Source organism: Erpetoichthys calabaricus, chromosome 6 (genome assembly GCF_900747795.2).
Source record: "Erpetoichthys calabaricus chromosome 6, fErpCal1.3, whole genome shotgun sequence".
Taxonomy (NCBI): domain Eukaryota; kingdom Metazoa; phylum Chordata; class Cladistia; order Polypteriformes; family Polypteridae; genus Erpetoichthys; species Erpetoichthys calabaricus.
In genome coordinates, this window is record NC_041399.2 from 102489910 (window position 1) to 102634088 (window position 144179).

The window sequence follows — 144179 nt, forward strand, 5'->3', positions numbered from 1 at the left end:
GCTAAGTTGATGAAAATGTTAGAGAAGTCTGAAAATTATGGTATGTCAAAAATGTCATTGTTCCAGATAAATAAAGTTGTTGAGATTGCCAAAGGGCTGTGTCCACTGTGATATGGTTGATGTTAATGCATGTTTATGAAAATTCCATGTTCTCTCTTTTTTATTTTTTGTTACTGAACTTGTTTTACTAGTTACTAGTCTTGATTAAGATTAAATTTGATTTATCTTCTGGCTTATCACTGACAGTAGCCCCTAAAAACTGGATTAATGGATTTTAAATGAATTTTAAATTTACACATTTAACACAAACCCAGGCGCTGACTCGTCTTGACTGACCTTCATACAGGCTGTAAACAGCAAAGAGAACCAGGAGACTACCTTATGTCTGTAATACCTGTTAACACAGGAGACACTAAGAAATAAAAGCAGGGTTTATTGAATACTCCTGTGATCAGCTACTTGTGCTGCAGTCGCAAGCACCTAAGTAGTCAATTTCACTATATCACAACAGTTGTTTGTCTAAGGATAGGGAATTGCAAAGAGCTGGTGCGGAAATAAAAGCAAGGCGAAAAGGATTGAAATGCTCAATGTTTGATTGGTCTCAAATAAGATGGACGAATTATCTGCTTTCATAGCGAGTTAAATAGCATACAGATATGGTGTCATTTAGTGCTTTATTTAGAGCTGGCTTAAACTTAATGTACGTGACACGGTTTTAATTTTCCAAGTGTCTCACATGGGTGTTGAAGTCACCCAATGGAACAATGAAGTCCCTGGCTGGGATCGTTTCCAGGAAACCCATCTAAACCCTGATCTAAAACTGAGCCGTTTTTTGTTAATGGACTTCTGCGCTAGGCATGGTTTATCCATAACAAACACCCTGTTCGAACATAAGGTGGTTCATAAGTGTACTAGGTACCAAAAGCACCCTTGGACAAAGATCTATGATTGATTTTATAATCATATCATTTGATTTGCAGCGGTATGTTCTAGACACTCGAGTGAAGAGAGGGGCAGAGCTGTTAACCGATATTGATGTGAGCAAAACTGGACCACCACGAGGAACAGTCCTGTCTTCTTTTCTCTTTACTCTGTATACCTCAGACTATAAATGCAACACCAGATCATGTCACTTGCAGAAATTCTGTGATGAGTCTGCACTTATAGGGCATATCGATAAGGGTGATGAGACAGAGTGTAGGAGTCAGGTGGAGAACTTTGTTTCTTTGTGAAGAAAAAATTATCTGCAACGTAACACCACCAAAACCAAGGAACTGGTTATTGACTTTCAATGCTCCAAACATCCTCTATGTCCAGTCAGTATTCAGGGAGTGGATAAAGAGGTGGTGCACTTCTACAAGTGCTTAGGTGTCCATATCAAAGACAGCCTAGATTGGTCTCATAACACAAAGGAACTTTATAGGAAGAGTAGGCTCTTTTTTCATAGGAGACTGCATTCTTTTAATGTGGGTAATGACATCCTTCACATCTTCTAAAATTCTACGATGGCCAGTTCAGTTTTCTACACTGTGGAGAGCAGGGCCAGTAGCATTATGTTAAGAGTGAAGTTTCAGTTGTAGGACACATTCTGGACCCTCTGGAGGTAATAGCAAAGAAGACAACTAAAACAAAACTGACTGCCTTTATGAACAATGATGCACATCCTCTCTCTGACACACTAACACTGAGGACTTTCAGCCAACAAATTATTCAGCAGAAGTGTGTCAAGAAAGACCAATGGGGCTCCTTTATACTAACAGCAGTGGATGACAAGTCAGACATTTTTCTTTCTTTTTAATTTTCTTCCTCTTTTGTCTTTCTGGGGTGTGTTCAAACCATAGATAGATAGATAGATAGAATGTGTCTATCTATCTATCTATCTATCTATCTATCTATCTATCTATCTATCTATCTATCTATCTATCTATCTATCTATCTATCTATCTATCTATCTATCTATCTATCTATCTATCTATCTATCTATCTATCTATCTATCTATCTATCTATTGTGTGATGTGTGTGTACTCGGCAGACAACTTAAAGTCTCTGATGATGGTACTTACCACTGTTGGCGCTGTTTGCTAATGCCTTTCTTCTTTCTCTCTCTGTAAAAAGGAAGGCTGACAGCCTCTGATGTCACTTTCCTTTTCCACCCTCCTGGACCTGCCCCTTCCTGCCATAAAACCAGCAGTTCAATCATCTTTAAGTTAATGCTGCTTTGAACGCAGGTCTGAAAAGATATCTCTATAACTTGTTGAATGCTTATTTGTTTCTTCAAACCTTAAATTATACAGGGTCATCAGGGAAGTGCCACAACCTTTTTACTTAGTTGTGTCTTCTTTTTGCAATATACACAATATATTCTTAAGTTATTCACTCACTGAAACAGATAGAAAGGGAAACTCAGTGTTTCAGCTCTATTGTATATTTGTTGGATTAAAGCATGCAGATAATATAATGATATTTTGAAGGTGGTCTTTCTGTTGCTGACATTTTCCTAAACTAGCAGGCCAGTACTGCTTCACTCTTCCCATACCAAATATTAGTTTTTTTATTGAGTCACTGCTTGTTTAAGTAGATGAAATGGCAGAACAATGTGTTCACAAGTATAGTTTCACATTTCATGAACAAATCTAAAAGAAACTCATTAATCTATGCTATTCTGTCACTATTTTCAGGTAAATTATAAATTTCTAAACACATAGCTGCACATTTTTTAATTGTCAAAAGACATGCTGCGTGGATTGTATTAGTCAAGGGTATCTTTGCAGAATTTAGCTAAAATAGGCATAAATCACAACAATGGAAAAGACTTCCTTAGCTTGTGCCTCTATCTATCTATCTATCTATCTATCTATCTATCTATCTATCTATCTATCTATCTATCTATCTATCTATCTATCTATCTATCTATCTATCTATCTATCTATCTATCTATCTATCTATCTATCTATCTATCTATCTATCTATCTATCTATCTATCTATCTATCTATCTATCTATCTATCTACACACTTGTACTTGCATTCATTGTTTGTAGGAGCTCTTGGTTGGGAACTAAACAGGAATTTGACATCAGAGTTTGTCAGATCCAGGTTTTCTTTTGTTTGATATTGTGTATAGTCCACAATATGCATTGTTAACCTTCTCTTTGCACTCAAATCAAATAAATAATACAATAAGATAAACATTCAAAGTGTGTGAGCCCACTTCTCCTCAGAAGTAATTAGGATTGCAAATCATGATAAAGAGAGGAATGGCAGTATTAGAGACAGTTCAGAGCAAAGTTTGTTTCAAAACTGGAATCAATGCTGGACTGGTTGGTAGTCCACTATAGAGCACAATGACATGTTTACCCTCAATTACAAATGCACAACTAATTTAGAGTTCCGTAACCTAATCTAGGAAAGTCAGAGTATCCAAAGAAAAACCTGCAGTCAGAGAGGGAAGAGTGTGAAACCTCCATATTGACGGGGACTGTGCAAAGATTCAAACACAGGTCTCTGTTAGAAACACTTGTAATTACTGTAACATCATGCCTTATAATAATTTAAACTGTGCAAATAAATTATGTACTGATGTAAACAAGTACAAGATATGTAATTAACTTTGTTAAAAAAAACACACATATACTCTTTTATTCTAGCGAACTACCTTGTACATCTTCCATTATCATCACTGTCATCATATTCTTTAAGCTTTTCCTGGTCAGGCTCAGAGATGTAACCCAAACAAACAGACTGATCAACAACTTGGAATATTCATTAGGACATCCTATCTACAGGCATAACCAGGCTACCATAACCAAATCCTTTCAGTCCAGAAGGACATTGATTCAACTCTGAGGCCTATGTATATTGCTGAGCTCCTCACTCTGTCCTTCTTTGATTGTTACTTGTTGTGGTGGAGTGATGCATATAGCTATGATGTTTGGAGATATCTGTGTTATCCTCTTAGGGTTGCCCATGGAAATCCTGCAATTTATGAATGTTCAAACCTTGACCATAACAGAGACACTGGGATACAATCCTGAGCCCTATCAGGGAGTGAACTTCACAAACAAGGTTACCCATATAGCTCACCACAAAAGAGCTGCAAGTCAAGTCAGCTCACGTACACAAAATAAAATTAGTGAGATTTTATCAATTATTTTGTTAAAATTACTTAAAAAAGGGTTGTTCATAAGAGAACTAAGCTATAGTATACAGTAAAGAAAGTGCAACTGAATCAAGAGTAAATTGTTTACAGCTTTTTCTCAAAATGAAATCCCCCTGAGATGTTTTTGGTATTGTGTTATTAGCCATGTGTAGGCAGGTCTGAAATTGAATTTGAAAATTAAAAAAAAAAATGACAACTTTTTATTTTAAAATTTAAAATAGCTTTGCATTGTTTAGAAAAAACAAAGTGCAGGTAGGGATTGGATTTTATCCATTTAAGTATTTAAAAGACAGATATTATCCTTTATAATGCTATATTTATGTGTCTGGAGTCCATAAAGACAGTAATATGGCACTCAGTGGGATTGCAGTTGTCAAATTAAATATGACAGTTTGATGAATGTGTTTTTTTTCTGATCCGTGCTACTGACACATTCTATTTGGCACCACCGTTAAACTGCTAAGCAAAGATTTGCAATCACTTTCCACCGCTGCACTTGATTTCTGGTTCTCACAGCTGATCACACCTCACATCCTAAGACAATGTACCCATCAGTTAAACACTTTGTACTTGGACTGTATGAAGGAGCCAGAGCACTTGGGACCAACCGAAAAAAATGTTTATGTACAAAATATAAAAATATTCACTCAAGCTTGAAAACTAAACTATGAGCATTAAGGCAGGGATGATACCTGTTATATAAAATGATAATACATTCTCCTCTATTTCTCTTGTATTCCCATATGCTTTTTAAACATAACTTTGCAAATATATTCTAACCATTTTTAAAATACTAGCCAACCCGCGGCATACCATACGGCGCATAATCAGGCCGCTTTTTTAATGATTTTTAAGCACAGGGAGAAAATTAACATTTGAAAAATCGGTAATGTAATAAATCGCCAAGAAAAGTAACATTTCATGTGCCCACCCCCAACTCGTCACCTGAGTCGTTTTGCTCTTTGCACAGTCCACATGCACTTGTGAGTCACATAGACTTTTCATTGTTGTTTGCGGTTTTGGCTGCTTTCTATATATAATCCACCAAGTCACCCGACCATGGTAGTACCGGGGGTGGGTGTACAAAGGGCAGGGACGTAATCAGTGCGAGCGTCTGACCCGCTAGCCATGTTTTTGAAAGTTTGGCCCTGTGCCTTATTAATTGTCATCGCAAAGGCAAATCTAACAGGAAATTGTCTTCGTCTTAAAGTAAAAGGCAAATTATTCGCGACAAACAAGCTGTAGTATATCACGCTGCATAATCACGGTGCTTTTTTAATGTTTTTTAAGCAGAGAGAAAAAAATGAACATTTGCAAAATCCATAACGCTGCTTTCAGTAAGTACAATGCACATGCGTTTAATTTGTCGGCCACTTTTTGGCAGCCGTCTTTTCTGGTTTGGGCCGCTTTCAGAGTGTTACCGCTTGTGTATATTAAATCTTGAAATCCTTCGAGTAACTAATTAACTAACACCCACCCACCCAGCTTGTGTGAAAAAAATGCGCCCGTTCTTTCATCATTTTGTTGCAGCCTATCAAAGACTTGCTGATCATGTTTTCTAGACTCAATATATATTGGCTTTTCACTCAGCACGAGGGCACGCATTCATCTCGGATTATTACATCCTGCTAGACTAATCTGCTACACGGCTGCGTTTGAAAAACCGACTTATCCCAGATGAGTTTCACCGGCATTAATGATTAGGAATCTGGTTGGAACAAAACCCTGCAGCCACAGGGGTTCACCAGGACCGAGTTTAGGAAACACTGCTGAACAGAGACGAAACTGACTCAGGTGAGGAGTGGGGGCGGGCAAAGTAGTTGCAGCTATTGATTATTCAGTGTTGTTTGCCTGGGTGTCTGATCTGCATTGACTGACATGGCTATTTTCTGCGTATCCCATGGTTGTCTTCCGGCAGTGTGAATGCCTCGAGAGACAGGGCGTCCTTGTGTGGTGAGTTGTTGCAGTTTGTGACCACCTCGCCGACGTTATCCCAATGTTGGCAAACAAAGCCAACAGCCATGTTGCGAAGTTTGAGAGCAACAGTTTCGTCAATGACATTTTTCCAAAAAAACCCGACTGATAGAAACAAACAGTTACCTGATGCAGGAATTTCTATAACATTGAAAGAAGTGTTGTTTCCATGAAATACATTTGAAGCCATAGCCATGGAGGGCAAAAGAACAGTCAACGTGGCTCACAGCTGGATTTGGACAGCAGTACAGACCAAAGCGAGTATGTGTTTGATGAGCTGTTCGAGTTGGCAGAGGGGTAGATTTTCTGGGCGGGGCTTCCTTGTTCGTTTCCCATGGTTTTCGATGGTGGACGTGGTCGGGTGTCGTAACTGAAACAAATAATGAAAAGTCAACGTGGCTTAGAGGTGCATGTGGACTCCTAGCACAGACGAAAGGGACTAACTGGGTGGTCTGTGAGTTTTTGTGTCCGGGCACATGAGCAGGCAGTGTGAATGCCTAGAGAGCGAGGGTAGATGCGGGCCGGGGAAAACGAAGTGTTGGTGGGCGGGGAAACGTCTTCCGTGTTCCTGCAGCACCATCTAAGAAGACGCATGTTTGTCGTGGGTGCAAATTGCTGTATGTAGCGTATAAAACAGTTTGCTATGGTGCACGCGGTCGTGCGTCGTAACCGAAAAGTCAACGTGGCTCGGGGGTGCATGTGTACTGTAGGACAGACGAACATAAATGATGGCGTTTTTTCCAAGTCATCGTGTCTGAGTTGGTGGGCGTGGCTCTGCAAGTTGTCATCGTATCCAATGGTCTTGTCGGCGGCTTAGTGAATCCACGCCCCTTCCGGCGTGCTTTCCATGGGTGGCTACTTGTCTTCCGGCTTAGTGAATTATATATATAGATTACTTTTTTTAAAACAATTCTGCATTATGTCACTAATATTATTCTCTCAAACTAATTGCACTGTATAGTTCATCATGAAATAATAATTGCTAGCTGTGTGGTACCACAGTGGTTAGCATTAATGCCTCAAAGCTTACATAATGGGTTTAGGTCCTGGCGTGTCCATTGTCTATGTACTCTGTAATCAACTGGATCCCTCTCCAGTCTTAGTGTGGTGCGGTGGGATCAAGCAAAGCTGTCTGCTTCACATAAAGCCTGTAGTGGTATTTGAGGCAACAGCACCTAAAGGCGTAAGACTTGAGGATGCACTTGTTTGCCTGAAAGACTTGATTAAAGGGACTCTAGGAAAGGACAGATGACAAGCTGCAGATGAGGAAAGAGTGGTGTCAAGATACCATGCTGAAAAAAAGATGATGGACTTGTAGCGGTACTACATGAAGGGGGATGTCTCAATATGTTTTGTGCCGAGTCACGTCTTTCATAGCATTGTCCCATTTATGTAGTCTATGGCGCGTCTGTGTAAAGGTTGTCCCCCTAGAAACAAAGGGGAAAGGAGAACGCTTTAGGACTTTGACCCCTCAAGGTAATTTTCCTGTCCACCCATCAAGTCCAGAATTCCAAAACAAAACATAACCCCGAAACGCATCACAAGAGACAGAGAGACGCTGATATGGGTTGTCAGCTATCCACAGCTTGCTGCTCTCAATGCCGGACCTGTAACAATCTCGCCATTCTCATAAAACCCCAGGGTTCAGTAGTATCAGTACACGCCGAGAACCATATGGTGAGACCGTTTTTTTTTTATTTCGGGAAAGGAGCGAACAATCAAGTGCTTCCATATTTCAGTTACTGCTGGACAATTTCTAACTGGTTCAATGTCATTTCCATTAATCATTCTCTGAACAAGTTCCTGGACTTTAGGTGTGATATGTGTTTCTCGTGCGTCATATCTGTTTTATGTACAGTGTAGGGTCAAGGGAGGGTTTGCATTGTATTTTTAGTGCTGCACTGTTTATTATAATATTCCACAGTTCACTTGTGGGGTTGTGGGTGTTAAGGGAGGGGTGAGGTGAGATATATATACTGTTTGGCATTTTGTTTCTCTTCTTTTTCATTAATGTATATATATATATATTCACTTTATTAACTTACTTACTGTTTGCCTTTTTGTCTATTTGATCGCCGATTGGGGAAGTAATTGGAAGAAGTACAATTTGTCAAAGTCTAACACCCCTCAGGTTGACAGGCCACAGGTCTTGGTGGTGTAGTTGCCGGTCCGGGCGATTGTGCCAGATGTTACAGACTGACCAATGACACTACTGATATATACTCTGACCATGTATTTTAGCTAATAATAATCTAAACAAGTATGTGTCACACAAGTGTGAATAAGGGACATCTTCAGGGCTTATTCACCACTGTAATACCACTCCAAGCCGGGAGATGGCACTGTATCACACATCTTCTTCCATTTTTGCCCCTTAGAAGGGAAGAATGAAGGCAAGATGAACTGTGTTGATGTCACTTCCACTTCCACCAACAAACATGACTCTTTTTGCCAGAAGGATATTTATGAATGCCACCACCAGAAGGAGTCAGTCTGCCATCTGAAAAAGACGACATTTCTCAGTACTGGCTGATAAATGTTTTGTCAATCTTGTTTATTTAGCCAATTCATATATCCAGTGCCCCAACTCTTTATCTTTGTCTTGTTTTTCATTCTTACATATGATAGAGTGATTTGAGAGAATTTAAAGAGGCTGACAGAAGTCCCAGGTTTTTGAAGATACTGTACCTGCTTAAAGACACAGATAGAGAGAGCAATCACCATTTCTGTCTAGTGCTTCCATTGGCCAGATCACACAGCTGAGATTTCAGCAGAAGGAAAGAATATAAAATGACAATGACTCTTGGTATCCTGGGGCTTCTGACTTCTTTGGCTGCTGTTCATCCTTTTGGAAAGTATCCTTAAATATTTGTAAAGAAAAGCCAAGCAAAATGACACCTTTTATTGGCTAACTAAAAAGATTACAATATGCAAGCTTTCGAGGCAACTCAGGCCCCTTCTTCAGGCAAGATGTAAATATTTGATAACTTAGTAAGATACCTTTAAACTAATGCCACATCTTGTGGTTATTTTGCCCGTAAATGAATTGCCTGTGTTCTTGCAAAACCTGTAAGATTTATATTAGTATTAAGTGTTTATGTGATAATGGCTTCTGTCAGTATATACCTGTATAATTGTGTGTGTCAACAACACTGTGTATACAAGCGAGTGTACATTAGTTAGTGCTGACAACAACAGCCTTTGGCACAAAAGTGTAAATAAAGACCAGTGTATCATACTAGGAATCCAGTAGAGCAGCTTCCTACTTGGAAACAGCCAGATGTGATTATAGTTTTTGCTAAGTCATATGCAAATGTAATTATAATACAATACTTCTATTAGTAGAGTTTCTGTCATGCCTGGTTTGACTGCAGCTAGCATTACATTTTTAAAACTGGGAAGGCATCCTCCTTCTCCTCCAGCCTCTTGATCCCCTCCTGTAATGCTTGTATGGTCTGCAAGATAGCCTGCTTGAGCTGAAGGATTCTCGTCCAGCTCATGTACAGTCAGCAGCCATTCGTTAAAGGCAGCTGGCGGTGGATCCGCGCTTCGCCTGTACTCACCTGCCGGCTGTGAGCCACAGTGTCCTTGCGCTGCGTGTGCAGACTCAGTCGGGTTCCTCTTGGGAGGGGGCTGAAGATTCACTGCCCTTGCTTGCAATCGCCTGCTCGCAGGAGGCTGGTACACCTCCTCCACACCCTTACCTGCGTCACTGAGCGAATCTTGGCTCTTCCCCGCCGCTTGCTTCAATAGGCCACTCCCCGTGTGGATAGGACTCCAGGTGCTCTTTCGTGAACTGCAGTTCCCTCCGCAACAGCAGACAGTCATCCTCCTCGGACCTCGTCCCGCCGTCGGCTCTGGGATCGGCGTCCTTCGGCCAGCCAAATGCCTCCAGATGATCTCCCCCTATGAAGTAGGCACCCGGACAAATGCAACCAATGCCCCAGGACAATCCCTCTCTGGTCTGGTACCTACCTCTGGAAGCTTCCATGGCCTGGGCGCTTCTTCAGGTCTGCCGGTCCTTTCATCAACGACAGGCAGCTCCGATATTCCTGCTATCTTCAGGCCGCGCCTGGCCGTATTCCTTCCCAATGGGGAGAGCGGGTTTCTTGGGTCTTTGGCTATTAAAAGACAGAGCCTCTTGTGCCGCGTGTGTGTGTCGTGGGAGCACGCGTACTACCCACTGCTGAGATGGTGCGCACCTCACGCTGCTGTGCTGTGCTGGGCTGTTCCAGAAATTATTTTTTGAAGAGTCCCCACCTTTTAACATGCGGAGAGCCCCATCTGGGATGCCAGAAGGTAGAAAAGATAGATGAAAGATAGCCCAGCAACAGACAGACAAAGAGGCTCACAATGTCCCAAAATACACGCAATGTTTATTTTGTGACACAACAACACACGATAGCATGCACAAACCACAATATACTCAGTCCTTATTCCTTCAGCCACCTCCACTCCTCTCTCGCAAGCTCTGTCCTCTTCCCCCCGACTCCGGCCTTTCAAATGGAGTGAGGCAGCCCCTTTAATCCCGCCCTGGATGTGCACCAGGTGGTTGGTGATGGTCTTTTGGCAGCAGTTCCTAGTGTGGCTGAAGTGCTGCCCTTGCACCCGGAAGCACTCCAGGCATACACAGTTCCTGGTGTGGTGGAAGTGCTGTCCTCCAGGGCTCCAGGACCGTCCGGGCACCCCCTGGTGGTGGTCACGGGTCCCCAAAGGGATGAGCTCCCCAGCTCCGTGTCTGTGGCCCCTGATGAAATCCAGGGGGGCTGCCCTCTGGAACCCAGGAGAGATATTACCCCTCTCCCGGTCCTTCCCTGCTCCAGGTGTCCCGGTGGGGCAAGGTCGCTTGTCATCTGCCACACTGGATATATGGCTTCGGTTTTCAGGGATCCTATTAAAGTTAAAATCAATTAAGGAAAGGGATGGACAGATAGATACATTTGTGAACTAACCTCTCTCAGTAAATAAATGTTATTATGAATGCATGTCTTAAGATCTACTGAAAACAATGGAATCTTGAGTCCTTAGACATGCATCATATACTGTATTAGATTAACAGAACATGACTGGATGTGTTTTCTTGAAGAGTTTCTATTTGCCCATCAGTTACTCTAGTTTTCCTCCCACATCCCCAAAGGTATGCAGGTTAGGATTAATGACAATTCCAAATCGGACCCTGAAGGGTGTTATGTATATGTGAGCCCTATGATGGACAGGCTATATGGCTGGGATAGGCTCCGGCTCACCTTGTGACCCAGAAGTGGATTAAGCAGGATTGGGAGTGAAATAAAATGAGAATATAACCAAATAATTATAGAATGACACAGTGTTATTCACAGTTTCCAGAGACTGAATTCAAATCCCTCCCTTGACAGAGGAAATCGCACATTCGATGTCCATGTGGGTTGTTTCCTTCTTCCGTAATATGTGCAATAGGCTTGATATGAATGAGCCATACATTCCATTCAGAGTTGGCTGCTGCTATCGGGCACTAAATCACAGATCCTTTGACCATAAACCTACTTACGCATACTCACAAAGGGTCCATTTGAGATTCTCCTAGGATCTTAACCTTCATGTGTTTGGGCTATTGAAGAAGAACTTGGGTGTCTGCAGAAAACCTCTGTCATCTAAACTCACTGACTCTGACTAGGCTGGATGGTTCAACTCAAGACTCTGGAAATGTAAGGTGGCTAACCATTGTGCCTCCATGCTGCCCTTACTCTTTATTTTAATTAAATACTGTTTTTAAACTCTGATCAGTTCATTTTTAGATGATTTAAAAAGCTGTAAAAGTCATGACTGTCATGATTAAATGAAAGTCAACATTGTGAATGAAAATTGTTCTTGTTTTTGTGTTATTGTTCATAAAGATGAGCGATCAATAATAAAGTGACAAGCAACGACTACAGCTGTCTTTTAAAAGCTATATTAAACTGTACCAATCTGACAACAACAGCTATATTCCAGCATTGTAATTAATCAACCAGCAATTACATTAGTGTGCTAGAGCATGGATTAAACAATTTCAGCAATTCCTGCTTTGGTATGACTGCCAAATTGAAAACACTGTGAATTGTAGTAATTACTTCAACAATCTATAATATTACTAAGAATCATCACTTGGAAGATTAAAGTTTTCAGCAAAACATGAAGTGTCCATTAAAATTGATTGTTGGAATAAATAGTTTTCTGTGATTCAGTTCAGGATTCCTTAACGGTAAGATGAAAATTGCCCAGATGATGTGAGCATTTTCCTTTTTTTTTGTTGTTTTTTTGCAAATTTTAACACATTTGTAGGCTGCTCTCCCTTTAAATATGAAATCCAGCCTAATTTTGACTACTATTTATATATATATATATATATATATATATATATATATATATATATAGTTATTATTATTAATCACAACTCTCTCTCTCTCTCAGATTAAAATTGTAATATATTAATAATACATGGATAATTAAATTAAGGTCACATGTGTGATCTCTAATGGACTGGTGTCAATTTCGCTTATTAAACTATGGCATGTCTGCCCACTGTTCCTCCATCTGTGGCATGCTGACACATACTGGGATAGTATTTTTTTTTCAGATTCTCTTTTTTATTTAAACTTCTGAATTCTGATTAAAAACATATTAACTGCGTGTGGTGCTACTCCTTGATTTCTTGCTACTTGGGATATGACTGGATTTTTCTCTCACTCACTCAGCCTCTCTTTCCTGCGACACCAGTTTTTATTTTCTGTGTTGGCCAGGTTTAATGGTGCAGTATTTAGTCACTAAGCCTATGTTTGGGGTTTTTTTTCAGTTTGGTAAGGTATTGTACCAATTCATATTCTGCCTAGATTTCAGCATTTGACTAGAGAGATATTTCAGAGCGATTTAATCTCTCTTAATGCATTTCAGATTAGTGAATAAAAAATAATTAAGTAGACGATCATTCTGTTTGACCCAAACGCTTGTTTTCTATTTGACCTTCAACTCAGCATATAAATGATGAGGTGTTGTTAGAGTAAAATGCAATCACTGATCTGTTTTTTCTAAATTGAGATGTATTTCTTATCTATTTTGCAAATCTGTAAAATACAATTAAATGCATATCACACAGTTTATGTATTTAATACACACAGTGTTTGAAATCAGTAAATAGGCAGTAGATAATAGTAGAGAAATAAGTACTCAATTGCCTGAGAAACTCTATGGTCTTAACTGAGTGGCTTCGGAAAGGATTCTAGGATGGGGGTTCTGAATGGTCCAGTATATTCTGAAAAATACTGCATAAAATGACAGGCTTGTGCTTATCTTGTATTTCTTGAGAATATATAGTACCACTGAGAACCAGAACCATAGAAATCTATTTTTTTTGTCTACAAAGTTTTAAAAATAAAAGTGATAAGTATAGTCTGGGCGTTCAGCAAATCTGTTCTGTATAGAAAGGTCCAGAGTTTCTCAATGAGGGACCCCACCAAATTCTTCATAATCATAATACATACCATGACTGCAATTTATTCACCTGCTTTTCTTCTCACTCTCATTGCATTGTCTGAAAAAATGTGAGCTTCCTCACATTCTCTCATGAAGAATTGGCTAGGTCTTACCCCTTAAGGGTTCCTGGACAAAATTTTCTCAAGACCCCTGACAGTCCATTTCTGTTGCCAAAAGCTTTATTTTTTCCTAGACAAAATGTCCAAATACTCATTTACTCCATGGCCAATGTATCCTCAACAACGGACGCTAATTGAAACCTTAGGGCCACTGTTTTCACCTAAACTTGGGACTACAGGTCCTGTCTAGGCTCTGTCTCAGCACACTTTAGTTAAATTAGTCATATGTTAAATATGTGTATGGCAAACTGAAAATATATAGCCCCCGCAGGGAACCCCTAGAGCCCAGTGCATAATTTGGCTTTGCCCAAAGACAGACTATTATTAAACAATGGAAACTTCAAACCTATTTCACCCAGCATTGCAGAGATTTTCCTGCTCCTCTGTGCTTGCTCATATATTGATGAAAGACATTTGCAGATGGTTCCAATAACATTCCTATTTAGGCCCTTCTGCAATAATATCATGAGCATCCAATCAGCTGTTATAACAATATGGAGTGTCCATACTCTGGAGTGAATTTCTGAGCAGAGCTTTTTGATGAACCATAATGCTTTCAGATATTGTTCACAAGACTACATGTATCATAAAGATGTCTCTAGCCAGGTCACTTCTCATCTGTAAGATCACCATCACTAAGGTTAATCGTGGGTGGGAGTGATGATGTCCTAGTAATACTGGGGGGAAACAGAATCACTCAGACTTCATGTGTGACACTAGAATTCTGTTTTCGGTTGTTTATTCATCTATCATGCCATGCTCAATTTTCAAATAGAAGTGCATGTGATATCAGGACAAACAGTGGAAATTGTGATGTTTGAACTGACTAAATTATCACACTCTTGATCCTCTTGTAAACGGAGAAAAGAAACAGCAACAGCAAATAAAAATGCTCCAACAGACAAGTGTACTGGCCACCTATGTCAAGTGGGGTATTTCTTTTGGCTTCCAGGTTCGCTACTCCATTGTGATGCTGAATGGATACATTGCTGAGAGTTTCCCTGAAAACTGTCAATGCTAGTTTGAAAATGTTATCAATATTCAGGTTTACAGACATAAGTTTCTTCCTTAACATTTCCTCAATATATGGTTTACGTGTTTATGAGATGCTGGATCATACCCTTTCCTTTAGCATATTCAGTCAAATGGTTCTAAGAGTACTTTCTTTATGGGATAAAAAATAATATATTATTTTACATTTTATTTATATAGCACCTTTCTCATGCTTAAGGCGCTTAAGGCAAGATACATGGCGATTAGGTTTGGTTTCACTCCCATCAGAAATGCTGATACTTGTGCTCACATAACATCAGTGCATCTCCTAAACTCTTACTCTGTTTATCTCTGTATTTTGTGTAACATTAACTGAAATCAAATGATGATGCATCTGAAATAAAAAATTATATTTAACTTGATTGACGTACCAATTTTTTAAGTATAACCTTTTTATTTATGTAACAAAATAATACATTAAGCATTAAAGTGCAACATCGTGCTGCTCTACCAATGCCCTATGCATGTCTTCCCAAAATCCACTACATCTTAGCCACATTTTTCTATTTTCATGCAATCTGGATCAAAACAAAAAAAAATGAACTACAAAAGTTTGTAAAAGAAGATTGTCTAATTTGGACTGCTATAGCTGTCGTAACTGATTCATAATGAAACATCACAATCCCATTCACTCCACTGGACCTAAGTGTTATCCACCACTGGGGTGGTTTACCTTCTTGCCCAGCACACATCACTGTGATCAAGTACCACCTCTACTCCTCATGCTTTAAATCTCAATCTTTTCTCAGTAACTCAGTACTGAGTACTCAGTAACTTCCCAATTTCAGACACAGTATGTCACTGCTACTGAATACTTCCAGGGTGAGGAGTGGAGTTATCAAGCCACCATACTGTATCTTTACATTCTTCACATCCCTACACTTATGTATGGGCTATACCTGAGTATACATCTACTAGGTATACTGCACCACACCAGTTTAAGCTGCATTCCTTTCATGTCTACCTCTGTCCAAATCCATGCTAGAATGTTGAATGTGGCTGTTGATCTTGTATTTTCTCATGATGTATTCCACCCATAATAAAAAAATCAAGGTTTTTCCATGGTGAAAGGCTTTAAATCAAAGATGCTTACAACATTCTACAGATCTATGGCATGTTCTTGATTACAAAATGCCCTGTGATACACTGATAAGATGGCCATAACTGATTTCTTCCCTGATAGGAAGCACAGAGACATCCGGTCCTCAAACAATGGTGGCTCACGTAGAGCAAGCTGAATCTCCATTATGGCAAGATAGCATTTTGTTTTCACCATGAAAAAAATACAGCTTCACAGACATCACTGCTCTTCTTTTTCCTTCTTCCTATTACAGTGTTCTTCATCACAGTCAATACTAACATTTGATTACGAAGTGTGTTCTGGGGGGATTATCAACAGATTGGCTTGTGAAGAATGAGCCTTTATTACAATAAACTTTTCTGCCCACTAGAAAGAAGCTCAGCAGATGACACTGTTTTTCTATCTGCCATGTCACTTTGGCAATCATTTTATTTTTCCGAGGATTTCTGCAAGCTCAATTTTTTTTGACATTCCAGAATATATCAGATCATAAACTATCAATTAAGTCCATGATCAAGGTACTAGACCCTGTATTTTGAGAGTACCATCAGGTTGTGTGCTTGACAATCAGCAGATGCCACAGCTGTCATTGTTCTTCTTCCTACAGATTGCTTCATGCTCAGCAGATGCCACCACTGTTCTTTTTCTTTCTATCATATCACTTTCTCACTTAGTTTTTCAGAAGGAACACATGAACCCAGGTCACTCTGCTCAGGTTTTTGCTACCTTATATCTGTGGATTCATCAGTGTGTATCAAGTCATAAGCTTTCAATTACGATCAGGATCAAGTTTCTAGCTCCAGCAGTTTGCGAGTAACCGCATGTCAGATGAGCAGACCTTAGCATTTTATATATATAAATGTCTGATGCTTCCTGGATGTGGCTCACTGTGACTGTGGATTAAGCAGGTTTGCAAAAAGAGGGACTGATGGTCTTGGTAAATGTATGCAGGGATGATCAGATGGAGTAGCTGTTTCAAAACCAGCAAATCATGATTGTACTATTTAGTAGTATGTAGACTGAATTCCTCTCACATCAGTTTCTGTTTATTGTTACTATATCTATAGGTTATTAACACATGCTTTTATTCTTCCACCTAGTGTACTTCTGCTCTTGTATGATGTTTGAATTGACTGAATTATCACTCACTTGATCCTGTTGAAAAAGGTGAGAAGGAGCAGTGGCAGTAAAATAAAAAATGCTCCTTCAGACAAGTGTACTGTAGGATATTGACCATCTTAGTCAATGGTAGCTAAATGTTTCTCTTGGCTTCCAGTGTCACTACCCCATTGTGATGTTAATGAGTTGATCGGATGCACTGCTGAGAGTTTCACTAATTATCTAAGCAATGGCTTTTTTTTTTTGCTCCTGCCCTCCACCATGACCTCCCTTCTCTGTTTCATTCATTTTCCTCACCACAGCCTGCAGTCTTTGATTAGCAGAGACCTTATTAACTGAATTGGCTGTATTAACCCTTATAATATTGAATGTAACTGAATTACTACAGTTTTCTCAGATTTTTCGTCATTAATATTTTAAGGGCCAGAGGCTTCAACTTAATTAATTATAATCATTGTTACGAATCTATTAAAGGCTCATTTTGGTGCAAGCTTGTCATTTTTGTAAAAAAGTAAAAATGCAAACACAATTAAAATAAATGCTTAGTATACTCATTACTGGTTGAATATTTTATTTTTATTTAATTTCATTGTTCACTGCCAATTATCAACCAATCACATTATACAGTAATTAAACAACCAAACACATTATACAGTAATAACAAGTGTAATATGGAAATGGAAATGCAATAAACATAAAATAACATTTTGAAACATAAATAGGGATGTGACATGTCAAATAACGGTATACACAATTGTTTTAAGTCTACCATATTTTCCATTCTCTCTCTCTCTCTCTCTCTCTCTCTCTCTCTCTCTCTCTCTCTCTCTCTCTCTCTATATATATATATATATATATATATATATATATATATATATATGTATATATATAAATATATATATATATATATATATATATATATATATATATAGTGGAAAGCCAGCCCCCAGACACAGACAGACAGACACCGTATGTCCAAAGCACACATGTTTATTACAACTAATCTACCCTACAATGTCTTAATTAGCCAAACTCAATCTCTTTCTCTCTTTTTCTTCACCTCTTCTCGAGTCCTTCTGCCGCCTCTACTCCTCTCCCAACAAGCTCCATCTTCCTCCACCTGACTCCAGCTCCTCTACTGGATTGAGGCGGCCCCTGTTATGCAGTACCCGGATGTGCTCCAGGTGCTTGGTGATGATCTTCCAGCGGCACTTCCTGGTGTGGCGGAAGTGCCGCATGAGCACCCGGAAGTACTTCGGGTGTCACTGGAATTACTTCCAGCAGCACCCCCAAGTGTGGCGGAAGTGCTGCCCTCCAGGGTTCCATAATCGTCCGGGCGCACCTTAGCAGTGGCCACAGGCCCCAACAGGGATGAGCTTCCCAGCTCTGTTCTGGTGGCCCCAAGAATATTCCCCACTGTCCATTTGATTTAGTTTTTTTTATCCGATTATCCTATTTCCCGATAGTTCAGTTTCCTTAGACACGCCAATCCCAGAATAAAAGATTTACGGTTCACACCACTTCCGATCCCTTTCACAGTAAAGTTCACTTCCCACAGTGTATCCAGAATCTTCAAGGTGGCCACCCCAAACTGCGTTGAACTTGTGGTGCTCCCTGAAAACAATCTTTCTCCTGGAGTCAGATGGCTCATGCCTTTTTCTTCAACCATAAAAACTCGGTCTGTCTTTTCTTCCTTCTCTTCCTGCCTTTTCGCACTTCTATTTAAATAGTGTGTCCATTTCTATTGCACTCCCAGAAATCGCAATGACAGCCCCGTCCCTCCCAAAAGGTTCTCTCTATTCAACCCGCCCATCTTATGCTACGGTATTCTCAAATGGCAACGGGATTTTGCATAGTGAGACAAAAAAAAAAACAAACCATACACAAATTTATGTGGCAATGCTACAGGCTAAGCGAGTTTCTCTCTCGTTTGTCTTTCCTTGGCAGATTCACTTTGGCGATGGAATTGTTTTCTTTCAGCTTCATGCTGTAGCCTTCTTTCTTCTTCCAACTCGTGAACTTGGGGCCACCTTGCCGGCTCTTTCAGCTTCATGCTGTAGCCTCACACTTCCGGGCCGCCTCGCACTTTTGGGCCAGACAGACAGACACACACACTTCCATGCGTAGATGTTTATATAAATGATATACATATATATAGCTTAAATACTATAGGGGTAAAAAGTCAAATACAACATTTCAGCCTTACACCATTTTCAAGTGCTTTGTTCACATAAATAGCTGAGAATGTAATTTAAAGACAGAAAGATGGTGGTGTGGATATTAATGCTAGTACCTCTGGACCTCATGGTTCAAATCTCCTTTTACTGACTGCCTATGTGATATTTGCATATTTTCACTTTGTTATTGTGGGCTTTCCTTTGGTGTTCTTGCTCTCCAAGTACATGTATGTTACATCAGCTAAGGACTAAACCCTGTGGGGATGTGCACAACTAGGTCTTGTAATGGACTGACATTCCCTCCATAAGTTGTTTATAAACACTGAAATGGAGAACACAGGTTTAGAAAAGGAATTTGCATGTATTGTTAATTTAAACCTATAAATAAGTTGTTTTAGTAACTCTGTAAAAACATTTTCAAATACAGGGAGACTTTCACTAATCTGCCTCCGTATAATCCAGTTCCTTCGCAAATCCGGCACTAATGTTGGATTGGTACTAAAATTTTGACTTTGGTATTGGTACCGGCTTTTGGACCTCAGTACCGATACCAAATCGATTCTGAAGCAGTCACGTACCCTGAGAAGTCATGGACGCGTCAAAGCAGTAAGCAGTATGTGGAGGTGAAGGCTCTTGTGAACTCCAAATCATGCAGCACTTCACATTGCATCTCTCTTTATAGCTGCCTTCAGGGTGTGTCGCACCATTCTCTGCATTGAGGCAACAAATCTGCGTGAAGTTGTGATTGCTTTGAAACAATATGAGGGAGGGGTCCCCTGTGAAGTCACAAGCTCATCAAAGTAATAAAGGGGGGTGTAGGGGTCCCCTGTTAACACCTAATTGCATGCATCACTCTTCATAGCCACCTTCACGGTGTGCCGCACCATGCACTGCATTGAACCAATAAGCGGGAAGGGGAACCCCCATGAAGTCACGATCACTTCGAAGCAATAAGAAGTTGGAGGGGGAGCCTGTTAACACCGGGTTGCACCACAATTCACACTACTGCATCACTCTTCATAGCCACCTCCCAAGTACACTGCACCATCATGATGTTGAGGAGGATGTTAATTCCCAAGCATGTTGAAGCTTTAAAAGGCTGGTTACGGCTGGGCGATTGAGAAAAAGCCTGACGTTTACTTCCGGTACCAAAAATACCAAAATGCTTGTATTTTTTCATTCAAGCACTAACAACGGTCTCCTTCAACTGAGTTAAAGCTCTCACAGCTACCAAATAGCCCTATTGAATATAGTCGCCATTTTGCAGGCTCCAATTAAACTGTTTGCTTACTTTGTGTTAAGTTTTATTTTATTTACTTTTTTTTATAACCCCATGAGTTATGACTGCCAGACACTAATAAATATAGGATTGTGGGTTATTCGTCAACTTTCTGACTCCATATTCATTGACTCAGTTTTGCTGAGTGAAATCCTTTAGGAAAGTGGTGACAACTGTAGACACACCCACAAGAAACACAGAGAAACACAATGTCTTATTAGCCAATGTCCAGCCACTGGAGAACAAGCTGAACGACATCAGTGCAAGGGTCAAGTTCTAGCGAGATATACAAATTTGCAACTTCTTTTGTCTCACAGAAACAAGGCCGACTTCGACAATTCCGATTCGGCCTGCTGAATGTCTCTCTCTGTTTACTATATGGACAGAAAAGAGGAGTCTGGTAAATTTAAAGGTGGAAAGATTCAGATAGGCTGAGGAGGAGCTTTCTTCCACAATCCATATGCATCTTGAATAAGAAAAGTGTGCAGATCTACATGATACCTTATTGCTAACTCTCTAACATTAAATTATTTATTTATTTCTTTAGTTATTATTTATCATATATTTAAAATTCTGTTAATGATTTGTGTGTTATTGATAGTGTCTTATTAAGCTCTTCTGAAAGGCCACAATCACTGGAGTTGAGCAACTAAGCATTTCACTGTGTATTGTACTGTATGTATAATTTGTATGTGACAAAAAAAAAATTTGATTTGATTTTATACTGCAGCTATACCAATATCACTTATCATTATGATAATATTCTATTTTTATTTTACTTTGCTCTCCTTCTGCTCTTTGTGGTTTATTGTTCCAATTATGGGTGTTTTTCTGTGCCATTTCCTTTTATTCTTGGCTTTTTTTCAGTTAGTTCATATTTTTATATCCTATTTGTTGTTGTTTAGCATGTTATGATTGCATTACTATTTTAAATTTTTTCTGAACTTTGTAGATTTTTTTGCATGTTTCTATTAGTGTAAACTTGTATTTTAAATAGTAAGACATTCATAGATAATGTTATTTTCTTATTTTAAAGTCATTTGCTTTAAGTAAGCATTTTGTATTGTTTTTGTTTTGGTGTTTTTTTTTTAATGATTTTATGGACATTGCCATTTTGAAGTCCTATTGCTATGATGCAAACAGAGGTTACAAGCAGTGTGTTCTTAGAAATTGGGTCAGATGAGATAATTGATGTGACAGTTGATAAGCTGATGCAGCAGACACTTCCCTGTCCAAATTTCTGAATATTGTGGCTACTAATTCCAAATCACTTTACTGAAGTTTTTTTCTTTGACTTGTATTTTCTTGAATTTCCTATTTGGCAACATTAACATTGGCTCGATCTTTAAGCTTTTCACCTGTGCTTTGTTTATGACTACATTTCATTTACTTCCCCATTTCCTTGTCATCCTTGCCATTTGTGTGGTGTTAGAACTACATAATACCCTATTGTTTTTTGTTGGCATCACCATTATGTTCTTGTTGGTTAGAAATTGCTAATCAGGCTGCTATTTTGGTATAAATGTTTCTGTCATGCACTCTCAGGTTGTCCAAAATGATGGATTCCAACCCTTGAATGTTGACCTTCTTGTGGACTTGGTCGATATTTTGAACTTCAAAGATGTATGATATCACCTGGTTTTGATATTAACCTGTTTTACATTTACGTTCTTTCTCCTTATACAGTATCACTGTTGTTTGTGTTCCTTTAGTCCGTCCCTGTGTCACAAATACTCACCATGCTTACATGACAAACATCACTAAAGTGACAATAAACAAATCCATCCATCCATTTTCCAACCCGCTGAATCCAAACACAGGGTCACGGGGGTGTGCTGGAGCCAATCCCAGCCAACACAGGGCACGAACCAATCCTGGGCAGGGTGCTAACCCACCGCAGGACACACACAAACACACCCACACACCAAGGCCAATTTAGAATCGCCAATCCACCTAACCTGCATGTCTTTGGACTGTGGGAGGAAACCCACGCAGACACGGGGAGAACATGCAAACTCCACGCAGGGAGGGCCCGGGAAGCAAACCCAGGTCCCCAGGTCTCCCAACTGCAAGGCAGCAGCGCTACCCACTGCGCCACCGTGCCACCATAAACAAATCTAAATATCAAATAATGTAATTAACAACACATCAAAACAAAACTAAAATATCAGAAATTAATTAATTGTACCCAGTTGAGATCTCTGCAACCTTCTAAAAGTTATTTGGGTGTTTGTTTTGTTACTGTCCAGGCAGTGTGGTGTAGCAGTTAAGGCTTTGGACATCAAACTCTGAGGTTGTGGGTTCAAATCCTGCTACTGATACTGTGTGACCATGAGTAAGTCACCTGACCTGCCTGTGCTCCAATTGGAAAATCAATAAAAATGTAACCAGTTATATCAAAAATGCTGTAGGTTGCCTTGGATAAAGGCACCAATGTGTAGCAGTCCAGTGCAGCTAAGATTCACACCGTCGAAGAGATGGTGATTTATTTATTTTTTGGTGGAGATTCCAGGGACGCACCCAGCTTTGGCCCGACCCACACACACTCACAAGCAGAGACAAAAAACAACAGGTAATAAAACAATTAAAGAATTTATTAAACACTAATAAACTAAATATAACTACATGCTAGATAATCCCACCCCAATGCCCTTATGGCGATGTACAATAAACACAAACAAACGACATCAATAAAAACACTTAAGAAAATGTCCTTATACAGTCCAATATAGCAAAAGCAGGTAAAATGATATGGTGTGAAGATGAGAATTCTGAGAACAACTTCTGTAGAAAATGAATGAAACAGACCTACCAGTAGTCCTGAGCGGCAAGGGATGAGATTTCCAGGAGCGCTCCTTTTTAAGATGCACGACAATTAATCCACCACTGTAACACAACAGGCAGGCACGAGACAGTCCATTCATCTAATGTGAAATGATCCAGGGCACAATTGATTTTTAGACGACACGTTGGGCAGGATACACAAAACACCAATCTCCTGTTGCTCCATCACGCCTCCCTTTTTAACTTTCCCGCTGGCCTCTTTCGTCCCCAGCAGCCTCTACTTTCGTTCCCGTCATTCTCTGTGAGTAACCCCCTTGGGCTGCTGGGAAGTGAAGTTCTCCCCACGGTAGCACTGATACAAATAAAATAAGAAAATGTGCAAAGTTCTTTAGTAACCAGCTATATGACAATAAAACTACCTTTTAATAATATCAACCATATGTTCATTCAATAAATGTTATCTGAAGCTACTTCACATGAAGGAGCATCACTGCATCTCATACTAGCACCTCAACAATAACACCACACATATTGTAAAACTTTCAAAAAGATGCTGTGGGCTTACAGGTTTAGTAAACAAAATTATTTTTAGTTCATCTGCCTTTAGTATTCTTTATTAGATTTGCTTTCATTAAGTTAAATTCTTTTTTTCTGTTCCTAGTTTTCTTTATTAGATTTGCGTTCATTAAGTTAAAGTCTTTTTTTCTGTTCATAGCCTAATTTATATTGCATGTGGTAGTTCTACCAAAGTGATAACATTTGAGATGTACCATCTATTTGAATGCATTTTTCCATACATGTGTTAGTAAAGTACACTGCATTTTTTATTCCTACAGAGGGTACATTGCAAACTTCAGCACTATTGCAAATATTTTGATCGATTGTTTTAAAGAAGAATGACATCAACACCTCTTGTGTGTGACCAAACCACCCCAGAAATAGTTAATTTTGTCCAGTTTTGGAAATTATGGAGTGCCTGGCTTAATTAGTAGTGGGATGGGAGACTATTTGGAATGCTGTGAGCTCTTCTGTTTTCTGGCTAACAGGAGGCATCCTTTACTCATTATCTTCCCCAAGCTGATTTCATAAATAAGCCAAAAGAAAACATGATAAGAATAAAAAAAATAAATAAATCAATAAATAAATAAATAAAACCTTAATTTCTATCATACAGTAAATGAATATCTGTTTAATTGTAATTAAAATGCAAAAAGTAAAAAATAATGAAAACGTTTTTCAATACAGATTTGCCTTCGGCATGCTAAAAAGTTGAAAATTACATTTTAGAGAATTTGAATAATGGATTTGATATTCTAAGTAAAATTCTAGACACTTAAAGTATAATTTGAAGCAATTTAAACTTAGCAAGACAAAACTGCTCGCAGTTGGTTCAAGCTTAATTAGCAGAATGGCAGACATTGATTTATTTGGAATATCAATTAGTTGCAACACTGTCTCTTAATCGAGTTTATCAACCCTTGTTTTCTTTCTGAACAGGTCATAGGTCCAATTCCATATCAACTCATTAGATTCATCTCAAAAATCTGAACCAAACTGGAAAGTTAAAAGAACATTTGAATGAGATATGGATTTACTTCTATGATGATGCATGGTGAGCAATGACCATTGTGTATTACCTGTAGACAGTTAATAGCAAATGAAAGCATGAGACTAACCAAATTAATAATATTTGGAAATAATGCATACTATTTCCAAATGTAAATCCATTAAATTATTTAAATAATAAATAATTGGAACATTTCAGCATGCTTATACACCTATAGCTCACACTACTGCACAACAAATTATCTTGCCTAATGCAACAGATTTATGCATAAAAATAGTAGGTAAACCAGGTGCTAACAAACCAAAAAACACTCCTCTCTTCAGGGACACAATTTGTTTCAGAAAATGCAACATATAATAACATAAAGCAACACTCTGCAGTGCGTTGCAACAGTGCAGTCAACTGTACCTAATGGTGCAATTCTGCTTGTTTACATGTGGTATGTATGGAATGGGGACTTCCAAGAGAAGATTTTCTTTAATGCTTACTTTCCTCCATCCACGACTAGTGTAGAAATTTTACCACTCTGTACAGTTACTGAAAGTCAGTGGGATTAATCTGAATAATTTGCATTGCCAAACTATAGATAAATATTTATAGATAAATATTTAGGAGTTGAGAAAAAATACTGCATCAAAAAAACACTTGGAAAAACTGCTTTATTACACAGAAAAGTATTAGCCACAGAATATAACGTGCAGGAGCTTCATGGAAGTCTATGTGAAGCAGTTAAAGTTGTAAATTCTATCAAGAATAGTGCCAAAATTTGAAGATGCTTTCAAGCACTTTGTCAGGGAAAGGTCACTGAGCCTGTACAATTTTTTGTTTCTTTCAGAAATTTACTAGCTTTTCAGACGTAAAGTACTTTAGCAAAATTATGAGATGAGGAGTAAATTGGCAGCCTTCCTCAAAAAAAGTATTCTAATTGTGCCATACAATTGGATGAATTGAATCCACCTCTTCTAATGGCTGATATTTATGAATATCTCAGTGCAGTTAGTGTGTCACTATAAGAGAAGGGTCATAACCACTTTGAGGGGCAAGATAAAATCAGTGCCTTCAAGGAAAACTATCGACTAAGCATGTGTCCACTGGCAGGCTAGATATGATACAATAAAGAACAAACAGACAATTTGCCATTCTTAAGAAGAACTTCTCAGAACTAAGTCTCTCCCGGTTCTGGTGTTATCTTGCAAATAAATATCCTGTAATTGCTAGCCATGAAATCATTGCCTTTTAGGTTAACATATCTGTTTGAGACTGAATTTTCCATTCTGATCCGAACCTCTGTAATGTGTTGCGGAAACGGAAATTTCTGAGACTTGACATGTAGTTTATAGTTCTTTACATGCATGGAGAATACCATTCAAGAACATCTGATAGGCACAAGCCTGCCACTTCATTCTTATAGATAGATAGATAGATAGATAGATAGATAGATAGATAGATAGATAGATAGATAGATAGATAGATAGATAGATAGATAGATAGATAGATAGATAGATAGATAGATAGATGATATCACAGCACAAGTATTGTACCTGTTTCAGTCCATAACTACATTTTTATATTTGTCCATATTTTGTCAGGCATATAACGATCATATGCAGTAGGACTTTATGTCATAGTAACACATATTTAAACATACCTGTTAAATTAGCTGCTGGTTTCACTTTTTATACATTTTTTTAGCTCCTTATAAACAGTGACTTTTACATATTCCTTATTAGATTGTACATGCCTTCCATGCATAATATACTTTTATTAAGGAAGAATACTTCACTGAACGAACTGGTGCATATAGAATGTATTGGTAGCACAGGGATAGGAAAAAAAGCACTGCATAAAGGCAAACGTTAAAATCATCCATGTACGTAATGCATACATGTGAGTGAAAGCCATATAATCTTCTCAGCCAAGTAATGACTAATCTTTATACTTTTAGAATAAAAAAAACACATTTTACTCTTTCTAAGTGCAACATTCAGTACTCCACATCCGCTGAGAAGCATCATTATTCTACATCATTTGTCTTAATGAGAGTATGCAAATGGTACAACAAAATGAACTGTGCTTCGCCTACACTAGTATTTCTGGAAATTAGCCTCTTTGTAGAAGCTGCCTTTGACAGCAAATGCTTTCACCCTATCAAATTCTTCAATTTACATTTCTATAAATGTTAAGGTGTATTTGAAGTGTTTAGACATCTTTGTTTATACATACGACTTGTATATTCTGTCTATTAATACTTCAAGTGGTGAGCCTTACTGAAACATGCAGCAATTTTGTTAATGTATATAACATAAACTCCTGGGAAACAATAAGGCCTTATACTACTGACACAGGATGTAGACTGACAAAATAGGGTCTACAGTTTAATGTTTTGACTGCTCTCATAATTCTTAACTCATTTATAACATTTCCTATAAACATTCTGCTTCACCTAAATTTCCAGATGGTAACATAATTAAAAGGGCAGATAGCAATTTTTGTCAAGAAGGCTCATTATATCACATGTCTGGGTCAGTGTCAGAAGTCTATTTAATGTTAAAATCCATTCTAGTACCTTATAAACACACACTGATCTTGATCCAGTTTCATGCAATGTTAATAACACCCTAGTAAATCAAAAAGGTTTTAGTGGTTTTATTTCACTTTAAAAAACGAGCATTTTTTTAAGAAAACACAGATGATTAAAAATATAAAAGAAGTAGATATAAAATTAGTTTGGGTTATTAACACAAATGCTGATATGTGTTAAAAAGGGCTAAAATATTGAAAAGGATGTTGGAAAGTCAAATTTTTGTTTTTGTAAGAATTATGTATGAACACTTTGTGATCTTTTTTTTTTTTTTTTTGTCCACCACCTCCTGACTCACCGGTACATGAAGCCATCCACATGTTATATAATGTTCACCTCATCTTGACGTCTAGTTATGTAAAGACTGTTTCCTATTTTTGGCTTTATAGTCCTACAAAATCCTCATTTTTAGATGATTTTTGTCCATATAGTGTGCAGGAAATTGCACCCTTATGATAAACAGGAAACCAATAGCTGTCTTTGGCAAGAATGATCAGAAGGACTTGAATTTGTGCATGCCACATCAACCAAGCTGAGGAGTTTACCCCCAAATGGGAGAGAAGGGATCAAAGTCCTCCTTACTTCTCCTTCAAAACTTTTAAAAAATGGGGATCAGTAATATAGGCATGTGGAGTATCATTTTATGTTATTTTAAGGTTGCTGATCAGTAATATAATATTTTTTATATTTGATTCCTCACGTGTAGCCCTAGCCCTCTAAGAACTAATCTCACAAGGTTAAAAATAACAATTTACACATATAATTATGTGGAGCATCATCTTAGGCCAGTGGTTCCCAAACTCAGTCCTGAGGAACCACTGGGGCAGAAAGTTTTTCCTTTTAATTGGATTACAAGGCTAAGTGAGCTGTTATTTCCGCAGTTTCTGTTTTTTTGGGTCAGTGACCAAATGACAAAACAAAGTTTGGTTAATTTTAATTAAAACATTCTAAGAAATTATATGGAGATAATGTAGTTTTTTTTTTTTTGCTTTGTTTTGCTTTGTGTCCTCCCATACCATAATGTATCATCTATGGTTGAAGAGAGAAAACTTTAGATTAGTCAAAAATTTCAGTCTCCAGTTTTTGACAAAACTCAATATTTTAGGGTTCCCTGACACCAAAAACATTGATAACTTGATAATGGGTGTGTGTCTGTCTGTCCATGTGTCTCTGTATGTCACAGTTTCTTGAGGACGGTCTAGAGCTAAAATGGCTGGATGGAAAAATACCAAACTCAAAACTTAAGACTGCTATGAGATGACGATGTGCTGATTAGTTTTTGAGCCAAATCGTGCAAGAGAAAGAGGCACTCTAGAGGAACCCTCATGTGCAATTAATTATGAATTCTTCTTGTCAATTGCTATCGTAATGACCTATTTTATGATCAAAAAGATCAGCATCAGAGCGGTACATAATTACTGAAATGTTATAGAACAGTTCAGGTAACTTTCTTTTGTTGCTGTTTAACATTATTTTCATCCTGCTTTTCCATGGAGTAGTAATCCATTATTTAGTAATCAGTGGTTCTTATGCTAAAGTAGTTCCAGTAGTTGTTTTCTGGGTTGTCTGTTCTGCTTGTTTTTGAATTGTCATTATTAGGTTACAATGAAGGGGGCAAACTACACAGAAAAAGGGGGAAAAAAAAATAAAAACAGCAAGCATTTAAAGCTATAGCAAAAATAGAAATATTTGTAAATGTCATGTAAATGTAAAATCATACTACTGTGCTTTTCTGAATGCAGACTAAAAGAAGAGAATATAAAGCTAATTAAATGACATGATAATTATCAATTATTATGACTGATTATTAGTCTGGTTGGAACAAAAACCTGCAGCCACAGTGGTCCCCAAGGTCTGAGTTTGGAAACCACTGTCTTAGAGTATTTCAAGGTCAGTAAATTCAAATATGATCTTATTTTACTCTATGAACATTGTTTGAGGGTGAAAAATGGCAAATTTATACTACAATGAAGAAAAGTTAGACTTTAATCATTGAAAATTGAAGGATTTGTTTTAATATTTCAAATATCTGATGCAGCTGTTCTTGCTGATTATGTACTACTATATCATGAAGTAAATCATTTGTAAGGGTTTTAAACTCTTTTGGGATTCCCCTCAACCAGACAACACGCTGAAGAGCATCCCGAAACGCGATCAGTGCATGTGTGGAAGACAGCTTATCCATTGCAAGGGCAACCATAGGCTCCCAGTACTGCAGCGGCTTGGCACAAAAGCAAATCTGAGCTGACTGCAGCCGCGCTATAAGTGCCTGTTGCCGATGGGTGATGCAAGGAACATTATAAATGTAGGGAACAAGATTACTTGGCCACGACCCTGCCTGACTGCTGTGTCTGTTTATAGGAGAGTGGTAGATCCTGCTACAATAAATAACCATGCTGTTCATGTTTTAAGCTGAATAAACTGGTTTTGCTAAAGTACTGAGACTTAGCATCGTGTTTTAGGGTGCAAGACAGGGACTCACATATCACAAATTACACTTCATACACACACCCAGAATTAGGGCAGGTTACACTAATTCAGACTTTTTTAACTGATATGCTTGCGAATACATCTACAAGCAGACACACACAGGGTCAGCTGCACAGTTGCCTGCCTATTTTACCTTCAACCCTAAAAACATGGTTTAACATGATAAAACTTGAATGTTGTTTCACAAAATAAATAAATGATCTGTTTGCAGAATTCATACTTCCCAAAAATGTACTTGTGAACACATTTTGTTGTAGATGGCAAACTCACTTTTGCAACCCCATTAAGGAGAAAGGCCAATGGCATTCACTGATTTAAAATTGTCAATGTGGCTGTAAGGCACTTGAATGGACTAATTAAGGTATAGTGTAACATGGTCATCTTGTGTGTGAGGGGAGTGGGGGCAGAATTGTGGTCAAAATGACAGTGTAGGGTGCAGAATCATTTCAGAAGCTGTGCGGTAGAATGCTGAATTGTGTATTGTGTTTCCATAAATCATTGGTTGTTTAACATGACGGCAGATAAAAAGGTACAGATTTTTCTGCTCCTGTGTGTAGCTTGGGCACAATTAGTTATACACTGAGTACTGTTAATTTATCTACCTCTGTTTTAGGGTTTCAAGTGATAGCTGGTTACTTTGTTGAGTATTTCTTGCCTAAGTACTTGAGAACATTATTTTACAGCTTAGTATCATTTAGTTTAGTTACGCTACCCTAACCAATTGCCTTAAGAATTAATACAGTTTCTAACTAAATCTTAGAGCAGTGGTAAGATTTTTGTTGAGTTTCATTGCCATTTATGCAGACCTCACTGATACATGCAACATGCACAAGCCCAGGTATTCAGGGAATATACTTTTTTTCTATTATCACATTTTTATTAATGAAATAAAAAGGACTACAGCAGATAAGGCTGCAACTATAAATGGTTTTGGAACATATAAAACAACAGTTAGTACTTAATTCCTTCTCACAAAGCTTCTAACACTATGGTCATGATGGTGAGATTTTTTTTTTGTAAGAACGGTAGGGGTCGCTGTCGCCCCATTAAACAGACAGACACGCAGACACAGGGTAAAAGCACTAAGAAGATATTTAATATTTTTCTTCTTTAAATAGAGTTCCTTCATCGCCACAGCCAACAATAAACACAAGTAAATCAACAATAAATCACTACAATTCTCTCCTCCACACCTCCCAGCAAGCTCTGTCCTACTCTTCCCAACTCCGGCTCGCTTGCTGGGTCCCGGACCCAGATGTGCTTCTGTCCTCCAGATGACGTGACTGGTTGGCACTAATGAAGAACTGACATTTTCTTCAGCCCAGAAGAACTTTGGGGCTTCCATCCTTGTGACTACCTCGTACTTCTGGACTATAAGGAAAGGATGAGTCCCCTGGTCCTTCAACAACTCCCCCTGGTGGCACCCACGGCACACAACAGGGTGCGACACCCAACACCCTGCGAGAATCCGGGGCACTGCTACACTCCAGGGAAGCTAACATCTAGAGTGTTGGGGGAGGAAGTGTCAGCAAGTAGCTGCCTTGCCCCATCCTTTCATTCCAGGGGCGTTCCGGCCGGGTTGGGCCGGCCGTCCATCACATTTTATACATTCATAGCTTGGAGTTATGCATTTCCTGTTCTCACTAACCTTAACATAATATCCTTTAAAGGCAATATTTTAACTACCACCAAACCAATTGGACTTCATATTTTTTGTTTGTTTTATTACTCCTCTAGATTTGTATGGATGTTCTGTGATTTTCTACCTGGGGGTCAAAATCATAATAATTCCACTTGAAACTTCTATCCACCTGTTCAGTCCTTATTAAATGTACTTTCTCCACCTTCTCCCATCCTTTGGCTTCACCTTCTTACACCTGTAATAACCACAAATCTGGACACAAATTAGACCTTGCATTTTACATCTTAATTTTTCATGCATCACCTCACAACCACTTCAATCTATACTTCTAATCAAATCCTTTATACCTTCTGTGTCATTTTCCCTTCCTCATTATCATCTCTCATAATCCCCTTCGAGCTTTTTCACCCTCTGTCCTCTCTTTGCCCAGGAGAAGTTAAGACCATGAATACAACTGTTTAAGACTAAAATAAGCAATTAAGGGTTCAAAAGCTTAACAAGTGAGAGAACTAAAATGAAGCAGAAAAATCTCACTTGAGCAATAAGTGCTTCATTAACAGTAAATGGTTTCTCATGAAACAATTGGATTGGAACAAAAACCTGAAAGTACTGTGGCCCTCCAGGATTGACATTGCTAAGCCCTGATTTAAAGGATCTGGGTCTTAAATAGCAAACAAAGTAAATTAAGTTAATTAGCAACAAAAACTGGACACTAATTAAGAAAGTGGTTAGAATAAAAACCTGCAGCTATTGTGGCTCTCCAGGATCAGAGTTGGCCACCCCTGCTATAGATGAGGTGATATGTTTCTTCCAGAGAAAAGTGGTGGATATTTACAACCAATGTGACATTTGCTGCATCTTGAAGATATGCTTATTGTTTTATGGATAAATGTAACTATGTAATTATCCACTACCAAAATGCATATTTTGGACAAAACTACAGCACATAACATACATAAAATTATGAATAAGTAATAAGTTAATTCACATATTACCTGCTGTCATTATTATTGAAAAGCCGCGTTGTTATCTTTACTTTGAATTGAGATTTATTTAATAAATATATTGTACTACAAGAACATCAGTCTAGATCTGTATGCTAATCTGCTTAGAGGTGTAATTTTACTACTGAGTTTGCTTAATTATACTCAATCAGAGTTCAAGACACTATATTATTTGAAAAATCTTACTGTCTGAAACTGTGCAGAAAAGAATGAGAATTTAAATTGCATTCATATTATTATGTTAATTAATAAAATAAAATATGCTGCAAACAGGATTCTTTTGAGAGGTGGCTGTGAAAAATTAAAATTGTATAACAATTCTCTCATAACTCAACCCTGAAGCAAAGCTGGCACCAGGATAAATTTAACAGGGGTGCACTGGATTTTCTTTGGTTCTGATGCATAATTACAATACAAATAAATCCCACAATATGCCAGGGGATTGCACAGGTAAGAAATTACAGCCAACAGAACAACATCCGGCACAATACAATACTACCATATCACACTGTAAAAGAGTGATATCCATCAAAAAAGTGTAAAGCGCCAAGTAGTTTTTGCTTTTCATCTGCATCTACAATATTTGTTGCCAGTACAGTTGTCATTTTCTTTCCTCTATTGAATGAGTTCCTAACCGGAACAAGTATCAAACATTTTCTTGTGTTGCATTTTGAGTTTTCTTCCCTGGATGTATTTTTGACATTGTTCAGCAAAGCTCGACTACTGGTATTGTGAGACCGTTTGGAATGTTGCAGCAATAAACTAGCCATGTTCACACTAGTATTGAAATAAATATTAGAAAATGCTTTCATATTCATTTCTTTTAATAGCAATGATAGCGGTAGGTTATGTATTTTACTTAAGAACATAAGTACATAAGACATTTTGACAAATGAGAGGAGACCATTCAGTCCATCAAGCTTGTTTGTTTAGATAAGAGCTAAGCTGTCCCAATATCTCATTCACAAACTTCTTAAAGGTTGTCAACATTTCTGCTTCAACTACATGGCTTAGTAGGGTGTTCCAGATTCCCACAACTATTTGTGTAAAGAAGGGTGATTTGTGCTGTGAGGTAACAGTGCTAATCACTAAATCACATTGCCTCAAACAATAAGTAAATAAAATATAGATCATTGTGCTAACAGAATTCCAATCATGGACCACATATTGGCCATACCACAAAGCAAAAGCATGGGACTGGCTCGTTCGGAGACTTTCTTTTTGTTTCCCATGTATCTGTGCTAATGCATCACACTTTTTCCATCAAGAAGAAAGAAACACCTTGTAAATGGTTATACATTTTACGTTTTTTTATTATTACACAGATTCTCATGTTTTCTGATTCTGGGAGGGGAACGGCTCCTTTAAGGCTTGTTTTAGCTCATAGCTGTGACACATGGCTAATTATGCATGCAGCAAGCACAAAGGGATCAGTGTTAAATATCAGGTGGCAATAATTTTCTCATTATGGTCCTTATATACCCTTAAATAAAAATACTGCAAATTCATTTTTTAAAGCATGCATGGTGCAAATTCAAGTGGATTGAGGATCAAGTTGTGAAATTCTGTATTCTGTGTATGGTTAGCACAGCTCTGCGATGTCACACTGGCCTCACAAAGCATCATTGAGTGCTGCAAAAAAATGTTTGTCTAATGTCCTAGAAAATATTCGACTAATAGGGTCAGTGGCAAACACAGCATATGCTGCAAAAAAATTCTTTGGTGAATTTCGTAGATCAACACCATCAATTACAAAGGAAACGAGAAAGGATTGAGATGCCATTTGGCATAGCCTTGGCGGTTTTAGTGTTGAAAAAATGTATGGAAGTTCTAGTGTTACAGAGAATCTGTTTCACAATCTTAAAATATACAGTACATATAGCAGACTTGTCTTGATCCCCTGGTCAGCCAAGCATTTTTTTCTATATACTGTACCATTCTTTATTCTCATTCAAGCCTTAAGTTCCATATTAATGCAGCTATTTAAATTCATGAATTGTTCTGGGTAATCTAATATCTTTCTTTCATTTCCTGATATTTTGGTTCTTGGTGCCCATGAAGGCCTTTTTGGACTGTATTCCAATGACTAATTTACTGATGATCAATTTACTTTTACTGTTTTAACCAACAGTACAAATGGTATACAAATGCTTATACTCCAGTATAAATTATTCAGTCTTGATGTTGTGTCTTTTTGTGTTACTGCATTTTAAAATGTTTTCATTTTATTGTACTCAACAAAGTCTAGAGAATTTCTGATCAGATCTATAAAAATGTCCCTTAATGTCTGCAATTGTTTTATATTTTTACTTTACTGGATTGCCCCTGAGTGATCCCTAGATTAAATCATTATTCTAAATAGTAAAGCACTCTGAAATCATTTGTTTCCATCTATGAAATCTTTTGTAGGGATTCCCTTACAGTCATTGATGCAGATACTGTAGTTAATTGCATGAAACAATAGAGACTCTCAAAGCTTTAATTGTCTAGCATTATGCTGTATTCCTCAAATGCTCACCATTTTCTGCAACAGTTAACACCAGAAGAAGTAATGTAAATTAATATAATATTCAGTGAATCCATTGGAGTGGAAGCACATTACATTTTTAGGCAAAAAAGCATTTGTGCATCTATGTAAACTCCTTATTCTTCACCCTATGCAATACACTATTAAAGGACTGGTCCCTGTCTCATACCATCCTTTATGATTTTTGGTCAAATTCACAATAGCAGAGTCTAATTAATTTTTGTACCGAGTGCTCTTAAGAGAACTTCCAGTCAAAACATTCCAATGTATTTATTCAAAATGCCCAAATATATGTTTTATGTGACATTATCTTATTTTATATAAGGATAGGGAAGACTGAGAAAGGTGTGTTATAATTAATTCCATAAGGACACTACACTGGAACAATTAAGTCTGATGTTCTCTTGCTCAGCCATTCTAGTAATATGCAAAAAGTTTGCAAAATGTGGACTCACATTCACACACAGTGCATGAGGAACAAAATTCTGTACATAGGCTGTTAAATATTGGTGCTTAAAGATATGTATAATGGTATGAATGTCAGTCTTACACTCCACTAATAGGAGTGGTAATGCCAACAATCTTTGACTGCTTTTTCAGGCCACCTCTTCAGAGTGTCTCTTCTCTTTTGACTTGTGGAACTGACATCTGCATTCAAAAAAGATGACTTTATTCCAGCATCTGTCACCCAAAGTGGACTCCAACTTTTGGCACTACAAGAGACATAGATCCATCCAGGAAATACAGCAATACCCACAGCCCTTTTCTCCATATTTAGCTTCTCTCATACCTGTTATTCTTCTGGAAGCAGTGGAGGGACAGGTATAATAGTCTCCAAGAAGTGAAGATTCACACCGCGGTCTCATACCCTATTATCATCACCCTTCAGGGCTGCTAAAGAACTTCCTCAATGAGCTGAACATTCCGGACTCCGCAATTCCAGATGGTGGTGGTCAGTTCTATTCCTATGGAATCTAAAATCCACCTGGACAACGCTTCTGCTACAGATTTTCCTTTACCTTCTTATCTCTTTCAACCTGATACAGCTCCACCCACCGTTTATCTTTCCTTATCAGTCTCTTAAAATCTTCTCAAGTTCAGCGACCTTACTTTCATTACGATAATGCAGAGATAGAAGGTAAGAGCACAGTACCTCAGGATGACTCAGTTCTTTTTCTTTCGTTGACGAGATCTGGAGCAGAAGCGTCCTCTGTCCTCAGATGGTAGATTCCAGATTCAAGGCCTTAAGATGGCAAGTTTTCTGACGAAAATGTAGCTGCGTTTTCCCAAAGTTTCCAAAATTCAGCAGCTCTAACTCAAAAAATGGGATTCAACAAAAGCCTGACGCGCAGAAATGATTCCACCAACAAAATATCTTCATTTTTAAAAGTTTAGTTAAGTTTCAAAGTAGAAACAGTTCACACAAAAAAGAAAATTAAAAATAACAAAAAAAAGGAAAAATTATAATAAGAAAAATTTAGTTCTAAGCTTAATTTTGTTACATCTTAAATCGTTACTAATCACTTAGAATTACTGAACCATTTCAAAACGTTTCTGAACCATTTCAAAGCGGTCAGAAAACTGTATGCTTATCCCATTTCTAAGTAGAAAATGGGTCTTTCAAGTCCCTGTTTACTGGGACCTGTTCTAAAAACAAACAAGAACTTATTATCACACTTTCTCAGTTATAGCAAGAAGGTTCTATCTCTTACTATCTTATAGGGGGAAAAGACTATACCATTGTCTATGACTATGGAAGAAATTATATTCTATTCAAATTAAGCAAACATTAGTATGAGTTTAACTCAAAACTTTAACTTTCTAAGATTGGCTCTTACAACTAGGCTTCTTCCTCTTTTGACTAAGAAGGGGCCAAAATAATCCACTCCAACATTTGTAAACGGTGGTTGGTTTGGTGCTAGACGATCTTCTGGCAAATCTGCCATTTTTTGCTCACCTACTTTGGCATTGTATCTTCTGCACGTTGTGCACTTTGAAGTTATTTTTCTTATAGCTCAATTCGCTTGAGGTATCCAGTTATTTTTGGCGTAGCTGTGCAAGCACATAGTTGCACCCACAATGTCCAATTCGTTTATGAATGTGTTGCAATATGAGAGAAGCAATATGTGAATCCTTGTGTAGAACTGCAGGATGTTTAGCTTCTTCGGGCATTGCAGCTTTGCAGAGTCTTCCTCCAACTCTTAGTATTCCATCTTGTATGATCGGGTCAAGTTTATAAATTTGACTGTTCTTTTTAACACAAGTCTTTTTCTTTAAAGCCTTTAATTCTTCTGGAAATTCTTGCTGTTGACTCAGGCGGATAAGCTCTGTTTCAGCTTTAACTAAGTCATCTAGAGAAATTGGACTTGTTTTTAGAGTCAGTTTATACCTTTTCATGTGCTTTGCGATGAGTGATTTTTTGTTCTTCTGGATTACTTTTAGTCTGACTGACTTCTAATTGGAATGTTTTTCTTTTATTTCTTTAGTTCGGCATTAAGTCTTTAAACTTGAGGAACCAAGCCACTGCTTTCTTCAAGCAATGCCAATCTGAAAAATAGGTGATTAGTTTGTTAATGGGTTCAGTTGCTTCCTCTAATTTTGTCATGTTAACTGTACAAGTTTTAACTTCTGCATCATCTTCAAGGAGAGAATCGTTCGGTTGATCTGGACTTTTTGGCCACTCCCTTTCAGGCTTCAATAAGAAACTTGGACCTTGTGACCATGTAGTGCTTTTGAGAAAGTTTTCTATGCTTAGCCCTCTGGATGCTTGATCAGCCGGGTTAAGGGCAGATGTGACATACCTCCACTGTGAAGGCTATGAATGATCTCTGATCACGGAGATTCTGTTGGCAACAAAGGTCTTGAACCGAGTGCTTTCATGTGAAATGTATTTTAGCACCGTGGTGCTGTCAGTCCAAAATGTAGATTCTTCTAAGGGCATTTGAAGCTCTCCTTTAAACATTTTGTCCATTTTAACTGCCACAACGGCTGCTGTCAACTCCAATCTTGGAATCGTGACCTGTTTCAATGGTGCAACTCTTGACTTGCCCATCAGGAATGAACAATGCTTTTTGCCCTCTTTGTTGGTTAAAACAAGGTAAGTGACAGTGCCATATCCATCTTCACTAGCATCTGCAAAATGGTGCATTTGTGCTGTCTTTATGGTTCCAAACCCTGTAGGTTTGAAGCATCTGTTCACTTTATAGCCTGTAAGTAACTGCAAATCATCCATCCATTTTTTCCATTTCTGAATGTGTTTGACCTCTACTTCTTCATCCCACCCAAATTTCTCTTTGCATAAGTCTCTTAGAATAAGTTTTGCTGGCAGTAGGGTGGGTGCTAGAAAACCAAGTGGATCATAAACTGAGCTAACAACAGACAGAATACCACGCCTTGTAGCAGGCTTGTTTTGTATCTTAAAATGAAATTTGAAACTGTCCGTTTCTGTGCACCACTGGACACCCAGGGCGCGCTCTGTGGGAAGGAGACTGTGGCTCAAGTCTAAGTCCTTTTGTTCATGAGCTCTGTCTTCTTCAGGAATAGACAATAAAACTTTTCTGTTGTTGCTCACCCACTTAGTCAACTGAAATCCTCGTTTTAGGCATAGAGCTTGGAGGTCCTTTGCCAGCTTTATAGCTTGCTCTTCTGTTGTTACTGACCTTAAACAGTCATCCACGTAGAGGTTATTGAGAACGGTGTTAACAGCTTCCTCAGGAAATGTATCTCTGGCATCTTTGGCTATTCTACACAAAGCATAAGAAGCACAACTGGGTGAAGAAGTAGCACCAAAAAGAGCTACTCTAAGCTCCCATATACTTTACAAGACAAGTGGCGAAGCTGGGCCTTTAAATTTAAAGAAAAGGAAGCAAGAAGGGCAGGTATTGATCACCTGATCACCTTTCTGCATCGTCAAGTAAGGATGATAATGGACCCCTTTTATGGAGATGTTTCACAAGGTAGCATGGAGAAAAAAGAAAAGACTGACAAAAGTAAGTCTCCTCAGAAATACGGACAGAGATCGCAAAGTATTTTTACCACAAGTATTTCCAATGTCGATGAAAAGGAGGCAAGAGAAACCTTGATTGAAAAGACTGTTAATGAAACATGTGCATTTAAAAATCCTTGTGTATTCTGCAATGGGCAGCATATCCTTGCTGAATGTAGTAAAATCAAAGAATTGCCGCACAAAGAAAGAATTGACTTTTTGAAATCTAAAGGTTTATGTTTTCGCTGTCTCAAACAGGGGCACCTTGGTAAGAACTGTAAAGAAAGAATGAAATGTCAGACATGTTCTTTTCAGCACCCAGACATCCTGCATATCAAAAAAGATTCCGGAGCAACATCTAAAACTACAGCTAGTGTGGCGACATCTACTGAAAGGGAAACCGAGACTGGAACTTGTGCCTTTACTGGGGCCGGAGAAGAGTACGCATTGCAAGTAGTTCCTGTTAAGGTAAAATCTAAGAAAAGTGAAAGGTATGTAGAAACATACGCCTTTATAGACCTCGGCAGTACAGTAACAATATGCACTGAAAGGCTCCAGAGACAATTAAACCTTCAAGGGAGAAGAACACAAGTATTCCTCAAAACTATGAATAACTATGATGATGATTCAAAAGTGCTAACACAAAGTTCTGTCTTATCAGATTTACAAGTCTGTGGTATAAATGATGATAAATATATTGATTTACCAAAGGTCTTTACACAGGTCTCCATTCCAGTGGACAGAGAAAATATTCCACTACAAGAAGATATCGATAAGTGGGAATATCTTAAAGAGGTACGTCTAACTCATATTGATTCTGAAGTTGATCTTTTAATAGGAATCAACTACCCAGAAATCTTCGAGAAGTCATGAATCATACCTAGCCAAGGAGGAGGACCTCATGCTATGAAGACTGCACTTCGATGGGTGGTTGGTGGACCATACAAAGAGATAGATGACCTCACAAAACAAAGTGGTAAGATGACCAAATATTCAATCAATCGTGTGTCAATAACAGAGATTGAGGATATGTTGCTGCAGCAGTATAACACAGATTTTCCAGAGCGCAGCTGTGAAGAAAAGGAGGAAATGTCACAGGAGGACGTCAAGTTCATGCACATAGCCTCAGAATCTGCGAGACTGGTAGGTGGCCATTTTTGTTTAAATTTGCCTTTGAAGGATGAAACACTGAAAATGCCAAACAATCGCTGTATTGCTGAACAGCGTGCTATTGGACTCAAAAGAAAGCTGAGCAAAAATTCAGGTTTCCACGGAGACTATAATGCCTTCATGAAAAACATTATAGACAAGGGTTACGCTGTCAAGGTACCCAAAGAAAACCTAAATTGCAATGAAGGCAGAGTGTGGTACATCCCACATCACGGTGTTTCTCATTCAAAGAAAAATAAAATTCGAGTGGTCTTTGACTGCACTGCCACCTACCAGGGAATCTCACTTAATGAGCAATTGAATGCGTCACGACTCCCTGCGCTTGTCATTGCGTCTACACAGCTATCAAGAAAGACTGCATATTCTCTCAGAGCTTCACTATCATTTTGTTTTATTTGAGGCCACTTCAATGCCCTTTCCATGTATGCATCAGCTATGAATACTTCATCACCAAAATAAGTTTCAAGTTGCTTTCTGGCCTTTTGATAACCTCGAATTGGTGGCAGTCGCACACAGCCTTTAACTAAGTCCTGAGCAGGACCTCTTGTGAATTGGATCAAATAATCTAATTTATCTTGAGGGTTCTGTAACACATCCCCAACATCGTTATCAAAGGCCCTAATAAAGTCTGCATAAGCCAATGGGTCACCTGAAAATAAAGGGACCTGCCTGTGTGGTACTTCACCATGCAGTGCTGGAGGTGGTGGAGTAATAGCTATGTTTTGTTGGGTTAACAATTTAGCCATTTCAATAATTGCTTTCTGATATTTGGCTTGATTTTTTTGACTTTCAGATTGATTCTTCTGATATTCGATTTGATTCTGCGCTAGCACGTCAACATGATCTTGTTTGTAAGTCTGCAAATGGGCCCCTGAGATAATTACTGGTTGTTCCTGCCTTTCCACTTTAGCTTTAAGGTTTTGTAGCATTTGTATTATACTATCAAGTTCGGTGCGTTCAAGTGTGACTGTCGAAGAGGGTGATGATGCTGTAGCGCTTTTCTGGGCTAAAGAGTCCAAAGCGCGCTTTAACTGCGGAGAAGCCTTTCGCACCTTTGACTTTGAGCGATCGCGTTCTTGCAATTGCATCTCTTCAAATTTGATAACTAGCTGTTCATCGGATGTGTGTGTTAACAGTCTATTTGCATCTTTCAGTCATAGCTTTGTAACATTAATAAATTCGTTCCAATTCTTAGAGCTTTCGGCGAATGTCGTTTTCTGTTTTTTAATTGCTCCTTCTTTACTCGGTGTTGATATTAGCCTTTGATGCAACTCCTCTATCTCACTGTGCGTCTCGCAAAAATTTTCAAGTCTTTCTGCTACTTCTGAATAATTTTCTGGAGTATCTTTAAGACTTTCTATTTCAGCTATAAGCACAGAAAGTTTATCTCTCCTGGACCTTCTTCTCTCATGAAACTGCACACCCACAAATGCAACTCTAACTCCACTATACACATATAACCACTTTTACATTCAGTTGCCTCTACTTCTTTCCCCTTCTCCCACTGCCATTTCTCCAACTGTGTACTTCTGCCATCACCTCCCCTCCCTCACTCCCAGCTGTTTCTCTTCCCTAGTCTCCTCTGCTCTCCCTCCTCCTGACCACTTCTCCTCTCATGATACTAATGCTGCCACCAACACACTGTGCTCATTTCTATCCTCTTGCCTTGATGCTGTCTACCCTTTCTGCTAATGATTGCACATAAAAAAAAAACCTTCTTGCCCATGGCCTTCAAGTGCTACACAGCCTACAGTGAGAGCTTAGTGCAGATGAAAGGAAATGCAGGAAGTCAAAGCCCCAGGCTTACCTGGATAAGAATCTATCTGTCCTACCTAACTTCTCTTCTGCCAATACCTACACTACAATAAGATTCTTTCAAAACAGGTGAATACTGTAAATTGTCTAATTATGGATAATGTTGAATCAAGTACAATTCTCAAACCTTTTCCAGTAGTTAAAAAAGAGTTTTATGAAATCATATGGAACATGTTTCTTTAGTCCATGTATAAATTTAATTTTACTTATATTAACATTGTTTGTCTCCTGTCTGGCCAAATGCAAAATATTTTTCAAGAACTGTCCGTAGAGAATTCTGCTAACTATAGGGTGTCTAGTAATAAACCCCATTTAGTAACATCTGCAAATTATTAATTCACTCATTGCTCATACCTGATGTGGCCAGTTCAGAATCACAGAGACCAAAGTCTATCCCAGGAGCATGACGTCTATCCATGCATGAAGCAGAAACCATAACCTTGAATAGTACAGAAGTCTATCACTGGGCACAGCTATGTATATACACACACACACACAATTACTAGAAACAGGCCAGTTTGGAGTTACCCATTGATCTCATTGTGGGCATCTTTAGAAAAACAGAAAATGTGCAAACTCAGACTAAATAACATATATACTGAGATTTATTAGATTCCCCAGCACAGCTATAGTGTCTCATTTCATAAAAATCAATTGGTTGTTTGTTTGGTCTTATGGCTAGAGCTTTGTACTTGAAACTACAATAATATCAGTTAAGTCCCTGTTGCAGTTGATGGTGGAATTTTTGTTAAGTCTCTTAATCTTTCAGTGTTCACATGGTCAATACACAAATGTGGATTTGAATGCTGACCTTTTAAAGGGCATTAAGTAATGATATCCACCAAATAACCAATAACAAGAAAAAGTTTCTTGCAACCTTAGTCATTGTGTTGTATTTTTAATCAATTTTCAGCCATAAATTCATAGAACCCCACAATGTTCTTCTGGTTATTTAAATTTGCATGTTAGTTGGATAATTATCATTCCATCAGTTACCTTTTCAATTTTTTGAAAGTAACAGTAGACAATATTCACTTTATTATTTGGGTGTCAAACCTGGAGGGCCACTATGGTTGCATGTGTTTATTTCAGCCAGTTTCTTAATTAGCAAACAATTAGTGTTGCTAGTGAAACACATTTCTTTGGACTTAAATAAGAAAAATCAAATAAAATTAACTAGTCATTTAGCCCGTTACAACAACGGGCGCTAGAACAGTAGTGCATAAACATTAGTAGGAACAGTCTATATTAAATGGCAAGGGACTTTGACCTCATTCTTTTGTTGGTCATATTTTTCTTTCTTTCAGCCTTTCTTTTGTTGATGTTTACTTGCTGAGCTGACCGTTCTTCGTGGGCTGCCGCTGTGTATTGTGTGTCTTTAATTTTTTGTGACAGTAATACTGTCTTGTACGTCCGCTGGTTTGTACGTCCGTAATATACCTTTAATTTTCTCTGGCGGAAATACAGGCGTGCGCGTTGGTAATATGCCATTAATCTCCTCTGACAGTAATACTGGCTTTTATGTGGCTGTAATATGCGTCACTGTATTGTGTACCTTTAATTTCCTCTCGCAGTAATACTGGTTTGTATTTCCGTAAAACGCCTCTAACTTTCTCTGACAGTAATATCGCGCATCGCACCGTGCCCCGCGCATGCGCACTTCACCAGAAGCCCCGTGCATGCGCACTTCACCAGAAGACACACACACACGGACACCTGGACGCACAAAGGGATTTTATTAAAAAGGATATGGAACCCTTAATTACTTAACTTGTGGTTAAGGTTAAAAAAAATTATAAGATACAAAGTGAGCCAAAAGATGACCAGCTAAATCATGGGTCTTAAGAGTCACCATTTTCAGTACAATTAATTTCCTAATTAGAGGTCAAGTCTTACTGTTTAACTAATGTCACATTACATGTGCTCACCCTTTTTTCTGATAGCCAATAGCGTATTGCCTGAAGGAGACTGTGCTGTACAAATGCTTACCAGGTACGGTGAGTTCAACTCCAATCTTGAACAATTTTTTCTTTATTCCATTCTGTTGTGGAACAAAAACAGTAGACATCAGACAGATGAGCTTCTATTCTGTTTATGAGGTCCAAAACATTTGTGTTTCATATTCCTTATTACACAGAACCCACCCCTATGACTAAAGACAAAATCAAACTGTTTGAGTTTGTCAGAACGAGTCATCGACTAGAATGAGAGAATAAGTTACTGGGCATGTCCAATTACATGACTGGCTTAATAGGAGTGTGCCACTGACTGCTCCCGACTCAATTAAATTATGTAACTGAAGGCTTTGAGTAAAAATCACTGGAAAAGTTTTCTAATGTGACAAGCCCTTTAATTAAACTCACTAAGATGTGAAATAGATGAAGTTAGCTGGTCATCGTTTCATTTTTGTCTGGCAGTTAGAATAGATAAGGATGCAAAATGTAAGGTAGAAATACACAGTACAAATATGTCCTTTATGAAAATTTCTGAAACTGAGTGTATACTATGGTCGCTCAAACACAATGTTTTCTTTCTCTTAAAATAGTTGTCATTAAGGAAATTTCAGAGAAAGAACTGCACATTGAAGGAGGAAAATAGCACATGTCTTTTGTGGTAACATAAAAGACTATGAAGTCAATCTGGAAAAGGCACAAGCTAAGGAAGTCTTTTCCATTGTTGTGATTTATGCCTATTTTAGCTAAATTCTGCAAAGATGACCTTGACTAATACAATTCACGCAGCATGTCTTTTGACAATTAAAAAATGTGCAGCTATGTGTTTAGAAATTTATAATTTACCTGAAAATAGTGACAGAATAGCATAGATTAATGAGTTTCTTTTAGATTTGTTCATGAAATGTGAAACTATACTTGTGAACACATTGTTCTGCCATTTCATCTACTTAAACAAGCAGTGACCCAATAAAAAAAAACTAATATTTGGTATGGGAAGAGTGAAGCAGTACTGGCCTGCTAGTTTAGGAAAATGTCAGCAACAGAAAGACTACCTTCAAAATATCATATTATCTGCATGCTTTAATCCAACAAATATACAATAGAGTTGAAACACTGAGATTCCTTTTCTATCTGTTTCAGTGAGTGAATAACTTAAGAATATACTGTGTATATTGCAAAAAGGAGACACAACTAAGTAGAAAGGTTGTGGCACTTCCCTGATGACCCTTTGTAATTTAAGGTTTGAAGAAACAAATAAGCATTCAACAAGTTATAGAGATATCTTTTCAGACCTGAGTTCAAAGCAGCATTAACTTAAAGATGATTGAACTGCTGGTTTTATGGCAGGAAGGGGCAGGTCCAGGAGGGTGGAAAAGGGAAGTGACATCAGAGGCTGTCAGCCTTCCTTTCTACAGAGAGAGAAAGAAGAAAGGCATTAGCAACCAGCGCCAACCCCTGGTTCAGTGGTAAGTACCATCATCAGAGCCCTTAAGCTGTCTGCCAAGTACACACACATCACACAATAGATAGATAGATAGATAGATAGATAGATAGATAGATAGATAGATAGATAGATAGATAGATAGATAGATAGATAGATAGATAGATAGATAGATAGATAGATAGATAGATAGATAGATAGATAGATAGATAGATAGATAGATAGATAGATAGATAGATAGATAGATAGATAGATAGATAGTGTGTGACTTGTCTGGACACCACCAGTCGGAAACCACATCTTTATATAAAGCACACGTTTATTCTTCCTTAATAAACACAGTGTCACACAGCACACAATACACACAGCAATAATCACCCTTAAATAACTCTTTATCTCAGTCCTTGGCCGCCTTTCCTCTCCTCCTGGGAGCTTCGTCATACTCCCACTCCCGACTCTGGCTCTCCGACTGTAAGGAGGCGGCCCCTTTTATTCCTGCCTGGATGTGCTCCAGGTGACTGATGACATCCATCCGGCAGCACTTATGTTAAGTTCAGCCGAGTGTGGCGGAAGTAACTATATCCGGGTCCCATGAGGTTTAAAGCACCCCCTGGCGGTGGCCACGGGCCCCTACAATAATAATAATAATAATAATAATACATTTTATTTGGAGCGCCTTTCAAAAAACTCAAGGTCACTGTACAATCAGGTTAAAAATAAACATTCAATGACTAGAAAATTTAAAATCCAAATAAAACCTCAGATAACACACCAATAACAATTACAGTGAATAAGCAATTTTGAACAGATAAGTTTTAAGATTAGCCTGAAATTGGTGGAGGGTAGTCATATTCCTAAGATAAGCAGGTAATGAGTTCCATAAGGAAGGTGCCGATCTGCTAAATGCTCGATATCCCATCGTAACAGGACGTGCTGGTGGATTATTTAAGTTGATGGAAGAAGAGGATCTGAGCATACGAGAGGGTTTAATGACTTGTAGGAGCTGTGAGAGATATGTGGGGGCAAGATTATGAATGGCCTTATATGTAAGGACTAAAATTTTGTAGTTGACCCTAAACTTTATTGGCAGCCAATGGAGCTGCTGAATAACGGGTGTAATGTGATCAGAATAGGGTGTTTTAGTAATTATAAGAGCAGCCGAATTTTGAACAAGTTGAAGTTTATGTAGTAACTTTTGGGGCAGACTAAAGAGTAGTGAGTTGCAATAGTCCAGGCGGGAGGTGACCAAACTGTTGACCAAAATGGCAGTAGAGTGATTTGACAAAAATGGACGCAAGCGATTAATGTTTCGCAGGTGAAAGTAAGCTGCTCGAGTAACAGAACTGATGTGAGACTGGAAAGACAACGTGCTGTCCAGAATTACACCAAGGTTTTTTATCTGATCTGTACAGGTAACAATGTATTGTCTATTAATACTGAGATCTTTGATGCCTTCGCTATTGCAGATTTCGTGCCCATAAGAAGCACCTCAGTTTTATTAGAGTTCAACTGCAAGAAGTTAGAAGATAACCAAGACTTGATCTCAGCAAGGCAATCAGTAAGTGAGGATGGTGGAAGCAATGCAGATGGTGAAGTTGAAATATATAACTGGGTGTCATCTGCGTAACAATGAAAGTTTATCTTCCATTTACGAAAAATGACACCCAAAGGAAGCAGATAAATGATAAACAGCAGGGGGCCAAGGACAGAACCCTGAGGAACCCCAGATACTACAGGAGTGGACGTGGAGGTACATGTATCCAGCTGAATGAATTGAGTTCTGTCTGTAAGATATGACTTAAACCAAGTTAACGGAATGTGAGCAATACCTAATGCAGATAACCTTTTTAGTAGGGTGAAATGACAGACAGTGTCAAATGCAGCACTGAGGTCAAGAAGAACAAGGATTGTGATTAGGCCTGAGTCTGCAGCCACTAAAAGATCATTAGTGATCTTAATTAGTGCTGTCTCAGTGCTGTGAAAACGTTGGAAGCCTGACTGGAATGGTTCGTATAAACTGTTAGCAGATAAATACTGATGAAGTTGGGAAGCCACAGTTTTTTCAAGAACCTTTGAAATAAAAGGAAGATTAGAAATTGGTCGAAAATGATTAAAGTCAGTAGGGTCAACCCCAGGTTTTTTCAGTAGGGGGTGAATCACTGCAGTTTTCATAGACTGGTGAACAATTCCAGTGGAAAGTGACGAGTGAATAATTGAAACAACAAGAGGAGCTAGCGAGGGAAGGCAGGCTTTAACCAGAACAGTGGGAATTGGATCCAAGTGACAGGTTGAAGGCTTAGAGCTATTAATGAGGTCCATGATTTCTGAGGTGGAGGGAAGCTCAAACATAGAAAATGAGTGAGTAGAAGGAGGAAAATCATCAATGCTGGAGTCAATAGCAACAGAGCCTAAATTATAATGTATTGCCTGGATTTTATCATTAAAAAAATGTCATTAAGGTGTTACAAAATTCGTTAGAAAAGCAGTGCAAGGAAAGAGAGTCTGGGGGACTTGTTAGCGATCTAAGCAGGGAAAAAAGTGTTCCAGAGTTCCCCTTGTTGGAAGAAATTAGGGCAGTAAAATAGGCAGCTTTAGCATGTCGTATGCTGCCCCTATAGTGATGCATATGGCTAAAATACATTTCTTTATGAACATTAAGACCTGTCTTCTTGTACAGCCGTTCCAACTGCCGACCTTTAGATTTTAAAATGCGCAAAGTTGGCGTAAACCATGGGGCAGTGTGTGTAAATGAAACTGATTGGGTTTTAAGTGGGGCTACCGAATTCAAAATGTCAAGAAGTCCTTCATTATAAAAGTTAACTAAATCTGGCGGAGAAATAGTTTGTAATGATTCCACAAGTATATCAATACCTAATTGAAAATTGACCATGTTGATATTTTTAAGATTCCGAAAAGTTATTACACAAAGAGGTTTAATGGTGTAGACAGTAAGAATCATATTAAATGTAAGGAGAAAATGATCTGAAGAGGGAAATTCTTCCGCAGTACAGTCATTCGGAGTAAGTCCAGTACAGCAAATCAAATCCAAGATATGACCTTTGAAATGTGTCGGGGTTTCCATAAACTGCTGAAAGTCAAAGTTATCAAGGCAAGAAATAAAATCTCTGGTCGCCGAGGACTTACTGTTATCCAAATGAATGTTAAAATCACCCATTATTATTATGTTCGAAGATAACGAGGACAAATAAGCTAAAAAAGCAGAAAAGTCATTCAGAAACTCTTTGTTGAATTTAGGAGGATAGTAAATAGTTGCAACAATGATGGGAATAGAGCCAGATAGTTGACAGACAAGAGACTCAAATGAACCATAGGAAGAAACTGTCAGCGGCGTAACTTGCATTGTCTCGCGGTAAAATATCGTGAGACCTCCTCCACGACCAGAGTTGCGAGGTTGCTCCATGTAAATAAACTTGGGAGGTGTTGCTTCGTTGAGAAAAGTAAAATCTGGGGTTGCTGCCACGTCTCATTTAGAGAAAGGATGTCGATGTTACGATCCGTAAGAAGATCCAGAATGAGATGGGTCTTTCCTGTAAGGGAACGGATGTTAAGATGAGCAAAGTTGATGGTATCCTCGCTGAGATGAGCAGGAGCGCTAGCCACCGTAGCTAGGCTGGCTAACACACTCAGATCCGAAGCTCTTCCAGATGGCCTCAGCGATGGACGAGAAGTGGACCAGTAAGAGGTTATTGGAGCTTGAGTATCCTGTTGAAAATTCCAGCGGGAGCTTCTATGGATATATCTCCGTCGTGGCCGAAAAAAGATATCCGGGAAGGTTAACAGGACGTCCATAGGAGATCCAGAGGTCCTTGGACGAAGTCAAAGAAGATCCGCCGCCGAATATTGATACAGGCTTAAAACCGGCTGAATCATCGTTGACAAAAGGCAAAGGGCTAGTACAAGACAGGTAAGAGCCCTGCATATCCAGTTTCCTTGCACTGATCCTGCCATCATTAGGAGTTGTTAACCACACCCAACAATCCCGATAAGGTTTCAAATCGAGTTCAATTTGGCTAAAAGTTTACTTGAAGAGTTCACAGAAAGTCCACAAAAGTTGTTAAGAGTTATTATGGGTTCAAAAAATGCTTAAGAGAAGTTAATTAAAAAATATTTAAGAATTAATCACTAAAAAGGGGGGGAGTCAGCGGCGAGCAGTCACGCCAGCGTTCACCACACCACCACATTCACAGAATAAAGGGGGGAAGCCCTACAGGGTTGGGCTTCCAAGCCCAGTACCCGTGGCCCCCAACACAACCAGGGCAGATGCCCCCTCGCGATCTGGAGGAGGAATGAACCCTCCTCCTGTTTTCCTGCGTGATTTGGGTATACAGTGGACCCTTGACTTACGAACTCAATTCATTTGCGAGGGCTGGTTGTAACTCAACCTCCCACTGCAACACTTACTTAACCTTTTCATAATAAAAAAGGGTTGTATAATGTGCATAATTTACCAAAACACCAATAATTTTTCTAATGTACTAACCAAAAACTTATAAAAAGTGCCTAGCCTACCAGAAACAACAATTTCATACTGTACTCACCATTTAATTGACATCTTTGGGCTGCAGGAAGGGAGGAGGAGGAGAATGAAATGGAAGGTGGTTATTGTTTAGAAGGAGCCTCCTTATGCAAATCTTTTCTTTGTAAAATTGTCGAGATGGTGGATTTCGACATGCTGTTCATATTAGCGCAATCGGTCACACGAACACCACTCTCATATTTCCGCACAATTTCCTTCTTCGTTTCGATTGTGATCGCTTTCTTTACCTTCGTTACCTTGTCTTCCTTCCTTAGCAATTATTGAAATAAATTATATAAATCACTGCACTGACCGAAATTATGTCCACAAACACAAGTATCTGGGCTCCAACTGACGCTTACAAACGCTCTCGGCTGTTTGTTTACAATCGCACAAGCGGATACACGTGACCGCAAGGGTCGTAACGCAAGATGTTGGTCGTAAATCAAAACAAAAATTTTGGTCGTAAATCAAGTTGTTCACATGTCAGGCCAGTCGTATATCAAGGGTCAACTATATATGCGTATTTTTTGCTGATGAACATAGCTGCATCCCATCTTTAACTCCAAAACTTTTATACTTACTGCCCTCAGCATGGTGATTCAATCTTAAGATTAGACTAAAAAATGTCTTCTAATTGGCTAACATACAAATACAGTGGAACCTCGGTTCACGAACGTCTCAGTACACGTACAAATCGGTTTACAACCAAAAAGTTTGCCAAACTTTTGCCTCGGTTCACGACCACACACTCGGTATACGAACAACCCAGTTTCCCTTTCGGTTTGTACATGTTCAGTCTCTCCCTGTGCATTTCCTGTGCAGCGAGCAAGAGAGAGCGACACACACACATACACACACACAGGCAGCGTGAGAGAGAGAGACGCGCACACACACAGGCAGCGTGAGAGATAGACAGACACACACACACAGGCAGCGCGAGAGAGAGCTGGACGCATAAGGTAGGAAGGCAGTTAAAGAATGCACTGGGCTTGATTTTGTTTTCACTTCTGTTTACAGCGATTGGTTCGTAGCGTGCATTGTTGCAATGTTACTTTTCTTGGTGGTTTATTAAATTACGGATTTTTTCAAATGTTCATTTTTTTCCCTGTGCTTAAAACTCATAAAAAAAATGTTTTTAGCCAGCGGTTGGTAGCGCTATAGTGCAAACTATTGCAGTGTTAGTTTTCTCTGTTGTTCAAGGTTTTCTCAGTGTTAGTCAATGTTTTTAGATTTAGTTTACTATTACGCTGTGCATTCTATGGTTTAATTAACCATATTTGTGCTTAAAAACTAAAAAAAAAATATATATTTACATACAGTTCATATGGTCTGGAACGGATTAATTGTATTTACATACAGTCTTATGGGGGAAATTGCTTCGGTTCATGACCAAATCAGTTTAAGACCAGAGTTTTGGAACGAATTATGGTCGTGAACCGAGGTTCCACTGTAGTTGTATTTTTTAATGATGTCATTCATTCATCAGCACAACCCTAACAGAACCTCTGTTGTGATAGGTTTTTGCAGCTTTTCAAACACTGACTGGGTTATTTCTTATAATTTTTAATTTACGAAGGTTTGCAAAATAATCTCATTTATTAATACAATTCAGCTCAATTCATTTTATTCTTGCATAGGCGCTGTGCACTGAGTACAACCTCAGATGGCTTAATTAATATATTGTAAGGTTTCTAAACTTGTTTTGGACTCCTCCAAATGGGACAACACACCAAAGTGCGTCCTGAAGCATGATCGCCGAGTCTATGGAAGGCAGTTTATCAGTTGCCGGGGCAATTGTGAGCTCCCAATGCGGAAGCGGCTTACAGCTGAGTCGATTACGGTCACAGTATAAGTGCTTGCCGTCAATGGGTGATGCAAGGAACATTATAAATGAAGGGAACAGGATTACTTGGCCTGTGTTTAGTAGAATGGTAGATCCCGCTACAATAAGTAACCGTGCTGTTTCTATTTCAAGCTGAATAAAGTTGATTTTGATAAAGTACTGAGATTCAGAATCATGTTTTGGGGTGCAAGACAGGAACTCACACATCACAATTTAATTATGGTAACAGGAAAGTATGCAACGCTATAACATTTAAATACACCAAATATAGTAGGGAGCAAGCAATGAAAAACGCCAACTGCCCATTAATTTTCTAACCTTTTTTGAAACTTTTTATTAAAATGATTTTTTATGTTGTCAAAAGTTGCTCTCCTAGGGTAGAAGTACATTCATTAAATAAAAAATTTCTTTTCAGAACCTATGTTTTTGTTTTAGGGTGAATGGAACTAATCCATGTGAATTCATTCATCTCTGAATATGGGGTAGACCCGCCCCAAATAAATATGCTCAAACATATATAACCCACAGACTGCATTAAGCACTATGCTATCATTATGTAAAGCTGTCTCCCTCAATCTCAATTCTATACATACACTATGACTTTACTACAAGTAACAGAGAGCATGACAGATACTTACTTTAAATAACAACTTTGTGTGCAATGTCTACTAATGTCATCCTCATGGGTGATTTTAACATACACGTTGCAAACTGATGCACTGACAAATGATTTTAATGAAATCCTTGACTGTTTTAATTTAATTCAATATGTCAACTTTTCGACTCATAACAAGGGTCATATTTTAGACTTAGTTTTCTGCTCTGGCATCACACCTCACAATCTTATTCCTATTGAATTACCTATCTCAGATCACAAAATGATCACATTTAAAGTTAGCTTACCTCTCAGTAAATCAAAGTTTCAGAGTGTAATTTCATTTCGTAATGTCAAGCGTATAAACCCAGAGACCCTTATAGATTTATTGCAATCCCAGCCTGTTTCTCCTTCCGCTACCACACCATCAGAATTAGTAGACCATTACAATGCTGCTCTATCCTCTGCCTTTGATACACTAGCTCCCTTAAAAACACGGACTGTTTCATTTATTTGCACTGCTCCCTGATTTACATCTGAACTCCGTCAGCTCAAAGCCATGGGCTGACAGTTGGAGCGCCTAGCTAAAAAGACGGGTCTTGTTGTACACAAGGAAATGTACTCAAATCACATGTTAAAATACAAAAATGCTCTCTCTGCTGCCAAAACTGTATACTATTCTAATATTATCAATGCAGGAGGGAAAAATACTAGAGCTCTTTTTTCTACAATGAAAAGGTTAATTACACTACCAGAAAGTTCCGCTCACCATAACCTCTCTGTTAAATACTACTGCACTTTTTTGGATTTCTTCAACTCAAAAATTGAAAAAATCCACCAGCAACTTGCTTCCTCTTTTTCTGCAGAAAATGACATACTCTTCACTATCACCCATATTCCCATACCAACCACCCTATTCTCAGATTTCAGCTTACCAGCTGAAAATAATATCTCAGAGCTTATAACAAAATCTAATTCTTCCACATGCCAATTAGATCCAATACCTACAAGCTTTAAGTGTCTTGTCTGTCACATATTTCTCCCATGATAACTACTATAATTAACTCTTCCCTTACTACAGGCATGGTTCACCTCTCACTAAAAACAGCCTCAATTACCCCAATTCTGAAAAAACCTGTTTTAGACCCAAATATCCTTAACAATTATCGGCCTATTTCAAATGTTCTATTTATATCTAAAATTCTTGAAAAGATAGTTGCCTCCCAACTCCAGTCCAATCTTTCAAAAAATAACCTTTTTGAACAGTTTCAATCTGGGTTTCGCCCTAAACACAGCACAGAAACTGCTCTGGTCAAAATCACAAATGATCTTCTCCGGGCAACTGACATAGGACTTTTATCAGTTCTTGTGCTTCTTGACCTCAGCTCTGCATTTGACACCATATCCCATCAGATACTTTTGAAACGTCTAGCTAGTTTTGGAGTCTGTGGCCTTGTCCTCCAGTGGTTTTCTTCCTACCTCACTGATAGGAAGCAATTTGTTCAGATAAAGGGCTTTAAATCTGAGAACGCAGTCATTACTCAGGGAGTTCCACAGGGTTCTGTTTTGGGGCCACTTCTTTTTCTCATTTATATCTTCCCAATAGGTAATATCTTCGGGCACCATGGTACTAATTTTCATTGTTATGCTGATGACACACAGCTATATCTATCCACTAAATCCACTTCTGTTTTCCCTCCAGATACTCTTATGGCATGTCTCCAAGACATAATGTCATGGATGACTCACAATTTTCTCCAACTAAATAGCAATAAAACGGAGGTTCTCCTCATTGGCTCTAAATCTACACTTGCTAAGGTTAACCATTCTTCTATTTTAATTAACAATATCAACACAAACATCTCTTCCCAAGTTAAGAGCCTAGGCGTTATTCTTGACAGTACTCTCTTTTTTTCTTCCCATATAAGTAACATTTCTCGGACTGCCTTCTTCCATCTCCAAAACATTTCTAGACTTCGTCCTGTTCTTACGCAACACAGTACTGAAGTGTTGGTTAATGCCCTAGTCACCTCACGTATAGATTACTGTAATGCTATTCTATCTGGCATCCCACAAAAACTTATTCATCGCTTACAACTTGTTCAAAATTCGGCTGCCAGAATAATAACCTGTTCTAAATCCACTGAACATATTACACCTATTCTCTCTCACCTTCTCTGGCTCCCTGTTAACTACAGAATACAATACAAAATACCACTCTTAACATTTAAAGCTCTCCACCACCAAGCTCCCCCCTACCTCACTGATCTCCTACAGACTTACACTCCTCTCACTCACTCAGATCCTCATCTGTAGCTCTACTTTCTGTACAACACATCAAACTCAGTTATATGGGAGCTTGAGCATTCTCTCATAGTGCTCCTCAACTCTGGAATTCTCTTCCCTCTCATATACGTCAGCTCGATTCAATAACACATTTTAAAACTGCCCTCAAAACTTATCTTTTCAAGCTGTCATACCAATTGTGAATTCTACACTGTTACTCCCTGTTATCTTTGTTTGTTTGTTAATTATTGCTTTGTGTTTTATCATTCTCTTGCTTTTATTTTACTAATGTTGTTTAATGTTATTGTAAGGTGACCTTGAGTGCTAAGAAAGGCGCCTATTAAATAAAAGGTATTATTATTATTATTATTTCAGGTGCTGGTCATAAAATTAGAATATCATGACAAAGTTGATTTATTTCAGTAATTCCATTCAAAAAGTGAAACTTGTAGATTCGTTCATTACACACAGACTGATGTTTAATCAAATGTTTATTTCTTTTAATTTTGATGATTATAACTGACAACTAATGAAAGTCCCAAATTCAGTATCTCGGAAAATTAGAATATTGTGAAAAGGTTCAATATTGAAGACACCTGGTGCCACACTCTAATCAGCTAATTAACTCAAAACACCTGCAAAAGCCTTTAAATGGTCTCTCAGTCTAGTTCTATAGGCTACACAATCATGGGGAAGACTGCTGACTTGACAGTTGTCCAAAAGACGACCATTGACACCTTGCACAAGGAGGGCAAGACACCAAAGGTCATTGCTAAAGAGGCTGGCTGTTCACAGAGCTCTGTGTCCAAGCACATTAACAGAGAGGTGAAGGAAAGGACAAGATGTGGTAGAAAAAAGTGTACAAGCAGTAGGGATAACCGCACCCTGGAGAGGATTGTGCAACAAAACCCATTCAAAAATGTGGGGGAGATTCACAAAGAGTGGACTGCAGCTGGAGTCAGTGCTTCAAGAACCACCACGCACAGACGTATGCAAGACATGGGTTTCAGCTGTCACATTCCTTGTGTCAAGCCACTCTTGAACAAAAGACAGCGTCAGAAGCGTCTCGCCTTTGGACTGCTGCTGAGTGGTCCAAAGTTATGTTCTCTGATGAAAGTAAGTTTTGCATTTCCTTTGGAAATCAAGGTCCCAGAGTCTGGAGGAAGAGAGGAGAGGCACAGAATCCATGTTGCTTGAGGTCCAGTGTAAAGATTCCACAGTCAGTGATGGTTTGGGGTACCATGTCATCTGCTGGTGTTGGTCCATTGTGTTTTCTGAGGTCCAAGGTCAACGCAGCCGTCTACCAGGAAGTTTTAGAGCACTTCATGCTTCTTGCTGCTGACGAACTTTATGGAGATGCAGATTTTATTTTCCAACAGGACCTGGCACCTGCACACAGTGCCAAAGCTACCAGCACCTGGTTTAAGGACCATGGTATCCCTGTTCTTGATTTGCCAGCAAACTCGCCTGACCTTAACCCCATAGAAAATCTATGGGGTATTGTGAAGAGGAAGATGCAATACGCCAGACCCAACAATTCAGAAGAGCTGAATGCCACTATCAGAGCAACATGGGCTCTCATAACTCCTGAGCAGTGCCACAGACTGATCGACTCCATGCCACACCACATTGCTGCAGTAATCCAGGCCAAAGGAGCCCCAACTAAATACTGAGTGCTGTACATGCTCATACTTTTCATGTTCATACCTTTCAGTTGGCCAACATTTCTAAAAATCCTTTTTTTGCATTGGTCTTAATTGATATTCTAATTTTCCGAGATGCTGAATTTGGGACTTTCATTAGTTGTCAGTTATAATCATCAACATTAAAAGAAATAAACATTTGAAATACATCAGTCTGTGTGTAATGAATGAATCTAATATACAAGTTTCACTTTTTGAATTGAATTACTGAAATAAATCAACTTTGTCATGATATTCTAATTTTATGACCAGCATCTGTATTATTATTAATTGTTTGTAATAAATTTATGATAAAACTAAGCTGTCATGATTTTAGGTATGTGAATGTTTTAGAAAGCTGCTGTATTTTTTACATCAAAGAACACCAAGCATTTATCAAGAAGAACATTTTTGTCATAAAATTGAACTGGTATTTTAAATGTATTCACTTAATTTCTTTTACTTAAAGAGAATTTAGAATTTATCATCAAAAACTGTGTTGTCCTGATTATTTGTTCAAACTTTATCATTTACATTATATTCTTGAGCCTGCTTAATTAAATTAAGGGTCAAGGGGCTCAGAGTCTATCATAGCACTTAGCAGGTGACAAAATACCATAGGGCCCACTAATGCACACACTCACAGTAAAGAACAATTTGGAATTATCAGTTAATATAACAAACATGTATTTGGAGGAAACCCAGAACAACATGGGTAAAACATGCAAGCACAGGATTTGAACTCAGGAAGATGATAGTGCTCCTCTTTGTGCTTGTGATCCTTTAATAACATTGTCAAACAGGAAAATTAAACAAAATTTGATAATGTAGTTCAAGAGAATGGCATACTAGTGTAAGTATTGCTTAATATTTTAGTAATCTTGTGTTGTAGAACAGCATTTTCCTATTTAAAGAACTTAGAAAAGTTAGATCTCATATAAAACTGCAAGACGCAGATTATTGTAATGCACTCCTAACAGGACTACGAAAGATGTCAATTAGCTGCAGCAACAAGAATCTTTATCAGAAAAAGAAAATTTGAGCATGTCGTCAGTCTTAGCATTGTTACATTGGTTACCTGTGTCCTTTAAAACTGACTTTAAAATACTACTAATGGTATTTAAAGCTTTAAAAAATCTTGCTCCTTCCCATATCTTGGAACGCCTGTCCCCCTCCCTTACAAGTCATAACTTTAGATCTTCTAATAGTAGTTTGCTTATTATTCCAAGATTTAAGAATAAAACATGTGGTGAGGTGGCCTTTTGCTGTTATGCACCAAAAAATCTGGAATACGTTACCAATAGAGATACGCCAGACTAACACCATAGATCATTTAAAAAAAATCAGAAAAATCCACTTTTTTAATTAGATTTTTTCATATTTACATTTTAGTGTACTCCTAATTGACTATATTTGCATGTAATTATCATATTCATCATCAATTCTATACATAAGAATTCTACTATTCTGTTAATTATATAGAGTGGCACGGTGGCGCAGTGGGTAGTGCTGCTGCTTCGCAGTTAGGAGACCTGGGTTCGCTTCCTGGGTCCTCCCTGCGTGGAGTTTGCATGTTCTCCCCGTTTCTACGTGGGGGTACTCCAGATTCCTTCCACAGTCCAAAGACATGCATTGGTGATCCTAAATTGTGCTTGGTGTGTGTGCGGTGGGCTGGCACCCTGCCCAGGTTTTGTTACCTGCCTTGCGCCCTGTGTTGGCTGGGATTGGCTATAGCAGATCCCTGTGACCCTGTAGTTAGGATATAGTGGGCTGGATAATGGATGGATGGATATTAATTATATATGTATTTTATAGAAGTGCTAATTTATTTTTGTATGCTATTATTTTTTTCATTATCATTCTTTTCTACATTTAATTTGTTTTTATTTCCTTGTAACTATTTCTTTGACATTTTGCAAAGCATTTTGAGCTATATCCTTTGTATGAAAATATACTATACAAAAATACTGGTTGTTGTTATTGTAGTCTGATGCCCATTTTTACCTGTGTCGAGTCCGTGTAGCTTTGTAAGCTTTTTTCTCTGGGTGCTCCACAACATCCCAAACAACAAGAACAATTTATTTTTTGCATAGCCCCAAATCACACAAGGTGTGCCGCAACTGGCCTTGATTTTGACAGCCCCCTAGCCTTGACTCCCTAAGAAGACAAGAAAAAACTCCCAAAGAAAAACCCTTGTAGGGAAAAAAATAGAAAAAAAGTAGGGAAAGGCAATTCAGAGAGAGAACCCCTTCCAGGTAGGTTGGGTATGCAATGGGCGTCAAAAATGGGGTATATAACAACAACAACGACAATATTTATTTATATAGCACATTTTCATACAAATGATGTAGCTCAAAGTGCTTTACAGGATGAAGTAAGAGAAAAAAGACAAAATATAAAAAATAAAATTAGGCAATACTAATTAACATAGAATACATGTAAGGTCCGATGGCCAGGGAGGACAGAAAAAAAAAAAAAAAAACTCCAGACGACTGGAGAAAAAAAAAAGAAATCTGCAGGGGTTCTGAGGCCACAAGACCGCTCAGCCCCCTCTAGGCATTCTATCTAACATAAATGACCTCAATCAGTCCTCATGGTTTTCAGGCTTCACATGGAAGAACTTGATGAAATGATAAATACAATAGATAGCCAATCTATCATTACCTCCTCAGGAATACAATAGAATAGTTCATAGTAATAGTTCAAGCTACAAAGCAAAATGCAAAAGTAGGTTATGTCACATAAGGGGATTCAAATTTGTTCAGTTCTGGAGACCTCAGCCAACAAGCTGCCTCACCCTTACTGTTCATTCCATAGCTGAGTCAGTGCTGGGATGGCCAGTCTGATGAAAGGACCTTTGTACCCAATGATTCCAGTACTCCTTTATCACAGGTGACTTTTCCATAGGCAGGCAAACGTCTTGGCAGAACAGCAGTGGCACCAAGTGCCACATGTGAGTACCGAGAATAGAAACAGAGAAGGTGAGTGTTAGTAACAAATTTTAATGATCATATTACTTATGTTTTAGTACTAGTGACTAACAACAGAGATGCACTATGCATAGCCAATCAGCAGCTCTACTCAGGGTATGCTAAACTGAAGTCTTCAACCTGGATTTAAAAGCTGAGACTGAAGTGGCACCTCTTCTAGTAGCAGGAAGACCATTCCACAACTTTGGGGCCCTGAAACTAAAAGCTCATCCTCCCACTGTTATTTTGTTAATCCTTGGAATCATAAGCGGGCCGGAATTTTGAGATCTTAATGTGGGCTCTGGTTTGTTAGTAATGAAAATTTCAGATAAGCCAGACCTTGGCCATTTAATGCTTTATATGTTGAAAAGAGGATTTTCAAATACTGGAATTATGTGTTCATATTGTTCTTGTAATAATTGTTGCAGCAGCATTTTTAATAAACTGAAACCTTAACTGAAAGGTGTTTAAAGAACACTTTAAACAGGCAGTGAAGAATCCTACTAGAAATAAATGCATAAATTAATTGCTTAGTATCCTTTATATTTAGAAAAAGCCTTAATTTGCCAATATGGAATGAACATGTTTTGGACAATTTTGTAATGTGTGCTTTAAATGACATGCTAGAGTCAAAGATAATGCCTAGATGGCGGGTTCATTTAAAATTAATGGTAATTCCAACTGAGATAAATGACAAAATATTGTTGCGATCAGCATCATTCCCTCCAATAATTAACGTCTCTGCTTTATCTACATTTAAAGACAAGTAGTTCTCATCCATCCACTCCTTTAATTCACTAACACGTTTAATTAAGGACAACATCAGAGAAACATCATCTGGTCTAAAAGAAAGGTATAACTGGGTGTCATCTGCATACAAATGAAAATTAATGTTATGTTTTCTAATTATAGATCCCAGTGAAAGTATGTAAAGTAAAAACAGTAAAGGTCCCAGTACTGAGCCTTGCAGGACACCATGCCTCACTTTTTTGTGTAATGATGGAGTACTGCCAGCACATTTCTGTACGTACTGGAATCGATTTGATAAAGAAGAACTAAACTAGGCAAGGACATTGCCTATAAGGACACAACCAAATCAGACATAATTAAGTCGTGATCAGAAATAACTTCATTTAATGGAGTAATAATTAAATTTTGAATTTCAACTCTTTGAGTTATAATTAAAACTAATGTGTGGTTATGATTATGAGTTGGATGTTTAACAATCTGACAAAATCCCGCTGAATTTAACAAATAAGTAAAACATTTGCTAAAAGTGTCAGTTTATACATCAATGAGTACATTAAAATCTCTCGTCAACACTACACGATCATAACTTCGATCATGAGCAATGAATATGGCCCTGGTGGTCTGTAGACTAGAACTAAAATTGTGCTGGAATCTGTTTTATTATTTAAAATTGATGACTCAAAGGATGTGAAGTTGCCTACATTTTTGGAAACGGTTTGCATTTTGTCACAATGAATTATTCCAAGGCCACCTCCCAACCAGTATGTCTAGATTTATGAAGGAATGTGCATCCATCTGGTGACGCCTCAGCTAGGAGAACAGTGTCAGATTTATGAAGCCAGGTTCCAGTGAGAAGACACAAAGAAATGAATGCTTGGTTAATCGTTGATTTCATTTTGACCCTGTTTGGTTATGTGTTTGCGTTGAAATTGACTGGTGCTCCATCTAGAGTTGGTGCCTGTTACATTAAGCTGCTTGAAGTGTGAATGTTATTTTGCATAGTATCATAAAGATTAACTTCCTTGAGTCAGGCTACTATTATCAGAACAGAATAAAAGTGTCTGTTATGCATATGTTTAAATTCCTCTATTTTTCTGAGCATTTGGACTGGAATGCAAGGTCCATAATCACGGGCTCTATTTTAAATCACACATTCCAGTTAGATAAAAGCCGTTAATGGGAAAGGTTGAAATGATGGAGATGATGTGATACATGCAACTCAGAGCTGTCTCTATTAAGTTTTTCCCTTTATCTTGCCTACAATGAAATATATTGCTTTGCATGTTCTTTAAAAACATTTATGGTATAAACTGCTTTTTATGTAACTAGGAATAGCATGGGAAACTTACACATAATCTTTTTAAGATGATTTGGTGTATGAAATAAATATGAACTGTTCTCTGTGGAAGATGACCTGGACACAGACAGGCAGACACGTTAAAGTCACCCAACACATGTTTATTTACACTACTCATATTTACAGTTGTGCACAACAACCCTTAAACTCCCCCAAAGTCCAGGCCTCTTCACTATGCCTCACTCTCTTCAGGCCGCCTCCACTCCTCTCCACCAAGACCTCGTCTTCCTTCACTCCCAACTCCAGCTATCGAATGGAGGGAGGCGGCCCCTTTCATGACCACTCGGATGTGATCCATGTGCCTCCCGACAATCTTCCACCGGCACTCCCCAGTGTGGCGGAAGTGCTGAGGTCCAGGGCTCCAAAGGCATTGGGGCGTCCCCTGGTGGTGACCACTGGCCCCTACAGGGCTGAGCTTCAAAGCTCTGTACCCGTGGTCCCCATACCCACCATGGCGGTCGCCCCCACGTGTTCTGGGGAAGGCGTAAGCCCTCTTCCAGTCCTCCAGGGCGTCCCGGCTGGGTCGCCAAAGCCACCTGTGACATCTCATAGAAGGACTTGATTCTTTACATTTGCTTCCTCTGTAGTACTGATTTTTCTAATTGAAACGCAGTATGTTTTTGTCATATTAAAATGCTATTTGTAATGTTTTTTTTTATTTTCAGAAATTTCTTTTTTCATTGTAGGGCCACGAGGAACTTTATGTTGTACCAATCCAGGACATGCAGACACAATCAATTTACCGATTCCACATACTGATAGTCCTTGCAAACGTCTAAGTCTTCTGAATCGCTTGAGATCAAAAAACTATAGTAGAGAGTTGTCCTAAGACATACATAAATATTCACTTTTTTCTGAATCAGGTTATTCTGGAATGGAGCAGCATTGAGAGCAAATCATGAACCAACCCTAGATGAGATTCCAACACAGAGGCAGGGCACATTCACACTGTGCCAGTTTAGTGCCACCATTAACTGGGGTTGCATATCTTTAGAAACTGGAGTGCTGGGAGAAAGTGCATGCAAGGACCATACTATATTTGAACCCAGATCTTTAGAGCCATGATGCAGTAGTAATTTCCATGCCATGTGCAACATTTCATGAGTAGTATATTTAAAGCACTCATTTTATATAGTAACATTGCCTTCGACTTTATTACATTTCTTTAAGCAATAATGTCTTTGTCCATTAAAAAAACAGAAGCACAGTTTTATGGAAGAGCAAATGACAGCCTAAAATGGAAAGTACAATACCTGAAAAGATAAGATGTAACTCAATCCAGTGATCTATAAAGATCAATAAAGAATTGACCTGAAATCTTTTTGGTTTTGTTCCATTTCACAAAGACAAACAAACCACCTGCTTTACCAGAAAGGCATGCCTTCATTTTCTGACGCACTTATTTATTCTCTGATCTGAAAGGCAAAAAGAGTTTTCTGTGCCACCTTTTCCAAGTAAGCAAAAATCTCTACATCTTTTCCAACATTTGTTTGCCTTTTATAACAAAACTAAAATAACAAAAAATATCTTTTCATCCTACGGGTTTTTGTTGCTTTATTTTTTTGCTTTTTTAACAGTTTGTTTTTAATTTTAAACAGAATAATTTTAAAATATACGGTAATAATTCTCATGAAAATGTATTTGGCAAAAGATTAAAATAAATATTTTGCTATTTTCTTATTTCTTTTAATCTTCAATGTTAATTGTTTGAGGCAACTAAGCTAGCATTCTTTAAAATTCAGTCAAGGTCTGAAATCGGGGGATTCTAGAGATCTGGGACCCCTAATTAACTCTGTGAACATTCTGAAAGTGTCAACATCAAACAGGATGGAGTGCCTGAACAAAATAAAAATAGAAACATATTGTTTTAAATCACTGTCCATTAGTGGGTTTGTCAGAAAATAGCTTGCACGGTGCAGAAATCTCTTCACCGGCAGGATTGGAAAACAATTCTTTGTGAACATTTCACAGAGGTTGGATAGGCCAAGGTGCTTAAGTGACAGCTGCATGTCCTGCAAGGAATCCTTAACATCAAGAGAATTAAAAGAATTTGGGGTGAGACCTTCCTAGGAAAGATAAATATTACACTCGCAAAAGGTTTAGTGGTTGTCTGCATGTGGCATCACCTCAGCGGTTACAATGATCGTGAATAGTGTAATACTGATAGTGTTCTGGTTGGAAACAGCTTCAGGCTATCCCTCCCTTGTTCCTATTTTTAGTTTTTGTTTTTTTTTTTTGTTTAGCTTGGCCTATAAAAATTGTCACCAGCCACCTGCCAGGGCAAACAACCAACTAGTAGATTGGGACCGATCAGAACCAAGGTTGCTGGCTCATGCAGGCAGAACAAGGATGATGTCTAATATTATATCAAAAAGAATTGAAGGTTTATTCAAAACAGTCACTTATAAACAAGGTACTTGATTTAATGATTCAAATATTTAAAGTGAAAAAAATTAGGCAATGAGCAGAGATGTTCAGAAAATAAAAATAATCTCTTGGCGTACAAAAATAAGAAGAAACAAGATCAAAATTTGAGGCTGTTACCCACTAATTCAATTAAAACACCCTTCCAACAAAAAAAGAAAGAACCAAAATAAAGGGCTCTGCAGCAACCCCTTAAACTAAGTAATCTCCAGATTCCTCAAATTAAAAACCAGGAGCCTCCAATTGCTAATAGGAGTACCTTGGTATTCCTATACAGTGGCCAACAGCAGTGCCATTCAGCCTCCCTTTGCTCTCTCGCTTTCTTTCCATATAACTGAGCCAACCCACACCTTCTTACCTCCTCCTAAAGCTTTGGCATTATAAAACAACTCTCAGGATGGAAAAGGCTATAAATTGATGCAACCTTAGCTTTAGCCCAAGGGGTTCTGGGGTGACGCATCATAAAACCACTATGCACACAGATCTGTGAATACAAATGAAGTGGTCAAGGCTGAGTCCATCTGACATCACATCAAAAATAATGTAACACAAATCTCTAAAGACCTTAAAGTAAACCTACAATAACTGTACCCTGAGAATAGATACCCCTACCCATAATGTTTCACTATCTCTGTGTTTAGCCTTGACGCACCTTTCAAAACACTGGCATGCCCTCCTTTCCATGAAAGGCAACCAACGGGGCAGGAGAGAGGACCTTCAAGGTGTTGTTCAAGTACTGTTTGCTACTTTCTCCCCCATAATAATTATACATGTGGTTCAGCACCACAATGCTTAGTACCATGTGCCAGTTTCTAGCAGCACCACTCCATCTGGATATCAGTTACTCTACAGTAGCGTAGTGATGAGGCTCATAGTAACATAAACATGACAAAGTGAAGTTAGCAGACTTATTAGGCTCTTAGGGTACAGTCAACTTGTTTAGTGTTGTTTAATAAACACAGCTGTTATTGTGATGAACCTGTGGCAGTGCCATAACGAGGATTTAAATTCCCAGTAGTCAGAAAGAGTGAATAGGGCCCAATGAGATGAGTTCAGTTTAATGTAAGTAGATATTAAGAGGGAATGTTGGCAGGGAATACAAGGTGATGGTGTGGCATTTGCTTACAGAGTGTGTATCCATATGTGATGTGATTTGTCTTCTTAAAATAGGCTTATTCTAGGTGACAACATTCTCCATATTTAATTTATTGAATGGTCAATAGTACCAAAGTAAGATTTCAGTGTTTAGACAATCCATGGGATCCCCTCTGATCACCATGAGGTATTTCACATATTGGATATCATTTAATCTGAAGAAAGATAAACTCTTGAAAATTGCATTTAGCAAAAACAGAAGTTCACTAGACAAAAAATTAGTCACCTACCATGTAAGAGGTAATTCATACTTCAGGAGCCAACAGAGGGCACCCCAGAATGAAAAAAAAGTCCTACAAATATCTACATCGTGTGCTGCTGTGTTCATAGATTGATGAGGAGTAGTGTTGTGCCACGTGTATTTGGTTTTTCCTAGAAAAAATCATTGCATAATAGATGTGAATGATTGGCAAAAAGACGTTGTTACATTCAGTGGTGCCCAAGGGCATAATGTATAGCAAGTTGCTGACTTTGCAGATCTGTCCAAGCATACTCTTTAACGGGTTTTCCAGCAGTGGTATATGTCATATTCAACCACTAATTATCACTGGAACTGTAGTCAGAAGACAGCACTCACAGATAGGGACTGTCTCTGTCTGTCACACATTGTGACAGCAAACTGCTTTTACACCAGCCAAGAATTGCTGCAGACAGTTAATGATGATGATGATATACTTTAGTAATCCCCAAGGGGAAATTGTCTTTTCACGTGACCTTTGGGGGTCAGAGCACAGGGTCAGCCATTGTACAGTGTCCCTGCAGGCCCAAAACTAGCCTTTTGTGAATGAACACTCAGAGGTGAATTACATGCCATGGACATCTGGAGCAGAGTAAAGAGGAAGAAGCCCTTGCTGACAGCTGTTCTCAAAGCTTCATGGTTACAGTGGGTACAGAGCCACAAACACTTGACTGTTGACATCTAAAAATGCGATATCTGGTCTGATGAGTTGCATTTCTGCTTGAATGATGCGAGGGACTAATCAATCGGGAGGCAGCTGTCTGAAGTTCTGTGGATTTCAATTATGAGGAAATGAGTCCTTTGGTTGAAGTGATAACGCATTTGGACTAGAAGGAATCCTTTTGGCTTCTGGACTACCATGAGTTGCCTTTAGTGCTTCATCAACAGAGTGAACACAGAACGGCTACCCCAGTCTTCCAAGAAAATATTTGTCACGAAGAATATTCTGAGAGATTCTTGCATTTGAAATGGACAGCAAAATCCTCAGATTAAAATCCCATAACAAATCTGTGGGACTTTGAAGCAATTCGTGAGATGCTGGCAGAGCTGACCAATGTGGCTGAACTTGGTGTGGGAAGAATGTCAGAATTGTAGATGCTCTTTAGTCTCATGGAGGAGTTACACAAAATTAGACAAGATTTAGCCAGGGGTGAGTATTCTTTTTTCCAAAAAAACAATATATTAATCACAGACAAAGGTAAAAGCGAATTTATGTCAAAATGAAAACAGCACATCCAGTTGAAAGAAACCATTCCTTTTAGTAGGCAATGTGAATTTACTTGTTCCATTTGCATTGAAACAGACACTTATGGCATCATATTCAAGAAGAATGCAAGTATGTCTTCAAATTGCAAGTTGCAGTCATGCAAAATAGACTTTACATAGAACAATCAAATCCAATTTAGGGTCAGAACTTATCCTGGTAGCACTGGGCACAATTCAGGAAATAGCACTCATTTAGCTCCATTGCAGGGCCCATTCACAGATACCCACAGTTGCATTCACATTCATACAGGGCCAATTTAAAGTCACCAAATACTATTACACATTTGACTCTGGAAATGTGGGAGGAGAACTGGAGTACCCAGGAGAAAACTCACACAGACATTGAGACAACTCCATATGCAGAGCGACTGAATGAGGGATCTGTAAAGCAGCAGCATCAACCACTTGTGCTATGTGCCACCCTATTAACATATATAATGAATATAATAAATGGCAAATGAAAGTGAATTAAATATATTCACCCTACTATCTTAAAACATTAATCATTGAAAATTTCGGCTTTCCAGTGATGTACTCCTTTTATTTCCTACTCCACATCAAAAAAGTCAGATCTCGCATCTCAGTGTCATTGTGAACAAAACAGAAACTAACCCTAAATAATTGCAAATTCTAGTCTGCTTCTTGGGTTTAGGAAATGGGGTGATGTCACTGTCACGGTCTGTGTAGCATTATTCCCCTTCTGTCCATTTAGATAAGCAGAGCAAGATGAGCATCAGTTCTACATTGGTCCTGTGTAAGTAAGAGTGGAGATGTATACTGGTGAATAAGTGGTGTCTTGTGATCATCTGGTAGCTCATCCTAGCTTCGCCTCTGCCATACAGTTGCTGCTACCAGAAAGTCCTTCCCTACCAGGGTTTCCATAATGAAAACATTGATTCAAATACTGCTGTAGAAGTACACAGAGATGTAGATGCCATCAGGACAGATTTTAAAGTATGGGAACTGCCTTCAGAATCATTCTATTCAATAAACTATTTAGGCTTTTGAAAGACAGAGATAGGGAATGTCTTGTACTAACCTTTTGTCTTATGATAATTTTTGGGTGGAGTACATTCTCCTCTATTTCTGTGTTATGATTTGGTCAAATTGGAAAAGTAGACATGTTTTGATTAGATGAATGTTAATTCTGATGTATGTGGTAGGTGGCAGGTAATTATGTGGGTATAATAAATAAGACCAACACAAACTGGACACTAATCATCAAAGAGTAAATGGGGCATTTCTACAGCATCTTTTTTCTACAGAGGGTAAAATGTCTAGAATGCACATTGATCCATTAAATGGCTAACACAGCACCAACAGGAAGGTGATAACATCCATTTGAACAGTGAACAATCGATCAGTGAAGTCTTGCCAAATAGGTACAATAGCAGGCAAAGCCTTCATTGTGGAAATTATCACTTTTCTCAAAGTGAATTTCCAGATCTGACAGTTGTAACTAAATCTGTAGCTTAAATGACTTTCGTCCTCATAATAAGTCACCAGATATTCCTTTTGCTGATTTTGCTCGGTCTGTTTTACTTCGTTTACTTTGGTAGCAATAAGGTCTTCATGCATTACATTTTTACTGTAATGTCTCTAAGTCCTTCAAAGATGATTCCTGGCATTGATGTCTTTTTGAGGGACACCTTCAGATTTCATCCAAGATATGTAATACCCCACGGGATGGGGAGCTAATGCTAACAGTGTCATCTTTTTTTTCTTCCTTAGCATCGAGAAGACACCCCTTTAGGGCAATTAACCGCACCCTTCCACCCAGTCAGCTGTAAAAGCCCAATGCTACTGAAGGAGAATGTCTCATTTGGACCACAACAAACCTAGAGGATGGAGTTCCGAGATTCTTACTTGCTCACAACTAAATGAGAGGCTGATTTATGTTCTGTTTTGTACCCACAAGCACCAGTTTTGTTTTTATTGCCACAAAAGGGTGACCTGGCTGGCACCACAACACTTTCTACGGGTTCCTGTATTCCTTTCACCCATCCACAGGCAGCAACCAAAATTTGAGGAAACAATGCCTGTTTTCCTTGACACTCTTGCTAAAATGTTTTCTTTCTTAAGGATTCAAAGGTAGAATGACTGCTGAACAGTGTGTGTGTTAGATATTGTTGGGATAAGTTGGAAAGTGATACACTTTTAAGCTTTAGGGCCAGTACTTTTAGATTTACCCTTGTATAATGTGATTGATTTACAGTTCAATGCTTTGATTATTTGTATCATTAATTCAGTACTTTACATTTACTACACTTCCTGATGGCTGTTCCCTCTGGAACTGCATGGAATGTACACAACATATAGTGCCAAACGTGTTAACAGTTATCAGTTTTGCACATTTCTTTTTAAAATTACTGTGCATTTTGCTAGTTATTTTTTCTATGTTCTTTCTGCAGGGATAATGCCTTGACACCCTTAATGGATTGACTTCATTATTAGTTAGACTATAACAAAGTGTATTTTATAAAGAACAGCATGGATAGGCATTTCTTTAAAACAGCATTAATTTTCACTATAGAAATAAACATAAAGTAAAATAAAATGAAAATGTGCTTTCAACACTTTTTCAGAATTAATTTTCTTTTACAAAAGACAGTAGAACATAATAATTATCATCAGAAGCCAATATTTATATAACATATAACTTTCATGTCTTTTCTAAACTGCAAAGGGACAATTTAGTGTAAGCAATGATTGCAGTTATTAACACTGGTGATTTTAAACTGACTTCATAATATTTAATTTTATTGAAGCTATAATTTTGCACAATATGTGTGTGTCCTTTTCTGATAAAGCAACATGTTATTAAACTCTTGTTTGTCATTGACACCATGGAAGGTGAGCCACACTTTTTTCCAGAAGAGAGCAAGCTGAACATGAAGTATTACATGCACGCTTGATTAGGAAGCTTGTTTGTTGGTGTTGTATACTTTCTGTTTTCAAGAAGGATCAAGGAGTACAATTGTTTCCATGCCTTGATTTAATTAACATTTAACAAAGAACACTTTATGTATTGTTATGAAACTGGTGTGTTAGAAATATTTCTCTAGTTCCCCTATTGATATTTATTCCCAATACTCTATATTGTACATAGAACCGTGGAACAGCATATACTGTAGTGTTACTGCCTCATAAATATCCCCGGTTTGAATCCTGCACTGGGTCATTTTCGGTCAGTAGTTTGCATATTTTTTGTTATGTCTGCATGGATTTTCTTTTGGTATTCCTAAACACCCTCCATAGCTGTACTGGTTAAGTTAATTCCAAACTGTGTGGTGGGTGTATGTATGAGTGGACCCCTTGATAAAACTAATATCCTGTCCACAGTTGTTTCCTTTTGCTAATTGTTAAATTAGGTCCTGAGAATGGTTTGTCATTGTAACTTTTTGTTGCCATCATATATTGAGGATGAAAATGTTGGCTGGGAGCATATGCTGAAAACACGTTGCTGCCTTACCACACAATGAACATCCTGGATTGGGAACCCAAGAGTAACGAGTGACACCTCAGCACCAAATTGGAACAGTGTGAGGTTTTTTATGGTAGCTGGAGTGCCAATCCTGCCACCAACCCCCACATTTTCCCTGCAAGTTGGAGGATCTGCTTGCAGAGCTTTATATAGATTAACATCATACCTGGGACTGAGCAATTGCAGGTTAAGGGCCTTGCTCTAGGGCTCAACAGAGCAGAGTCACTACTGGCATTTACGGGATTCAAACAAGCAACCTTCAGATTGCCAGCACAGATCCCCAGCCTCAGAGCCACCAAGGAAGGGGCAACAATGCAATTTAAGAAGAAAACAAATTATCCATTTATCGATAGCATTTCTAGTCTTATTAACTATTTCTAGGGCCTGGGCTTAAAAATTGTACACTTATTAAAACTTTGTTAGGAAAAATATTAGGTGCAAGTGTTTTCCAATATCTACTATATACCAAAACACTAAGTTTTGTGAGTCCGGTCCCTTAGAGCAATATGATTGGTCAGTTTGGCTTTACAGTGTTTGGTCAGTTTGGCTTTGGTGACATGATCAAAAGAGGAAGAGTGAGTGTTAGACACGCAAGGAGGAACAACAGTATAGGAGGCACTCAGAAAAAGTGTCACCTTCAAAGACAGGAAGTGTAAAACAGGACAGGAGGAAAGAAAGGTGCCTCGAAAATAATGAGAATCTGAGTAGCAGGCTTTACGTGAACATACTTGAGAGAGGGGCTGCCAGTGAAGAGAGGTTCAGACAGATGCAAATAGAGAGAATAGGTGCTCAAGGTGCAGGTACAGCAAGAGATAGAAAATGTTTTTAAATTATTCTGTTACCTGTCATTGACAGGTAGCGTGGCTAGTATATAATAATTTCTCTTGAATGTTTTTTGGTTTTCTTTTCTGGGAAAGTTTGTTTTCCTTTGATGCTTAATCTAGGTAGTGTCACAGAGAGCCACAATCCATAACAGATGATGCAAGATATTAACCAAATCTCAATGGGGGTCCAGCATATCACACCCACAGTCAATGAGTGGACCAGACAATCATAGCCTACACATCTTTGGGACCAAGAAAATCCACATGGAGAAAAGAAGACACTGCAGACTCCACTCTGGTTATTGTGAGAGTGAGGAAGCAACACTAACAATTGTACCAGTTAAATCAGCAAGGTGCAATGTAAAATTACCATTTAAAAATAAATGTTTGCTATAATGAATTCTACCATATTAAAAGGTTTGATTTAGGGACTCATTTTTATGATAGGAAAGGCAGCAGAACTTTACAATTTTCACTACAAGTAAAAAAAGAAGCAAAACAATGATAAAGGGAAAGCCAAATTTATTCATTGGTGGTGCTGGGGAGTGATAGTCTTAGTCAAAAATAAAAAATGTATGTGGAAAAGAAAATGGTGTTCCAAATCACAAGCTAGAAGCCCAGTCAAGTACAGTTAAGGGATTTTGATTAGGGTTCAAGTAAATGATGCAAAGAGAATACAAGACAATGTTAAAGGGTTGGGGCACCACACTGGTGATCCTGTATAATTAGAGAAGTTGAACACATGAAATACACACAGCAAGTTGCAGATATGTCTTTTGAGATGAGAGCTCAAATAGAACTGATTTCAAAATTGCTGAACTCTGGTCATAAGGGTTACAGGCAGGAATTATCAGGTCCAGGATGGTGGACAACAGAAGTGATGTCAGTGGTGGAATGGCTGTCAATCTTCCTATCTGCAGAGAGAGGAATAGATAAGAACATTAGAGCATAGTCCCAACCCCTTGTTTCGGCAGGTAATTACCATCACCAGAGTCCTTAAGCTGTCTCCCATGTGCATACGCGTGACAATGGATTGAAAAAGATTCTGATTAATGATTCAATTTGGCTGCTTCTTATTTTAGCTCATCTGATCTATTAGTGCTAGCCCAGTGACCACACCACAAAATAAGACAATAAATATGTAACCAAAAAGGTGGTGAAAAGAGTAACAAAATTAACTAACAAAATCAATTTTTTAAATTCCACATAAGGAAAATGAATCCAAAAAAGTCTTAAATAGCTAGAAGTACGATTGCAGTTTTTTGGTGGACTAGGTGATATACAGTATCAGATTATTACTACACCTGTGTCTCTCTAGTGAGCGCTTGGGAGCCATTCAGATTGTTTTGCTCATGCAGTAACAGCTGGAAAACTTTATACATCATTCATTGAACCAGAAATGCATTTAGAAAGTGTGGCATGTGGAATCTCATCATGATTCATGTCTAAAGAAAAACTGAAGCAAGAATCAAAACACAATCAGTATTCAGAGGAGGCAGTACACTTTGATGACAATTGCAAGAGATAATGTTAAAGAGACAATCACAGTGTGAACTGAATCAAAATGAACTGAGCAATGTTAAAGCTTTCAGGTCGAGCATAGATGTAATCTGCGTGTACTGCTGCTGTTTTTTTCTTTCATGTGCATGAGACAAATAGGCCATGAGAACATCAAAACTGTTGACTTGCATCTCTTGAGAGGGATTGCAAAGGACCGTGCAGTACATCCATTCAAGTTAAAAGATCACACTATTTCCAAACAGACTCCATATTTGCAATTTTACATATGCCCCATATTGTGACTGTTATACATACAGAGTAGTCATCAATGCCCTCTACTTCCACATCTCTGTTAAGTAAATAAAAATGTAACAAGTGTTTATCTTTGTTCTATAAAGGTAGTTTAGTGTGTATTGCTTTGAAATATCTTTTTATTACTAGTGATTGTAATCCATAATTCACTATCATGTGCATGAACAAGGGAGGAAGCTAAAAGGCTCTAGTGATGATAACCAAAGGTTCACGCTGTGTTCTAATGCCTTTTTTCTTCTTCCCTCCCTCTGCAGTATGTAAGATTGACAGCCATTTCACAACTGACGTCACTTCGTTTGTCTACACTCCTGGACCTGCTTCTTCCTGTCTGGAACCCATATGACCAGTTCACCCATTTTGAAATCAGTTCTAGTTTCAGCTCTCATTTGAAAAGACGCATCCACAACTTGTTGTGCGTATTTCATGCGTTCAACTATTCAAATTATACGGGGTCACCAGGGTGGTGCTCCAACTCTTTGACATTGTCTTGTTTCCTCTTTACGCCACATTGAGAGGTAGTTACTAATCCACACCCACTGTTGGAATACCAGACGTTATACAAGGTAAATTCTGTATTTGACGGCATCCAAACAATACAGACAAGCAGAGCTGAAAAATAAGAAGAAGATAAGAACAGGATGAAAGGGTTGAAGACTTTACTTAATGTCCTCTACATTATTTGTAAAGGTTTGATAATACTAATCGGTGAATGCATGTTTTATAAATAAGCCTCACTACGAGAATTTACAAAACATTCAAAGAACAAGTTAAACTTCTAAAAATGAGTTAGTTTTAATAGTATAAACCTTAAGATAATTCAACCAAAAAATCTGACTAGATAAGTGTACGACTGGTGGGCAGGAAGAGATTTTGTTTTTTTCTTTAAGTATTAAACATTATATCTTGAATTTTTAATACTTTGTAATTTTTATTGTAAATGAAATCTTTTGCTTTAAATTAAATTTTCCTCAAATGACACATTTATTGTCTTAGCGCCATGACCAGAAACTGTCAAGAATTTATTACCTTTTTATTTATCACAGAAAGCAAACTTATTTTTCCAAGTTGCTGGGAGTAAACCCAAAGGTCTACTTCTGAAAAAGTGCAAAAAGCAATTAAAATTACTTGATGAGAGTTCAAGCCATATTTTTTTAAACATAGTTTAAAATCTAAAAGTGCATTGTTTTTCCAGTATTTAATAATTTGTTGAATGAATATATTAATTTGTGTAAAAAGGTCATACACAAAAAAAACAACTACAAGTTGAATATAAGTAAAATAGTTCATTAACAGATGGGATAGTTGGATTTGCAAACTACAAGGCCTGGGCAGTTGGCCAGTGAGTCAGTTTCACCAAACAGAGAAAAAATCATTTTATGTATCGACACCCACTCTTGTTGTCTCCCACTCTTCTTTGAAAATCAGTTTTATGGGCCTTGAAATGACTGTAAACCTTGGAGTTCTTGAGAAAATTTAATGCAAGCCCTTGATATACAGTGCCACAAAAAAGTCTGCCACCCTTCATTGTTTGTTCTAATATTACAAATTTTTAACTTTGAATGTTTTTGGGTCTTTAACCTAAATTCAGCATCAAATCAAGAACACCTGACTGAACAAATCACACATTTTCTTTTTATTTAATTCATTACTTGTATGAATACAGCTATCCAACATCAAGTGGCAAGATAGTAGTTTGAAAAATGAATTGCCCCATTACACTTAATAGTTGATACCTTTGCCTGTAATGACTGCAACCAAACACTTTCTATAATTCAGTATGAGTCTTTTATCAGCCCATGTCTTTAATTCAGAAATATTGACAGATTTGTTTCACATCCTGCACAGTATACCTATGGGGGTTAGATCTAAATTTTCACTAGGGCAGTTCAAAATGTTATTCTTATATTATCTGTGGATCTAATACGGACTTGTTTTTGTATTTTGGATCAGTGTCTTACTGTATGACTCAACTATGCTACACGAATGAATGACTGGACATTCAACTTATGAATTTTCCGATAGAGAGTAGAGTTTATGGTTCTTTTATTATGATAAGTTGTCGAAACCCAAAGGTAGAGATGCATCTCTGCACCATCACAATTCCACCCCCTTATTTGACTATTGATACAATATTCTTATTGGGGAATGCTGTGTTTGCTTAATTAGATATAAAGAGGCATTTGTTGTCCACTTTTGTCTCATCTGTCAATAGAATATTACCCCAAAAGACTTGGGAATCATCTAGATTGTCACTATTCTTTTGCAGTGGGCCATAATGCCTTTTCATGATCACCAGCAGGGATGCAATAAATTGACATATAATGTTTCTTTGTATATTTTAATTAGAACTAACGTTTAATAACATATTAAGAAAAGAATGAAAATAAGTGCTACAGATTGAGTTTCAAAATTTCCAAACAAGGAAAATTGTGTATCTTGCAGATGACATTTCAAATTAAGCTATTAGTAACTGAACTAACGAAATTTATCTGAATATCTATTTGTTTGAATATGAAACAATGCTGGGGTTTTTATAAATAATTAAAACTATCTAATTATAGTTTTAAACAAAAAAGTGACAAATGATTATTCATCATTAATCAGTTTAATTTAAACAGTTCAATAAACAATAGTATTGCTTATTAATGCAAAAACAATTCAGCAACAATTCTTTTTTTTTGCATATGGAAGAAAAACAGAAATAGAGCAAGGGCAACATGTTTAACATTTGCACAGTGATATTTCATTTTTTCTTCTTTTCTACTTGTGTTAACACTTCTACCTTTTATAAAACTAATAGTTAGATTTTTGAAAGTATTTCTTCTGTTGCATGATTCTTGTTATGCAATACTTGTACTTGGTCGTGGCAATTCATATAAGACAGTCCAGACATAAATTAGTCAGTCTGCTCACAACAAGAACATCACTTTCTACACACACTGGTTCACAGCAGGCTATTCTGTGTCAGAGACCACCTTCCAGAAGTGTTGTACACCTGCTTTAAGCTTTGCTTTGAGAACCTCATGGGTTTGCAGTTTTATTTTTTCACATTTAACTGCAGCAGGATCAGGAGAGAGGCATGTGATGGCTGGCATCGGGTGATACTGGCACTTGGTTCTCAATGAAGTCATATAATGCCTTGTAGACATACAAATCCTTGAATTTTGATTCAGACTCTGGATTGTGGAGTCAAGAATAATGGTATTTACTGAAACAAGAGTAGTATCATCACTTCTTTTACATTTTTCTGGGATCATTTGTGTCATGAATCTATTATTTTAAAGTCCTAATTAGACCTCATGTATCATTTTGTATCAATATGTCCATTTTCCATGTGTTACTGCATTTAATTTATTATTATTTTGGTGTCAACTTCACAATGCAGTTTTGTTTTCATTTTTTGCCACTTTTTGTTTTGGGGTGTGAGGATGTGTAAAATGGCCACAGCTTCATTGTCGATCAGGTAATTACTACCATGTGTTTGGCACCGTTATGTCATTGTCATCATTTGCCAGCAATAAAAGATATTGTGGTGGTCACTCCTAGCTTTTGGATAATATCAAAACATAAGTTATTTTTCTGTGCTTGTGTTTATTTTGTTTTGGGAAAATCTGTCTTTCGACTTTGATCAGTATTTGGATTTTTGATTTTACCTCATGTTTGGGTTGATTCATTTCTCTGTTTATTTCACTAGAAAGTATAATTTTGCTTCTGATCATGATTCTGTCTTAACCTTACAAAGATATTCAAACAAATCTCTTGTTCATTTCCTGATCTGTGTCTCCAAAAATGTCCACGTTCTGTTTGCTTGTTAACTGGAACACAACACTTTGTGACTTCTTGGTTGATTTTACACTGCACCCATGGAGTAATTTTAGCAGACTAGCAGCTTGAAAGAAGATTGCCTTGTTCTTCGGATATTTTCTGTCTGGAGATTAGTTCACTTCACTCACTCACTCACTGTAGCTGTGTGTGGCATTAATGCCTCATACATGATTTTGAAGCCTTTTCTAGTCTGATATATATCAATATCTTTTTTATTCTTATCATGTCACAAAATTTCCTGCTGGCAACTTGACTTACTTGATGATAAGGATCAAAATAAGTGAAGTCTGCAATATATTGAGCACATTTGGCTGTAATCAAGACTGGTGGCTTTCAATCAACTGACTCTTATTATTTAACTAAGGAGCAGTTACTTTTTCATATAAGACAAATGGTTTAGGTTGATTTTGTTTATTAAGTAAATTAAAAAAGTAAATGTGCGTGCTATTTGTTCACTTAGGTGCCCTTTATCTAACATTAGACTTTGATCGTGTTGTAACAAGGTGTAGTTTAATCCAAACTATACACAAGACAAAAAATATCAAACCGGGAGATGACGGTACAAGTAAGGGCTTAAATAAAATGAGAGCAATGTACTGAAAAAGGCCAAAAAATCAGACGTAAAACTAAAATATGAGACAGAAGTCAAGGACAAGTAATAAGCTTTAGTTAAATTTTTTCTGCTTCAAGTAAATTTTTGTTTCAGTATTTTTGGTAAGGGTTTGTACATCAGTGTATGCTTGGTTTTTGAGATTTTGTCTGTGGACTTAGTATGTTATGCTACATTTTTGTATTTGGCAACAACATTTTACTTCACAGTGACTGCTACTGCTACCATTTTGTACTGCGGTTGCCACAACGTGATGTTTGATTGCTAGGGGCATGTTGTTACAAGTAATGCGAGATGACGTCACTGATGCAATGTTTTAAAAGCTGGGTCTGCCTGTTATGTCACATCTGTGATTATGGATTTTTCATTAGTGCTAAGGGTGTGTTTTACAGTCCTGACCCTCTTCAATTATTTCCTTCATTACAAGTTCGAATTCCATTTCTGGATTTGACCCTTTCTGCTTTTCTGACTATTTTGCTGCACTGTTTTCTGGTACTGGCAATACAACGATAGTTAACTAAAGATTCCTTTCCTTAACTAGAACAATGTACAAGTCATCACCAAAAGAATTTGTATTTTTTATTCAAAGCTTGGAAACCATGTTCTTTGTGCACCATTTTATACAGCACGACTGCCAAGATGTCACATGACCTTAGTGTATCATGCCAAAAACGTTAATAGCAGCAATAAATAACATGACAGCACCCATTAGAAAAATCCATAAAATAGTGAAGAATGTAAAAATTTCTGAAGCAAAATTAAAACACAATAATTTTATGGGTACAAGCGGCTAGGTGGCTGGCCTCTCCCTTACAGAGAGGATGAGAAGTGTAAACTTCCTGGAGTTGCTCGGAGTACAGCTGTTGACCTTCCACCTTGAGAGGTGCCAACTGAGGTGGTTCAGGCCTCTGATACAGATGCCTCCTGGACTCATCCCTATGGAGGTTCTATGGACACAACCAGCTGTAAGGAAACCCAGGGAATAACCCAGGGCTCGCTGAGAGAATTACTGTATATCTCACAGATGGCCTGGCCTGGAAATGCCTTGGGATCCCACAGTATGACTTGGTAAATGTGGCTGATGAAAGGGATGTATGGACCTCATTGCGACGACTGTTGCACCCGTGACCCGGTCTTGAATAAGCAGTGGGAAAATGAACGAATGTATAAATAATTTTAAAGCTGATTGCACAATCATTTGCAAACATTTTACAATAGGTTGAAGACCTGAAAATATTCCATGCCCAACATTTGCAATGACAGAGATAATCTGGAAGAGGGTAAAACTTTTTTTGCTATAATGAAATTCAAAATGGTAACCAAATGGATTCTATTATTGCAAATTAATGACTGATTCCAGGCTTTAATGCCCTTTTCTTGAGTAGCTATTTATGTCACCGCTGCTTCTGTATGCTGTTCTGTGATTCAAAAAGTGAAAACGCAGAAGTGGTTGGAATTGGTAGCAACACTGAACTAACTGCAAATGATTAGTAGCCAGACTTCAAATCTGGATATATTTAAAATCTGTTCCTTTTTTCACTTTTGTCAGCAGTTTGTTTACTGCTAGAAAGCTTCATATTATGAATAATAATGTTTACTCTTTTTCAGGTTGTGCATTACATTATGTATGCTGTTTAATGCATACTTGTTAACTTAGAATTTTAATTTATTATAGGCAGTCCTGTAGAGGAGAGCTTAATGAGTTTTATTTTCAAATGGAACTCTCCTTATTTATTTCAGAATAAAGGCTTCTCTTTTCTTTTCCTTATTTTTTAATCTTTTTTTTAACCAAGTTTAATTGTGAGCAGCACTATTGAGATTACACCACTGATCTCTCATTAGATATCATATGTCAAAGAAAATGTTTTAACTCATTACGCTACAGAAAGCAGATAGCTCTGTTCTTACATATCTGTACTGTCTGATCACAATTAATTAAATTCATCATCATGGGGAGATGGAGCCTAACCAAACATTCCAAATTCTTGTTAAAATTCTCTACAAATGTGGATATGAATGTCCCAGCCATTTTATTAAGGTGAATATTCCTCCTGTCTTTCATTCAGTATAAGCCTTCTAAGGAAAATGCAAACAAAGATGACCTTTTCAGTAAGTCAGTGCTTAGTTTAGAGTGTCATAATTAGAGTTTACACATTTCTCAACTAACGTGAAAAATAAGGGAGCAAGACATCTGCTCTGTGCCAAAGTAAAACAACTAATATAGAAAGAGATAACCAATACATATTGCTGGTTCGCTCTCAACTTTAAGCAGTGGAACCTTTTTAAAATAGTAACCTGACCTGCAGCGGTCAATGCAGAGCTGTTGCTAGAAGCAATTTTGTTAAGCAAATTTAGAGAAACACGGCTAAAAAATGTTATATAAATTTAAAATATTTGCTTAAATAACCACTATTTTACTCATGGATGTTACCATAGCACCCTTAGGAAATGTTTCTCTAGATTTAACAGATAAAGATGATTATATGTTCACATAGATGTTTATTATAATTGTCTGGAAATAAAGCTAATATCAATGAAAACTCAACTACATTTTCCACAGAATAAACTGTCATAGAGATGGTTTGCAAACTAAGAACTAAAATTAAGTTTCAAACAGAAAAGAACCACACATGTAGTGATTGCAGTATAAATATTTTTATTATTGTAAAGCCAAAAGTAAATCTATACTCAAATAACTACAGAGCTACCAAAAGCATCAACCGAGAAGGGTGAATTGAGCTTTTAGCCAGCTGATGAATTCTACAGCACGCTGACCAATTAAATATTACTTGTTAAATCAAATATAGAGCCTAACGAATAAACCTACTGTAATACTCTGTAAAACTAAAATGTGGTCTGGAACAGGCAGTTGGACATTACACATACAAAAGCAGTATTCTCACACTGGCCATTTGTAATCTTAAGGCATTCCGAATGCACAGTAGAATAACAATCAAAGCAGTACCTTGTAACATAACAAAATTAGTCAGGCTAAGAACAGACTGTTCATAAAAGTAAGGGCAATATGCCGAATCCAGAAAAACAGATGATAAAAATAACCAAGGGAAAACTAGCCATAATAAAAAGGAATAGTCAATCATCAAAGCTAAATTAAAATATAGAGGTCTGGAATATGAGAAATCACACAATATGGAGTGCTTCTACTTATGTCAGTCTCTTTACAATGAACGTTTATTCAAGTATCATAATTAGTGTAATATGAAGCTAGTTTACTTCATTCGCTTATAATGTATAATGCTCAGTTGCATTCCTAGTTACTGCTGAAAAGGGGAAAATGATGATGCTGTGCTCTTGGTATCAAAAAAGCTTTAAAATGCATTATATTTAAAAAAATATTAATGGAAAAAGAAGACATTAAATCAAATTAGAAACTGTAATGACAACAGTCAGCGCCAGGTGCATTGTTGTACATAAAATAAATAACTGGCCCAGTCCATGATAAATTATTGGTCTAGTGTTCAAATCAGGGAAGAAGAGTCATCTAATTTAAAATCAGTTTAAAAGTGTGGAGGTGCAAAACCTACGTCACTAGCAACATGCTCACTCAAAGTGTCATTCTCACTGTACCCATTCCAAGGCACTTGCATTTTTCATTCCAGCAGATGGTATATACTGTATATCCAATATTACAATCTAATAAATTAAAAAATGAAAACTTCTAAGAAATAAAAAAAGGAGTGCTAATCCATTTGGAGCCTATTGACTGTAAATCAGAGGGTAATAGCTGATGATTTGACTGTTGGGGGTCTCAAAATCAGGTCCTCTTTATAGCTAGTAGTGGAATTTGTTATTGGAAATTGTATTCCTGCTCTCATTTTGTTACATTAATGAGGATAGTTCAATATTATGTTTAATGGATCTTAAATTAAATTAGTAAGTACTCGCTCGTTGTTTCCATTTTTCCTATAGTGTTTCAATTTAAAATTTCCTTTATTTAGTTCTAATGTCAATTTGTCTGTTGGCTCACTTATACAGCGTTTTGTATAGGATTCTCAAAAACAGTGCTAATGTTTGAGATCCAGAATCTGTTGGAATAAAAAATGAAATGCATTTATTTGCCCCATGCATTACAAAATATGTTCCAACTGATGGCGCACTGCAAGTCTAAAATGCTGAATACACCAAACAAAGTGTAACTGCCGCACAGATCAAAATCGGCTTATGCTCTTTATTTACTAAAACACATTTCTATTTTTCAAAAGGAATTTAGAAGCCTCAGCCTAATATGATTTTGCTTTCATCTCACTGTGTTGGGCATAGTTATTTAATGTCCATGTAAAATATATGCAAATGAGTTTATAAAAATTAATAGGCTGTCAAAATTAATAAGTAAAACATACATGTGCATAGAATTATATCACAAATTTAATGATGTAATATTTGTTGAATTTTTTTTTTACACATCAGCATCAGTAGAATAACAAGTAAAATTGTTCATATGCTCTAGGTAATTCTTTGACTTATGTAACAGAGCAGGGCAGTTTCTAATAAAATTATAGTATAATTACAACAAAAAGACACCATCTACTGTGGTAAATGTAAAGTTAAAAGTAGAATGTTGGGAAAACCACAGAGCTAAATGTAAATTGCACTCTGTCACTCTAAAAACCTGAAATAATAAATAAAGTTTGTTAGCAGTTTTCCGCGTGTCTGTAAAGACACTTTCACAGAAGGAGTGTTTGCTTTGAGTATGTTTACATCTGCATTCATTGTAAGGGATGCAAATCAACAGCAGGACAATTATGCAGTATTTAGGTAGAGGATAAAAATGTGAGCACAAAGGGCGTTAGTGCACAGAGACTACAGTCACTAGTCAATGATTATGCACAACGCACGTTTTGCATAAATAGCTGGCACAATTACTGTTTAATGTGATGGCACAGTGGGCAAGACTCCTCTAACTGGTATGTGCACACCCAAAACTGTAGTGGAAATGTTAGATATGACTAACTAGACTCAGTGATATGCTGTGTTTTATTAATTATGTAAATTTTTTAACAGTTGTTTCTGACAATTTTATAAGCTATCACAATGGAGGAAACTAAATAATATCACTTCCCACCCAGGGAACATCTGTCTGTCCAGCATAGCTCCATATGGTATATTATGTCATAAGCCCTGCCATCTGCGCTTTAACCTATGAAATATTCTATTTATTTTCATACAATGTACTTCCCAATAAAGAGCTTCAAGCATCATTCTGTTTTACAATAATAACAATTGCATCAAGCACCAAGATGGGAGACTAACATCACACACACAGAGGTATCAATTTAACCCCTGAATGTTATGGTCAAATTAAACAATGATCAGACTGGTAAATCCAGTTGGACATAATTATAATATGACAGTAAAAAAGATATGAAGACATTTCTTTAAGGATTTGACAAATTTATAGTCAGAGTTATAGTACAGTTAATGTCTGTTAATTTGAGGTATGTTACATCTTTTACCAAACACAAATCACTAACCAGAAACAAAATTTAAAAGAAAATAAATTCAAAACCAGATTTATCTTATACGTTGCTCCAACATAAGTCTTGTTAGACTTCTTGCAAATGGTCTTGGTACTAAGACACTTGCTAAATGTGATCAGCCATTTTGTACTGTCCTGACAAAATGAGTCAGGATATAAATCAAAGTCACCATAAGATATTACGTAGTCATTATACAAGTCAAAAGACTAGACCAAAAATCAGTCTTAATCTTTAATCAAAACCTAAAACTGAACATTTATTTGTAATTAAGATTAAAAGTCCTAATTCATTAACTGGAGATCATAAACTGAGAAAGCACACAGCACCATATAGAGTTTTATTCATCAACTCAGATGACCTGGAAATGCTCAGGGCAACCTTGATGACCATCATGTACTGCATACTTCTGACCAATCACACTTGACAGTATTGTAGGAACACCCAATACAAACAAAGATGGTGTTGGAGAAAGAAGTGAAATAAATATAATGTCTTTTATAACAAAAATTTAATCTATATGTATCAAAGCCCAAAAATAAATAAAAAAGTTAAAAACAGATCCATCTCATGACCACCATGATGTCAAGGGTCATATTTCCTGCACTTCATTTGCCTAGCAACCATGCACCATCATAGCAACCAGATACACAACATGGTGACCCAGTGACATCAGCAGAATAACAAAAAATAAAATACCAAAAATAAAAATGTCTAACTACTATGACACTATGAGTGTTGAGGATTATTGTGAGTGAGAAAAAATATTGGTAAAAAGGGTAAAGCATGGGTCAAAAATACCAGAAAGTAAAATAAAACCAAGCAACCAGAAAAAAAGGCAAGAGAAAATTGGAAGTTGAAGATAGCTCAACAAGAATATTAAACTTGACACTAGGACCCTTTTAGAACAAAAAATGAACAAGATTTTGCATCCTCAAGCACAACAACACTTCACCAATACCAACGGTGTTGTATAAATAAGAAATGTCAAGATGGTAAAAAATATAACCTTTTAAATTTCACTAAAACACACAAAAAATTTAAAATAGGATTCTGTATGTTTAAAATGCTTATTTACCAGAAAAAAATATATGATAACTTTTGGGAAAGAAAGCAAAAAACAAATGTAAAGGCTGTTAGAACACTCGCAAAGTACAAAATATTTGAAATTCTTGGGGAACAGGGACTTCCTTATTATTTCTTTTAGTCTCCTGAAAGCCTCACAATCAAAATTTTTGATGGTTTCTTTAAACAAACTTTAAAAACATGATGGTATGATAAATCACAGAGCCTGCACAGGACAGAAGGAAAACAAAAGCCGTGAGAACAGCATCGGTAGGAAAGGCAGGACGAGCCAGCCAGTGTGTGTGAATGGCAGTGCAATAGATGTTATTGGGGCAGATTGTCCCCACAGATTTAATGTTGTGGAGTGGGTGGGATCATGGTGGAGTCCTCTCTAAGGATCTGAGGTGAGTGAGTGAGAAGGATGATGAGAGGACAACCGAACCCAAGTGGTCTTGGCAACGCTGCTCATGGCAGCCAAGACGGGGGTTGGGTTTGTGGTGATTGTGGCTGCTAGTGTGTATGCCAGCCGAGCAAGCAATGTGTGAGCTAGGGAGACGAAGTAGGTGTTGTGCTGGGTTCATCAGATAGAACAAGGACCCGATAACTGTGATGGTCTTATTCTTGCTTTAAATTCTGGATATTAATGGCACAAATGTTCACAGTTTTTAATGTAAGCACTTTTACGCACCAACCCCTTGCTTTGTGTGTGAGTGTTCTCATCGGCTTGCACATCCTTTGGGTACGTGATCAGTGGTAGCACATACAAAAGTCTCCTGAGATACAACTGGTACACCATCATTGTCCTCTGTGAAGACCCTTTCAGAAATTCATGACAAAAGCAGGGTACTTCTAGAGGGATCACTGTCAATCCTGGTTTCTAGCCCCATCTAATCTGTGATTATTTCATTAGTAATACTCACATTATGTGTTCGATTTCAACAAGAAATCCAAGAATATTCAAAGAGGCAGTATAATGCATCAGATAGTCTGGCATAAAGGCTGCAAAAAATGATTTTCTTGTTGCAGTTTGAAATCTGTCTTATTTATATGGAAAAATATCTTATGAATTTGCATGACAATGTGACAATATACAGTACTTCATATACTGTTTGACTACCTTAAAGGTTATGATTTAGCTACAATTGAATGATCTGCTTTTGAAAATGTAATTGATGCCATAAAAGATCAAAAACAAATAGAGCGATAAAAGGAATGCATAAACCATCACCTTGAGGCTATTTAACCCTCTGGCATTATGCAAGAAAAAAAACAACTCATTCTTGTTTTATGTCATGGATTTATAGAATATCATTTATAGAATATCATTGTTTGCGCTACCCATTGTCACACTGTCCACTTGGGTCAAACATCACTATCACCATAGCCCATTCTTTCCTTTATTTATTTAAAAAGGTCTCACTTTCATCATTGTTCTTTTTTTTTATAGATTTCAGCACCAAACTCGGCTTTTCACACCTTTTATCCACCTACACCACTAGCTTGTTAAGATCCAACTTCTGATAATCCCAGTAGTTTTTGTAGGTTCACACTTAGTAATTTCTTCCATGTCCAAAAATAGTCTGATGTTTAACTGATAATTAATCACGGGCATACCAGACAGCAAAAGCAAGACAATTTGGATTGAAATTGCAAAATGTTTGCCAGCCAGGAAACTGCGGTGCATATGCACCTGACTGCACTCTATCTTTTTCTAAATTACTGAGTTTGCCTTTCTCTAAAATTATAGGTTTCCAAAATGGTGGATTAGAATATATCCCTAAGTAAAAATAATACTGAATGATTTGTGACTGGGAGTATGTATAAAAAAGGAACTACAATTCGCCTTCTTGACTATCAAATGTTTGTAGACCTACTGTCAAACATGAGCATGGTGAGTGTCTTACAGAGACTGCTGATTCAAGAGTGATTATTCTTTTTTCATAATGGAAGAGAACATCCCTGAAGACAAGGGAAATCACTCTATCACTATATATAACACTATATATATATGGAAGAGAAGGTCTGTGATACAGTTTGCATACTGATGAAGACCCCTGGCAGGGGCTGAAAGCTCAGGAATAAAAAATACTTTATGATATGTGATTCATATTATTCTCACTTTGTGGATCTCCAGCTGCAAAAAAAAAAATATATATATATATATATTTATATATATAGATAAATAAATATAATTTCAGATTTAATTATAAAGGGTAAAAAAAAATATATATGTATACATATAGAGTCCCACAATCACCTTTCCGGCTCTGATCAGGTACATGATACCACCCTAGAGCAAAGGGGAGCACTGTTGCAATCTTTCTTGTCTCTTCACTCTGCATAACAGACAAGGCGACTCAGGAAGCTGACTGACCACATCCCAGTTGCTTCCTCAGCTCCTACCCCTTCTGCCCAGAAATATGCAAAAACATCCCATCCCTGGAGGGTGACATCTCACTTTAACCTGAACTCACAGTAGGATGGAGGTCCCAGTTAGACAAACCAGCAGGATATTTTATTTAATTTTATTTAGATTATTTAATTTGTACCTTTTTGTTTTGAAAGATATATTAAATGAAAGAGATATTTTTGGGACTATATATATATATAGTTAACCACTATATAAATATATTATATATATACAGTATACTGTATATATATATATATATATATATATATATATATATATATATATATATATATATATACAGTATATATATAAATATATATATATATACAATATATATATATATATATATATATATATATATGTATATATATATATATATATTTTGGAGGGCGGCACGGTGGCGCAGTGGGTAGCGCTGCTGCCTCGCAGTTGGGTGATCTGGGGACCTGGGTTCGCTTCCCGGGTCCTCCCTGCGTGGAGTTTGCATGTTCTCCCCGTGTCTGCGTGGGTTTCCTCCGGGTGCTCTGGTTTCCTCCCACAGTCCAAAGACATGCAGGTTAGGTGGATTGGCGATTCTAAATTGGCCCTAGTGTGTGCTTGGTGTGTGGGTGTGTTTGTGTGTGTCCTGCGGTGGGTTGGCACCCTGCCCGGGATTGTTTCCTGCCTTGTGCCCTGTGTTGGCTGGGATTGGCTCCAGCAGACCCCCGTGACCCTGTGTTCGGATTCAGCGGGTTGGAAAATGGATGGATGGATGGATATATTGTGGAAAGCAGCCCTGACACAGACAGGCAGACATCATTGTAAGTCACCCAACACACGTTTATTACCAACTATGTGCCGTACACAACCCCCCCAAAGTCCAGGCATCTTTATAATGCCTCTTTCTGTTCAGGCCACCTCCTTGCCTCTCCTCCCGAGCTCTGTCCTTCTCCACTCCCAACTCAAGCCATTGAATGTGCTCCAGATGTCTTCCAATAAGCTTCCAGTGTGGCAGAAGTACCGGCTCTGAACCCGGAAGCACTCCGGGTGTCCCAGGTCCTCTTTCCCCCAGCACTTCTGGGTGTGTCAGAAGTGCTGAGGTCCAGGGCTCCGTAGGCATTGGGGCGCCCCTTGGCGGTGACCACAGGCCCCTGCAGGGCTGAGCTTCAAAGCTCTGTACCCGTGGTCCCCAAAGCCACCAGGGCTGTCGCCCCCTCGTGGTCTGGAGGAGGCGTAAGCCCTCCTCCGGTCCTCTTGGGCACCCCGGCTGGGTACTACCCCAAGCCGTGTGCCACAATATGTATATATACATATCCTAGTTGTGTAAGCCTGTGCTGTAAATAGCCCGGGATCCTAAAAACTATTTAAATTGTCAGAAAAAAAATTGAACTGTAGTTGGTAGTTTCATTTTGCAGATGTGCTCGTCTCCCTTGTCTATCAGCAGCTAAGTGAATTTGTCTTTCCTCGGCGGTTTCACTTTGGTGACGGAGTTGCTTTCTTTCAGCTTCATGCTGTAACCAAGTACTTCTTTCAGCTCATTAACTTGGAGGCACCTTGCCAGCTCTTTGAGATTCATGTTGTAGCCTCGCACTTCTGGGCCGGACAGACAGACAACCACTTCCACGTGTAGATACTTTATATATATTATATATTATGGACATACCAGATAGCAAAAGCAAGACAATTTGGATTGAAATTGCAAAATATTTGGAATATATATAAATGTTTTGTATATATAGTATAAAAAGAGAGTTAGAGATATTATGTAGTGCATTATTTGTTTATTAGATAAGGATCTGTTAATATTTATCAACAACCTTATTTGTTTGTGCAATGAAAAAAAAAATCATATTTCTAAAGTATTGTGCTTAAGTCTTAGGTACATGTGAAAAAACGCTGCAAAGCAGGAATGCCTTCAACAATAATGCCATTAATGTTTTTTTGTTAGTTAACTCCCTAGAATAATACACAAATGCAATCAGTATCTGTTGTTATTTAAACAACCTAAAGTCAACCTTTAAAACAACTGCAATTCTCTTATGTCTGCTTGCGTGCAGCTCCTAAAGATGCTTGAGTGGTATGTTGCTCCAGTCTTCTTGGAGTACTTGCTACAGCTCCACTGCAGAGTTTATCGTACTTGCTTCTGTTTCTACCAATAATCCCAGATGGGCCCAATGATACTTAGATGAGGGCTTTCTGGGATCCATGCCATCTGGTGTAGTGCCTCTGTTACTTTTTAAATTGCAGATTGGTTTATACGGTAAGATTTTGGTTGTGTCTTTGGGAACATTGTCACACCTCCCTCATGGTACTACAAAATGACTAACCACTATGCATTAGGTGTCCATCCATAAGCAGCAACACATATAATGCCTATGTAATAGTTTATCTTTATGCACAAAGCTTGAGTCAGATTCTGACCAAAGTTTTGACTTTATTGAGAATTACATGTCTGATGAATGAATGGAGGCTACACTTGAATTTGTAAATACTGCTTAGTATAACTTTAAAGTATCACAGTGCACAGTTTTACAATTTAGGTCTCATGAGTTCAGTTGCCATACCTGTAGACCATCTGCTGTACGTTCTTCCTATGTTAGTTTGCTGAGCAGTGCTCCTTCAATTTCAGCTTAGAGTACAGGCAATGTTTCTTGGCATACTTATGACTAATTATTATGCTGTACGGGCGGATTATACCATAAATAAATCTCATATGCTTTTGAGTCGGCAGCAGCCTCCTGCTTCTCAAAAGTAGCTAAGTAACACTGGTTTAGGTGTATGTGTCTGTATGAGTAGATCTGTGCTCAGGGCTTCCTATTTGCTGTCCTGTGCCTAGGGCTGCCAGCAAAGACATTGTCCTTATCCCCGTAACCCAGCATTGGAAGAAGCTGGCATGAAAATGTTTGTATGTACTTAGTTTATTCCAGATGTGAAATACAAGAAAACAGCAACAAAAATAAATAAATAAATTGCAAGCACACCAAACTTCTGTAGGGCAGCTGCAACAGAAGGCGGGAAATGAAGGGTGAATTGCAGCACAAAATCCCCAATCTTTTGTACAAAATATAAGCTTCCTCTGTTTCTAGTAGTAAACGAAATTGTTTGAAATATACTGGTCAGAAAAATAATTTTGAAAGTAAATTTTTGGACGAGTACATACTTATATAGTTACAAATTGTTTACTAGTTGCTTCAGAGTGATATAAAGTGTTTATGTGTGTATTTTTTTTCTAAAAACCTGTCATTTGCAGCATCTTTATTAAATGTTGGGAGCATGCACTGATAACACGTTGCCGCACCCACCACACAACGAATCACCTGGATTGGGTCCCAAGTGCAGTGGGTGACACCTCAGCAACACATTAGAACACTGTGAGTTTTTTTTATGGTGGCTGCAGTGCCAATCCTGCAAACAACCCCCAAGTTTTCCCTGTAAGTTGGAGGACCTGCTTGCAGGGCTGGATACAGATTAATGTCTTACCCAGTATTAAGAAATTGCAAGTTAAGGACCCTGCTCAAGGGCCCAGAAGAGTGGAAATACTTCTGGGATTCAAACTGGCAACCTTCCAAGTGCCAGCGGAGATCCCTAGCCTCAGAGCCACCATTCCCAATCTATAAACAAATAGATAAATATACAGGGTGAGTCAAAATAATGGTAACATTTGAATGTCAGAAACAATTTATTCACAAAACATACTTCATATGTGCAAGATGATTTACAGGAATGTCTCAACCTGTTCGCCATCATGCTCAACACTCAAAAACCAACGAGCAACAGTACCATTTAAAGCCCAGACATACTGTACATTTCGCGGGGAATAGATGATACCACAATCTGTATTTTGTCCTTTAAGTCATTGATATCACAAACTTTCCTGCTATACACACTCTCCTTTACTATAACTCATAACTAGAAATCACAGGGTGTCAAATCAGGGGAGTGTGGAGGCCATGGCAATGGTCCACCACGACCTATCCATCAACCTGGAAAGGTGCGATCAAGATAAAAATAATCCATTAGTGTTAACATAATTTTGAATCACCCTGTATATATATATATATATATATATATATATATATATATATATATATATATATATATATATATATATATATATATATATATACACTCTTAAAAAACTTAAAAAGAAAACTTATGACTAGACAGTGAAGACTGATGCATTAAGCAGGCATATTGCTGTTGGTATAAAGGAGCCCAGTAGAATTTTATGATACACTTCTGCTGAATAGGGTGGCACTGTGGCGCAATGGTAGTGCTGCTGCCTCGCAGTAAGGAGACCTTCCTGGGTTCGCTTCCTGGGTCCTCCCTGCATGGAGTTTGCATGTTCTCCCCATGTCTGTGTGGGTTTCCTCTGGGTGCTCTGGTTTCCTCCCACAGTCCAAAGACATGCAGGTTAGGTTGCCCCTAGTGTGTGTTTGGTGTATAGGTGTGTGTGTGTGCCCTGCGGTGGGCTGGCACCCTGCCTGGGGTTTGTTCCTTCCTTGCGCCCTGTGTTGGCTGGGATTGGCTCCAGCAGACCCCCGTGACCCTGTGTTAGGATGTAGTGGGTTGCAAAGTGACTGACTGACTTCTGCTGAATAATTCTTTGGGTGAAAGTGCTTGGTGTTAGTGTGTCAGGGGACGGGTTATGTAGTATGTGTTTTGTTTTAATTCTCTCCTTTGCTACAACCTCCAGGGGTTAGATGCAATAATGCTAAAAACCTTAGTGAATAAGGGGTTAAGAATCTGCCTGTACTTCTCAACATTTTGACTCATCAGTCCAGAGCAGGGACTTCTATTTTTCTGAACTCCAGTCATTTTGTTTTCATGCATAGGTGTGCCATTAGGCTTTATTTCTGCTTCAGTAGTTGCAACTGCTTAATGAAGATCACTTCTAAAAAGAACTCTCAAGACTGTAGGTGGTCTCAATGGTTTCTGCTAGTTCTGGGCTAATAGCGGTGGCAAATATCTTAGCATTCTGAATGCAGGTAAGCTTGATTAATTTCTCATTTGCTGCACTAGCTTCCATGGCTAACCACTGCATTTTCAGTACTCAACCTTGCCCGTTTGGGTTTCTGCAAAAGAGCTTAGATAACACATTTTAGATAACACATCTGGAAGCTCCTATCAGCCATGAAAATTTCCTTGGGACAGATTTTTTTTGTAACTTTCTTCAGATTGGTGCCTCAACACAATCCTTTCTCTAAGCTCAGCAGACAATTCATTCAACCTCATGGCTTGGTATTTTGCTGTGATGCATATTGTCAGTTGTGGAACCTATAGACAGGTGTGTCCATTTTTAACCATATCCAAAAAAATAAAAATGACCACAACATGGTGTAGGAAAACATCAATGTATATAAATAGAAAGGGATTCACTAAAACCAAATCTCAAGTGTCATATCAAAGGGTCTGAATACGTGTGTTAATGTGATATTTCAATTTTTATTTTTATTAAATTTGCAAAAATGTCTAATATCCTGTTTTCACTTTGTCATTCTGTTATATTGAGTGTTACTTGAAATGTGGAAAAAATTAATTTAAATGATTTTAGCATAAGTCTGCAACATAACAAAATGCGCAAAAAGTAAAGGAGCCTAAATTTGTATAGATTCAGTATATGAACTCCTATTTATATGGATATTAATAATTTTATTGTTAATTAAGTAGATTAGCAGCGGTAAGATAAGCAAGTCAATAGGTACAATAAAAAAGGCTCTTTTCTTATAGTAGAATGCTTATGTGAATGTTTTATTTTGACCAGCAACAGCTTACATTTTTAACAGATTCTTACATTTGGTTAATGACAGCAGCAGTGATGTACAAGTGCAGACTTCTCATCACAGACTCTTTTAAACACATTAATAAACATCATATTGATATTAAATGCTAATGTACCCTCATCTAAGGTAATAATATTAACTTCATGAAACCCTGAATAGATAATAAGAAATTCATAACTCAATCTGCAAGAACTGAAAACTTGAGGCATTCACAGAGAATTTCATTTGGGAACCATTTCATGCTCTTATGAACAAGCTTCCTAATCTCTATTCTCTAACCAATGCAGTCCTTTCTTTAATATATTATGAACATGTCACTCCCATAAAAAGTCTAGCACTCTGATGGCAAAAAGCATGCTTTCTTAATGAAACTCCCAATTGCTCTTCTGAATTACGTTCATATTAGGATGCACTTGTAATCCTTTAAAAGGGAGACATCCATTACAAGCACCTTGTCTTCCATGAAGGTTAAAATCTGAGGTTTTCACTAGCTTTAAATACCTCTTTCCACTTATACACTCTTTCCAGGGCATTAACATAAAGCAATCCATTTCTTGGAAAAATGATTTTCTGAAACTTACACTAACCTAAAACTTGAGGAAAAATGATTGGGTTGGGGAAACAAAGCTTTGCATGCAGGTCTGCTTAGTTTATTTCAATGTGAATCATCCTGAGACCTCCAGTCCCAGTTCTCATCTATTTTATAGAAGATCTAACACGTTTTTATTAGAACATCAGTACTTTTAGTATCTAAGCTACAATGATCAAGAGGCCATTATTTCCAATGGACACTGCCTTAAAAACTCGTGGGAGTTGATCAGCTTTTGTGGCAAGAAACACATTTTCCATTTATACAGAATGCTCTAAATGCATGAAACAGTAACTTGACTTGAAAGACTTCAAATACACTATATTTCTAACAAATAAGAGCTGCACCCATAATAAAAATTCATAATAAAACTTCCCATTAAGATGATAAAATTTTTTAAAGAAGTTTGAAAATCGCAAGTTAAAGTTTCTTTTTTATGGCAAAATAAACATTTTAACTGTATAAGAGAAAGATTTGCAGCACAGACAATTATATTATTTCAAAAATGTTTAATTCAACCTCATCACTTCTTTTCATCAAGTGTTTTTTAAAATCAGAACCATGGCTCGAACGTATCAAGTGTGCTTACACTCCACTAGACTATCAGGTAAGTGACTTTGTACTGTGATGGGGTGCAGATGCTATGCAATTCCGTGGAAGCTCCTCTGTTGCTTATTTTGGCTCACCCATGCTATGTAGTCAAAGTTAACTATTATGTGTGTATGAATACTGAATATTTCTGCTTTATATGCAGTGGCAGGCCTACATTTTTGGGGCCCAGTAGCATGAACTGTTATGGGGCCCCCTTTGCAAACCAGCAATGAGGTCTGGGTAACCACTGTTATCTTCTTCAATGGAGTAAGTAGAAAACAGGAAGGAAGTAGGAGATAGACGCAGTATGGTTTGTCTTACTTCAGAAGACCCCACAGTAATGGTATGGCAGATTGATAGCGATTGATAGCCATTTGAAGTTTGTCGGGGATGATATGATACAGGCAGAGTGCCACAAGAGAGCTGGTTACCTGACTCAGAAAGTGTTGTCCTCCTAAGGTAGTTTAAAGTAATTGCCGCACGGGGGTCCCCTGACAAGTTCGGCTGAGGTAAGCACTACCACTCTGGGGCAAGAGGGGTTGCTGTCGCTAATGGTAACCTCTCCTTCCTCCACAGTTGTAAGATGAAGCCCAGTGATGGTGCTCTCGCCCAATTGTGATGTCTGGAGCAAACCCTGCCCTTTCTGGTCAACCTGCCATATAAAACGATGGCCCAGGAAGGTGTCATCTAATTGCTGACCAGTGCACAAGTTCATTAAGAGCTACAGAATGAAGAAACAAAACAACCGCTGAGAGCACAGTTGGCTGATAATAGTATCAGTGTCTTTTCAGTTGTACATCATGCTCCCGTTTGCTTTTCATTTTATAACAATTAAACGGGTTACCGGGGGTGGTATCTCAACATTTCTTCCTGCTCCTGATGCTTCCTTGCTGCCAGTCACATAGTCTTTAAGAAGATACAGCGAGACCTGGGAAGCTCTGAGAGTCAATCCATTTGGCTTTCTGGGGGAAGTTCCTGACACAAAACATGGCTGTAGACAAAAGCTTCTTTTTGAAGGAAGGTAGCATGGCCTGAAAAATATAAACTTACTGTATACGTGAGGTAGATAATTTGCTCCTTAAGCACTGTGTTTGGTGGGATCATGAATCTATATAGTAAAACCCAGTTTGTTTTCCAACTATTTATCCCTGCCTTGTCTAATAAATGTTATATTTTTTTTTCTTCTGGATAAGGGTGGCACACAAAGGTGAACCCATCTAAATTACATTTACCTAAACTTTCCTCATGCCATGCAATTTTTCAAGTAGTGACCGTTAGAAATAGGCTTTTAAAAGTGAAGACTGTCCTTAGCTTTATTTCTTATCTTAAACCCCATCAAACTAATAACTGTTGTCTTTGTTTAAAGATTTTTTTTTCTAATAAATCAAAATCACATACGTACAGAGTACCATTGTTCAATTTACCTTTTCACTTCTTCTCCCCACTGTTTAAATGTGGATAGTAATGTGTCTTATATAATAATAATTGTGGAACATTTAAAGAAAACAGGACAACCCAAGACATAGAAGATTGGCCTTTTCTACCTAAAATCACTAAATTATTGCTAAAGTAGCATAATCACTATCGTTCCTCAAAAACACAATTTCATACCATAAGCATAAGAATTTTTTTTTTATTTACAGGACAACTGTGTGAGTTGTAATACACACAACCAACTTTATTTCCTATTCAAGGAAAATAAATCCTACCATGCATATGAGCTTGAAACTGTATACGTACATAATTGTGCCTAAATGACCAGATTTGCTTCAGTCTCATACAGGACACCACTATGTAATTTTGCAGCAAAACCCCTTTTCTGCCATAGGGTGTTAGCCACAGCTTGCTATATCTTTTCACTATGGATAAAAAAGAAGCTCACATATTTTCTCACAGACGGTCCATGTGGCCAGGGTTAGAGGTCACCAGAAATGGCTGAAACTACCAGGCTGTGCTGCCATCTGGTGGTTTCAAAAACCACTAATCCAATGGTGCTAATGCGATTATGACCCATGCTAGGGCCTGCCATTATATATAATGGATCACCCACCCAACCACCCGCAAATTCTCCAGACGTTCTGTCAAACTGCTGGTGGTGTTTAAAAGTATCCCAAAACACTTTAGAAACACTTTTCCTGCATCTGGTAGCACAGTGGTTAATGCAGCTTTATAACTTCATGGATGTAGATTTAGTTTGTGGTCTGGTCATTGTGTATCTGAAGTTGAAAAATTCACAATGGGTTTGCATTTATTTCTTCAAGTCTTCCTCTTTTCCATCACAAAAAAATGTGTATGTTAGGTTGGTTACCAACTATCAAATTAGCCCACAGTGAATGACTAAGAGAGTGGGTATATGTCTGTGTTTTTATATTTTCTAAAAGAGGCCACTGACAAATACTCAAGACCCCTGTTGTCCTGTAATGGAGAGAATGGGCTCAGAAAACAGATTCAATTGCAATAACAAGCCACCAAGTGAATGTTGAAAAAGAGACTAAAAAATATTAGGCACCTCTAAATAATTTTTAAACATGTTTGTTTCTGAGAGGAAAAATTGTTTTAATAATGCACTGTAAATGAATGTAGTATATTACTGACACATGAAATTATCTTGCTGATATTTTATACAGTACATTTAGTGTTTATAAATAATACATTAAAAATGTTTGCCTCTGTAGGCTGGTGAGAATGCTCCTGAGCAGATCCCAGATGTAAAAACAGCCACGGAGACCAAAAATATATGAAAGAGAGGTGTTTATAATTACTAAAAAAAAGGTGTAATCAACACAGTAGCATACAGGAATAACAAAGCAGAGATTAGGCAGGGAAAAGAGTAAACCTGCTGCCTTTCCAGTCTTAATTACAAGGATATCGCTTTTGGTTGACTTTTGACTCTAAGCTCTCGGTACTGGAAGAGGGAGCGACCCCCTACAAGCAATCCTTCAAGGGGAAGCTCCTAGGCCCTTTCTTGGGTGAGGAAGGTCTTTGAGGACTCCTTTGGCGGTCTGGCTACAGTTCCATTGAGCAGCCTCAGGTTTCCTTGCCAATCTGATTCTGTGATGTCCAGTGCCCACAGCCTTGGGCACTGACAATCCTTTGGGACATCGAATAGTCATGACCGAAATGAAACAGTGGTAAGTGAAGAAACATTGTCAGTTGCTGATTGTTCAAAAGGTGATCTTTATTGAAGTGCATAAATGTAGTGGGAATATAAATAAGTAATTTTAAAATTATAAATGAAATCTCATTAGATAAAAACACAAGAACAGTATAATGGAAAATCACTAACAGGAGATTTTTATTTAAAAGTAAGTGCATCCGGCAAGATTTTTTTTTTTCTTCCATATAAGCCTCACCAGTAACAGTCTCACACATAGCGCTGTTACATCACATTTATCTTCCAGGCTTCTCTTGGAATAAGGGCCAAGGACCCCTGCAACTTTTGCACACAGCTTCCAATCACTGCATAGCTCCCAAAATTCATCTTTCATGGACTATCTGTCTCAGCCCAGCCATGCCCTTGATCCTTCGCTTCTTCTCCATAAATAAATCAACAAGTCCAGATCGTCACTCAGACCTTTGCTGCTACACTCCAGGACACCATCTCTATCCCTTTACGCTGGCACACCATCCTCATCTCCCTGCACTCCCCTCTTGATTACTGCTCCACCTTTTTCTTCTCTCTGCCAGCACTCAACTTGCCTTTTGAACCACAGAGCTAATTAGCAGTCACCCCTATGTCAATTACTTACTGTAGATGTGCAGATTGAATTAGCTCCAGGTAAATGGGTGAAGCTATGATTTTTTGTCTAGCTCAGACTCGGTCTCTTACTTACAGTTAATGACCAGGCCAATGTCTAGTTATCTGTCCTACATATGGGTTAGAAAGAGGCCATAATTAGATTAATGGACCCCTTTGCTACCCTCATCTAACAGGGGAGTTTCTTCCCAATCCCCCCAGGAACAATATTTCCCCTGGAGTGATCAGTTTCTGGACATCTGCAAAGTTGTTGCATAACACCTCCTATTACTGACCAAGATTTTTGCTCCACATCCTTTCATTATGGCTGTAGTGCCAGTCTTCACCAATCCCCCATTACACCCCCCATTAAGTTATTAATAAATATGCTTAAGCAAATAATGTCTTCATATTACATTATGGCTTTTATTGCAGTTATATTCCAAGTGACAGTAACAGCAATGGCCACAGTGTCCATTAGAGTGAAGGAGTATTAATAAAAGCAGAAAGGCTGTTTGTTTTAAAGGCCAGAAGTCTTTGTAGCAGCGCAATCCTTTAAATCCTAGCAGCTGCAATGTGATTTTGACGAATGTGCCATTGCTTTAATCTCACCTTGCACTTACTGGCCTTAGCTTTGTATCGATGAACATGATTGCAGTTCTTTAAAATGATGAGAAAGGTTAGCAAATACAAAATTGATTATTTATAGTAAAATATTGCTTCTGTTTTATAGTAAAATATGGTTTCTGCTGCAACTGCATATATAAATTAAGAAATTAAAGACGGTTCTGTCATAGAAGCTTTGAATCTTCTAAACTCTTTTCCCATATGCCCTATTTCACACTGATACAAAATGAAAAAATACAATAAAAATCTTTATGCTATTAGCTGATCTGATGCAGCCTCTCAATAATTATCAACACATCACTGTTGTGACTGATTTTACTATATTTGTTTTACTTAGTGCCTCCAACAAGGTCACCCGAGAAACAGTTTGATTTTGTTTTATCTCAAAATTGTGAGATCCTCTCCAGGCCTCAGATTATATGGTAGGAGGTAAAAGTGGTAGTTAAGAACCCAGCAGCATAGAATATAGATGTCGGGTAAGTAATTTTCATGTTATTATTTACCATTTTGTTGATGATGTCATTTTGTGTTTCTGATTGTGGATTATTAAAGTCATTTTGTGCATATGTGTGATTATTTTCAGTTGGAAGAAATATGTTTACCTAGCTTCTAAACTTTGTTTCTCAAAGAAAATATAAGAAGACAAGCTTTTTTCTTTTGACATTTGCCTACTAAGATTTCATGAATCTTGTCTTTTTCATTTGGTTCTGGTTGATGTGTGAAATTTAGTCTTTCTGACCCAACTTGACACACTTGACACTCATAAAAATTGTAAATAATCTACCCCACTCTGCAGGACTCTGCAGGACTCAAACATGACAAAAGGCAGAGGGAGAACCTTTCATTAAATTATCAAGTTAACATGCTGGAATACAACACACTATTACAGGAGATCTGAATTTGTCAGAGGTAATGCGGTGTGGCTTGGTGTATCCAATCATAGTTGCAACAAGAAGCATAACAGCAATGATGATCTGACAAAGGGAAATTAAGAATGGTTGCAATTCGGGAATGAAATTGCAGGGGGTATGTTAGAAATTAAGTTTTACTAAGAGTTGACATCAAAATTGAGGAACCAAGGAACAAAACTAAGATGTAATACCAAGATGTAGTGAAACATTACAGGCAAAGGGTTTGATTACTAAAGAAAGTGATATCAAAAGTACTGATCATCAACACCAAATAGATAGAAATGAAATTTAAACTCAGAAGAGAGGTAACAAAAAGGTGTTTTAACTATTAGCACTTTGGGATTGCTAAAATATAAAGTGCAATATAAATAAAATTTATTATTATTATTATATAGAAATGTTTTCCACTAATTAAACTACAAAATGTTTTTTTTTTTCTTTTACAGATGCAGTCAACACCAAGCTGCAATCTTAAATAGTCAGAACATGATAATGTAATATGTCACCTAAGTGGCCACAGGTATAGCAAGTGTAAAATGTATGGATACAGCCATTATTGACAAGGATAAAACGGAAGTGCTTATGATAAACAAATGTCCTAAGATGGTTCTGCCATTCAGGCTTTGATTCTTCCAAGCTCATTTCCCTCATGCCCTATTACACAGTAATATAAAAGAAAAAAAGAAAAATCATAGTGATGTAACAGTCAAAAATCAAACATTTTTTGTGATGCTCAAAAACAACCTGTACAAGTACAAGAAGTACAGAACTGAGCATGGACAAAAGGAAACCAAAATTGCAACATACTTTACAGCTTATTTACAAAAGAGAAACCAGAAAAATTAAGTAAAAAAAAAGTGACAAAAGTGGCACTTAAGGAAAATATTTCAAAAGATCGACCATTAAAGGAATACTCCACCCAGATATATTTTTTATATGTTACCTACCCCATGTAGTTTGTTGTGATGGCTGAGAAAAAAAAAAAAAAGTCATGTTTTCATGGAGATTTGAGATAACAACAAATAGGATTAAGCTTTGAAACTAAAGACAGGACTCTTGACCAATGAATGAAGGGGATAGGCAGGTCTTCTTTTCAAAAGCTCAATCCTGTCTGAAAGTGCTTTTTGCTAGTGCACTACTTTTATTTGTACAATACTATTTACTTAACAATATATTAGCAAAAGATGCATGGCTTTTTACACATTGTAAGCATATGGCTGGATAACTTGACATTTGGATTATGGGAATGCGAGATTTTTTTCATTAACATTTTTATATTGTTTGCTGTTGTTCAGCATTGGTCACCATAGAGTCACATTCTATCAGAAATATTATTTCTGTTCTCCATTAAAACATGAGATGAAAATGTTTCATTGGCTATCACTACAATCCATGCGTAACAAGTAACATATAAAAAATACACTTTTTGGGTGGATTATTCCTTTAAATAGTATTTCTTAATTTTAGCAGTGATTGAAATGTTCAGGGTAAGAAGTAAATAAAATATTGCAGATAAGTAAAGATTTGGAGGCATTTTAATTTAATTTTTTCTATAGGTTAGAATGATGTATTTTGGATTATGTTTCTAATTTGCTTACACTTTGTCCTACTTTCTGCTGCTGATGCGCAACATGCTTGTGTCAAAATATAATATTATTGTGGCCATTTTGTTTATAAACCAAAATTCTGCATGGATTCTTTTTCACAACTTTAAATTCTCTGCTTCCCTGAAGATTCCTCCTGAAGACAAAAAAATGCAAACCTTAGCATTTTGAATCTGGATTGGGTAATACTTTAGTGTAAGGGATGTCTAGGTGAATCTGTTACCCAGTTACTGCCTTATAACAAAAGAGTAGCATTTTTTTTTTGATCTTAAGAATTACAAGGAAGTGAAAACATTTTGGAACAAAAGCTGTCACTATCCATATTCAAATGGGACTAAGTTTACAGCAGGTGGTAGGGTGAATAAATTATTATGGGTGGACCTTGGTAATTTTAGACCCATTTAATTTCAGTAATTTTTTATGCACTCTGTATTGGCAGGACAGTAAAGATTATGGAGCCTTTTACCTTCTATAATAAGTCTCTATAAAATAACCCCAGGTTAAACTAGTCTAATACAAATTGAAATATCAGTAAAAGTGTGTAACTTGAACAATTCACATGGGACTAAACTTACCGAGATCTTTTGTTAATAATGTAATTACTTTACCTAGTTCCTGATGTGGAAAAAAGAAATGCCAGTACTCCTTATTGTGTGTGCTGAACACTGGATTTCTTATTACAAACACTAACTTTATCCCACTTCTTGGTGTAAAACTAATCCACCTGAATCTGGCTTATGTACAGCACTTCTGAAAGTCAAAGTTACTACTACTGTATGTAGTAATTCCTATCAAAGACTTTGCATCAAATAGTCATATCTGACAAATAGATGAAATATACACAGATCTTTAATTTTCTGGTCATACCAAATAATTTTGAATTATAAATTGCAGAGGTGGGTCTGTGTGATGCCAAACAGGCAGGAGGATGCCCAGGTGGGCTTATATGACAACCAACAGGAGATAATAAATGTCCAAGGCTTAGTTGACCGTAGGCACAAAATTCTTGTGGCCAACTGGCTAAGGCTTTGCCAAGTTACCCCAGATATCTGTATAGGTCTGCTTCCCAACTCTAACAAAAAGGCCAGCCCAGCCACAGGATAGCTGCACATTATATGCACTGACTGAATGCCATTCATAAACTAAAAACTAAAATACCTCTTTAACACCTCCAGTCTGAATTTCCAGAGCTGTTTCTTGCCTATGTAGTAATTAACCATTGGGCAGTCTCTAAGGATTATGTGTTTGTGATAATTAAACACGTGTGGCACAGTGGTGCAGTGGTAGCAATGAGCTCGTGCCCCAACCTGGGATTGTTCCTGCCTCTCGCTGTATGCTTGCTGGGACCCTGGATGGATAGACAGAATAATTAAACACCTATAACGAAGATTTTTCAATGTTCCTTAAAGGTTCTGGAGAATCTGTGTTCTAAGCTTACAGATGGTTTGACATTTATCATAGAGCTTGTGGTGATTGGCTACGTGGTGAAAGAAAATGGAAGGACAGGAATTGGGGGTTGGTACAGTTTGACAGAAACAGTACTGCTGCAATAAATTATTTCATTGAGAGTCGCACATGTCACAGGAAGCATCTTGCAGGAGGCAAGAACAATCCCTGGACAGGGCGCCAGCTCATCACTAACAATGAGCCACTGTGCCACCATGTTTAAAACATGTTTTAATGCATTTCATCATGAAAATTATATCATAGTACTTTAAAATGTTCAGAGAGCTGTAATATCATGAATGTAGTGTATTCTGTGTAGAGATCAGTGCCTGTGTGCTCCTGTTGGTGTAAGAGAAAGCCCGTTTAAGAAACACATAGTGATTCACACACACAGAACACATAGAATACGAAATGTTTAACGCGCTGCTTTACTTACAATGGGATTTGAGAAACTATTAAATTAAACATCGATTTTAAGATGAAGTTTACGACTTTCTACTTTAATGACAAAGTAAAGTACAAGATTAAAGTGGAAATTTCAAAATTAAAGTTGACATTTCGACCTGTTTTTCTTACTGTGTCTCTATTGTTTTTTCTTTTCTCTGTATCCTAATACGCTTACGTGTGACACTCAGACAGTGGGCTACAACTCACCTTTTCACAGTGACTTTGATATCTGACCAATTCTTTTTTATTTTGGGGATTGTGCGACTTTCTGAACTTGAACTTTTGAGTGTCTTCGCCACTCTGTATCACTCGATCAACTTCCTTTTGCTGTTTATACCACTGCTTAAGCCAACAAATAGTACTTTTTCCTTGCCTCCACTTCGCATTTGTTGAAATTTTTCTTTTTTCCCCATGCTTTTTCCATTGTCTTTTTACAAAATGGTAAAATTAAGGGGCTATTTATATTGATTTGCATATTCAAAGGGGCATAATTCTGGGAGGAGTTGGGGGTTGGGCAGCAGGCACATGCACGTGCGTTACTTTTCATGCTGACTGGGATTTATGGAGCAGAAGTCCGTGGAAGTTGGCTTATGCACAGTTTTGTGCATCTCAATTTTTTCGTGCACATTTTCACTTTTGTCCATATACCATGTTTTAGAGTGAATTCTATGCACATAATTATGCATGAAGCCCCAGGAGAGTAATACGTGGTTTATCCTAGGACTACAAGGTACGAGCCAACTATAAACTGATGAGCCAGGAAAAATTTCAATTAGGTTAGGTGTAATAGTTTATATCTTATTATCAGGGCAATATTCATTTTTTTCTACCATATTCTGTAAATTATACAAGTACGTATAGCAAACTGATAACATAACAGCCATCCATTATTTACTGGAAAAAACTAATCAAATTAAAAGGATCCACGTTGCCAGAACCTTTTCTAATATTGGAGTATATCTAGAAATATAGTAAGGTAAAACTGATTATTGCCAATCAAATAAGATATTTTTTAATTTGATAACCTGGGAACTTTAAAAGATGTATATCACAGATTGTTGCACAGGGGATCCGGAGAAAACACTCAGAAACTATAACTGTGCACAGGCAGATAGCATATAGCCAGGACTCTGTTTATTTTCATAAGAATCTTCAAAGAGTGTTATTAATCAATAATGTGTAAATTATGTACTAGCTGACAAATATATTTTAGTTATTGATGGAACATAAAATAAGAGATGAACAACAGATTAATAAAACAGCATTCCCTGAGGCACAAGCCATTTTAATGGCACGACCGAAAGCCTGTTTCCCTTTATTACAATGATTATCATATCCTTATTTTAATAGATAATAACAAAAAAAACTTTCACAATGTACCTGGAAGTGATAAGCTGTCCTAAAATTATGCAAATATATCTCAAAGTTGGAGTTGAAAACCACAGGCTCCTTCTGGCACAGTAGTAGTGCAATCATTTAAGCTTTAACTAATTGAATCAGCTTCCAATTAACCGATGATTTTCTGTGCATCATCTTAATGTAGAAAAGGTGGGTAGGCCCTCCTTCACAGGAACATCTGTGACTTTATTACATGAACTGTCATTGCTTATGTGAATTAAAAGTCAGCTCAGCCAGTTAAAATTTGCCAGAAGCATACGTAGCTATATCCAATATCCTTAAGGAAAGGAATCTGTAATTGTATCTCGGTTATGAGTTATTCCTAGTTTATGTCAGACACTGCCTAGAGGCAGAAACCTTCCAACCATTTTCAATTGACAAAATTGTCAGGGTCTAGATGAAATTATAAACAGCTTTTAAGAAACCATCTTTAACCCTCTGAACCTATCATTTTTTTTGCACATCCTTTCTGGCGATTGACTTATATCATTATTGGGACCAATCATTCACACTGTCTCTTTTATTGGAATGACTTCCATCAAATTGATGAAGGGGCAGGAATAGTCAAATTTCCTCATAACTTACTGCTTGTGCCCTTTTCTAGACAGGCTCATTGATTGCATTTAGGTTGAGCTAAGCTATCATTTATATTTCAACAGAGAAACAAGTAAAAATCCCACACGGACGATATCAAGACTCCTACTATCATTCAAAATCTTGTAGAGTATTGACTGCATCTCTACATACTGAATGAGAATACTTATTTCTGAATACAAAGCAGCTTCTTAACTTGAGGTTACAAAGTTACATTTTCCCTAGCTTTTCAGGTTGGGATCATATTCTAATTAGGACTCCTTTATGAATAAATCTTTGGGTTTTTTCTTGTGATCAAAAGGGGAAGCACCAAACCCACTAACTCCAAGAAAGCACAGATATGTGTTTAACAGTTTAATAATACAGAATAAAAGATACAGAGGCAGTTAATGACAGAAGGAGCCTGACATTACAAAATAAAAAATTAGAACCTCTCTGCGCCTACCTAGAAACACTAAAAAGACCTCTTTACTAATTCATGGCATGGCTGGTCAGCTTGGTCTCTTTGCATTTGCTTTCTGTCTCCCACTTTTCCTTCCAGAAGTACTCTGAGCATCCTTCCACTTGCTAAGTGTGCCTCCCAAGAATTATGGCCTTCTGGTCCAAAGCTCTTTTTAAGGTTCAAGTCACTTCAGGCCCCAGTATGGGGGTTAGCCTCTCCCTTGGTGAAGGACACCAAGTCAGAACGCTCCTCCAGCAGGACTTACCGTCCTTGCAACCCCATGAGGGGTTTTGTTAAATGCACATAATTCTAGCCCATAGCACTCCCAGTTAGGGTCACACAATCATATCTTTCTTTTTAGATTGTATCTCTTAAAATAGCTTAGTCAAGAAGCAAGGAAATATAGTTTATTCAAAACAGGAGGTATGATACAACTAATACATTGAGTGGCCACTTTGTAAGGTATAAGAAGTTGCTTTATGCACTGTGTGTGCTTTGGGGACAGTTAGAGGATAATTGTCACCTAATGATCTCATTTTCTAACCATATTTCAGACACTCTGTACAGTATGTACGTGAGGGTTATCATCAATTGTATTGTATTGACCCCCTTCTTTTGACACCCACTGCACGCCCAATCTACCTGGAAAGGGGTCTCTCTCTGAACTGCCTTTCCCAAGGTTTCTTCCATTTTTCCCTACTAGGTTTTTTTGGGAGTTTTTCCTTGTCTTCTTAGAGAGTCAAGGCTGGGGGGCTGTCAAGAGGCAGGGCCTGTTAAAGCCCATTGCGGCACTTCCTGTGTGATTTTGGGCTATACAAAAATAAACTGTATTGTATTGTATTGTATCAAGAAAAGTCAGCCCTGTCATGATTTATTGAAGGTTCATGCAGTTATTGATGGCAGAGGAATTAATCTTACTGATCTTTCACCTAAATAAATGCTTTATTGCTCTGGGAGGAATAGCCATTACATCTAGGATATGGTCCAGCTTTATTATTGTTTGTTCAATAAAATTCCTTAGCAATCCCTGTATAATTAAAGGGGAGTTTAAAAAGAAACTGATGAATAAATGTTGTTTTGGCTAAATTGAAAACTTTTGTATTAAAGTATTAATTTTCAAGATAAATATACTCTAGCAGCTAAAACACAGAATTGTGTAGCTGCTGATATAACTTACACTTGCAGTGTCAATTGTAACAGGGTTGTTCCTAAAGGGCATGCAAATATTGGGTTGCCATGTAGCTTAGTCTTTTAAGATTATAAGCACCGGAGTAGCAGAGACAACAGAAACCCATAAACAAATGTAGATGGAGACTAGACCCTAACTTTGAAGTAATCCTGGGGGTATTAGAATTGATACTAATATGAAGTCACCCAAACAAATGCTATGAGACTGGTATAATGCAAATCCATTATGATGTTGGACTTTTTGGGAGCTGCCTTTGACAAACTCTACTCCCAAGATTCATATATCTGTGGGAAATTGGCGGCTGATCCAGCGACCTCTTGATCAGGGATGCTGAACTTGAGGAGGAGATGGATAGATTGTACAGAATTGAGGGATCTTGCTCTGTACACATTATGAGACGGATCTAAGAACTATGGTGGACTCACCACTGTCTGCATCAAATCAGTGTATTGAAGTGATCAAGAATGCTAATAAATTGTTATTTTGCAAATCATGAGGTATGGATAACAAGTAAAGGGAGGCTTTACTGTACTTAAGTTAAATAACATAGCAGTGAAGCCTCACCAGAAGCACTGTGTACAGATTTGGTCTCTATACTGCAAAAAAGATGATACAGTATTAGAGTAAGTTGAGAGAGGAATGTCTTTGCCAATTTCTGGAATAAAGCATTATTAGCTATGACGAGATAATGAAGGAGTGGAACGTTTTCAGTTTAGGCAAACCAAGATTGAGGGGTGACATGATTAAAGTGTTTAAAATTATGAAAGAAATAAGTACATAGGATCCCAACTGTTACTTTAAAATAACAGCATGAGGACAAGGTTGGAAATTTATTAAGGGCTTTTTACACAAATGTTACAAAGTTTTTCTTCATGCACATAACCATAGACACATGCAATAAACTACAAAGTAGTGTGGTGGAGAACAGAACTTTAGAAACCTTCACATTTCAACTTGGACAATCTAGATAAATAAGGTGGACAAGCTTGTTGGGCTGAATGACCTTTTTTTTCACAATTGTCAGAGTGTTTTAATGTAAGCAAAGGTCCTATCTGTTAGAGAGATTCTGATCTTTGAATAGGGTGGAGGAGGATTAGTAAGAACGTTGGTAGTGGGAGGAATAAACACCATATGTCATGAAGCAGGTACAAGAGGTGTTTTGTTGACTAAATTTTGAATAAGTCCAGCAGGCATTCTAAGGTTTAGTTAGGGTGCACTAACTTGTTTAACTAACTACAGCTTTCTGTTTGGTCCTTCTAGCTTTGATCGCCACTTCCAGTATATAATTTCAGAAAATGGAAAAATATCTCTGGAGCTTGATGATTGGAGATGGCTAGAAAATCATCCCTAGTTGCAACACAAATGGATACTCACCGAGACAAAGCACCCCTGCTCTTGGACATACAGTATGTATGTTTTCTAGTGCCAATAGCAGTAAGTCCCACTTCCTAAAGCAAAAGCATTCATTCTTGGTAGGATTATTTTACATTATCCACATGTGCACTACCAGTCACTAGTTATTATGAGTCTCACTATCTTCAAGCTTTGCATTTTCCTCCTGTGTCCGCAACTCATTTTTCTCAAAAGATCACTTTGTTTCACTTCCTCAGCTGTATATTCTATCGCATCAAGACTAAGTTCAGCATCAATGATAGTGTCGTTGTTTGCTCATTTTGAAAGCCAAACATTTCAAATGGCAAAAAAATGAGTTTATTTGTGTAAATCCTTAGAAAATGTCAAATTTCCCTTAAAAATATAATCTGAGTGTATTAAATTGTCAAGTGCTACTGCCTCACTCATGAATTTAGCTTATACTTACCACAACCCTGGGGTCAAAAGGTTACCATTTAGGGAGATAGGGAATGAAATGAAGAGGACAGCTGGGCTTCTCTGAAAATCATGGAGTCACTGAAAATAGTAAGCTCCTAGGAAGTTTTTTTTTTTAATTGAAACTTTTCACTCTGTAATAACAGTTGTCATGTGTATTTTGTAGTCAGGGTCTGTTTGTAGTCCTCTGTGGTCTGATAATAAAAAAGAAATGTTCATTTAGATAAGATACATCTTTGGACTGCACTGAAAGAAGCACCTGTCTCTGCAAAAGGCAGAAAAAGTCCCTGAAGGGACAGCAGATTCCTTTTCTTTGGTGGTGAATTTGGGAGGGCCAGGTGGGCCTGAACGAAGAGAGAGTGGATGATGATTTTCATGGACTTTGAGATATGGCTCAGCAAAATGCTCACATTAAGGAAATTAATGTATAAAACATTCTTTGGATGGACATTTTCTTTAACTTACTCATTGCATTATTTTTGTTAGTGTACCTTTGGCTTATTTCTTAATTGCCTTGTATTGTAATTTGTGTGTGGTAGAGTGTGCAGCAGGATGAGATTTTGTAAATAGTTTCCATAATTACAATAACAATTTCCTTTCAATTTTTTCATTAACTTCTATGGATGTTTGTACCTGGGGGGATCTTGTGATCTTGTGATTCTGGGGACCCCCTGTGGCTGCAGGTTTTTGTTCCAACCAGCCTCTATTTTTAATTGGAATCCTTGGCTAATTAAGTGAACTGTTATTGCCCAGATTCTGTGTTTTATTGCCCAGTTTCTGTGTTTTGGGAACAATATTAAAATTAAAAAACTAAGTTTGGTAAAAAAAAAAAATGTTAAAATGTACTAATCAGTTATATGAGAATAACGTATTTTTTTTTCTTTTTAACAATATTTTCATCTTGATGTTCATTATATTTTTCTGGGTGTTCTAATTGTTTAATTAATCCATTATTTACTAATTAGTGGGTCTGACACTAAAGTAGTTGCAGCCTTTCACAATTCAGTGTTGTTTGCCTGGGGTCTGCTCTGCTCATCTTTAATTGTCATTACTAAGATACAATGAAGGGAGCAAACTGCACAGAGAAAGTCAAAATATAATGAAAACAACAAAAGTGAGTTAAGCATTTAAATCTATAGCAAAAATGGAAATATTTCTAAATGTCTTATAAATGTAAAATCATGCCTTTGTGCTTTCTTAATGTAGAATGAGATAAGAGAAAGTAATATCAACTAATTAATTGAGATCAGTGTTATCAGTTGTCACTGATTATGAATCTGGTTAAAGCAAAAACCTGACTTTGAGAACCCCTGATGTAAGGTATAATAGGACCAGCTCAGGATGGGAAAAGTGATTCAAATTGTGGTACACACTCGTCAAATCAAGTTTCCAGGTCAAATGAATGTATAAATCAATTAGAAAAAATACCATGTGATTGCAAGAACATCAAACTTATCCTTCAGTCTCTTAATGTAATTACAGTCTGAAACAAAGACCTGTGCTCATATTTATAAAGTGTCTCAGAATTTCTCATAGGAAATGAATTCAAAGTCTGCTTAGGATAAGCAAGTGTCCTAACCCAGAGTGGGACATGAGTAGTTATGAAGCATCCTACACCCACTTCAAACAAGGATTAGGAGTTCACGTTTGAGAATGAATGACATCACGATTTTATAGCAGCAAAATGGCACTCATAAAGGCACTTTGTAGTTTTCTTGGGAATCATGATGTCGTTTTGTAGTAATCTGATACTACCACTCAGGTATTATTATTATTATTATCAAGAATATTTAAGTAGTATGAATTGCAGCAGGGAAACAATAAGGTGGGTAGGTAGGTATGTAGGTAGGTAGATAGGTAGGTAGGTAGGTAGGTAGGTAGGTAGGTAGGTAGGTAAGTTAATTGTTGCAACTTCACTACAACATCAAGAATACTGCAATTTGCAATCATGACCATGACATGATACTAAGATAAGGCTTATGATTCACATACAGTATGTGTGTTTATCCAAACTTGGACAGTAATCTTTATGTGAGTGCTGTCAATCACACCAAAAACTCCAGGAAATCCAGCAACTTGCACAAATGCAGCTTGTTTTAATACTACCTCACAGAGAGTGTTGGGGATATGTATAAATCTGTGTATTACCTCATGCATTGTGAAGTCATTTAATGTTTGGTGCAAAACCTGTGAAATGATTGGTTTTGACATACGCAAATCATTTCTGTTTCAAAGCTGTATTTTCCCCATGACCAAAAAACAAAACTTTACTAACACTTTCATTTTAGCTGACAGCGAATGGCTTCTTCATGTAGATGGGGCGACCACACAACATGCAGGATTTGTTATGAATATTATTCCATTTCTTGCAAATCTACCGTATATCTTTTCACAACTTTATTGTTGTCCAGTGTTTCAGAAACATTCCGCCTTTCTCAGAATGCCTCTGCCTAAAACATTTTTAGCAGCAAATACTGAGGTAGGACAGCTTACAGGCTCCCCTAAATCCAGGTAGTTAAGATTAGGTACCAAAATAAATTAACTTAATCAAATGTTATTATTTTCGACTTCTAAGAATAGAGTCACTCTGAGATTTTTGAGCCAGTTAGGAGGACTTTCCTGCACTGAGATGCTTGATAGATATGGGCAATGTCTACTATATTGTAGACTTTTTTATTCCTTAACTCAGAAACGTTTCTAATTATGAACCTGGGTACACAAATGTCTTGTTTTGCTGTGTAGTGTGCTTGATGCAACTCTTCTTTTTCACAGTGGTGATGAAGATGGACCTCTTTGGATAGAAGATGGACCTCTATCCAAAGATTAGGTCATTCATTTCTTTCTCATTAAGCTTTGAAGTCTACAGTCCTCTATCAAGCATCCAATTTTATTTTTTTTTGAGTAAAGTAGCAATAAATTATTACCATGGATGTCTAACTGAAACGCTCTGTGTGTCTATTTGAAACTAGATGACAGGAATTATTCTGTTTTAGTGTAAAAGTGAAAATGCACTCATTATCCATCCATTTTACAACCCGCTGAATCCAAACACAGGGGTCTGCTGGAGCCAATCCCAGCCAACACAGGGCAGGAACCTGCCAACCCACCACAGGACGCACACAAACACACCAAGCACACACTAGGGCCAATTTAGAATCGCCAATCCACCTAACCAGCATATGTTTGGACCGTGGGAGGAAACCGGAGCGCCCAAGGAAACTCACGCAGACATGGGGAGAACATGCAAACCCCACGAAGGGAGGACCCGGGAGGCAAACCCAGGTCCCCAGGTCTCCTAACTGCGAGGCAGCAGTGCTACCCACTGTGCCACCGTGCCGTCCATACTTATTATTATACCTCAATATTGTTATTTAGTGAGCACACTAAAGTAATATTAACACATATATATCTGAGGACTAAAGTTTTAATGGAATTATTATGTCCACACCTCTGACTATTGATGCTTCCATGAAAAGGCATGGTTCATCTTGTCCCAAGTGTTGGATGTTAAGAGATTTCCACCAGTTTACATTCTGCTCTTTTTAAAGTGTGCTATCTTTGTACAGCTCTGAGCTCCAGTTGTCAGGGCCAGAACGGCATAAGCTTTTTTGATTAATCTTTAATCATTAAGCTAACTGAGCTTTTGGATATATAGAGTGGCCCACCAATGTTACATGTTTTTCTAGCTGGTTTCAGATTTTATACTCTTCTAACATCTTCTATGAAAAATGAAGGAAGAACCTTCTACTCAAATTTTTTGTTCAAAAGTCAAATTATACTTAATGTCTTCAAGATATTATCTATCTTATTATTGCTTGCAGTCTTGAGGTTAGAGGGGAATGGATGCCCCAAGTAAATAGTTTCACAAACCTCAATGTTTGGTTCATCATTAAGGGCAGAGAACATTTTGAGGAAGAGTAATATATTAATTAGGCTGTACTAGTTTTGGGAGCATTTAACAGGACAGTGGTGATGAAGATGGACCTCTGTCACCAGACAAAGTTATCAATATATTGTTCAAACTACCCCTATCTTCACTTATGGTCATTAGCCCTTGGTAGTGAAGAATGGAAAAAGCAGGGCATTTCAACACATCTGTAGGCCATACTGTATTTATAGCATGAATAAGCGGCTGGTCCTATATGAAAAAAAAAGAAATTTGCAAATGTTTTGCTGTTGATTTACTGAAAGCTGCAAAGGCTGGATATGGAAATAATTCTAAAAACATTTAAATGGGAGATGTAACAACAAAATTAATTAGTTGTAAAATAACATGAATCCGCCGACTTCTTTTTACAAACTACCTTAATCCTGAATGCTGTCATGGAGGAAAAAGCAACAATAGTCAATTAAAAGACAAACAGAGATTCACAAGAGGCTAGGTTAGAATTTCCATTTCACTTAAGGCTGCACTTTTTTAGGTAGTGGAGAAAACTGTAGTGCCAGGAGAAACCCCACATGCACACAAAGAGAACATACAAACTCCACACAGTGTCCACTCAATCGATACCAAACCCGCTGCCTAAATAGCAATGCTAACCACTCTGCCACTGTCTACAGGTAACTGTGGTTTGAATTTTCCAGAGACTTTTTTTTCCAAGTAAGACTTTTCCTAACTTTGCCTTTAACATTTCATTGTGTAATATGATGTTAATTAAGTATGTTAATCTGGGCTTGCACTTTTGAATAAATATCTGAGCAGTAAGAATTCACTAAGGCTTGCTCCTCACAGATTTCATAACAGGTACTCAAGTCTCTCGAACCAAAAAGTATAGTTTGTTTTTTCCCTGGGACACTTTTGCTCGTTTGCTGCTGCTGCTACCAAATAAGCACAACACTAAAGCACAGTTCCTCACTCTTTGCTGTTTGCATCAAATACACAACACTTTGGGTGATACTATTAAAGGGATAGGCTCACATATCGCATGCAGGTCACCTACAAGCCAAGTGAAAAGAATACTCTTAAGACATGACACATTTCTAGTTTCCTTTTGCATGTGTATTTTGGTGTTCAAATATATTTGTGAGTTTTCCCTAATTTTTAGATCACTACTAAGACCAGCATTATATATTTGAAGCAGAACCATCCATCATTGGGTGCTACCGCTCTGTGATGACACATTGTCCTTATGGCATACTGAGGAAAAATGGCAGTCTATGCAGACTGTGCGGCAAAGTTACAGGAAAATATTCGGCAAATAAGGTCACTAGTCAACATAGATTATTCACTGCCAAACCCACTTTGGCGAATTTTGACGATCAAAGCTAATAAGCACATACAAGTAAGAATTTCACAGTACTTTATACACAGGACAGTAATGACCTTATAAACCTATAATGTAGCACTGGCATAATATTGTAATAATGTTTAAATTATATGACTACATGTAAAAATGAATCAAGTAAAGTACCAAATCAATACCTCACTCCTCCATTTGTTTCAAGATAAATTCAGGTCTGTGTTTTTATTATACCTAATGTATGTTTTTTTTTTACTTTTTTATTTAGTTTATAGTTTATTTTACTTTTTTTTAATTAAAGAAGACATTTACTAATTATGTATATAGGGGAGAAGGGCAATCTTTACCACTGCAGGCAACAGTGTATTTTACATGCAATATGTTGTTTGATTTTATGGAGTGAACTTTGTGGGGTTTTTGGGGTGTTTTGGAGCCTAACTACGACTGAAAGCAAGGGATGGCTGTATATGCTGCGAAGGGAAAATGAGGCAAAGAAGACCTTAAGAAAAGTTTGGGTGCCCACTGGGCCACCCCGTTTACTGTAGTTATCCAAAATACTGAACAAAAATGGGTGTACACTGGCGCAACAGAAAAGGGCCATTTCAGATGACTTCTAAGGCTCTGTGGCTTCAGCTCTCTAAAGCAGATTCAAATCAGAGAGTTTCATCATACAGGATTGCTATCCTTAGACCGAGATGACATCTTCTGGGAACTCTTGGATTTATATGGTCCCGACTGGGCTTCAGTGGTAATGGGCTTGGCTTAGTGGATGGCTTCTTGGAGCCACAGAGGAGAAAAAAGATGGTACCATTAGTCATGGCACACACTCTTGCCCCAGTGGGGTACTGCATGCCTTATTTCAGCCTAGAAGGTGGTCCTCAGACACCCATACATGGCAATGAAAATGAATAATTATCATCACTATATAAGTAATATCAAAAATGAATTTCTTATTCCTCCACCACATGCAGCTTATTCTATTACAATTAAGTGTTAAGTAAAATTGTTACTTATTAAAAGTCAGGTCAATTTTATTGTCATGTGCACATACTGTAGTATAATAAAATTCTTACTTGCATTTCTCTTCAGAACAATCGATGAAATATTCAATACAAAAAAAAAGAAACAAATAAAAAAAGTACACATAGCTTTCAACTTGTGGGTAGAAGCTATTCATGAATCTACTGGTGTGAGTGACAATGATCATGTAATAAAAATAATAATAATTAATAATAATAATAATAATAATAATTTATGTACTAGAAGGGAGGAATAAGACAAATGACTGAAATGGATGAGGGTGGTCTTTAATTATATTGTTTGCCTTTCTAAGGCAGGGAGTGTTGAACATGTTCTATCTATCTATCTATCTATCTATCTATCTATCTATCTATCTATCTATCTATCTATCTATCTATCTATCTATCTATCTATCTATGTAACTGGCAGAATTGTTAATCTAGGTTCAAATATATTCAAATATTTACTTATTTTTAATTTAAATATTTGAACCTTACTTTTTGGCTAATTTGACAGCCCTAATACACACACATGCACATACACGCACGCACACACACACACACACACACACACACACACACACACATATATATATATATATATATATATATATATATATATATATAATTTTTTTTTATCATAGCTATCTTTCAAAAGCTATTTTTTCCAAATCTTAGTGTAGAGTCTGTGAATAAAAATATATTGTGTGTCTGCCCATATGTGTGAAATGACACTCCCTATAACCTTTTCAACAGCACCTCCAGAATCCTTCATGAGACTTCCCCATTGTTTTGTACTCTAGATGTAAAGACCCAAACACATTTAATCACTTATTCATCCTATGCAACTTTCCAGACGGCAGAATCAATACTTTTTCTAAAGTCTGACAGAAAATCTGTTTTATGCATTTCAAGCACAGTTTATAAATCAAATGTAACTGACATATAAAATTATGCAACACTGACATGTGATTTATCCTTTTACAACTCACACTTATAAATTAGAAGAACATAAAACAAAGCTACATCAGTGGAATCAGCAGAAGGAAACTGCAGTTCACAAGCCTAAAGAGTGTCTTGTGAGAGGAGTCTTTCTTAGATCACATGTAATCTCTGCATATCAAAATCCCCTTGATGGTCTTTGAAAGAAATGCTGTCTTAGCTAATTTCTAAAACAGGTTAATAGAATACAGGCAGTCAGCAAAACTTGTTCGGTAATAAATTTAAAAATACAAGCTTTCATTTTATTTATTCATCTGCTGGTGATGTCTCATGCAGTAGTAAGTTGCTTTCCATTCTGCCACTTCTTCCTGGCAAGAAATGTAAGGACAAGATTAATCCAGTGAGTACATCATGCTCTAATGTACAAATGACAACAAATATTTTATGCATATTAAAACATGATCACTATTGGAGAGCATAAAATTAGAGCACAGCTTTGACTTTAACTGTTTATTATTCTTTAGTCTATTTACTGAAAGAAATAGGCCAAAAGAATGGTATGTTTTTTAATCAAAGCTGGTAATTTTTGTTTAGTTTAAATAATCATAAAATCAGTCCTAAATATGTATATATATATATTTTTAAAGGTTACAAGTACAAAAGAAAAAGAATTGGGGCGACACCGCGACCTCTTATATTATAAGACAATTAAATAAGGCTTTTCATCATGAGTCTCTGACTAAACTGTCCATGATGGCGACTCTTCAGGCTAAATGCCGGCCAGGCAGGAAGAGGTGGGTCTGTGGTTCAGTCACCGGAAGTGACATCATAGGTGGTCAATCTGTTAATCATCCAGTCTGCAGAGGGAGAAAGAGAGGAGGCTTTAATATATACCACCACCTTGTAGATCGGTGTTGAATTACAACCACCAGAGCCTTTAATCTATCCCCATGGCACATATGTGAGCCCATCCATCTGTCTTTAAATCCACTTAAGACAGTTCAGCTTTGCAGAGATGGGAGGCGCAACGGAAAACCAACCCTTGATGTGGTGGCCAGATTTTTAATAATAAAGTACTTAAACTGTATAGTAACAATAACTGCATAGTTACAATCACTAAATATTAGTGATAAGCAAAAAAAGCAGAGCTGGTTCATAGTTTTATTTTTTGACCCCCACTGCACACCCAACATACGTGGAAAGGGGTCTCTCTTTGAACTGCCTTTTCCAAGGTTTCTTCCATTGTTTTTTCCCTGCTAGGGTTTTTATTTTTGGGGGAGATTTTCCTTGTCTTCTTAGAGAGTCAAGGCTGGGGGGGCTGTCAAGAGGCATGGCCTGTTAAAGCCCATTGCAGCGCTCCTTGTGTGATTTTGGGCTATACAAAAATAAATTGTATTTCATTATATTGTATTATTTTTCTCCACACTAATTACATTAACAAAGGGAGTCATATGCAAGTTTAATGTAAATAAGCTTATTTATTTAATTATAGGTTAGATGTTGTTTCTTGGTGCAAAGAGGATTGTCTGCGCCTTAATATTTGCAAAACCAAGGAACTGGTTATAGACTTTCGATACACCAAAGAGCTGCAATATCCAGTCACTATTCAAGGAGTGGATGTAGAGGTTGAGGTCCTGATGTCCTCTACTGGGACCTGTGCGCACAGTCCATCACTGTACAGCTCGATTGGCAATTGTCAGAGAATACCACAACTGGCAGCTCTTCACAGATGAGACCAGGTTCACATTGTGACATGAAAGAGTCTGGAAACACCATGGTCAACAGACCTCTATGTGCTAGGCGACTGTATCCTGATTGCTAATGAAATCCTTAGAGCCATTTTCAGACCTTATGCTGGGGCAGTGGGCCCTGGGTTCCTTCTGGGGCAGGACAATGCATGGCCTTATGTGAACAGAGTGTGTAGGCAGTTCCTGGATGATGAAGTCATTGATGCCTGGTATCTCCTCCATACTCTTGTGACTGTGCTGGAAGACACAAGATGGCACATATGGATGTGGCATTCTGGAGGAGCTGGACTACCTGTGCAACTTGAATTGCCTGCCAGTACCACCTTATGTTGCCAGTAGTGACAAGGGGCCTCATGCATAACGCCGTGTGTAGAATTCACACCAAAACATGGCGTACGGACAAAAGCAGAAATGTTCATACGCACAAAAAAATCCAGATGCATAAATCTATGCGTACGCCAACTTCCACGCTCCTCTGCTACATAAATCCCAGTCAGTGTGAAAAGTAACACATGTGCACATGCCTGCTGCCACTCCCCAACTACTCCCAGAATTGCGCCTCTTTGAATATGCAAATCAATATATATAGCCCTTAACCTCAGCTTTCTGTGAAAAGACAATGACAAAAGCACGGGGGAAAATAGAAGAATTTCAGTGAATACCAAGTGGAGGCAAGGAAAAATGTACTATTTGTTGGTTTAAACAGTGATATAAACAACAAAAGGAAGTCGATCGAGTGACATAGAGTGTCGGAGAAACTCGAAAGCTCACGTTCACAAAGTCGCACAGTAACCTAAATATAAAAGAAGTGGTCAGATATCAAAGTCGACATGAAAAGGCGAGTCGTAGCCCACCGTCTGAGTGTCATATGAAAGCTTATTAGGGTACAGAGAACAGGGTATAGTGGGAAAAAAGTTCGAAATGTCAACAGTAATCTCAAAATTTCCACATTAATCATGTAGTTTATTTTGTCATTAAAGTAGAACATCATAAACTTCATCTTAAAATAGTTCAATTTACTAGTTTCTCAAATACCATTGTAACTAAAGAAGCACGTTAAATGCTTTGTTTTATATGTGTTCTTCTATGTGCTCTATGTGTGTGAATCACTATGTGCTTCTTAAATGGGCTTTCTCTTCCTCCGACAGGACCCAGAATCCATTACATTATATACAGATATTTCAGTTCTCTGAATAATTTAAAGACTGAGATGAATACTTCATATCATTTTCATGATGATAGGAATTAAAGCATGTATTAAACATAGGAACATGGTGGCGCAGTGATAGTGACGAACTGGCGCCCCATCCAGAGATTGTTCCTGCCTCACATAAGATGCTTGCTGTGCCGTGCGCGACCTTTGATGAAATAATTTATTGTAGCAGCAGTGTCTCTTTCAAATGTACTAAACCCCAATTCCTGTCCTTCCTTTTCCTTCTCCAAGTACCCAATTGCCACACAATCAGCTCAGTAATAGACGTTAAGCCATCTGTAAGCTTAGAGCTCTTCAAAACTTTTAAGGAACATTAAAATATCTTCATAGTACATGTTTAATTATTCTGTCCATCTATCCTTCCAGTGTCACACCAGCCCCAGCAAGAATACAGCACGAGGCAGGAACAATTCCTGAACGGGGCGCCAGCTCTTTGCCAGCGCTGTGACACTGTTTCCTCACATGTTTAATTATTAAAAACATAGATTATTTAAATGATGTTAATATTTTATCTGTATAATGTAATAAACATATTTTGCTGCATTTCATCTTAAAATGTTATCATCATCATATGTAAATATGTGCTAAAGTGGCTCAGGTTGTGCAATATTATAACTATATAGCAAGTTTACAGTGAGGTAATTGTACTTATAAGTACAAACAGTTCTACAAGGAGCACTTCATGGACTGATTGATTGCATTTATAGTTCTTGAGATGAAACTGTTTCTGAACCATGAGGTCAGTACAGGAAAGTCTCTGAAGCATTTGCCATATGGGTGCAGTTCAAATAGGCAGCATGCCTTAGGCAGCATGTGCTAGATGCTGTATACCGATAATTCTCTTTCTGATCAGCTGCTGTAGAGCTGTGATTCCACACTCAAATACAGTGATATAAATACTCCGAGTGGTGCAGTGAGAGTAATATGGAAAAAGATGATCCACTGTGGCAACCCCTAATGGGAGCAGCTGAAAAAAGAAGAAGGTGCAGTGAGAGTAACAATGCTAAAGCAGCTATGGTATTTGGAATAGTTTGGCCATTCCGTTGACCATTATATTGTTACAGGTTAATTATAATTAGATGCTTTAAACTAATAAACAATATACGGTTAATTTCAGGTATTTGATAAAGCCGCATCAGGGATGTGGATCTAAAAAAGAAAGGGAAACCACACTGGAACAAAAGCACTGCTTTGACGCTGGGTGCCGCCAGTTTCCAAAACCGAGTGGAGAACTTGAGTATGCCGGGTTTGAGCTAGCGTGAAAATGTGCATGGCTTTACACCAAGTTTAGGTTTCATTTATCACGATTTGAGCATGGAAACGGGCGTACGCAACATTTTTGTGCATACACACCGTTTATACATGAGGCCCAAGGACACTAGCAAAATGAAAAACTAGAGAAGAATCAGTTACGAAGGATAAGGAGAGAGCAATTGTCTGTGGCTACCAACTGCAAACTCATTCCCTTTTTGGGGGCGGTCTTGCTGCTGGCTATCTAGTGTGTTGGTGTTAGACTGGGATGATTAAGTGTTCCCTTAATTTTTTAAGCAGTGTATTTATTTATCTATTTATGTATTTATCTAAATTGTTTATTTTTCTGTAAAAAGCCAAATTTCCCCTTGGGGACAAATACAGTTTAATCAATCTATATTACTCTGTCTTTCAAGGTAAAACAAACATCAAATAACATCCATCTATCCAACCCGCTATATCCTAACTACAGGGTCACGGGGGTCTTTTGGAGCCAATCCCAGCCAACACAGGGCACAAGGCAGGAAACAAACCCTGGGCAGGGCACCAGTCCACCACAGGGCACACACACATTAGGGACAATTTAGAATCACCAATGCACCTAACCTGCATGACTTTGGACTGTGGGAGGAAACCCACATAGACATGGGGAGAACATGCAAACTCCACGCAGGGAGGACCCGGGAAGTGAACCCAGGTCTCCTAACTGCGAGGCAGCAGCTCTACCCACTACATCACTGTACTCTGAATATACACTGGCACAGAGTACTTCTGCCAAGATGCTAGTGTCATTAATTGGATTAGAATCTAAATACATTAATTGTCAGCTGAGGAATACAAGGAGACACTGCCATCAAACAAATGTTAGTATACAGATCACTGAAAAAAGAAATAAAAGAAGACATAATGATTATGTAATTAGAAATCTTTATATAGATCTCATTAAATAGACAGCTATCCAGATGGAAAACTCAAATAATAGCAGGATATTCACTAATACCATACAGCAAGATGGAGCAGATATAGATTGCAGGGCATTTTTTCAAACAATCACACATTTTAGATATATTTGTTCTACTGAAGAGTTTAAATCAATCAATGGATTCATGTAAGAGAATGTAACTTGTTGTTTCTGGTGGTGTGTATTATTATAATTGCATTGAACCCAACTGATGAGAAAATAAGATATTATACACCAAATATATGCAATGAAAAGTAATAATATACATATAAGACATATGCCCTCATCTCCCTCCATTATGATGATATACACAGTTCAAAAGGGCAGCACAGTGGTAGCGCTGCTGCTTCGCAGTAAGGAGACCTGGGTTCACTTCCCGGGTCCTCCCTGCGTAGAGTTTGCATGTTCTCCCTGTGTCTGCGTGTGTTTCTTCCGGGTGCTCCAGTTTCCTCCCACAGTCCAAAGACATGCAGGTTAAGTGCATTGGCAATCCTAAATTGTCTCCCTAGTCTAGCCCAATCCCTAGCCTTGCACCCAGTGTTGGCTGGGATTGACTCCAGCAGACCCCCATGACCCTGTGTTAGGTTATAGCAGGGTAGGTAATGACTGACTGACTGACTGACAGAGTTCAAAATGTCCTTACTGAAATTGTTGTCTATGAATGAACAGTTGATTTGATACAAAAGATATGGTGGATAGACCCCCCTTTAAAAATTGTTTCCCAATAAAAGAATTTAAAAAAACATATAGTCCTACTACCAGAATCCAGAAGGTTTTTACAATCTTCTGGGGCCTACCTCGAGCACAGATATGGTTAAAATGCTCACCACTGTCCCTATAACAGATGTCAGTGTGTGTTATGCAGTTCAAAAGTGGATGAGTGAGTAGAACAGTCAAATGTCCTGTCATATCAATCTCTTCCAGTTTTAAAGTGCATACAAACACAAACCACAATTCCCATATGCCTCCAAATCTATGTAAATTCCGTATAAAGCCACAGATCCCATTTCTACAACCCAGAAATCTGTACGATAATTATTTTTAATAACACATACCCAACATTAAACAGGATATACTAAACAAAAAGAAAACCCCATACTGTATGTGGCAATGGTACATCTAATTGAAGATTGTGATTTCCATCCCAACTCAGCTTCATTTTGCTAATATAAATACTGCATACACATGCAACAACAACAAGACTGTCAAACCAACACAATCCAGTTTGAAGTCGCAGTGGTCTTCCGTTGATCTTGGCAGCATTGCATTGCAAGGCAGAAACCAGCTCTACACGTACTGTCTATTACAGGGTCCACTCTCACATTCAAGGTAATTCAGAGTTGTCAATTAATTCAACCTGCAAGACTTTTGGGATATGGGAGGAGAGCCAGAGTACCTGAAAGAAAAGAGATGCAGAACATGCAAACTCCACACAGACGATGAGCACACCAGCAAGCCAGTTTTGTGAAGTAGCAATGTGTTGAAATACATTTTACACATTACTGTCTGTTTAGTGGTCTAACAGTTAATGAATGACAAAATCAGTCCTAACAAGGACAAAAAGGTGTTTTAAAAGATTAAAGAATCTACAAAACAAAATTATTTTTGTTTGCTGGTTGACTGTAAGTGACTTTGAGGTATATTCATCCATCCATCCATTATCCGACTCACTATATCCTAACTACATGGTCACAGGGGTCTGCTGGAGCCAATCCCAGCCAACACAGGGCGCAAGGCAGGAAACAAATCCCAGCCCACCGCAGGGCTACTTTGAGGTACTGTATATTAATTTTTTATCTTTAATGGTCTGCATGTGTTTTTTTAGCATTTTGGTTGCTAAATTTTGGCTTTTATGATATTAATCTACAAGAAGGATACCATTTATTCTGAGGCTATTTATTAATTTGGCAGATTTATACTATATAGAACCACCATTATAAGCCGCACATATACCCATGTCTACATGAGGACAGATTTAGAATTACTAAACAATGTAACAAACTAGCATGTCTTAAACGTGAGAATTAAACCCATATGAGCATGTTTAGAACTAAACCTGGATCCCAAATGCTGTGAGTTGTCACTGCAGTCATTGTGCCATTTTGCAGATAATCTTGCTACTGTTGTTGTCTACTCTTCCATTCAAAATCTAGCTCTGTCCATTCTGGAATTACAGATAAAACTTTATTAACTGCAGATATTGAAAGAAACACAAGCAAAACACGAGAAGCTCACACAGAAATCAAAACTAAAGAAAATATTTATTTTTATTACTAATACTTCAATGAGAGATCAACTGTTTTCATATAACTAGGGTGACAGTCTTCTGCTCAAAAACATAAAGTAAGGTACGGTGCTAATCTGTACTTTATAGGAAACAGATATAAATCTTTACTATTTGGGTCAAAAACATAATAATTTCCTACTATAACAACTACCTGAACATCCAGATACCACTGTTTTCTTTCCACTTTTCTTGCTTTGAACCCAGCGCTGCCTGACAACCCCTACCTGGATTAACAGATTTGAGAATGAATGACTGACTGGCGGTTATCTGAAGCCTCTTTAAAGCCCACTACTAAAGCGCTAAATGTATGTACATTAAAATAAAACCATCTGTTTTTTTCTTTGAGATTTTTATGCTTATATAATCTTTGTGATCTGTTAAAAAAAAAGACATTGAATAGAAAATGAATTAAGTAGAAAGATTTATAAAAGAGAATGAATTTCAAACCTGCCTTTGTTGGCTTTGAAGTTCTAATAAAGTTATTATTGCATTAAGAAAGAAAGCTAAAGAGAAAAAAATAATGTGTGTAAGGAGTATAATAGAAACTGAAAATGGCAAAAATGCACCATCCACCATAACATAATTTATTCTAGGTTTTACAATTACAATAATAAAATTGAAATAATTTAGTGGATTTAACTCATTAGCCTAAAACAGATGATTTAGTGTCCAGTGCCATATTCTATATTCTAAGGACTATTTCTATTTCAGCTCTTAATATTGTTGATATATAAAATTTAAATTGTCCACCCATCCTTTTATTATTCTACTTATACAGGTTTAATGGTGTAGGGGATCGGGCACAGCCCTATCTTTTTCAATCATATTGCATTGTGTTTTGTGGTACTCGAAATCCAAAAAGAAATCCCCTAAATAAAATGCTCACTTAGGTTTAGTTTCTGAAAGTGTCCAATTGATTTTATTTGAAACGCAAGTATGACAGTTTTTCAGTGCTATTACTGCATGCATGCCACAAGCTGTTCCTAAAATCGGGTCCAGTTCAATGTACATGCAGGGAAGTCTTCACTGTATTCATTATGAATCAAGTAATATTTAGACTTCATATTCCAGTATCACATCAGTACCTTCAAGATGATACAGTATGTAAGCATTCAAAGAAAGAAACCATTAGGAATTCAAAGTCTTAATGAAGATATGTTTAAGTTGGTACCACAAAGCTATAACTGATCCAGTCTGCTTGTCAGACAATATTGTTGCATTCATCTGAACTTCAGAACTTGCCATCTCGTGAAAAAACAAAGAAACCACGCCCAAAACTTGGAATTACTACATGCAAATTCGAACCTGGTCTCTCAAGTCAGACTTCAGATTATAAAGTCAAATCAAAATGGCAACGTAAACCACAAACAGTAAGTACAGTAACACTGTATATGTTTAATTTTTTTTTAGGAATGAAACACCTTGATCCATAATACTGAAGACTGAGAAGGTAAACATTAACATTACTAGAATCAATAGTAACAGACTAACCGATGTTAGCTTGAAACGTGTTACCATTCATGCATTACGCTCAATGGTTGCTTTATACAGCATTTTACTTGCATCTTAAAGGCAGAAACAGTACTATTTATCATTGCCGAATGTAAAAATCCTTTTCGGACTTGGCAACATACACTTTCTTGCTCATCGGTTTCTTCTTTAATCCAAAGTATAGAAATATAAGTTAGTGTTTCCTGCTGGAACACCAAACTCCAGCTTTCATGGGAGCATTCATGTTTACTTTCCTACCTGGGTAGTACAATTACATAGAGGTAGTAAATGATGCAGTTGCAACTACCGACTTCCCTGCTCTGTGATGAATGCAGCAAAAAGTGGGATGCTATCTTCATTTTCCATGTAGAGTGCCAAGCCTTATGCCCAATACAAAATCTCACTGGCATTCAAGATTTATGATCAGTGTACTTCTCACAGTTATTACTTGTTCTCTTTATGATGTCTGTTACCAAAAGACTTACACCTAGAACTGCAAAAGCATGGGAGTACCTGATGGAACTTATGAGGTATATTCATAAGAGTATTAGAAAGATAAGATTTCTATAGTGACACATCACACACACCTACATCAAGAAAATTCATCCCATGGAAATTAAAATTTATTCTACTTAGGAATCTAAGTATCTATCTAGGAATTTTAGTTTCATGACTTGGGTAGATGACACTCATTCACTCTTTCCAGAACCTCTAAGATGAGTACTGAAATGTTTGTAGAAACAAGTTACAAGCTGAGGTGACCTTATGTGGTAGATGCTGGAACCTGTGATATAAAAACATATTATCTCTAGGGATGTCATGAGTAACTTGTTACTTCGGAGACATGCTTTAAGATGTTCTGTTTTTTCATACTCCACCAAGATGTTTTTTGATGAATTCTTCAGTTTAAATTCTTCTTAGCGTTTACAAAAAACAAATATATGTAAAATATATTTAAAAAAATTAAATATTGCTACCAATATTAGTATATTCTAAAATATATAGAACATTATTCAATGATAAATATAAGTTTACTGAAATAAATTGTAAAATGTGTAAATTATTGCCATTTTTATATTGCAATATTTTTTCAAAATATAAAAATATATTTCTCAAACTCTTTTTAAATGCTAGGAATATTATACTGTATTACAATATAATTTTAAGTATTCTGGGATTGGCCCTAGTGTGTGCTTGGTGTGTGTGTGTGTGTCCTGCGGTGGGTTGGAGCCCTGCCCGGGATTGGTTCCCTGCCTTGTGCCCTGTGTTGGCTGGGATTGGCTCCAGCAGACCCCCATGACCCTGTGTTCGGATTCAGTGGGTTGGAAGATGGATGGATGGATGGATGGTTTTGTATCTTGATATGCTACATGAGAATCTACAACTTCTAACTAACTGAAAAATTGTCAACAATCTAGACTTGGTTATAGTTAAATTATTAGGTAAACAGTAGATTCATTTCCAGAAAATAATATTTAAGAGATTTACATTTAACAGTTGGTAGCACTGTAACATTTTTATTTATTCATTTATATTCCCAAAATAAACATTAAGCTTAAAGTACATGTTTCATCCTGGAGTGCACTGCAGCCTCTATATACCGATACAATCTGCCTACTTGAACAACTTAAAGTAAGTTACTGGGAGTTCAAAATATATTCGAATTCTTTGGGAAGGTTGTAGTTCACTGTTTCCATGTTAAAAGGTAACACATGAATGATCTTCCAGAAACATGAGTTTGAGCACATAGAATATGCTGTATCTTATACACAATATACTGTACAGTGATCCCTCGCTATATCGCGCTTCGCCTTTCGCGGCTTCACTCTATCGCGGATTTTATATGTAAGTATATTTAAATATATATCGCGGATTTTTTGCTGGTTCGCGGATTTCTGAGGACAATGGGTCTTTTAATTTCTGGTACATGCTTCCTCAGTTGGTTTGCCCAGTTGATTTCATACAAGGGACGCTATTGGCAGATGGCTGAGAAGCTACCCAACGTACTTTTCTCTCTCTCTTGCGCTGACTTTCTCTGATCCTGACTTAGGGGGTGTGAGCAGGGTGGCTGTTCGCACACCTAGACGATACGGACGCTTGTCTAAAAATGCTGAAAGATTATCTTCACGTTGCTATCTTCTGTGTGCAGCTGCTTCCTGAAGCGACATGCTGCACGGTGCTTTGCATACTTAAAAGCTCGAAGGGCACGTATTGATTTTTGACTGTTTGTTTTTCTCTGGCTGGCTCTCTCTCTCTTTCTCTCTCTCTCCCTGCTCCTGACGGAGGGGGTGTGAGCTGCTGCCTTCAACAGCTTTGTACCGGCGGGTGCTTCGCATACTTAAAAGCCAAACAGCCCTATTGATTTGTTTGCTTTCCTCTGTCTTTCTGACAGACTCTGCTCCTGACTCTCACTCCTTTGAAGAGGAAGATATGTTTGCATTCTTTAAATTGTGAGACAGAACTGTCATCTCTGTCTTGTCATGGAGCACAGTTTAAACTTTTGAAAAAGAGACAAATGTTTGTTTGCAGTGTTTGAATAACGTTCCTGTCTCTCTACAACCTCCTGTGTTTCTGCGCAAATCTGTGACCCAAGCATGACAATATAAAAATAACCATATAAACATATGGTTTCTACTTCGCGGATTTTCTTATTTCGCGGGTGGCTCTGGAACGCAACCCCCGCGATGGAGGAGGGATTACTGAACTTCAAAATATGATTGTCCCAATATATTGAGGAAAATGTGAGTTTCATTATATTTCAGATATAATCTTAAAATATATGTTTCAACTGCATATATTTTACATTTCATTGAAAGATAGGCCTACATATTTTGGGGGTATATATATTTTTATTTTCGTATGGAGGAAATGTCCCACAATTAATGTGGCAAAAACTGAAATTATAACACCATGAATTGTCATGTCAAACCTTCAACAAATTTGGCCCATTATGACACTAATGTACAAATGATTATATACAGTAGTGTATATAAGACACCATGGCAGATATTCAAAGTTCCATTGTTAAAAAAGTCAGTATGTTATATCTTCACAATAAGTCAAACAGTCTTCTTTTTATGGCACAGAGTTAGTGGTAGTCTGGATGCTGTCCTGTGGAAAATTATTCCATATCAGATTGATGTTCCTGTCCAGTTCTGTTGTAATTATGGCTAAGAAAAAGACAGAATTTGTGCATCTTTAAACAGTTTACAATACATATTTAACAAAGTATACCAAATAAAAAAATATTTAAAGATATTTATGTTGAGAGACCTGGCAGTGTTCATTGTTTTCAGCCTTTTAAAACACCTCCCTTATGATTGCTGCAGTGTGTTACCATAATGCTAGAATATTACAGAGAAAACCCCCATTTTGGTAGTACCTTTGAAGGGAATGATACTAGAGAGGGTTACCCTGCTAACATATTGTTGAGGAACCATTATGCTTTCAGTGATAACTAACAGGCATCTACTATTATTTGCTATAGCTACTCAAACAAAAGTGGCAGAATTCAGTGATGTATTGCTTTTGAAATCGGTATCAAGAAGAGCCCATTGTACAGGCCTTTTTTAGGGCTGACTTCACACGTCACTCTGTTCCAAACAGAAATGAGTGTTATCATTGAAAATAATACATCTCTCCAGTTGTGTTCAAGAGAAACCTAACAATGGAATGAAACTGCCAGTAAAGTTCTTTCAATCCATATATCTGTCTATAACATGTAATACCACTGTAGGAGGAAGTGTATAGTTTTTTCTTTGTGGTGTAAGATCACTCAGTTGGACATTGTCTACCATGACATAACCATGATTTGCAGCAATGGCATCTGATAGAGGTTTTACTTATTCAAAAGAATTATTAATTTATTTTCCACTAGCAAACTCAGATAAAATACATATAATTCATTCTTTTAATACTTTTGTATCTTGATGTCTTTATTCTGCTTAGCCAGTATCCATGTCGTTGAGTTAGTGAAAGGATGAGTATTTTTCCTGCTTTGATCATAGCTTGCTTTCAAGGCCTCAATTTTCCTGTTCTGGGTTTCAGACTGTAGTAGATAAGATTTATTGAAAAATGTTATACTTCTGAAGAGATAGTTATCTCACATTCTACTCTTTCATTTTTGTGACTGTTTCATTGAGGATCAGACAGGTCTTACTCTTCAGTCTACTCTTCATTTAAATGATGATTCTCAATTTTTAATTTTCCTTTTCAGACATTTTGACAAAGAATCTTAGCTAACTTATTTTAATAGCTAACTTGCAATGTGAATTTTGAATTTTTACTGGCAATTAACACTAGAATCCCTGACGCCTATGAAAATTTGTAATCCCAGGGCATCTTAAATTCCCTCGCACCTCCTCATCAGCATCTTTTGTTTTGCAAATGTGTAGATCAGCACAAGCAGCAGGCAGCCTGCTCTCCCATCCCCCCACAAACGTAGCTTTAGTCGTACACAAAGTTCTCCCAGCTGAAGTCTGTTTATCTGGGTGTGAGGTGCCTTGAATTGTATAGGGTAAATAATATACAGTATTTGGAACACATACATTTCATGTGTGCTCTGTGTCTACAACAATCTGTGTAAATGTAAGATGACAGGAAATGCAAGGCAAGAAATGTTGAACATTTCTTGTTCTACTAATAATTGGCAAAATGCTGACGTGCAGTGTATAATGTGTGAAGACTAAAGTCCATTTATTTGATATCTTATCATCATGCCAATGATGCTCAACCTCGTGCTGCATCCAAATGGTGCTATCTTTCACCTTTGCGCCTGGTACAGCTACGTTTTTCTTATGTGTGAGTGGACATTTCTTGTGGGGAGGGCTTCTGTTCTCTTTCTCTAAAGTAGAACACTCATCCTTATCTGAGTTCACCTCTGTTATACTACAACTTTATTTAAAAACTAACAGTGTCAGATCAGGGGGGAGTGTGAACCTGGCTGACAGAATAAAAGTAAATAATAAAACAAAATGCTAACTTTTACAAGTACCATAAGTTTGCACCAGCTGTTACATACTCAAATAAATCAAATGCATGTTTTTATTCATAAAAGTAATAATAATAGCCACTCATTACTCAAAAAAGTTAGGTGTATGAAGGACCCAGGATTAAACTCTCAACCTTTTGACTTGGAGACAGCGGTTCTTACAGCTGCACCAGCCAAGCAGACGTATAGGGGTGTGTGTGTGTGTGTGTCATACCCTATCCCAATTTCTTTTACTTTGGTTATATTCTAAAAAATAAAACACATTTGTTTTGTTATATCTGTGTCTTTTGTGAAGTGTTTATTTGATATCTGGACTTCAGTCTTCACACATTATACACTTCATGTTATCATTTTGCCAGTTATTAGCAGAACATGAAAAATGTTTCCGTTCTAGTTATGTGTTCAACATTTCTTGCCTCGCATTTCCTGTCATCCTACATTTACACAGATCATTGTAGACACGGAACACACATGAAATTTATATGTTCCAAATAACAATATATTATTTACCCTATACAATTCATTGCACCCCACAACCAGATAAACAGACTTGAGCTTGGAGAACTTTGTGTACGACTAAAGCTGTGTTAGTCGTATGGGATAGCAGGCTGCCTGCTGCTGGTGCTCGATACATTTGCAAAAAAAAGATGCTGATGAGAGGGTGTGAGGGAATTTAAGGTGGCCTGGTATTGCAATTTTTTTCATATGCTCCAGTGTTTCTAGTGTTAAGTAAAATTTCCATTATTGGTATCACTGTGAGAAATATGAATTTAAATGATTGAAGTTCCTCTTTTGAATGATAAAAACACTGAATGAATTCAGTGCAGTAAATGCTTGATGATTCCTTACCATGCCTAGATATAAAGCTGACAAGTTTGAACTGAGTGGGTTACTGGATGAGTATTTCAGGTGTGAATAAGTGTGTGAGGTATAACACCGATGAAAGAATAAACTTCCAAGCTATTTTGCTTAATGTTAAGGTATCATAATTCCATTTTGCTGCAAATAAAATTCTGAAAATAATAGTACAAGGACCAACCTCATTAGTATGTAGAAATCTATATGACTACACCAACCCCTATAACCATTGTATGCATGTCTAATAAGGTTCAAGATATTCAAGAACAAGTGTATATACAAAAAGTTTCTTTAATTGTACAAATGACTGTTGTACTCTTGTTGGCAAATCAAATGTTTTCATTGTTTTTACTTAATAAGGTCATGGATGATATTATAAGCTAAATTGTTTTATAAACACTTTATAATCACTAGTAAATCCTACACTTCTTTGGATATAATTTTTTTTTTAATTTGGCATAGGCCAATTATGAACAGCCCTCAACTGACAGGATTCATAACTACTTGTTTATTTGCACTAGAAACTTAGAAAAAATTACAATCTCAACTTTTTGCAGACACTCTTTGTAAGAACAAAGTATAAGAAATATATACAGTATGATAACAAAAATACCCAGATGATCATTAAAAATGCTATTTTTGATGGACCGTGGAAATGCCATAGTATTACAGAGTCCCTCTGGCATGTCCAGATATTTACAATTTGGCAACACTAGGACCTCCAGTTCTCGAAAGAAAGTGGAGCATGCACCTCTCACAAAACACAGCTCCTTAAGTTGCTGCAGTGTTCGTCAGTGCCGTCTGATGTCTCAGCTCTTTTCCTGATAGATCTGCCTCACACCAGCACGGCCCCACCACTTAATGTGCAAATGACCCAATAACATGGAGGAGAATGCCCATACCTCCAATTCTTTCATCAAGCATGACATTTTGTTATGACTGGTCCTTGTGCAACCTCCCTTCAGAATTTAGGGGTATGCTTCTTAATGTCCAATGTTAATGTTAAATAGTCTCTAACAGCTCTAATATATTTAGTTTGACTGAAATAAAACACACAACTGGCTTGTAATTACCAAGTGTTAATAAAAGAAAACAAAAACAGTTTATCTATATTACATAGCAACTATTTGCACAAAGTATTCAATAAATGTATATAAGAAATCACAAATCCAAAAATTTCAAACAAATGTGTCTAAAAGATATTTTTTACTCCCTATCAACCCAGTTATATTCAAATTGAGTCCAAGATCAAAGTTGATGGCCCTGGGATTTGTGAGTTTTTGCATGATAGATAGACATCCCAGAGCATTTTATACATGCAGTTATCCAGTGACTGGCAATGTCACCTGATAAAATACAGGAGAAATTAATGTAAGTGTATGTATAATACATTTGAATAGTTACTTTGTTATTTCACAAAAGTCCATTCACAGTCTTTTAGCATACAAAAAAAAACAGTAAACATTGATAGGTGAACAGATGGCTGAGTTAGTTTATTTTTCAAAAATTTCATTGATTTATTCCTCTGTGTCATTGCATTTGTTTGCTGGCAAAGCATATAAAATAAAATTAAATAGCAGGCAGAAAACTAACTAAACATTAATAAAGGTGATGAGGAGGGAGTGTCAAAGCCTTTTTTATTAAATAAGTGACCGTTGAATGAATAATTAAGGTATGAGCATAGTTTTAACAGATGTTAGAAAATAAAATTGTTCACATTATACCCTGGGAGCTGAAGCATGTAGAAATCTCTAGCTATGATACATATATATGTATATATATTTTTGTGCTGAATCACAGTTTTCCCCAGAGTCTAAATCTGTTGTAGTTTTCTTCATAATCTGACAGAATCTGGAGTCAACAGACTGTGTTTTTATCATCTTTTTACTTTGATTTCTATAAAATTGAAGTTGAATTGTACAGCAACTGCACAAAAATAAGATATTAAAATGATACTAAAAACCTAGCTGTATTCTTATTATAGGGATGAGCATAATTTAAATGGATGTGTTTTTTAGAAGGGAAAGGCAAGGTTGAAAAGGTGAAAGAGTGGCTATATATTTAAAAGAGAAGTTAAATACAAGGTTGTTTCAAATGGGAGATGACTCACTCTTAGTGTGGATATTTTAGTTAGAAGAGAAAGCAACAAGGATAGTTCTTTAAATATGTCTTCAAGAGCGGCAGCCTATGATTTCCTATTTCGGATGTTCCAGGATGGACAATGACAAATGGATCCTCCTCAGCTCTGGCCAGGAACTCACCCACACAAGGGAGGTCTTCTAACTACAGTATGCACAAGGAAGACATCATGCCATATCCCACACTTTTAAGTATATATATATATATATATATATATATATATATATATATATATATATATATATATATATATATATATATATATATATATATATATATACTGAATATATTTTTCCTTTCTGGGGTTTGTTCTTTAATCCTACCAAGTTCTGCACAAGTTTTAAGTTCAAGTTTAAACTTATTTTTATGAATACATGACAGACATTCTTGTGTGTCTGACCAACACATCAAATGTCAACATCCAGGTCACTAATTTGATTGCCATATGAGAACTCAGAATTCATCAGCATGTCTGTTGATGCTGGTGATATGAAAGTGCTCATCGCTAGTAATTCCATTGTGTGACATGACACCATCTAGTAAGATGCCTTCCAGGTGCCTGGTATTGCATTTCAGCTCCCTGGCTTGTGTGTATTTTCTTTTTTACTATTGTTTTTGCTATTTTTGAAGTATTGTTTTTCTTGTTTTTATATATATTCAGACTTATTTATAATTTATTATTTGTGTCATGTGTGTTTTTAAATGTTCAGTCCTTTCTTGTGTTTTGTGGGTGGAACCCCAGGAGGTGGGGCTCATCCTTGTCACTGCTGCTGGTTGCTTCCTCTGCCTTTATATTGAGGTCAGAGAGAAGGATTGAGCAGTGGTTCATTGATTGTTGCAGATGTTTTATAATTATGACTTTTCATTTGTTGTTTCTGGCTCCTGGATTCTTTCTTTCTGTTCTTGGCTTCTGCTCACTAAAATTCATATTGGTGACTTTTGCAATTTTGGATTTCCTTTTAGGGAAAAACTTTTTTGCTGTTTTGTGCTTTTTCTTTCTTTCTAAGTTTTTGTTAATAAATCTTTTTATAAAGAGCCTTGTTTGAATTGTCTCAACAAGTCATATTTTCTGCCCATTTAAAACACTTTTCATATATTTTGGGACTTCTATTGCATTTTGAATTTTAAAATCCAGGCAGTAGTTGATGGCAGGCTGGTGAAGGTCTTGACCTGCCTTTTTGTGGGACTTTTAGAGGCCATATACCCTTTTCATCATGTCTGACACTCCTGTTCACAGCACAAGGTTATCCTGTGTTGAGATTATTGTAGATGTTAAATTGGCTGCTGCTATGTTATCACACTTAGGAGGAAGAAAGGTGTAAGTGGGAACAATAGTGAGATGGACCAGGAGATTGAAAAATGAGACAAAATCATGGTTAAAATATGAGAAACAGTGGGGCATTCAAAAACTAGAATTATCTAATGTCATGATCGTGCTTTCTCACAAAACTCAAAAAGATGGTAGACCTTGAAAACTAAAATCTGATATGTACTCCCATACAGATATGGACCCACAAGGTGGACCTCACTTGAACAAATCAGCCTGACCCCCAAATATGAGAAGCAGGCTTGGAGCCCTGTACAGGCTACACAGGAGCTAAAGCTTAAACTTCTCAAAAAGGTAGAAGCTACAAATTAAAATCTTGGCTCAAAAATACAAAAACAGTGTTTCTTTATAATAAATGTCTTTAATAAAATGAAACTTCTCAAAAAACAAAACACAACAAGCACTAACGTGAAGCAAAAAAGTTGTGCTCACAAGCAACAAAGCAGAAATTGAACAAAAGAAAGACTGAAAAACTTACACAAGTCCAATAGGAGGGGCAAACATCAAACACAAAAAGTTCTACTAATTTATCAGTGAGGAACTGAGGCATTACAGTAAATTATAAAAGGCTGAAGGTGGTCCATTGGTCTCAGAATTAAAGGAGCCCTGCCTCCTGAAATTTAACATACAATGTACATGGAAAAAAATATGTCAAAGTAATAGATCTACAATTAATATAAAACAACAGCATAAAATAATGAGTAAACCAAATAACACAAATAAATATTTAAGTATAAAATAAGAAACATATTCAAAGCCATAAATCAAAAAGAATACTCAGATAACAATACGATAAATACATTAAAAGAAAACACACTGCAGCCAAGGATAAATCCCTAGTAACACCACAACATCTGGCGACTAATTCAAAACAAAGAAGAAAAATTCTTATATAAAAAGACAGAGGAAAGGTCAAATAGCCAGAGTTAATCAGGATCATTTAAATACTTAAAGGTAAGCAAAGGAGAAGTATTTTGAAGTATCATAAAACTCGGATGTCAGAAACTGTGCGTAGCCATCTTAAACTGGGAAATGATGACTGCAGTCAAGCAAGGATTTACTCAAAATGGTGGCAACTAAATCAAAGCCAATAATGAAATAGAATCACCAGTTTAATAATAAAAAATAATAAATGACAAATTGATTTTTGTTTTCAATGATGAAAAATATTAAAAAGCAGCTCTATATTAATATACACTAAATAAATACACATAATTGTTGTATATATTTTAATAATTAAGAATTAATGGATGATCTTAATAATAACAGATGAAAAGCAACACTTGTGTCATGTGGTTTTCATGCCAACTGAACTCTGTAAAATTTTGGCATATTTAGAAGATCTGATGCACATTCAGAATAAAACATTAAATGTAATTATTACTGTGTCCTGATATTCAAAAGTAATTGTCATTCACCTTAATTAAATAATCAATCTGATCATCACTTAATTTTATTTGTTTAATTTTTATCATCACTAGTGCATTCACTGCTTTATGCAGAAGAGTTTGACATCTAGATTGGTACATTGTTGTGCTAGGAGAAAACTAGCAACAAGAGTTGAAGCGATCAGGAGAAAATACACAGTTGACAGGCAGGCAAAGATCGTAACTGGGAAATCACAATGTGAGCTTCAAAACTATTAACAAGAAGCAAAAACCAAAGTCGATAGTGCTATGGTTCAGCCAGGGTTCAGATTTCTGTTTAATGTCTTTTTTGTTTATTTTTAAATATTTTGTCTATGGTAATATTGCTACTTTTGGTATGTATTTACATTCCCTGTTTTTTTTATCAGTTTTGTGTTTTACTTTATTTTTTTTTTGTTTCTATGCTTGTTCTGTTATGTTCCATTTGTTTAATGGGCCATTCTTCAAGAGATGGTGCCACTTGTCCATCACAGTCAGGGGACTGCCCTCAACTCTATATAGGTTGAGGAAACATACAGTCCCTTGAAGAGTGTACTCAGTGGTGCTGGTGAGAGTTGTTGTGATTATTGTATTTTGTTAATTGTCTGGATTTTTTTTATCTCTATGATCTGTTTTTGATTTTGCTTTCAGAATTTTAGTTTTTGGAAATTGTTTGTCACCGATTCTGTTCATAACTTTTATGGACAGAATTTCTAGGCGCAGCCAGGGTGTTGAGGGGGTCCGGCTTGGTGGACTCAGGATTGGGTCACTGCTTTTTGCAGATGATGTTGTCCTGTTTGCTTCATCAGGCCGTGATCTTCAGCTCTCTCTGGATCTGTTCGCAGCCAAGTGTGAAGTGGCTGGGATGGGAATCAACACCTCCAAATCCAAGACCATGGTCCTCAGCCGGAAAAGGGTGGAGTGCCCTCTCAGGGTTGGGAGCAAGATCCTGCCCCAAGTGGAGGAGTTCAAGTATCTTGGGGTCTTGTTCACGAGTGAGGGAAGAATGGAGCGTGAGATCGACAGGCGGATCGGTGCGGCGTCCGCAGTGATGCGGGCTCTGCATCGGTCTGTCGTGGTGAAAAAGGAGCTGAGCCATAAGGCAAAGCTCTCAATTTACCAGTCGATCTATGTTCCTACCCTCACCTATGGTCATGAGCTATGGGTAGTGGCCGAAAGAACGAGATCGCGAATACAAACGGCTGAAATGAGTTTTCTCCGCAGGGTGTCTGGGCTTTCCCTTAAAGATAGGGTGAGAAGCTCAGTCATCCGGGAGGGGCTCAGAGTAGAGCCGCTGCTCCTCCGCATCGAGAGGAGTCAGATGAGATGGCTCGGGCATCTGATCAGGATGCCTCCTGGACGCCTCCCTGGTGAGGTGTTCCGGGCACGTCCAACCGGGAGGAGGCCCCGGGGAAGACCCAGGACACGCTGGAGGGACTATGTCTCCCGGCTGGCCTGGGAACGCCTTGGGATTCCCCCGGAAGAGCTAGAAGAAGTGGCCGGGGAGAGGGAAGTCTGGGCATCTCTGCTTAAGCTGCTGCCCCCGCGACCCGACCTCAGATAAGCAGAAGAGGATGGATGGGTGGATGGATGGAGTTTCTGTTTAAGGCAACTTCTGTGCCTTTTTATCTTCATTCGCAGCTTCCTTGATTCAGAGCATTTTTCAAAGTAAATCTTTTATTTATAAAGGTTTTTTATTTGCCCCTTTTAGCTTCAAGTCAAAGGCTGATGGATTCTTCCACTTATGGAGCTTTTTGTAACAATTTATGGGGCTTTTGTGCTTAGGAACTCTTTACTTAATGAAAACAAAGACGCGTGAAAGTTCTTAACCAGAAGAGCAAAAATAAAAGAAAAATAGTATTTTGAAAAAGCATGAGAAGTATTTTTGTGTCTACAAACTCAGAGACAGTCAAATTTGTTGCCCTGAAGATGTCAAGCATGCTAGATTCTGGGTAGTTACAAATAAACCAATGGCAGGTCCTGTGATAAACAGTAGAAAAACAAATAAATTAGAAAAGTTTTAAAATGACACTAAAATGAAATGCAAAAACAATCGCCAAATTTCTAAAACCTAAACAGTGAAAAATATCTATGCCAAAAGTTAGCAAAATTAAATAAGAGATGACATTATAACTTGTATTACATCAAAATTTGTGGGTAATGTGAGAAACTCTAACTTTGTTCCAGGAATCAATTTAGTTCAGTCCATGAATAAGAATAAAATGTCTCTGAGAAAGGCTGTAGATATAGTAGCTCCTATCAAAAGTATTTAGAGCTCAAAAAAATTCACTACACTGTAGTTAAATAATAAATTACACACTCAAATTAGAACACTGACTGTATGAGTATAGGTAGAGCATAACTAAATTACAGCTCCTCCTAATGTCATGGACTGTTTGACGTTGTTAAAAATATTAAAAAAGCACCTCATCTGACCTTCTATGAATACTATTCTGGATTAATAGATCCCTTGTATTTTTTAGAATAATAGTACTAGGGTGTTGTACCGTGTTAGCCATTATGAATGTAGAGAAAAGCCAAGCAAAATGACACCTATTATTATTATTATTATTATTATTATTATTATTATTAAATAAAAAGATTACAATATGCAAGCTTTCGAGGCATCTCAGGCCCCTTCTTCAGGCAAGATGAAGAAGGGGCCTGAGTTGCCTCGAAAGGTTGCATATTGTAATCTGTTTAGAATAATAGCTAATTTGACAAGAAAGAAATCTGAACTACTATGTAACAATTAGAAAATAAACAATGAAAGACATCTGGGGGGTATTTTTCGTACGTCGCTTAAACCATCCGAGATCAGGTGCCTCATCTTGAATGAGTTAATGCCAGTGAAACTCATCCAGATAAGTCGGTTTTTCAAACGCAGCTGTGTATTAGATTAGTGTAGCTGGATCTAATCATACGAGATGAATGCACGTGCCCGCGCTGAGTGAAAAGCCCATATATATTGAGTCTAGAAAACATGATCAGCAAGTCTTTGATAGGCTGCAACAAAATGACGAAAGAACGGGTGCATTTTTTTTTCACACACGCGGCGCAAGACCTTTTATTTGAAGGACACGAAGAATTTCAAGATTTAATATACACAAGGGGTAACACTGCAAAAGCAGCCCAGACCAGAAAAGACGGCTGGCAAAAAGTGGCCGAAAAAATTAAACGCTAAATAGTGTACATTGTACTTACTGAATGCAGCGTTTCATTTCCTATGTGTCAGATTAATTATTATTTAATATGTCATAATTCCAGATCAAACGTGAGCACAAGGAGAACATGGGAACAGGTTAAAGTGAAGTACAAGAATATACTTCAAACTGGTAAATATTGGTTTATAACTATTTAAAGAATTGTTGACATAAAGAATCATATATAATATAAAAAACATTAATTTTAAAGCTAATAAGGAGGCAGACAAGCAAAAAACAGGTGGAGGTCCACGCGGTCCAGACCTAACCCCTGGGGGAAGCTCCTCCTCAGAACCAGTGGCAGGATGCAGTGGTCATTTCATTTCAGGTAAAGGATGGTCATTGCAAATTTGTCCTCCATGTGTGCTATGGGTATGTTCCATATAGCCCTCTTTTTTGTTGGGTCAGTTGCAGGGAATGTCATATCCCTTGAACCTGTGTCTGACCAACGAGATATTAACGAAGGTCAAATATTTGATGAAGACACTGTGTCTGATTATTCATCAGGAGGAGAGGTACATTTTCCAAATAATGTTTGATCAAACTCCACTCTGATCAGTTCCATGTGCCCCAATCACATTTGGAAATCCTGGTAATTAGAATGTTAGGCTGATTGTGGGATTCTTTATGGAACTGTGGGTGTTTTAGCCTGTGTATTACCTACCTGCAATGACATGAAACGCCTCTTTTATTGTCTGCACACGCAGGTGTCCAGGATACACAATGAAAACCTGAAGGTAATGTTTCAGAGCCAAACAGACTTTACGAATTGCCTGGCAAACTGCACTTTTCGATCGCTGTTCCGCATCGCCTACAGTATATAAAAAAGTGCCGCTTGCAAGAAACCTCAAAGCAATGCCTACTGTCTGTGTGGTTGTGAGAGCCCGACTTCGCCGAGTTTGACTTCGAATATACGGAGCTAATAAATCTTTGAGGTACAATATTCCCCCTCGGCTAAAGCGGTATCTTTCGTACAGAATTTCCTCCGGGGGCAATAAAGGATCTTGCCGATCGCGCAAAACCCTCTTTGTATATGAAATTCTCTTCGTATAATTTGCGCACCAATATCAATTGGTCGCTCATTCATGAACGGCGAAGCCCTGACTGGATGACTTCCACGCACCGTCACTGATCACGTGTGTAAACTAATCCTTGTTTACGCAGAACAAACCTGCTCCGAGCAGGTTTGCGGATTTGGATGTGTTGCTATGACAGCACTTCCAGCAAGAGTTTCAAAAAAACGACAGATCCAGGATCAGGCCAAATCGTCAACAATTACATCCGGCTAAGCGAGTAATCCACGTACGAAAAATACCCCCCAGATTTCTACATTATCTGTGAAATGTATTGTTGTGGTGTCACAATTTATCTGTTTGTGAAAATTGCCTAAGAAATTTCAACTTATTTATAAAAAAGTGAAATCTATACTTTGATTTCTAAAAGGAAATCAATTACCTTCTCTTCAGACTAAATCCTGACTAATTAGAAAAAAAAATCAGTAACAGTACATTCTGCACTCATTCTTAACAGTATTCATATTTTTGATGATGGCACAGAAGTGACTATTGTCTATCCAATTAGATCTAAACTCGTAATAAATATAAATCAATATCAAAAATTTCATTTGTTTATGAAGTACCTATAAATGTAGCAGCCTTACAACTTAATTTATTGTTCTCCTCATTTAATTTCGCCTCACTACAATTGATTTTAAAGGTTTCATTTTGTCTTTTGCATTAACAACAGTACAGAAAAATCATTAATAACTTGTGTTGTCAACAACATTCTAATATCATCTAATGAGGAAAATTATACTGTCACAATGCTGCTAGATTTAAATGTGGCTTTTGACACTATGTACCATAGTATTCATTGTGCAGAAAATTAAGGTGTGCTGTCAAGTAATGTTTTTGCTTGCAGTTCTTACCAAACTAATAAATTAATATGAACAGTAATATCATTCAGAGCTCAGTACTCAAACAGTTACTGTTATTTTACTATTTTGAAATCATAATTTTCAGTTTAATTTGTATAGTACGTGGGTAGTATTTTGTAGGCCTAATGGTGCTTCACCTATTGCATCTTATAGTTTCAATGACGTAAACAATTTGATGAGCAATAACTACTTGTATTTAAATATGGAAAAATTAGAAAATTTGTGAATTAGTGGGAATGCTACAGACAGTAACAAGGTACTATCATTTTTCATTTCAGAGAGTTGATCATTATGTTTGCTAAATCAGTACACAACGTTTAGTGCTCACATTACTGCATTATCCAAATTAAGGCATTTTCTTCCCTATGCAGGAAGTTAATTCATGTACAATAATTCAAGCAGACTTGACTACTGAAATGTCTTATTCACAGACAGCTCAAGTCATTCTATTTGTAGATTTCATTTAATTCAAAATGTTGTTGCTAGGATTATTACTGTTAGGAACAAATGAAGACTGTGTCAAGATTAATATGAACATAATTGTTTTAGAATTAAAAGTGCTATACATAGGGAGAGGCACGTTCATAATACAGGAAAAGGTGAGATCAAAATCAGTAAAGCTAACAAGATTAGTAAATTGAATAGTTTTCAGGGCAAAAGAGAAAACTGAAGTAAAATTCTGAGCAGAATTCAGGAAACAGGCTAGCTAAAAATGAATCCCTAACTAAAGAAAATTCAAGCAAAGACTAATTTTCAAAATCCCACGATATGTGCTTGTGATGATGATGTTACCTGTCACAAGATTAGGATCACAAGACCAAAAATGGCTGATCAAGCCACACCAAAGATGGCAGCAGTGTGTCGTTACTGTCACAGTGCTAAAAATAACAGAAAAAAACACAAACTCAAAATGATGCATGCAATTGATAAATAATCTTAAAATAATAAGATTCACAACAATGACCAGAGTAGGCTTCTAGTCAAATTGAAAATGAATGTCAAAATCTTACGGTGACATTTAAACTTTTAAATTCCTTTTTCCCTCTGGCCTTCACAGAATTCATCAATGCCTACATCACTCATTGTACTGCATATGATTGCCACATAGTGCACTTAAAATAAATTCCAATAATCAATAAAACTACTGTAGGAAGTTGAGCCTTTAGCTTCAGGACCTCCAAACTGTGAAGTGATCTTCAGTCTGAGCTTTAAAATAAATGCTGAATGACTAGCATGCCTTCACTAGTGGTTATGGCGCCACTAGGGTTGGTGTCACCCAGTAAACAAGGCCAAATAAGGACCCCCACAGGCCTCTGAGTGACTTGGTGAATAGAGCCCCTTAACCAAGAGCTCATCATGCTTTAAACCAGTGCTTTCCAACCTTTTTCTCACCCTCGACACACCTAAGCCCTTCCCAGAATTCCATGGCACACCACAAACAAAAATATACAAAAAATGTAGGCGTTAGAAAACTCATACAAAGAAATTACAGTTATTTATTGTGTTTTATTTGGTAAATTTCACCTCACAGTTAACACCATTTTTAACTTATATTATCTAATAATGATGTTTAACTATAACTAATATGATACCTGTGCTTCCTTTAATGAATATGATAGTTTTATATCTAGCTCGATATTTGACAGAGCAAGTTGAAGTTCTTGGTCAAGTTCCTTCAAGTACGACCACTTATCATTTTTTATTAAAAATACAATTGAAAATCTTTGTTTGCAGAGATATGTTGTAGAAAATGGCAGCAGAAATGCAATTGCCTTTTTGGAAATCCAAGGATATTTTCCTTAACCGTAAAACAGAAAACATCCAATGGAATTTTGGTCCCCAGATGAAGACATACGAGGGTTGTCTGGGTTCCGCGTGGAATCACTCGAAATAAGTAGCCAAGGATTTTTTTTTCTATTTTTCTCATGTACTTCGATCCTTTTTAAACTTTTTCCAAGTATTCACCGCCAACATCAATGCACTTTTGGGCTCTTCTGACCCACGCCGCAAAACACTCGCGAAAGGCTGTCTTTGGGAGGTTGTCCAGCTGTTCTTTGACAGCTGCAATCAGTTCCTCTCGAGTTTCGAAGTTGTGGCCTCGCAGGGGTTCTGTTACCTTCGGGAAGAGCCAAAAGTCACATGGTGCAAGATCAGGCGAGTAGGGTGGCGGGTTCAAAACGTTGACACCACTGTCTTCAATGAAATGCTTCGTCGCATTAGCCATGTGGGCTGGCGCATTATCATGATGCAAAAAGTGCCTTCGCAAGTTCTTGGACCAGCCTCTAGCCATCGCAGAAAAAACGTCAGGCAGGCACTGAGTGGTGTACCACTCAGAGGTGACAGCTGTCCCCTCCATCAGCGGAATTGACGCGACAATGCCATCGATGTTGAAAAAGATGGCAAACATGGTGCATTCCACCGAACAGATTAAACCATCAGAAAAGTCATAAAAAACCATCACTTGAAAGTCACGCACGCACGGAGTCGGGAGTTTCGCCGCTAGCGCCGGCTGCGCACTCTCAGTTCGTTTGCTTCTCGTGTTCATTCTGAAGGAAGAGAGGGAGTAAAGCATCTGAACAAAAACATGCAACCACTTGAATAATCCCTCTACACAGCAGAACAGGTTTCGACAAGCTGACACTCGACAAACGATAAAATTCCGCGCGGAACCCAGACAACCCTCGTATCCGGCCAGCCATTCACTAATGTCTGATGAGGCCTATCCCAGCTATCACAGGGTGCATGGCAAGGAACAAACCCTGGACAGGGGCCAGCCCTTTGCAGGGTACACACACAAACCTCACAGTTGGGCCAATTTAAGATCACCTAACCTGCTTATCTTTGGACTGTGGGAGGAAACTGGAGCACCTGGAGGAAACCCACACAGTCACAGGAAGAAGAAGCAAACTCCAAGCAGGGAGAACCTGGTATGCGAACCCAGGTCTCCTTACTGTGAAGCAGCAGAACTACCACTACAGCAGCGTGTCATCCCAAAATGTATCTATTTCAGATGAACTCACATGGACGAGCAGGCATAGGTCAGCACTTACTTGCGCAAATGTCACACGTTTAGAGGTCATGATGATGCTAAGATTCACACCTTTCATTGGCGGTGAACACACCATGACTTGGCAGGCACACACTCACACACAGCGACACTGTTATTTGCATAATTAATAGATAAGTAATAATGAAATATATTACTCAGCTAGTAAAAAAAGAACATACAATACAATCAAAACCATGTAGGCAAGGGCCTTGTAATAAATTACATCACAGCACAGATGCTCTGTAATTGTAGTATTAAAATAATAATGATAATGATAAATTTGTAATGTGTTCTTTCCTTATTAAGTATCTCATCCCTAAAGCAAAGCAAAAAATGAAACAAAAGCATTTTTAACTTATCTGTGTCCTTAAAAATATCTGTTGGTAGACAGCAGACAGTTGATTGTTTCCAATAGGAACAGTGGGTAAATAATCAGAATCCCAGTTGTTCATAACACTTGAGAGAGCATTGTTGTTTACATATTGAATTTGAAATGTCCTATTTTAAGCTGGTAAACAGTCCCTGTATTGGTACTTTAATGCTGTGGTATTATGTATTTAACTGTTTAACTGACTAATGCCTATCGAACAAAATCTGCTTATCAAGCATATTTCAACTGTCAAAATAAAGTTAAAAATTTATTTCACTGACATTGCTTAGAAGGGCAAAGCTGGATTTTTTTCATTTTGCTTCTTTTTGTAGATTTTTTTTCTCATGCAGGAGAAGGACTACAATGCAATGCAGATCAGAAGAACTGTCATAGGCAAGGCTTGTAAAGATTAAGCTGTACTTGCACAAACTGTCAGGTTGATATTTACAAGAAATGTTGCAGCGGACTATTGAATCACAGACCTGTTTCAAACAGTGTTTCCTGCATGCAAAAAGAAAAAAAGAAGAAAAGATGGGCAAGAACTGCAAATATCTGAGACTCACTGTCAGGAACATGGTGGATTAATTTTCGGCAAAGTTTAATGTGACATTTTAAAATATGTTTTTCTTTAGATGCAGAATACACTTTTAAGGATGATCCAAAATTGAGCAATACATTTATCCTTCCTTTTGTTTTAATAATAAGAGAAGTTAAAACAATAAAGCTTACTGTTTGTACATAAGGTGTGTACTACTATAGAATGGGCATGGCTGTGAAGCACTCATTTATATTTGCCATGTTCATTACTTAAAAGCAGCAATTTGATTTTATTTTTTTTACATTTCTTAAAGTTTTCCTCTAATTTGTTTTTCCTTTATATTTGGCACATATATCAGTCTAGACTTGGGGTCTAGTGAAATCCCATCATCTGTGAGTATATTACCACACCATTTTAGTTTAGCCATTTTGCATCCCTGTTTTCTCAAATGTAATAGCTGCCATAACTTAGTTGTGCCGCTTTCAATATATTTCTGCGTCTTTTTGTTTTTCTTCTTATAATACTTTATGGTTGTATGATTTTTTTTTCAGTACTGCCTAACTTTTGAATTGCCTCTTGATAAATGACAGTCTCTTCCTAATCTTTACCAGTCTACAATCCATGACATCTTTGTCATATCACAGTTGGCACAGAAATTGAAAATGTTCTTCTATACTGTCTGTTTCCTCTACTTTTGTTCTTTTAATCATATCATTTCTTACTATTATAATAATTGTAGTAATTTATCTGTCGGGAATTTATGTGTTCCAACAGTCAAATAGCCTGCAATTTTTTTGTAAATTATTTGTTTATTTATTTAATAGAATAACTACTACCACAGTGGTAAAAAATGATTTTATATGTATTATTTAAATATGTCTGTCTTTTTTTAGGCTTTTGTTAATGTACAATAAGAAATTAGCAATAGATGCATTAATCTTGAATTTAAATCTCTAATGCAACTAGGGTGATTCTAACACTAAACTGGCAAGCATCCAGCATTACATCT